The sequence below is a fragment of the Thermobia domestica genome, chromosome 17, assembly GCF_964235325.1.
Source record: "Thermobia domestica chromosome 17, izTheDome1.hap1.1, whole genome shotgun sequence".
NCBI classification, from domain to species: domain Eukaryota; kingdom Metazoa; phylum Arthropoda; class Insecta; order Zygentoma; family Lepismatidae; genus Thermobia; species Thermobia domestica.
Window position 1 is genome coordinate 103378340 of NC_137470.1, and position 144179 is coordinate 103522518.

Genomic DNA, 144179 nt, shown 5'->3' on the forward strand with positions numbered 1-144179 from the left:
ATATTAGTGTCGAATCCATAGTTTTCGGGATCGCCGAGATGAACAGTGACAATTCCGTCGTCGTTTAAATCCCAATTCACCCCGCAAGTTGGGGCAGAGGGAGGAGGAGATATACAAAGAATATGACGAATATTAATGTCCAATCCATAGTTTTCGGGGTCGCTGAGATGCACAATGATACTTGCAATGCCCTTTAAATTATAATTCATACGCCATTACTACGCCATGCTAGTTATTTACTAAATCAAACTTAGCATGCGCTAAAATCATGATTCTTCAGAATCTTTGAATATGGCAGCTGTTTTAAAGAAATATATATTTTTTCTGGCGGCGAAAGATTTAATGGAAATTAACGGAAATATCTACAGTCAGGGATGTTCGCACGAGGGAAACATGACCTCAATAGTGTCATTACAATTTTGGGGTGGGGGATTGTTTTAATTTAAAAAAATTAAAATTGCCTCTTTTCACGCAAAGACAAAAAGAAACGTAAAATCCAGTTACCAAGTTAATTATTACATTATTGTACCCAAAAAGGGAAAATGGTTAGCCTATAGCAAATCTAAACATGCGACTTTCAGCGTGCATTGCATGCTATGCCTCACCAAGATATCAAACCGTATGATCTTCAACGGGATACAAAGGGTGGATTTCTTTTTTTAAAAATGCTTCTAGAGATAGAGAGGTCACCGAAATATAAAAATGGTATTTCGAATATCAAATTGCAAGAATACAATTGTTAGCAGGAAATCGAATTGATTCAAGTGTTTTGGTGCAAAGTAATGAACTTATAAATTATCATCGAGAAGTAATGAAGGTTATTCTTGACTGCTGCAAATACTTAAACGAGGAAATGCTGCTAGCTTTTCGTAAGATAGACTGTATGACGGAAAATTAATGAACAGATTTCGACTCTTTGCAAACCATAACTCAGACGATGTAGTGTATTGTGAAAAGGTCATTAGACTAGACGAAAATATAGGAAGATGGGATACAACTTTTAAGCTACCGAAACATTTTTGACCTCATAGATGTTATGAGCAAGCTCGTTGTCTCGAACCATGCGAAATGGCGTGGGGTAGTTTCATGTGACAATCGCTGGACAATGGCGTCAGTGGGACATGAGGGCAACCGCTCCCATCCCCACTCTGGATTTAAGATTTTGGGCTCAGTAAGGAAGTTTTAGAAGTCTCTTGATAAGCAAAGTCCAACAAAACAAGCTTGAGGACCTTAAACCGAATAAATACGGAGAACACACAGATAATTAAAACTGTAAAGTTGCTCAAGCCCAATTACCAAATGTTAAGCAGGCTCTTTTTAATCCTTGTGCAAAAAAGTATACAAGAGAGCAATATAGGCTTATAGCTCCTTACGACCAATGGAAATGGATTATAACTGATCAAAATCCGTACTTATTAGGTGTAAGGACTTCCAATTTTTTATGTTGGCCTTTGCTCAGCCAAAGGTTTCTATGTCCCCAAAACCTGAAATTCGGGGTAAAGGGCGAATGACCTCTAAACGAACACCCCTCTCTAGCGGCAATTATATAAAATTCTAGATTGCATCTTGCCATGTAGTTTTTCTTTCTTTCATCTCTGATTCGTAGTTATGAAAATTTGATGTCAACCCTCATGTTCGACTTGAGTTTTAGCATACATACGTTCGATTAAAGTTCTACGTCATGAAAAAAAAGGAAAGTTTCCTTTTTTTTAAAAAAAAAAAAGTTATTCTGAAGCGCTTTATAGATTGACATACATTGCAATTTATAGTTGACTGTAATATTTTGACAACCATAACAACAACAGAGATGATTATAGTAAAAAGAGAGAAAAATATAACTGTAAATTATGCTCCTTGGATTAATAATCCTGAAACATACTTTGCATATGCGTGTCAATGTTTCGTAGACTCAGTCATACCGTGTTTGTCACCGAGTATATCTGTTGGCTTGAAAGCTTCGGGGACATGAGTGAAAGTTAGTAACTCTTTCCGTCACTGATATAAAAATATTATCATGGTGCCGAAAAAAATGATTACGTAACAAACTATCAATATTATATTGTAAGTTAGCCATGCCTTATTGTTAAATATTATTGTTTACTAATTCAGTTATGTATTAATATTTAAATTTAAACATGATAACAGAGGTAGAGCGTTCACCTCTGCTGCATGTGATCCTTGGTTAGATACCCGCCTAAGCCAAGTGAACTATGTGGTGGACAAATAATGTTAAGGTGCGTTTTCTGTGAATTGTCCCACTTCCTCCCAATTGTTTTATTCCTCCATGTCCTACATTTCTCATACCCGTCTCCTTTAACGTAGTCAGCGTAATCGTGGGACACAGTAACCGGGTTTTACTTTAAGAAAAAGATGAAAAAAAGAATGAAAAATCAAAGAAAGGCCAAATAATACAGGTCCATTATGGTATGTGAATTGAGTCAAAAGTTGGAAACCTCCTTCTTTTTATTCCGCGCCTTTTTTTTTCCACCAACTTCACCAGCACAGCCCTTAATAGTTGACACGTGCCAGTTGACTGGGTTGCATGCAACATGCGGTCACTCAAACGGGAGACACGCCTCTTTGTTTGCTTATACAGTTTCAGAAACCCACAGGCTCGGTTCCTGTCTTCCACGAAACCAGAAAACAAAACTAAATAACATCAACAGACAACTGTCCCGCTGTGAAAACCCATACGTCATTTCTCACTCCCATACGCCAACAGCTCACTCATCCGACCCGACTAGAGCCCTCAAAATTTCTCTCAAAAGCTTTAAATGTGCGTTCATACATTAACGTAAAAGACAAAAGACAGGCAAAATAATTGTTTTATAATTCTAGTCGTTAAATTCTTAGAGTGTCTTGATTTGTTAATACTTTAAGTATATATAAGGTATTCCAATGACAATTAACACAAATTTTCTTTATAAGCAGTTAACGTACGCGCATTTGGCGTGGGAGAACTGGGTTCGATGTCGGCGGAGGCTGCTGTGGTTCGGATTCCATGTTAATCAGTAGATCCACGTCTCATATAGTCTCGCTGCTGAACGGGACGTTAAAATCAACTCAACTCAACTGACATTTTCTTTATTGTTATTGGATTTGACTGTTGGAAATATCAGTAAAAGTGTTTAATCATTATCAATTTGGACACCAGCGACATGCTGAGGTTCTCTCAGCCTTCAAAGTGTACGCGCGAAGATGCATAAATTATCAGAAATGAATTTTATTAAAACGTAGGCCAATCTTTTGACTAGAAATAGGGTAAGTTTAAATAATATGGGCACATTAAAAGCAAAATGAAAAAAAAAATTATTGATATCAAAAGATAATTTGACAGAAACCTGAAATGTCTTGTCTAAAGTGATTTCAATATTGATTAAGTTACTTTTAAATTCCAAAGCATTACCTTGCATCAAGTTTGTCTATTCTCAGCAAGTTTGTTGCCTCGGTTCCAACAAACGGTATGCGCAGGAAGAGATCATTTAGAACACCAATGTCATACCCAAAGGAGGCGCAAGGGACCCATGATCCCACCCACCTAAACCAATGGAAGCTACTAAACACAGCTTCAATCCATTAATTCATCAAGATAGATATACAGGAAATTTATCAAGTTGGAAATTTATACCTGACTGTACAAGAACTTAGATTCGTAATAGTCTTCTTCACAGCTGAATCAAGGATTTTTTTAAACTAGACTCCAGATACAAGAAGACCCATTGAGCCGAATATACAGTCACTTCCATAAAAGCCACATCTGACCTGTAGCGAACCAACTCGAACATTTGATCAGGTTAAATGACCTGAGCCTACTTTACCTACTCTAATGGTGCAATTGGTTTAAATGGGTCGACTCACGGTTTGTTCACCACAGAGCCAAGCTCAGAAGGACCGCTCACATGTCACGTCTACCGAGTTGGCCGGATCGAGCCGATGGCTCACTTGAGCAGAACCGAATCGAGCTAATGACTCATCCCAACAGAGCCGGTTCGAGCCATTGGCTGCTGAGTTGAGCCAGGTCGGACCAGGGGCGGATCCAGGTGGGGGGCGATCGCCCCCCAGAAGAGGAAACTTTATTATTTTATATATATAAACAAAGCCCATCCCAAAGTTTGGAGCCTTTAAAAGTAGCAGTATGACAACCCATCGCCCCCCAGAAGTAGGTCCTGGATCCGCCCCCGGGTCGGACAGAGCCGATTAATCGCTTCTACCGAGCCAGTGCTAATCCTAACCAAACCGGCTCAAGCTGTTCACTCACTTGCACCGAGCCGAGCCGGTTGACATCACTATCCGGGTTCTTCTTCTAATTGGGCTAAAAAATTCAACCAGAGCTCCTTCGTGGCTAAGCGGGTTCGATTCTCGTCGGGAACTCTTGTGGTTAGGACTCCACGTTAATCAGTAGGTCCCGTCTCATATAGCCTCGCTGCTCAAAGGGACGTTAAAATCAAAATCAACTCAATTCAAAAATTCGACCGTGCAAGTCTCAGCCTAGTTGGTAAGAACTACAGTAATTATATATTTATTCGAGTCGAGTTTTAGCTCGACTCGTGCCCGTCCCTAGTTTTCATATTAGTGGTACTTGAAGTTTTATCTGATACAGGCACCATGTCTTGGCGGCCATTTTGAAAACGGTGACTGATATGAAAAATCTTTTGCAACAGTGCTCTTTAGTTTTTAAAAAACTAACGAACGAGATATTACTGGATATATATTTACATTTAAATTTTTAAAGTTGGGCCCTGAGCCCCAATGAAGAGCGACCCTGGGCGGCACAGCGACAATACCATTCGACGTACGGTACCTTATGGGATTTCCAATTTTAGTTGGACCCCATATATAGGCATATATATATATATATATATATATATATATATATATATATATATATATATAACTTATTTAAAGTAAAATTTGTAACTAACAAATAAAGTAACGTCTACATACGAAATATTCGATTCCCGGTGGAAAATATTGACATTTGAACCCACTACAGTGGTTCGAATTCCAAGTTAAATGGTCTCTCTGTATTTTATATAGCTTCGGTGATGAGAAAGGCCTATCTAATCTACCTACTTGAAGATACCTTAGTGAACTTAGATTTAACCGATTACACCAGCCTATCAGCATTCGAAAAATGTTTCCAATAAAATTTACGTATCGAATCATCAATTAAAATGACGGGGTTTGTAAACAGTTTTTCAGTTTCGCCACACCTCTAAGGCGGAAGGGAATTTTAGCATAGAGAAATTTCTGCCTGCAAAATATAAATTTTATTTCGTACATTTTTTCGTCTGATGCTTTTTTTTTTCGAGATATTTTGCAGTATGGAATAACAAAATTCACCCTATGTGTACATTTTCATCCCTCATTTTAATGAACCTACTCCATATTTTAAGTCCTTTAAAAACAAGGTCAGTGGTAGAGCGTTTATCTCTGGTGCAAGGAGTAAATGGTTCGATCACAGATTGCGCCATGTGAGCTTATTTAGTGATGGGCAGTGGGAATATTCCCGGTGGAAGGAATTTAAAAAATGGGAATATTCCCGGGTTTTTCCCTGGCCTATAAATTCCCGGGAAGGAATATATTTCCATTTCTTTACTTCATCTTCCAAATTATAAGAACCGTACGACTAATTACATTATTTTAATATTTTATGATTTACTTCTAGGTTTTAAAGAATTTGAAGGTTAAAAAATTTAAAATTCTTTGACAGTACTTTATATAAGTAATAATATGATTTTTTAAGTTCAATTTCCATTTGCACTAAAAAGTAAAGTAATTGTTTAGTATTGGGGGGCCAAAAATAGCCGAAAGTAGGATGATTTACTGAAGAAATGAGTTGAAAGTAGTGTTCAAGTAGTCAAGAAAGTATCGAACACATTTTTTTTTCTTTTTAGGGCAGTAGGGGATTTGTACAAACCGTAAAGGTAAGTCGAAGTGATTTATGTGAGAAAAGAAGGTGAATTGTTGGTAACGAAGATAGAAAACAACGTGCCCTGCGGGGCTATAATCCGCCTTCACTCGCTAACGCTTACTCGGCAATGCTCTCTAAATTTAATGTTGGTAACGTAATTTAACGTATGAAACCATAAAACAACAACATCGGAATAGAATATCGCAAAAAACTAGGAGCAAAATTTAGGCAGCCAGAATTCGGGGGGGGGGGGCTAGACCCCCTGAATACGGGCCTGGAGACAACTGTAATAATATAGCTACTATGATTTTTTTTTTTAAAAAAAACGAACTTTGAAACCATAATATAGTAATAGTAAAACTTAAAGATTTCATTTCATTTTCATTTACAGAATTATTAATATATTAAAATAAGTTTGCTGATTATTTGAAATCAGACGCTTTTCTAAAATGAACATTATGACTATCTATTCCGTGTCAATACTATAAATTATTAAGCTTTATAAAAGTAGAGGGAAAAAGGAAACCAATCTAGCATATTTTACAACTAACTTTTTATTTATTTATTTATTTTTTAATCGAAGTCTGTGCAAATCATTGAAACATTTCCAAATTACAAATGAAATTATTATTTATATACAGACAAGGTGGCCAGAATTTTCACTTGCGAAAACGGGACGCATACGAATCGGCTACGGGGGGGGGGGGATATCTGACTTCCAGATTGTATTTTGGGACTCAGCAGTGTTCTCAATTTACAAATGTAAGAGTGATAACACACCGTTTCTAACTTTACGTATACCACACAACAAATAATAGTTCCCGATTGCAATTTCTGCCCAACAATTCTTTTAATTAGTTGAACACTCAGAATTCCCACTTGAGCCACGAACACACAACTCCCATTTGAAAATTCAGAAGTTCTAGACTAGACACGGCGGAACCTTGGCAACGAGAGTTGGTACGGAAGAGAGTAGAATTTGCATTGACGATTTATATTTTGAATAATAATTACGGGACACCTAGACCATTTTTATTTAAAAACGGGACATTTAGGCGTCCCGTTCGATAATCAGAAAAAACGGGACAACTTTTGGAAAAAAGGGACTGTCCCGGCTAAAACGGGACGTCTGGTCACCTTGTATACAGAATAAATTAAACAAACGATGGGGCAACTTATAGTTTAATCGAATATGATGGTGGTTGCTACGATTTAGAAGAAAGCAATTTTCTGTTGGCACTGGCATCGAAACTATTTGTGTACAAACAAGAATTTCGCATAAGCATTTACTTGACATATTATTATAGTTTACTAATAATTAAATAATTATATATTCGTGTAGAAGGAGTTCCGGTCGACCTTTGGAAAAAAATCACCTCACATATCTATCTAGTTCAATTGCACATACGCGTATGCTGATGAACTAAATAACTGAACGTGTTTCAAACACTGAAGTAGCAACACTGAAGGCAAAAATTATGGAATAGAGACCATGGCGACATCCCATGAGAAGTAGGTAAACTAGAACTGGGACTGTGTAAGTCTGGCTGAGTCGCGTTATATGTGGATGGTAGCGACATCCAACGGCGTAGCAGATTATTGTTAGGATTAGCGTTGTCTTGACGCAAACCACTTCTGAAAGTGTCCACTTCATTGCACATTCAAATAATTTAGATGGTACTGGCACTCTGCGTCTAGGAGACCCTCTCCCAAGCGGCTTGTTGCTAAAGTAAGGACGATATTAGTTTGAGATAATAGGTATATCAATTATAATTTTGCCTTTTTGCTTGTTTGCGTATTCTTTTACGGAATGAGCCCTACAAGAATTTTGGGCAATCAGATAAATTTCTTCTTCTTCTGTATACTTTAAAAAAATATTTTATAGTAACTATTATTAGACAGTGGCCACATTGATTAACATGGAGGACGAAGGGGGAATGGTAAACAAGTAAATAGAACCTGGACAAGGACTGAGAAGAAGCATAATAAAATGAGTGTATATAGTTTAATTTCCGAAGCAATCTGCAAGAATGCACTGAAGAAATACATACATTCGAATATGTATTTCCTGAGAACGATCTCATCTTTACCTCAATTCAGAAGAACGCAATTTCATGAACTTCTTCAGCATTGTAAGTGCAGAGCAACCAGTTCGTACAGCTCGGAGAGATGTGACCTCGGGAAACACATTTCAAATAGAAAAATGTATACACTGTCACGAAAGGGAATCATATTTCATAATAAGGTAATGTAGGTGGCATTTATATTATGACATAGTATTGTGAAATTTAGAGTGCAAAGGATTACGATCGGTTAGGTGAAGTGCGATATGTGGTGGTCCATTTCAAAATCATGTGTTGCTACTTTTCATTTCCTGGCGATGTGTAAAAATTCAATATTTATGTAAAGGAATACCGGGAAATGTTCTGCATGTAAAGTCACAATAGGTAGTATGAATGATCTTGGTTTTGCTGACACTATTAAAGCAAACTGGCAAGTGCACCCTATACCAAATGTGGCGTGGTGCTAAGTTCATGGTAAGAGTAGATCCCGGCTTAACTTTACAATGCCCGCTCCAGCTTGTATACTAAACCAGAAACTAAATTATGCTCTATTAATTTCATTTAAATAGGTCAAAACTAACCTTAAGCTAACCCGTTCTTACCCCTACCCTACCTTACACTATTTTGACCTGTCCTACTGTACTATCCCTTTTTAAAGCGGTCCTACTTATCGATGCGCAGCTGGAGCGTATGTTGTGAAGTTTACCCCAGATCCAATTTTGCGTAATCTCGCAGTTGTGTAAATTGAGTTAACGATATTCTATTGCAAATGTTCAAAAATAATTCACAAGATTCCTAGTCGCTTCCTGAATTGCATCGAGTTTAGAATATGAACTATCGAGTGCTAGAGTATTGTGTGGCACTGATGCAGTAAATTTAAAAATATATATATATTTTTAGTTATAATTCCCCGTTCGTTGCGCATTATCCGTGACTCTACAATATTGAGGGTTCAGATCTAGGCCTAATTGATTTTTGGAATGCAGCATAAATTTGAAAAATAATAAAACGTGTCAAATGCAATGTTGTAACATGAATTCTTCGGAAAGAAGTGCAAGACTTTTATCGTAAATTGTCAAATTAACTTAACACTCACCCTTTTCGGTAGTAAGTAAAATAATTAGTATAACTTTACAGTGTCCGCTCCAATTGGTATTCTTATACAGACAAGGTGAGGGTTAAATTCCAACGTTGGGCGTCCGTTTCCGGCGAAATTTTTAAAATTTACAGGAAAGATATGGATAATTTGATCGTTTGTGTGCTTGATAATATATAAGAGTCTCGAAAAATCTGTTTATTTGTTATATATAAGGGGTTATAAACATGGGACTATACGGCGAGCGGAGGGAACTACTTGGCGCAAGGTAACCGAACGGTTGCATTGTGGGAAAGAAACGAGCATTTATGTTATCAACATGGCGAATGTACAAGGGCAATGAACTAGCAGTTTTAACATTTGTGAAGCAATACGTTGATAACGAGCAAAATCTTTTAAAAGTTTGTGAAGAGCACGGATCAATGAACCTAATAACAAATTGCAGAAAGTGTAAAAAGGAGATAACAGCGAAAAAACTTGATGAAAGCGGACGCCTAACTTCGGAATAAATGCCCAAGATGAATTATACTCGCTATATGGGAAGGTTCTAAAACACAGGTCCCCTCATATAGGGTAGTATCTAGGTTTGTTCTTTTCTGTACCAAAGTTAATATTTAATTCACATATTATTGCCGAGCGAGCGTTAGTGAGTGAGGCGGGTTAGATCTAGGCTCGTTTTTTCTGTCTTTATTACAGAACTCTCAGCTGACCCGCCCGCACTTATCTTACTCTTTTGTACCTTTTTAAATTATGAATAGCAGAAGCAGTGGGAAGTATTTTGTTATTTGAGGTTTTATTTTCGAATATTACTGAAATGCTACACTTTTCCACCGTTATACAAATACCAGCGAAATCCAAAATTGACGTATCGGTATTCTTTCGTGGTTTACAGGACTACTTGTATCTATGAAGTGATCACAGTAGCCTCATTTGATGTTAATTATATTAGATAAATTCCCAATTTGGAGGTCCGGTAAATACCGATACGATCATTTTGATTAGGTTAGGTTATAATATTCCTTTTTTTCAAAAATCTGATTTCCTGAAATACACGTTGATTGTTGTAAAAGTTCCACTTTAAACGCTGTCATTTTAGGCCTAAATTTTTGCGTCCGTACCATATACCGGTAACATGTCGTAGCAGTATAGAACTCAGTAAAACTCTTTACTTACTTAATATGCTCACTGCATATCATAACACAAGTTACTGTACTGATTTAGTAGTGCACCAGTTTGAATCGTGTTGTATCACAATTGGGTACTTAGTTTTATTTCAGCATTTTTTTTTTTTTTTTTTTTTTTTATTTCTTGCCATCCTACGATTCTATTCGGAGGCTGAGGGAGATGCTGATTATGAAAATGAGCGATATGAAATAATGAAAGCGGATAAATTCGAGAAAACCCATGAATACGGTGTTTGAGTTGAGTTCAACGTCCCTTTCAGCAGCGTGGCTGTATGACACGGAACCTACTGATTCCCGCCGGGATTCGAAGCTGGGTCTTCCACGCTATCATACGGTGTTTGTCCACCACAAAACCCACTTGGCGCAAACTGTGATCGACCTAGGAACCCCGCACCATTTTTTACATTAATTTCCAGTATTACAATAATACTTAAGGGTTGAAGGTTCGAGACACCTTATATATGTGATTTTTTTAAAGGACTACCACATACCAAACTTTACCCAACTTCATCCTTAACCTGTCCCTCATTCAGAATGTCAGTTTTAAACAATGGTTATACGCGGGATTTTTCCTAGTGACATGCTTTTGTAAACTCTTTCGTTTGTAACGTAAACCTGTTGTGTTTTTGTCTACAAAGTCATAAGTGTGAGAATGTTTTCTGTGAGGAGTTGAAACTGAGGGCACAAAAAGGGTTAGTCCATTTATTATTCATTCTGGGAGTTTTCTGTTTTGACGTAGTCCAGTGATAGTATGTTATTGTATGCTCACATTGCTAAGTAGAAAGAATGTATCAGTGATCGGTCTGGTTAAGCGGAAAGAAACTTGATAAACGATTGGTTTAGCTTGGACTACTATGGGTATTTTAACGCTGGAACCCATTTAAAGCTGTCCTACTCTAGACTTTCGTAACTAAAAATTATTATCATTATCATATAAAGTAAGTTACTGTCCGAAACTGGTTTTAGGTAGATTGATTTGTTTCCAGTGATTCGGTTAAAGTATACAGTAGGGCAAGGTTTGTATGGCATTTATTATTTCCCAAAATCCATCGACGGTTCCGGAGCCGGTATTGTGACTTGCCCTTGTGAACGACATCGTTTATTCATATACTGACCATCTCTGGCTCGCCTGCTCCTTGCGGACGCACTAGATCGGTAACGCTCGCCCCTCCCCCCCGTGCTGTGCTCCTGCCCTGACTCGATTAGATAGCACTCGTGCCTTTAGTGGTTATCTAGCAGAAATTGATTCGTATTTTATGTACAGTAGTTTTTATACCATATGTCCACACTGTATATATACTCATCATAGTTACCAAATAACGAACCGTAATCACTACCAAGAGATTCGCAGAAGGAGCTAAATAATACACGAATGTTTTTTCATTCTACCTCGTAATTTCCTATGTTTTGTCGCACACCGGAAAGTTACTATTTTTTCAACTCAGTACGCAGGTATTTGTAAAAGGTTTACACAGTACGATTGTTATAATGTACTTCGAGACATGTGAAATGTTCATGTTTATAGCACTTACTAATTAACGTATTCATGATTTTAGAAAACCACCGCGATTAAAAGCTCACTGTTGTATTTTATCCGGTACTAATCCTGTCAAGTGAGGAGCTGTTACTACTTACGTCCCTAAAATCTTTACTTATACTAGTATTACTTTTTCTTCATACTCTATCCATAGATCTTTCACACAGGGAGTTTTCAAATAAAATTCAATGTCCCTGCTCGTATTTTACTTGTGAGTAACATGTCCAGCTCATCTTCAATGTTTTGATTTAGTTTCCACCACTATATTCACTGACGTGTTCCTTATAGTTAAATTAACTTCCTTATATTAGAAGATTGACCGTATAGCTATTATTTGCTTTTTTATATATAGAAAATAATGAAAATACACTAAATGTCCTCAGTTCTGCTCAGTTATAAACTTTCCTGTGATTATTTGACATTCAGAAGGTATATAGAAGTAAATCACTGTAGTTAGAACTATTCACAAATTTATTCCATGTACAGTATTGCATTTAGATCTTTTTACAGACCCCAAACTGAATCGTTAACGTGGCTCTCAATTATTATTTACACTTATTTCAACAGAAATTATCATCAACATTAAAATAACACCAGTTCTGCCTTTCAGTATTTTCTTAGAAATCTCAACTGGAAGGAAAGTATACTTTTCAAAAATCTTAATTTTATGTGCCACACAGTTTTCCTGTATTTATGCACACTCATTGTTACCGGTATTCTCATGATACTGGAATCACTAAATTTATGTTCTCTAGAATGGAAAGTTATTTAAACATTGCGTGTTTCAGCACTTGCGGGAAACGAAAATATGAAATCCATTTATATGTCTGTACATGATTTTTCGAATTTCTTGCGAAAACTCGTACGCTCTGTTTCACTCACATTTATTGTATGGTAATTTACTATGGGAAAACTCTGCAGGTGAAAAGGACATATTCAAATGGCAAAAGAAGGCATTACATTGTATTAAAGGTGTACCTGATACTGAGTCCTGTAGGGATATTTTCAAAGAATAGCGAATCATGACAGCTCCCTCAATAAATATTCAAGGGAAACGTGCACATTAACGGAAACCACACTTGTTTTAATTTGCGATCTAACGTACATGATTAAAATACAAGGTACAAAGAGAATTTAGATACGCCGTCTGTTAGATTATGCAAGACGCAGCAAAACTTTAAATATAATGGAACGAGACTATTTAATTTGTTACCTGCACATGTATGCAATTTGGAAAACAAACAGTTTGCCAAACACATTAGCAATATGTTAGTAGATAATCGTACATATAGTATTGCGGAATTTGAGGAATGATTTGTAATCTATAAAATATGTGTCAACTGGTGAAAATTTGAGAGTAAAGTTCCGTAGAAGGTATCCCTTCTTATGATTCAAGACATGATAGAGTACTGAACTGAACCTATCCTTACTTAACATATTTCTACTATTGCTACTGCTATTACGGAACTTCACCCGAATTTGAGAGATTTACCCTATAATAATGGTAATAATTAGCCTTTGCTTATTGCTATATGCTAGTACCGTTAATGTAAATGTGAGGTATAAATTGCAAATTGTATTTGTTAAAAGTAATAGTTTAACTATTAATTAGTAATAATTTTAATTAGTTATAAACTTGCAGTTTGTAATAGAGTAAAATAGTTTTTACAATTTATATAGTATTCTTGACGAAGTCTATTGCAACTATGTTGACTAACAACCAATAAAGTATTCTATTCTATTCTATTCTACGACATTTTAATATACAGCAGTATGTGATCGTTTTTACGACAGGAATGTATGCAGTGATTATGTAGCGTAAAGGCAAGAGTTATATTGCATTTTCAAGTTTTTTTTTTCTCTTTGTGTGTTGCTATCTACATAAAACTTCAGGATGAGAAGTAATAATGAATAAATAATTATCATGTAGAAAACACGACATTCATGTGCTGTTAGTTGGAGTTATAAATAACTTGGTAATCCAACCAATGCACATAAGGAAAATAAGTAGTAACGGTACATTAGACAGTGGTATCATTATTACTTCTAGGTGTGTGGTAAAGTGAATGAGGCACCACATTCCTATAATTTTAGTCTGTATCTTAACACTTTTGGTACCAGTGTAAGAAAACGCGAATATTTTCCCGGCAGCGGCTAAATATATTAGGTCTCCACTTGTTCCTAGACAAGACAGATTGCATGGTAATAATAGGAAAGAGCTAAGGAATAAATTGAAGTGCATAATGGCAGGGTTGGCTGGTTTAAACCAAGGTGGTTTAAACCAGCTGGTTTTTTCAAAAAAACCAACTGGTTTAAACCAAAAAACAAAAAAATGTTCGTAAAAGTGTAAGTGTTTGTAAAATCTTGATGAACACACATTTGTGGGTTATCACGTTTCACTCCCGTATATTATTCGTATTATATTCAGACCTAAATTCCCCATTCATTACTCAAAAAGATTATACTACAAAAGCAACTTCTTTTTACAAGTTTATTTTGTGATTTTTTTGTAGTTATTATTGTTATGTAATTGCAATCGAAGAAAAATGCTAAATATTGTTTCGTTTCATTGTTTACTATTGATAAAATACATCGAAAATGCCGTACTTTTTGTGTGTGTGTGTGGGGGGGGGGGTCATACAGACCCCACGAAAGGCATTTAGTGAAATAAGTATCTTTGGTATCTATTTATGTATAAATAAGTTTGAGCCAAAGTGGACTCAAATAATTCGTATCTTTATTCACTTTTCTTATTGATATGCAGATTAAGTCGGTGTATTTCTTTAATTTGGACCAATAAAAATCGTTGTTAACTAACTTGAACTAAATTAGTTCTTCTGTACTCCGTAGTACTTTGAAATTGTTCATATGTAATTCTGTGTAATGGTTTCACTTGTGCAACTGTTTATCTTTTTGTCCTTCTGAAATGACTCTTGACAGTTATATTAAGAAGCATGTAAAGATCAGTACAAGTTTTATTATTATTATTATTATTATTATTATTATTATTATTATTATTATTATTATTATTATTATTATTATTATTATTATTATTATTATTATTATTATCAGGATTCCTTCGTGAGTGAGTTGGCAGACGTGTCGCATTTGTGGCCAATTAGTCCTGGTTCTGAGTTCAAATGGAGGACAATTTCGCTCGGATATAGCTCGAGAAGCGGTTTTTATTCCGCTTGTAGCTTATGTGACCCCTTCCAGCATAACCCGGTTGTTGCATAATAACATCAAGGGGAAACAAACTTATTTCTGTTCATATATGATATGAATATATAGAGCAAATCATTTAAACCATAAAAACCTGGTTTAAACCAAAAAAACCGGTTTTTTTTGGTTTTTTTAATAAAAACCATGGTTTTTGCCAACCCTGCATAATGGAAACAAATAACAGCGAAGTCTCAGAGAATAATAGCTGATGAGTTTCGAAAATGAAGTTTTCAGAAAATCTCAGTTGCGAGAGAAATGAGCAAAGTCGTGAATTCAAACACTGAACTTGACAACAGCTACAGATCATCGAACACCACACAGATAATAAGGTCGGAATTTCTAATATGGACGGCACATGTTGATTGTATTGATAATGCAGACGAAGTGGATAGAGGTCTCCTAGTTGTGACGTCTAAAGTAAAAATTCCTTTAGGCAGCTCAAGGAGCTGGGAGGGTATATGAAACAGGATCTTAGCAAGGTAAGTTATTTTGTCGTGATTAAGTATCTTTAAATTCTGAAACGTCCATCACAGCAGTTCGCTGACCTAAAGAGAAAAATTCAATGACGTTTTATGAAAAAAGAGTAATAACTTTTTTTCTCAGTAATTTACCTTCAGCCTTGAAGCATCCATCACACTACGTGGTGACACTATAAAGAGAAATCATGAAACTCAGTATTTTTTTTTTTTAATTTATTTAGCGTAAAAGGCAATTTGTGTTAATAGTTACAAGGAAGAAACTTATACGATACTGTAGCGTACTAGTATGGTACGGTGTAATATGCAGTGAAGAAGCCGAACTTCAGGTTTCAGTGCAGGAGAGGAGATAGACGAGGCTGAGGTGGCGATTTTCCTTGTCAAAGTGGTTAGTGCTACGCCAGGTCAAGACTCGTTATCCCTCACACTGTATACTACTTAACCGAGCGAAGTAGCTCAAGTGGTAGAGCGTTGGCTTCGCATTCGGGAGGTCGCGGGTTCGAATCCCGCTACCGACCATCCTGACTGGGGTTTTCCAGGGTTTTCCTCAGTTCTACCAGGCAAATGCCGGGATGGTACTCACTAAACAGGCCCTGGCCGACACCTTCCCAAATCCTTTCCATTGTTGTTGTTGTTGTTGTTAGATATCCAGTATAAAATGGCCTCTGAGCTGTATCTGGTGGTTGTTAAATAAATAAATAAATAAAATGCCTTTGACCTACGTGAAATATTTGTAAGAAAATTCCAGCCTTGCTCATTACCAATACTGGCAGATATATTTGTGAGCAATAAGAGAAGCACCTCAAATATGTTCAAAAATTATGTTTTCATACCACATCGCGTTCAGATATGACCTGCAAAATGATTTAAATATGCATTTATATGACCAACAATATCCGTATTTTTGTGGTGAAGTTGTGTTTATATTTAATCAGACATATAAAAAAGTGGCAGGATAAAAACATGATAGGTCACGGAAACTCGAATGTTAGTAATAACAATTCAGAGTAGATGTGCTTGACATATGAGAAGATACTAAGCGGTGGTGAACCTTCCGCTCATGGACTGAATGAATTATAATGTGGTACCGTCACCACCGAAAGTGCATGCATGTGTTTCCGTATGTTATTTTGTTATTGTAGCTACTAATAACTTCACGGATCGTCTCGCATACTCATTACACTTCTGCTGCAAGTTGTCTTGAACTTTCAGCAGTCCAAGCAACTATGTACAATTACTCTCTTGTAACCTTCTTGAAGCCAACTAAAGTAGGCAATATTTTTTACTTGGTTTAAATGCAATATTTTCTTACATTTATCTCTGATTACTAGCAAATACATCTCGCATTACTGTTTTCACAATTTTCAGTTGAAGAAACGTATTCGCGTCAGTATTGGGTGGAGATATGACATTAGCGCTGTATCGTTGAATCACGCGGAAATCGAAAACAAAAGGGACAGAATGCATCACATTTGGTTACATTACATTTCCTTACGTTACATTACATTATATTAACTTAGGTTAGGTTCAGTTACAAGTCAGTTACCTTCAAAACAGAGGCGTATAAACTTCTACATTTTGGAATAGAAAATTACTATTTGCGTATAAATACGGCGTTGAGATGTATGACATCAGTGTAAAAACACAAACCAGTCTGTGGTAGGTGGCCACTAAAAAGCACGAATGCTATGTAACCAAGTCAGGGCAGCTGGTGAGCCGACGCGATAGCGCAGGGTGCATTCAAAGATAACAGGCGCGTCAGTGACGGTGAGTATGCGGGAGTGATTTTAATGAAAAAGGTGGGTTCTCGCAGTGATACGATTACGGTTTCATACTAGTCACGCTTCACTTGTCAAGAGTACACCATGTCATTCACGAAATTTCAACAACTGATGCTCGTTATTTTTCTATAATTCTATAAAACTCAAATACGATATGTCACAATCTTATATATGCGCCATTTCCACACTGCCTTTCCCACCACGAAATCATAACAAGTGTACATCTCCGCTAAATATTCCCTTTCGCCTACACACACAGTGCCGCTTGCAACATCAAAAGCAGCCTACAAGAACTACTTTGTTAACTCCTACTGCTCCCCTCACCTGACTTTCTCTGTCTTCCTCTCAAACCAAAATAAATTATCGAATTCACTCGGTAAATTTGCAAGAATGGGTCCCGCGATAGAGCACTTAAGGGCAGATATGGGTGTTGGGTGAAATAACGCCTTTCTTTATTGCAAAATTGGAAAAATATCCATGCTCCAAACATGTATATTTTCTGAGTACTAATTGCAGGAACACTTCATTTCCTTTAATGTGGTGTGTCGGTGAGATATCAGAACCAGCGCTCATTTTACTGGGGGAGAGAGGAAAGCGCGAATGAGAGACCAGAGAAAAAAAATCCGTTCTCACTACTCTCCACCTGGGCTACACACTTAATTGGGCATAATCATGCCTTTTATAAATCTTTGATCTATTCTGCATATTATGCCCTTTTTTTTTTTCAATACCCTAGACTAGTTTTACGGAATAGGCTACTCATTTGAAAATAATATGAATATTGCATTTCATTCAAAATGTTGCGTGGGCTTCAGGCTGTGGGGTTTTCACTATAAGACGACCATAGACGCCCTCGTACGGGAGTCAGGCTTTAGGGGGGCCACGAGCTTTTGGGGAGAATCTTTAATTATTGAAAAACTGTTATTGTTTCAAGTCATTTTAATATCTTATTTGATTGTTTTTTTTTTTTTCCTCTCAATTAACAATTTGAGTGCATGTCAGGTAAGCTACTAACACTTTGTTATGTATTTTTATACTATTTTTATTTAAAATTATATTTATACCACGTGAAGTATTTTAATTAGGTAACTTGTACGCAGAAAAAGTTTTGCTAAAGGTTTTTCCTTACCTCTCTGGTGGTTTGTTTCGATTCGCAAGAAGTTGCTAATACTCACACGAATATAGATAATAAACTATATTGTTCATTTAGTTGGCTGTGAAGGTGATGTGGGGCAGTTTCTTCTGATTTTTTTTTTTTTTTTCATTTTTTATTTTATAATATTCGAGTACTTAATAATCTGATCGGATACTTTTTAAAGGACAGGTACTTTCTCTTTCGTTTTCTTTTTTGTTGTGTCACTAGGTGAGTAAATATTGCCAGTGTCTCTGCAACCTGTAATCAATTCTATCCTTAATTATTGATCTCTTATTGGCCTTAATTAGGGAAGGTTGATTTTGCATTGAATTTCTGCGTTCTTGTAATCATGATATTATGCATCTGTTTAGGTTGGTATGGCCCAAATTTAGTGTGGTTCTCTTGATAAGGAGACTGGGATGCTTCAAAATCCTCTTTCTATTTGTGTTTTAAAGTTATGTAAAACATATACTTTTTCAGTGGAATGTTTGTTCTTTAATTAATGATTTTTCAGCTCTAAATTTGCTGTTTTATTTACTCATAATCTGATGCTCCTTAATTTTAGTTCCTTTATTCCTCCTCTTTTTTCATTCCTATGGAATTATCTGTGCATGTATATTTAAATCCATTTCATTCTCTTTGTTTTATTATACTGTCTGCCATGTTCAACAGTCTGTTTTCCTGTGATCCCCTATCTTTAATCATAATACTACAGGGTGGGTAATAAAATGACTAGGTATTTTAAAAAAATAATATGTAATATTAATTCTTATTTATTAGAAAAACACGTCCTTCCTTAAAAAAGAAAACAATAGAATATGTAAAATCTGAATTCTTAACCAGCTTCAAACGGCCAGGGTTACAACTTATGCTTTCTGAATGAAGTCGGTTAGAATGTTGGCAATAAACCTCTTGCATTCGTGCCTCCAATTCCTTCACTGCGCAAGGTTTGGACTTGTACACCTCGTTATTAGTGTAGCCCTACAAGAAAGAATCATACGGAATGAGATCTGAACTTCCTGGTTAGAGAGGAGACAATTTTTATATATCGTATAAAAATAATTGTTATTTTGCACTCATCCAGTAGAGGTAATAATGTGTCATATGAAGTTTGTAGCTTTCTTCAGTTATATTTTCTAATTATCAAATACGCTACGTGAGTCTAGCGTCAATACAAAGTAGGTTTTCACTCTGTTCCTGATATTTGTCAGCATTGCCCTCCGGTCATCCCGCTTCAGTCTTGAAATGTGTATAAAACCATGAGAAAAATGAATGACTGAAGGGAGATTCGAATCTTTATCTTCGGCTTACTGTGCCGATGCGTTAGTCCCAACGCTACACAATCCGCTGCCTGAACAACTATATATTCTACAACCCTTGAATTCGGTGCTCAGCCAGGGATATACATGCGCTATCCTTTTTAGGACCGAACCTGTCTATATGAGGCACTACTCTATATCGAATCCTGTGGGGGCGCGGTGGCTCAGTGGTAGAGCGTTCACCTCCGGTGCTTGGGGTCCCTGGTTCGATTCCAGCTCGCGCCGTGTGGACTTTGTGGTGGACAAACATCGTAATCGTGGGTTTTCTCGGCGTTCTCCCGTTTCCTCCCACTTTCTTCATTCCACCATTTCATTCATCTCTCATCATCACCGTCTCCTTTAGCCTAACCGGCATAACCGTGGGACGTAAAACTTAAAGATTTCATTTCATTTTTTCTATATCCAATCTTTGGAATGGAGTTTGGGACCAAGACCTACTTGCGTTAGCCGATTCTCCGAGCTATGTGCAATTCTGTCTATCTGCCTAGTTACTTGGTTTCAATAATAATAACTACCAAGCAACAGATCGACTTTAAATACGATTTTTAGCATAGAGGAAACACGAAGCTCTGTAGGTGGTTGTAACCCATACTTAAATTGGTGTATTATTGAAGTCCTTGAAGACAAGCAGACGCGTAAGAGGGGCTTTGCGCTATGCTGACGATTGTTTACACATGTTTATGAGCTTACAAAACTTTTTTTTTTTCAGTTAGTTGCAATACGTTAATACGTAGACAATACGTTTGTGAAGATAATAAACCTAGAGATGTTAATCAGGTGAGCTTAACTCACACTTATTGAGCTGTCAAATCACTCAGTTATCAGCGTGCGTATACCAGCAAGTTAAGTGCGCTTTTGGTAAGATTGTAATGTCGAAGTGCTAGTGTTCCTTTTCGACACTCGTCGTTTTATGTAATGAAGTGAATCGACTCTTCTCATTTATGATGAATTGTTCGTTCGGCTTCGCCTCAGGTAACTGAATCATGAACCAAACCGAGTTACTAGTTGACATTCCTAATGCGACGCGTTGTAAGAAATAAGACGCTGTACTCTAGCTGAAAAATGAACGTATTCATCGGCCCATAGGCGTGTGCAAGGGTTCTTCTTACACTGCGGACCAAATCGTAACCCTTAGTCGAAAGGATTAATGCGAGTTAAGATAAAGGTTAGAAAATTAAAATTAAAAAGTTACTAGTACCCAACAGAATTTTTGGATTACTACCGGTATATGCACATCTTTTAAATAGCACTACAATTCTTATTCCAGTAGTTCTTCAGAAAATTACGCTTCAACCTAAATACTCCTCTTCATGAGCACTTAGCAGTATTTTATGCAGCTAATCTAATATAAATAAAATAAAGAGTTCGTTTGTATGTCTGTGTGCGGCCTGGGGACTAGACGAGTGGACCGACTGTTACCAAATTTTGGCCACGGGTACCTTGGTTCAGGTCCCAGATCAAGACGAAGCTTTTTTTTTTTTTTTTTTTTTTAATTCGAACCGGGGTAGGGGAGGGAGGGAGGGTGTATCGTAGTTTCGCACTGTGAAAGGAAACTCACTTGTTTAATTACATGTACTAAACTTCGTGTAAGTGCATTTAACCCTCCAAAAGAATTTTTTTGCACGTAAATGTAAGTATTTGTGTCAAAGGAAAGTGAATGGAAATGTTCAATATTACAAGAATAATACAATCAAGTGGAATTATGCCTGTGCAAGTACATTTACACTAGCACAGAGAATAAAACTAATTAACATTTGAGATTATTGGATTATCGGTGTTGCCTGTCTGGTACCTATGAACCGTTGTTTACTATTGTGAGCCGTTCACGCCTTGTCTTTCGAAAACGGAGCGGAATCTGCCTCATGTTAAGAAACGTTTTGATGTCAGCAATCATATGCTAGCATGTAGACGTGTAGTGCTATTTGAAAACAACACTTTGTATTAGGTTCGCAACACTGACAACACAATAATCTGAGATGTTGATTAGTGTCATTTTCTATGTTAATGTAAATGTATTTGCATAGGCATAATTACACTTAATTGCATTATTCGTGTAATATTGAACATTTCCATTCACTTTCCAATAGTGAGCCATTGGAGGGCCTCGACATTTGAACATCTGTATCTTGGAAACGAAGCGGCTTATGACCCATGTTTATAGGAACGTTATTACTTAGATGTCTGCAATCACTTCGTCACTTTTGGCCATGCATTTATGTTACATCCTGTATACACACACACACACACACAGACTTAAGTTTTGCTTAGCTGTGGGCCTCGCCCTCATTCCCTTTTGTTTGCTCGACCTACGGCCTCGTACCTCTTAAATCCACAATTCTACCGAATCTCAAGCTTCTCTTTGTATTTCAACTACCTAAAAGATAATATGTTGTATCCCAAGAAAACGCCCATTTAAATAACATGAAGATTTTTCATTTTCACTTGAGACTCCCTAAAAAGTAAAAATATTCACTTTTTTCAACTTTTCTGTATAGGTTACTCCCGGAAGGGTGTATTTATGCCAAATTTCATCATTTTAGCCCTGCAGGAAGTGCCGAAACATTTTGGGGTGTAGATGTCCCATATAAATAACATGGGGAAGATTTCTCAGTTCCCCATAAAACCACTGTAAAGTTGGAAATTTTTATTTTAGTGACAATTAGGTAACGCTAACGAAAACGTACAAGCATACTGAATTTCAAGCTTTTATTACAATTTTAAGTACTTAAAACATGAGATTATAGGTTCAAAAAAGGCCAATTTAAATAACATGAGGATTTTTTTCATTCCCCCATTAGACCCCCTAAAAATTAAAAATATTCACTTTTGGCAGTTTTTCTGTGGGTTAGTCCCGAAAAGCTACAATCATGCCAAATTTCAACTTCCCACGTCAACCGGAAGTACCCATTATTTCATGTCAGTTCATGTAGTTTTATATATATAGTTAGGATATAAAAGTGCTGGCTTAATACCTAGATACGCAGGTTCTAAGCAACGGAACGTCATTCATTTAAGGTGTTTCACTGTAAGACTGAAGTATGGTAGAATTAGGGATAATCACTTCTTATTTAATACAGTACAAGTTCAGATGTGGGGAAAATTACGCAGCATGGAAGTACATAATATGTACTCGCTCCCGAATATTAATTAGTGGAAAACAAGTAAGTTTCCTTATTGCGGAAGAAAGTTCGTCCTTGATTGATATTTTTGAAATAACTAGTAGAGATCGCCTCTTTTCGGGACAGGCCATGAAGGTAAAGGTTCTGCATTTCCTTGACTTCGGCACTCAAGCAAATGCAGTAGTCGACGAGGTTACCGCAAGTACTAAAGAAGCTGGGTGGACCTCAAAGCCGCATTGGAACGAGGGTAGAACAAGGAAAATTTCTCACCCCACCGGGACATAGGTATTAGGATGTTTCATTTTGTAAGCTAAAAAATAAAATGTAAAATTTTTGCAGACTTTGCTTACGCTCCGAGTCTCATTAATGTAAAAGATATATATGCCAGATTTCAAGAACACTGGACAATATTTAGAGGTTGCACACTTTGATCAGCTTTGTACAAGTAGGCAAAAAAATTCGATTTTGCAATTTAATTACTTATGTTGGGAAAACTATAAACTACAAACGTTGTGGCCAAGGCTCTGTGCAGTTGCGATAGATTAAGTACTTACTTGTCTAGTAGAGCTGTTCTCGATCGATCCTAAGGAAAGGTGAGTGTCTTGTTAAGAGGTTTTCATCTGAAACTTGAATGAATTTTTTCGTTGCTGAAAACACTCGGCCTCTTTTTCAGTAGGTGCTGATGATGGAGATTCATCTTCCTCTTCCAGTATAATTTTCTTAATTTCAGCGATAGTTTTGTAATGTTTATTCTTATAAGATTTGTATTTTTCTTCTTTCGTATACTTTGTTCTTACTTTCGAGGTTAGAACCTTGTCTATTCCACTCAGTGACGAACTTATACGATCTTCTCTTTGTAACTTAAAAAATTATTTCTCTTCTTGTGATATGCTAGTCATGTCCATCGGATGTTGCCGGGAAATGTAAAGAACTCGACGAGATCACCTTTCGAAATAGAGATCCGTGTTTCTCGATTTCTATTTACCCAGAGTTTGGTATTCTTTATACACCTTCTGTATACCAGCATGGATATCCTCGTTCGCCTTAACAGAGATATTTGCTTTCTTCCGCACACCCCGTAGTTTAGTACTGGTAGATTTAGCAGCATCCGAAAGTGTTTCTTTCATTTCCTTGTGATGGTAAATAAAAACTAACAGTACTTGTTCCTTTGAAGGGAGCCGAGCTCCTAAAAGCTCACTACTAGGCACCTTTTCTAATCGTCAAGTTCCTCGTTTGGTTCCCATTTTAAACTTCAGTTACCTGCAAAAGATGAAAGAAATACATGAGAAGCCCATTAGTACAAAGCAGTTTAACATTAGAAATTGCACTAGTTTGTGATAAAAGTAATCAATGTATGCCACCCCTAAATTCTGTCCTATCTTCTTGAAATTTGACATATACATCTTTTACATTGAGACTCGAGACGTAAGGAGTCATATGAAAATCACATCTTTGGAAAAATGAAACACTCTTATATATATATATATATATATATATATATATATATATATATATAGAGAGAGAGAGAGAGAGAGAGAGCACATCTTTATTATAGGTAAGTATTGCTACTGTTTGTTGAAGTTCAGCGTTCCATTTCAGCAGCGAGGCCACGCGAGATGTGGAAACAATTTATTCTGAAAATACTTCGTCATGCAGTTGTAAAATAGATCGTAATAACGAAATAAATAGTATATTGAGATTAGCATTAATTACTCAGAAAGAATATAAGATTGCTAATCTATATATATAAAAGAGAACGCACAAAATCCTTTGTCCGCTCATCACGCTAATACGGCTGAACCGATTTCTTTCATTTTTGGGGGGTTGTTAGGATTTGGACCCTAGATGGTTTTTATCATATCACTTTAATTTTCAATTACCAGTGTCTTGAGATAATTGACCAATCAGGTGTCAATACGTACAAAAAATCCTTTGTCCGCTCATCACGCTAATACGGCTGAACCGATTTCTTTCATTTTTGGGGGGTTGTTAGGATGTGGACCCTAGATGGTTTTTATCATATCACTTTAATTTTCAATTACCAGTGTCTTGAGATAATTGACCATTCAGGTGTCCATACGTACAAATCCTTTGTTATTAGTTCATCATAGGTATAAAAATAAACGTATTTATATGCAACCCGCATGACCCTGTGACTCGGCGGGTTAACATAACTGACAGGCGCTATAAATCACTTGAAAGCGAAAAAGTAAAAATTATCTAAGTAAAAAAGTTTATTGCGTTCGGGGATGACCGCAGCGAAGCGGGGCGGGTTGGGGTGACCGCAGCGAAGCGGGGCGGGTTAACATAAATGACAGGCGATATAATGTTAACATTAGTGCAATCTTCTACGGTTTTTATCATATCACTTGAAAGCGAAAAAGTAAAAATTATCTAAGTAACAAAGTTTATTGCGTTCCGGGGTGACCGCAGCGAAGCGGGGTGAACGCTGCTAGTAGACTATTAAAACCAAAAAAGTCATTGGAGTATAATTACTTCCATCGTATATCTCAAAGGGATGTGCGGAAGTACTCAAGTATCCTTTATGTATTTTATATAACTTGATTATTTAAAAAAAAAAAAAAAAAGCTTTTCCGATATTTGGAAAACCTCAGGTATGCCCTATTTTAAAGGATAGTAATGAAAATGTGATTGAAAATTATAGAACTATTTCAGTTCTTTGCGCTCCTGGTAAAATCTTTAAAAACATCATGTACTCACTTCTCTATTGGCATATTAGAAGTTGTATTTGTTCAGAGAAACACGGTTCTGTACGTGGCAGATCAACAGTTACGAGTGCGATAAACTTCACTCAAGATATATACGAGAATCACCAGAAAGAAAAAAAAAAGTTGATACTATTTACTTTGATTTTGCAAAACCTTTTGTCACAATAGATTACGATGTTCTGTTGAATTCATTTTCAAATTTTGGACTTGAATATTTATTTGTAAAACTAGTTGCATCATATCTTAAAGATAGGGAACAGTATCTGATGTGCAACAAATTTGAATTCTGTCTTCATAGCGCTAACTCTGGAGTGCTACACGACTCGTGTAGAACCTTTCTTTCTTATAGCGTGGGAGACCTGGGTTCGATTCCCGGCGGGAGCTCATGTGGTTCGGATTCCACGTTAATCAGTAGGTCCACGTTTCATATAGCCTCGCTGCTGAACGGGACGTTGTACTCAAAATCCACAATCCAATCCTTTCTTTTTTATAACATATGTAAATGACTTACCATTGACTGTTTAACGTGCAAAATGTTTAATGAATGCAGATGATCTAGAGATTTCTGAAGAAATTCAAAGTAATGAGGATGTTAGCAAATTACGAGGATACATAAATAGTATATTTCAGTACTGTGTCAAACATAAAATAAAATTTTAAAAAGTGCTATTATTTAATATTTCAAATTTTAAAACGGATGTAAAACATTTAGTAAAAGGTTCTGAACTGGAAAGAGAGTATCAATGCAAGAACCTCCACGTAACGTTGTCATAATATATTATTTAAAGTACATTTTGATAATATTGCAAAGAAAGCTTATAATTCCTTAGGTTTTGTTGTTGGAAAAACACAACAATTTTACAAAATTTGTACGATTTCTTTGTTGTGTAATAATTTTGTTCGTAGGAAACTGGAATATGTCTCTATCGTCTGGTGTCCAACACACAAGACGTATGGTAATAGAGTTGAGTTGATTTTGAGTTTAACGTCCCTTTCAGCAGCGAAGCTATATGAGACGGGACCTACTGATTAACGTGAAATCCGAATCACATGAGCTCCCGCCGGGAATCGAACCCAGGTCTCTCTTGCTAAAGGCGCGTACTCGAACCGCTTAGGCACGAAGGAGTTCGTATGGTAATAGAATAGAAACCATTAAAAGAATGATATCTCTATTTTAAGAAATGTAATAAATCAGCTTATTTATATAGGATATCTTACAATCAAATAAAATATTTTTTAACTATGAGTCTCTGACAAACATGCAAGAAGTTAATATTTGTGTATAAATTAATTAATGGAGTCCTGGACAATGATGCACCCTTGGAAAATATACAAATTAACACACGACCATGTAATCTTAGAACACCTAACCTCATAGTATTTAAAATACGAGGATTTTTTTCTGCGAAAGTTCGACTGTGAATCTTACTGATACGACTTACAACAGTGCAGTGCAAAGGTGTAATAAATTCAACTTAGCACTTAAATCTTCGAAATTTATAGAATTAATAAAACTGTGTTAAAATAACGTACAGATACCAACATTTATAAATTTTCAAATAATTATTTAGTACGAGTTTGAATTTTTTGTAGGGACCGCGGTGGCTCAGTGGTAAACGTTCACCTACGGTGCATAGGGTCCTCGGTTCGATTTCAGCTCATGCCAAATAAGCTTTGTGGTAGACAAACGCCGTGTGCATGAGCTTTTTCAATGTTCTTCCGTTTCTTCCCACTTTCTTCCTTCCACCATTTCATTCATTTCTCATCATCATCATCTTTAGCCAAGCCGACATATACGTTGGACGTAAAACTTAAAGTTTTCATTCTTTTGAATTTTTTGTAGCACTTGATACGTATGACTAGAGATTTTGGGCTTCGATACATATATTTTATTTGTTCCTTTATTTTACTTATATATTTTATTTTACTGTTTTTTTTTTTTTTTTCTTATTTTTGCTTTTGTAATATGAACTGAATGATACTATGTGAGACTTCTGTAACTTGGAGACTATTCTCTGTTCAAGTTGAATAAGTAAATAAATACATCTACACTTCAAAGTGCAATCCGAACTATCGTAATGCGTTTAAATTGTTTTCCCACTGAGAATCGATCTCGGAACCCCATACACCAAAAGTAAATAAACCCTGCATTTACAACGTAGCTTAAACAACCGTCTCATCACGAGTGCTGGTCCTAGGAAATTTGCCGCCCCGTGCAATGGCACCATTTGCCCGGCCCCCCTCTTCAGAAAGAAATCTTAAAAGCCACGGTTTTAGGTATGCTACCCCATCATGAACAACGATGGGGAGGGAAAGAGCACTTACACTCAGAAAGACCTAAACACTACAAAGACATTCTCGTTGTGTCTGTTTTTTTCCTTTAAATTATAATCTGTTATACCAGTGAAAAATAAATCAAACACACCTGCAGAGGAAAGATGATAATCCTTTTTATAGAATTCAATATCGAGCTTCAATCTCAATATACCGGTTTGCAATTCCAGTGCAACTAGCTCTTTTATCTTCTTTATTTCTTGACTCCCCTTCTACACCTTCCATATATATATATATATATATATATATATATATATATATATATATATATATTTGTTTCCATCTTCAATGATAAGGAACTTACTAGTGACAAAGTCAAGACTAGTATTCATATCAAAACTGTGATAACTAACTAAATGGAATATGTGTTTGCTACTGTTCGAGAATTGAGGTATTGTATTTGAAAATAATCAAGCAATTCATGCTGTGATTTGTGTGAGCCTTTGCTTTAGCACTGTCCGTGCGATCTTAAATTAATGCGACCTAAACATAATTTACGAATGTAGTATTCAAATAGAAGGCTAGCTTAGTAAATTTAACTGCCATCATCATGAAGTCTTTTCCAACAAGAAATATTTATTTTAAATAATATAGTTATTACAGATTTTGCCGCCCATCGAAACTTCCTGCCCTGTGCAAATGCATGTTGCACATATGGTAGAGCCGGCGTTGCTCATCACTTAGTGTCTTGTGGCTCAAATTAACGTTTAATAGGAGGTTTGTTCCATGTATTTTTGTTCTAAGTTGCAAAAATTTGACTAAGTTGCGGACAACTTAAAAGTATATGCATACTATGCCTTTTCAAAGTCTGGCATCATGTCAAGTTTGACCAAGGTCTGATGAGTTTCATCGAAAGCGTAAATCTTTTTTTTATTTTATATGATTTCTTTCCTCGAAAGTTTGGCTAAGTCCAGACTCGAACTTTGATGGCCATATCTCGAAAACAAAAGGCCTGTACACCATAATACTTCATATAGAACTAATCTCATCAAGATCTATTGGTGGGACCCTTTATTCGCATAGGGAATAAACACATGATGTATGGGATTTTCGCTAGTCCAAGAAGCTGTAATGGGAGAATTATTTAAAAGAAAGTCTTATAGATGTGAGTAACAACATTCGTGACTGCATTAACTTGGCACAGAATAGCATCCAATAGCGAGATTTTACTTCTGTGATGAACCTTTGTGGAGTTTTCTGCCCTCCCAACCCTCATACGGGTCAACGCCAAAAGTTCTCTGCCCTTCAACCTGCTTCATGATAGTTTGCCAATACCAAAAGGCTTCTGCCCTCCGAAGTGCCTCATGATGCTGAGTCAATACCAAAAGTTCTCTACCCTTTCAAATGCCACATGATGCTGGGTCAATACCAATTGGTCTCTGCCCTCCCAATTACGATATGATGCTAGGTCAACGCAAAAAAAGTTATCTGCCTTCCCAACTACCTCATGATGCTGGGTCAGCATTAAAAGTTCTCTGTCCTCCAACTGCCTCATGACGATAGATCAACATAAAAAATTCTCTATTTTAATGGAAATCAAATTTAAGACTATGCGCACTATGCACATACGGAAGCCGAGCCACGTACTCTACGAGTGTATAGGCCATGAAACGGTGCCAGTGCTTTTCGGTTATACCACTTGTTGTTTTGATCCGTATCCTGCCTCAAGAGTAAATTTATTCTGCTTTCTAACGCTATGTACATGCCCCGTTACGACAAGAATAGATTGTCTTGTTAGTTGGCGGTTTAAAGGTGTGTATCCATGATATTCTTGAAATAACAACAGCGGAGCTGAATAAAGATTGAATATGTCTTCAGCCGTAACGCAAGACTGTATCACCAAGGTCTTCGTAATGCATGCGGGAAGTCTGTGCTGCCGTACAGAACAGTGGCACACTGGTTAAAAGCCTTCGATGAGGGACACTAGCGTGTGGTAGAAATGCCTCCGGAGGATCGCCGTAATTATTAGTTAAAAGCAAGTGCAGGCTATTGATACGTTGCTGGAAACGATACTTGCATTAACTCAAGAGACGGGATTATCACGTACGACTGTGCATTATATTCTGAGGAAGCGCATGGGAATGAGAAATATTGTTTCACAGGGAGTTCCGCACCGTTTGAAGGAAATATAGAAATGGCTGCAATACGATGTTCTTCAAACGCACTTTAAGCGCCATGAGTACGAAGGAGAGAATTTCTTACTCTGTTTCATTACGCTGGATGAAGTATAGATTAAATCGAACGAGCCATTACAAAGGGCCAATCAAACGAGTGGCGTCATTACAGGTCATAACGAATATTAAAAATTTGTCAGAATCCGAGAAGTGTGAAGGTCATAGTAATACTTATGCATTACTGTGATGGCATTGTCCGAATGTTTATCGTACCTCAGAAACAGACTGTCAGTACTCAATGTTAATATTAATTTCTGAAACATAATCTGCGACCAGCATTGCGAAAGAAGCGGCGATATCTTCTCCGCGCATTTATTTGCGCGATAGGGCTGAGAAGCCCACTGCCATCGTACTTCGCAGACTTAAACTCCTGTGACTCTGATTTGATTCCTAACATGAAACAACTTCATCCATTCGTTCTCTAACTCTGCGACGGATTCTTCAGACAATAGACTACTCCATTCGAACCATCAATAGGACAGGCGCTGCTACAGTCACACTACGGCTTCCATATTGTGCTAGCAAGGGTTATACACAACTCTAGTGGGTACGTGGAAATACAGTAAACGTTATAAGTAAATAGTTACTACTATTAGAGTTCCAACACTTGTACATTCCCGAGCTGGGATTCTTTTACTGTGCGTGAAATCAGGAACTATTAATGAAAATGTATGTTAAAAACCTATTTAAATTAGATGAAATAAGTTTCGTTTCAGAGGTTACTATCTTCTTTGCAGGTGGATCGCATAATAAGAGATGAGTATGCAGCTGTAATTAGATTACTTCGCCGTTCTGGTTTTAGAGATATTTCTGAAGTGGCTATTGCTAGAACGGCGAGATCATTCTCCACTTCTAAAAGCAATTACGGTAGTCCTGTTCCACCTCCCGACAAGCCAAAAAAGAAGCCAGGCAAAGAAGATGATGAGGAGAATAAAATATCTTCATTGTTGGCGAAAGCCTTTCTTTGGATGCTCACTGCTTATATGTTCATTGCCATCGTGTCGTTGCTATTTCCCAGCAGTAACAAGCCAGAGGTAAGTGTTAATAATAAATTCAATGTCTTATGTACGCATGTGTAGTTATAACCGCCACCAGGTTATAGAAGGATTTTTTGTGGACACTCTGTATATTTCGTAAAGACAGTGATCATTATTCTCGATTCGTACTTTATTCTGCGACGCATATAAGTTCTTTCTTTGGTGAGAATTGCTTCTTTCCCACACAATTGGACAAAGAGGTCTTTCATCGTTTTCTCATATATATATATATATTTAAAACATTGCTTTTAGTGAGAACATTTCAGCTAGTGACGAACCATTTCAGTGTTTCTCCCTGACTTATTATATGCAGAGTATATATTCTGCAGTTATTTGGAACTGAATTAAGTGCTTTCTTTGATCGCTTATGAAACACTGCAATAGATTAGAGCAGACCAGACCAGAACAGGTATTCAAGTGACCAAAGTGGCACCAACTGCGTTGTTTTCCAGCTCGTTATCTGTACTTTCTCACGCCAGAGCTATCGCCGTGTCTAGTGCATTATAGGTAGTTGACTAAAATTAACATAAATTGTTTTCCGTATTCTGTTTGTATGTGCATACAGGTGAGTTAACTGAGTGATTTTTGGAATGAACTGCCAACACTTTTCAGTTGATCATTGCAACCCGTACCTTGAGTTTTGGTGCTCAGGGAGTTCGACTCCGATACTGTACGTAGCCACCACGCACGTTGCGTCGGGAACCAAGTACGATTGTGTGTTAAGGGGCACAAGCTATTAGCCGGTGAAGGACTTTTTCTTACGGCTAGCCCCAACTAGTGAAGTCCCAGGTTCACAAACCTAGTGCGCTAAAAAGTTATATACGCGCCCTCCAACATCAGCATTCTACTTTGGAGAATTTCTTGTTTAATTTGCTGAAGAATCACCTCTACGTTTTAGGATGGTTCAGCGTAACAACTGGATTCATCGTGGGACGATCCAAACAACTTTTCCCCAGTGCTAATCCCCCAAGTGTGTCAATGGTGTGAGAGAAGCATTTACAGTGAAATCCGAATTATAATCTTATATATTTAAGGGGCTATCGCGCACTGAAAAGGCAAAGTGTGATTTCAGTGACGAAAATTATTATACATATTCAGTGTTCAGTGTTGTGTCCATTCCTCTTCGCTATTTTTTTTTATATATAATAGTGTTCTAATAAATAAGTATAGTGTCATTTAATCCAGTGTGTTTTCGTTGTTTGTATGAGTGATGTTTGTGTGCGTTATGGTCTGGATGACCGTCTGATCGTCTGTGAGGTTTTCGAGACGAGACACCCGAACCTCTCGGCGCCTAATGCTCATCTCATCATTGAGACCGACGAGCGATTTGGGAACAGTTTGTAACTCTTCTTGGAGAGGTCCTTCATTGTCCTGTCAAGGTAAGTCCCAGTCTCAGGAGAATACTTATTGGTAGGACCACGAACCACGAACAGCGACACGAATTAAACCGGGCGATTACATAGTTTACTATGCGTAAACTCAAGATGAAGTAATGTGGCCGAAATCTTATGACCAATATGTTGTTTTGTACTTGCGAGCTCATTCCGTGTTTTTTGCTTGTGTACTGATAACGTATTTATGTAAAATCAGTTGGTGGATTTAAGCCCTTCTCGGCTTCGTGCCAGAAGTTAATTTAGTTATGATAACCATATTTTTAATGTATTGAGGGGAAAATGTATATATAGTTTTATTACGAGGGACGTGCAGAAAGTAAAGAACGTTTTGGCATGGTTAAATTAAAGCAAAAGATAGCAGTACAAAACTTTATTTACAAAGCCACAGGACTTGACTTGACTTTTCTATGTAATCGCGTAGTTGTTAAGACTCTTCTTATGACGTAAGACCAGTATTTTCTACGCTGATGTTATATTCATCTGTCGCCAAAGATTTGAACAAGGCTGTCATGCTTGCTTAAGTTCTTATCGTTTGCGAACTGTTTTCTACCCAAAAATTCCTTAAGTTTCGGTAATAAGTGAAAATCACTTTGTGCCAAGTGAGGGCTGTATGCAGCCATCTTCCGTAACAAGTTATGGCCTCCTACCCTGATTGTCGTCATGTACGCTGGTCATTCTTTGAGTAAACATAATGCTCCTTTTTCCTCACAGATGACTCGCTCATTGCACTATCACCATAAATATTCTTAATTTGCCTATATATTTCATTAGGCTTAACTTTTTGCTCGTTCAGAAAACAAATGACACTCCGTACTTCACGTTTGGCGGGATTTTCGATTGGTGCTCCATTTTGAATCACGGCAAAATCAAGTAGCGTGACCGCACAGCATTGAGACGCGGCTCACGCTGAGAAGGAAGGAGATAACTGCCTCGCACGCAATCGCTGTGGTGGGAGTCGGCGCCGCGCGCGATGCGCAATTGTTCTTTACTTTGTGGATGGCTCTCGTATTTATATGTATTTTTATATCAATAGATATACTACAGGGTGATTTCATTTTGAACTGACGGATTTCATTTCTTTATAGAATTTTGTAATCGCCCAGAGTATCGGGTCACTGTTCGGGTACCATTTATTTGTAATCGCCTGGTCGTGGTCTGTCCTCCGTTGCTCTCCGTGGTCGTGCCAGTGAGTATTCTCCTGACACCTGGACTTACCTGGGTAGGACGTCCAATGACCTCTCCAAGAAGGGATTACAAAATTGTTCCCAAATTGCTCGTCGGTCTCAATGATGAGATGAGCATTAGGCGCCGAGAGGTTCGGATGTCTCGTCTGGAAAACCTCACGGACGATCAGACGGTCATCCAGACCATAACGCACACAAACATCACTCTCACACACAACGAAAACACAGTGGGTTAAATGACACTATACTTATTTATTAGAATACTGTTAAAAAGAAAAATAACGAAGAGAAACGATCACAACACTTAACACTGATTATGTATAATTATTTGCGTTATTAAAATCACACTTTACTTTTCACTATACTGTAGCCCTTATCACTTTGATATATATAAGATTATAATTGAGATTTCACTATAAATGCTTTTCTCACACCATTGACACACTTGGGGGAAGTGTCGCCGGGATAATCCCACGTAGCAATATGGTTGCCGCTCCAGACAGTCCCGAAGAGTTGACACGAGTCTTCAGCGAAATAACACAGTCTCCAAAGTGGAATGCTAATGTTGGAGGCCGCGTTTATAACTATCGCACTAGGTATAAACCTGGTGCTTATTGATTGGGGCTAGCCGTAAGAAAACGTCCTTCGCCGGCTGATAGCTTATGATCCTTAGCACAATATTATACTTGAAGCTCGACGCGACGTGCGTGGTTGCTACCTCGAAACGTGGAGTAACACTCCCCGAACCAAGAGGTTCGAGATACGAACTGCAATGGTCCATTAATCAATGTTGGCAGTTCATTCTTAAAAGCACTCAGGTTAAATCACGTGTATGTACATGCAAATAGATCATTAAAAAAAAAGAATAGACGACAATTTTAGTCCACTGGGCACGACGCACGAGACATTGCGATAGCTCGGGCGTGTGAAAGAACAGATAGCGAACTGGAAAAGTGATGTGACTGGCGACGATCTGACGCTTGAACACCTGGTCTACTCTGATCTTCTCTAATCTACTGCAATATTTCCATAAACGATTAAAGAAAGCACTTAATTCAGTTCCAAATAACTGTAAAATATAGACTGTGCATATTAATAGGTCAGGGAGAAACACTGAAAAGGTTCGTCGCTCACTGAAACGTTCTCACCACAAAGCAATGTTTTAAATATATATATGAAAAAACAATTAAAGACTTCTTTGTCCAGTTGCGTGGGAAGAAAGCAATTCCCACCAAAGAAAGAACTTACTTGCGTCGCAGAACAAAGTATAAATCGAAAAAATAATCACTGTCTTTACGAAATATACAGAGTATCCACAAAAAATACTTCTATAACCTGGTGGCGGCTATAATTTCTAACTGAAGTGCAATTTTCATACGTTGGTGACAAATGATCAAGGAAGGGTGGGAAATTTTTGGGACAATGTTTACTAGTTTAAATTGACCGATGGCAATATAAACAACGCTCAAGAAAAACAGCAAATATACATCAGTGTACTTTACACGTTTATGGGGTGTGGTGGTTTGAGTTTTTCTCCTGTAGATGGCAACGTCATTAGTGGACGTTATTGAAAGATTGGACAATATTGAACGCAGAGTTATTGTCAACAGGATGAGGCAACATGGCATACGTTACGTGACAATATAGCCTCGATAGAAAGGTTAATATACACAGTGTGTCTACTAAAGTTTGTGTGTTGTGCATTTTGTGAAGAATTCACAAATTTATGTTCCGAATTTTCTGAGTTACAGTGATTTCAGTGTTTTTGTTCGTTGTTCTTGGATAGTGAAGTGGAGCAGAGAGTAGCCATCAAGTTTTGTGTAAAACTTGGCAAAACAGCCATGGATACAAAGTTCCAGATAAAAGTACTTATTTTCCGTACTTCGAATGTAAGCATGATTCTTTGTTAGGGGAAAGGAAGGGATTAAAACTCGCAAAAGAGTAGTTAAAAAGGGTGAAAATGCTTAAGAATAATACACTGTGAGAGTTGTCAAAAATATACATTAGCCTTCTCTATATTTCGTTAGAAGGTAGAGGTCCTAAATGTAACCGAGATAATCCCATTTAGTTGTTAATTTTTAACCTGCTGGGCGCACGGTCTTTTAGTGGTAGAGCAATTATCTCTGGTGCGTGGAGTCCCTGGTTCGATCCTCGGCCACGTAAGTTTGTGGTGAACAACATCATATCCGTGGGTTTTTTCGAGGTGCTCCCGTTTCCTCCCACTTTCTCATTCATCAATTATTCCATCATCGTTCACTTACTTTGATCATCGTCTCCCTTAGCCTAAACGCATAATTGTGGGACGTTAAACTAAATGTTTCATTTCATGAACACATTTGGTCCTCTTGGTGCAAGGGTTCTAAAATTAAAACGTCTTTAATGATTCTATGTTCATGTGAGTGACTTAAGATGGTGAACAAGGCCACAGAATAAGTGGTTGAAGCTATACAGGAGAAATATACAGTCGCAACCAACAAAATGTTTCACTTATCTCTGAATGATTTTGAAGCCGGCCTTATATTGAGCAGAAAACAGGACAACCAATCCGAGCTTGAGTACTGTGAGCAACGCAACAAATCCGTGTACCATATACTCACTCAAGCACGTGGTAGGCAAAGGCATCTCTATTGGTGTGACAGAGACACTGTCAGTGCGCTCAGGTCTCTCTCTCTCTCTTCGCATCCTCTACTCTTTTGGCTTGGTTGACCTATTTCTGGTTAATATGTGGCCAGCCTAATGTTTGAATACATGATATTGGATTTTTTTTTATTAACTCCAGGATAATCGATACTACCATAGGATATTTGCTGTTTCTTTTGATCTAATTCTGTACAAATTTAGTCGATTAGTATCGCACTAGTATGTTGAATATGATGATAAGTGTTTTTTCTTTCTAAGTGTCTCAAACTCCAGAGAATTGCAAGATACTTTTGTATGTGTATGTAGCTGACTTGTGAGGATCCGAAAATGTGTGGAAAATTGAGTACGGGTGACATAAGACATAGAATTGGATCATCAGCATCATTACTGCCCTGGCATCATTAGCGGACCATGTGTTGCAAATTGAGAAGTGTCCACGCGCACTATGATCCCTTACTAACTGACTCTTTCGTCTTCATCTAGAAATTGCCCATGTTCCACCGTTAGCAGCAATATTCTTCCTGTTCCTATTTTCTCGTTTCAGCACACCTACCACATCCCTTAAAACACAATTTCTTCCCCAATAGAAGTAGATATGCAGATGTTTCCAATCCTGGTTCGTAGAGTAGAGTAGTATAGCACACTGATCGACATTGTATTTTTTTTTTTAATATTTATTATTAATAATAACCCTATTGATACTAGCTTATAGAATAAGTTCTATAGTAAATTTATGTTATTATTCTTCTTTTCAGGTAGTCCGATATGTATCCTGGAATGAGTTTGTTCATCACATGTTAGCCAAAGGAGAAGTCGAAGAAGTAGTAGTGAGACCTGATTTTGAAATTGTAACAATTGTTCTTCATGATGGTGCGGTTATAAAAGGAAGACGAGTAAGTTACTTTCTGTTTTCTTTGTGTGTAAAATTGAGGCAGAAGCTAAGATGTCAGTGAAATTTTCCAAAAGAGCCTAACCAATTGTGCAAATAGCTTAATGTTTTACTATATATAACTATAACTCCCAAGTTTTGGTGGTAAAATTGTAATACAGTAACTCAGAAATGCTCAATGGAAGTTCCCTTTGTTACCCTGCGTACATCAATTCGGTAATACAATTCCTCCCAAACACGTTTCAGCATGTTTTCATCAACACTTTGGACTGTAGCAGTAGTGACTTGCAGTTCACCGACATCTTGGGATAGAAGTGCTTAGTACACAATGTCTTTGAGATATCCCCAGTGAAAAAATCTCAAGGGTTTAAGTCCGGTGATCTTGAATTCACGAAGTATCTCGACATCTCCTTCAGACATGGAAGGCCAGCCAGACGATTTTTCCTTGCAAATGCATCCAGTTGTCTTGAATTGTTGATACGACTTGCAAATGGAGCTCTTTGATTGTGATTTTTTTTTACGAAACTCACGTTGAACACTCACAATAAACCGACTAACGTAAAATTGTAGGACGCAAACTGCTTTATTTTCACCACAGGCAGTCGTCTTGCTTGCATCTTTTTACTCTACCAGCTGGCGAAAGAATTCCAAACTAACGACTGTGCCAAACAAAACCCGAGGATGTGGTCGAAAGTATTTCGACACAAATGTAATCATCGATAAAGTTCTAACGCTAACATACTAATTTTTTTTATCGTTCAAATAATTTTGAAATGCACTGTATAAATCGTAACAAAAATTATGACGTGTAGCGTCTTGAGTTGCACGTCTAGCTATACGTCTTGAGTTGCACGTATAGCTTTTAATAAATATGTACTAAAGTGGCCTACAGGAAACAATGATATGTGGCAGTTTATTGTAGTTCAATATAGATTGCATGTGGATGGACAAGTTCGTCAAATATAATTCAAATTTCAATGCTTTTATGCTCATACTTTTTGTAATCTCACTTACTCTTTGCGTAATGAAACTATTATGTTTCTTGCATTGTCGGACATAAGTTCCTCTGATCTTCAGCAGGTATAGAGGTTTAGTAATTGAGCGCTCACCCCTTGTGCAAAAGGTCCCTTGTTCTATCCCACACCATATGAATTTGTAGTGAACATCGTGTCCGAGCATTTTCTTCCATATTACACCAATTCCTCATGTATTCATAAAGCACCCGCTGACCAGGCACTAAATATACTTAAAAATTGTAAATCAGTTTCGACTAACATCATGGTCTTCATCAGACACGTTATGAAAGTACAATCCAAGGTGAAAGTACAATAACTTTAATATTTAAAAAAAGTGAAAGGAGGTCATGCCCACTTTTTCCAGAGCCAATCAAGTTTTCCCTTCACTTTTTATATCTACTTATACGAAAACGTATTTTTTTCTTTATTAGTGGGTGTGACTTTCTGTTTATATTTAAGTTGCTATCTTGGTTTGTACTTCCATAACATGTCTGATGAAGGATATGATACACAAGTTTTTAAATATACTGCAGTATATTGTTTGGTAGAGTCTAATAAAAAGTCTGGGAACGCACCACTATTTTATTATATAGTATCATAAAATTTACGAAGTTCTTGTAAATAATACAAAGTTTTTCCAGTGTGGAGACAAAACTTCAGCACACGAAAAGTGGCTTCAGATTCAAAAGGTAAATGTCCTAGCCTACAGCGGCGTAGGACGGTGATTTAAAGAATATCTCCCTTACTCAAGGTAGTTTCAGAAGATAGTGTAGCTAAGGTGCTCACTGCATCTTTTGGAGTAGGTAGTTATAGGAAAACCCCTTAGCCTATGGCAGCTTCAGGAGTTAGGATTTAAGGAAATCTCCATAACCCAGGGCAGTCTCGGGAGATTGTTTAGGAATGGTGGCGATCAGCACTAGAACTGATGTGCCTATCCACTTGAGGTCTTCTTTTATAGTTGTTCTCTGAAGGGGAGGTCCGTGAGGAGAGAGTCGACCGTCTTTGATTTCCTTCCGAACCATCTTGGTATCCTCTTTTCATCGTCTGCTGGTGATTATGTTTTGAATACAATACACGTATTCCATGTGTTTATAGTAATTGCTTACAAATGAGGGTAGAGAACCTTACAATATTTGGTGGTTTGGTCAGTGTGTCTTTTATCAATACATGTGGAATATATCCAAAGCTATAATGTATAATTAGGGTTCCAGGTTCAAACCCTGCTCCCGCCAAGTGAACTTTGTGGTGACAAACACCGTGTGCGTGGATTTTCTCGGGGTTCTCCCGTTTCCTCTCACTTTCTTCATTCCACCATTTTATTCATCTCTCATCATCACCGTCTCCTTTAGCCTAACCGGCATAACCGTAGGACGTAAAGCTCAAAGATTTCATTTCATTTTTATAATGTATAATATACACAAATTTGTCTGTAATGGTTCACTCCCATTGGTCATTCGTTTCCTTTAGCGTAAAAGACATATGCATGGAACGTTAACATTGGTGAAAACCTGCACCATCCTTGTTTTTTTGAATCACTGAATTATATTGGAAAGTATACTCCCCTTTTCTTTGAAATGAACTTGAATTTTTAATGTTTTCTTTTAAAAACCTATTTAAATATCCTCTCTTCGTGAAAATTAAATTGTGCGATCTACAGGATGGTCCGGAACTGGGCGTAGCCCCCTTTAGTTTCAACAGTAAGTGTTAGTTGTGGCAGAATGTCTGTACACAATTACCTTGAAGTCTTAAGAGTCATAAACGTCGGTATGATCATCATCCATGTCGTAACACAGCTGAATTCTGCGCCAAGTTCTTGCAGATGTTTTGCGGAGAAACTCCGGAGTAAGGAGGGTGAAGGTGTGTTCCACAGCTGATCGTAATTCCTGCGTTGTGTGATATCGAGTGTTTCTTACTTGTTGCTTTATGAAACCCCAGATAGCATTGGCTGGTGTCGTCAGATCTGGACTTCTTAGAGTTTATGCAAATGGGGGGAGGGGGTGCGCCCAATTCCGGACCATTCTGTATAATTTTATTTATAACTAGTGAAACTAGGCAATCTGCCGCCCCGTGCAATGACATCATTTCCCACTCCTTCCCTTTCTCCAGGAAGAACAAATCTTAAAAGCCATGATTTTAAGTATGTTACCACCATTATTGACAACAAAGGGGAGGGAAAGTGCACTTGCACTGAGAAAGGCCTAAACAATACGAATATAATCTCGTTGTGTCTATTTTTGTTTTCTTTAAATAGTATGTTAGTGAAAGATAAAGCAAACATACCTGCAGAGGAAAGATAGTAAACCTTTTTATAGAATTTAATATCGAGCTTCAATCTCAATATATCAGTTTGAAATTCCAGTGCAACTAGCTCTTTTATCTTTATTTCTTGATTTTCTTTCTATATGTGTTAATTAAAAAAAATATAAAGAATACACTACAATTCTCACTACACCCACTACAATTCTCAATATGTTTACAGTAACCTTTAATTAAAAAAATAAATCATCTTCATCGTAAGAGAATTTACAGTTCCCATAGCAATAGTTGTCTCCTGTTTGGGAGATGATGCGAACCCAGGAAGCTCCAGAACATGCGCCTCACCAAAGAACATGCCAAGTGAATCGCTATGCTTTGTACATGAAATTAATGCATTTGGTAGCTTATAAAATCGTAATGATTTATAATATTGAACTCGAATCATATTAAAAATAAATCCTAATTATAAACGGCAAACGTCTCTTCGTCACGTAGTCCTATAATAAACAGTCACGCTAATACATAGTGTATCAATAAAAGAGTTTACAACTTTGAAAACTCGTTTATTTAGCTGGGGCCGCGGTGGCTCAGTGGTAGAGCGTTCACCTCTGGTGCTTGATTTTCCGGGTTCTATCCCAGCCCCCGCCAAGTGAACTTTGTGGTGGATAAACACCGTGTGCGTGGGTTTCCTCGGGGTTTCCCCGTTTCCTCCCACTTTATTCATTCCACCATTTCATTCATTACTCATCATCACCGTCTCCTTTAGTCTAACCGACATAACCGTGGGACGTAAAACTCAAAGATTTCATTTCATTTTTTCATTTCGTTTATTTAGCTTTCATACATGGTTTCGGGATCATTATGTAGCAAAATACATCAGGTTCTTTTACCTTATACCTAAAGAGGTTCAATGCGACTTTCATTGGTGATGCGTCACACATCCCATCTGAAATCAATTTCTTGCCAAACCCGCGGAAGCATGTCACATGTGACTTGTTCAGTTGCGAGATAGATCCTATCTCTGAGCTCTGATAAAGAAGCCAGTAAATGTGGAAGAAACACGCCAAACTTATGTGTGGGACGCCCATCTGTCGGGAAGCATACCGGGTTGATTTTATAGGACTGTTCACAAAGCTTTGTGTCACTTGCTCTACAACGTATTCAGATGTACGGGGACGACCTGAAGATTTATTGTATCTTACCGAACATCCAATTTCAATGAAACACTTATGCCACTGATAAATAGTAGGCCTACTGGGAGGATCTTTGCCATATTTGTGCGAAAATTACGTTGCACAGTTGTCGCAGACTTGGATTCTTCAAACCAAAACACACAGCAAGCAAGCTTGAGACCAGTAAAGGCAGCCATCTTTGCTGCAACTGCCGCTAGCGCTTGCTGTGGCTTGTTTCTGAACTAATGTACTACGCGAGTAAAAACTTGTATTTTGCTTCAAAATGACACCAAAACCATGTCTGTAAGATAAATGAATAAATCAATATGAGTCTTCAAATTTGTATGGTCCTTTTTGATACCACCCTGTAGATGTTGCTACATGCGCTAGGGGTGTTCAAACTTCTGAGGCAGTTTTTCAGTTTAAAACTATTGTGGCGATTTAATTACAACTTAAAAATTGCATATTGTTTCAGTTTAATTATTTTAAAATAAGAGCCGCAACCATATTCAGATTTGGGCATTAATCTTTGTGTAATCGCATGTTAGCCAGCTAATAATCTAATTGCATGTGTTTGGTACAGACATGGTTTAGTTACTATAACCAGTCTCATTTTGTTTATGTATGCAGGGCAAAAGTAATGTATTCTTTGCACTTTCAGCTATTTTGATGTGTCGCTCTTTTGATGATGCAGCGAGCCGAAGGCTTTGGGGAGCAACAGGCTTTTGTAAATGAAAATTTTGTATATTCAGGGTGTTTCAAAACAACAGTGACAACGTTTGGTAGGTGATTCCTAACACCAAGATAAGGCAAAAAAATATAGACCAACCTGGGTGCACAAATGCTTCCTTTCGGTGTTATAGGCTGCCGAAAACATGAAAAACTTAACTTTAAAGGTCCATAGCTCCCAAACTATGGGATCTACTGCACTTGGGTCAATACTTCATTTAGAAATTAGCATGTGCCCTATTCAAATATCTGTGTTTCAGAATCCTGTGGTACTTCCACAATTTTTATAGGGGTAGTTGGTGAGTAATTAGGATTATATGCCCGAACCAAACTGCCTCTATAAAAATTGTTACAGAAGAACCTCAGGATTCTGAAACATGTATTTTAGGATAGCGCACGTGTTAGTTCCTAAGTGAAGTCTTGATCCGACTACGGTAGGTCCCATAGTTTAGGAGCTGTGGACCTTTAAAATTCAGTTTTTCATGTTTTTGGCAGCCTATAACTCCGAAAGGAAGCATTTGTGCACCCAGGTTGGTCTATGCTTTTTGTCTTATCTTAATATCAGGAATCACCTCCCAAACGTTGTCGGTGTTGTTTTGAAACGCCCTATATATAATGAATAGATGTATGCCATCATTTCTTTGTCCATAATTTTCTCTGTTCTTTAATTGGTTTTTAGTGTGATGTACAAGTTTATTTATACGTTTGTAATATGGTTCGTACCTCTTGAACCACGCGACCGATCTCGATCAAATTTGCCACATAGATGAGGTTCGAACCACGGATGATTTTTTAAATAATTTTTCTTTGACTGTACAACTTAGAGGAAGAGGAAATATCTAAAGATGATCGAAAATGACTGATATTAATGTCGAATCCATAGTTTTCGGGGTCGCTGAGACGAAAGTGGCACTTTCGATGCTGTTTAAATCCAAATTCAGCTCTTTTAATTCAAAATGAAACGTATTCTTGCCGTGCGAAGAACGGGTATTCTGCTATAGAGGAACCAACAATAGAAGGTCTCTGACAGCTCGCAGCGGCGGGGCTATTACTCAGGTGTTAAGGCTTTTTCGGTGCATCTATAATAACAGTTTTCTTAATAATGTAAAACAGAGTGACGGTGGTTGCTAATACCAGTACCAAACTAAGGGCTGCATTTTCCCTCCGCAAGTAAAAAGAAACTTCAGAGACTGTCTCATGATGGCTCCTCTATAGTAAGAAATAAACTAAAGTTTGTAAGTATTCTAGAATATATTGGTTGAAATTCTTGTTTGTAGTGTGTCTCAAACGCTATTTTCGTTTTTACAGATAGACCATAAGGCTTTCCACATGAATATTGCTGATTTGAATAGATTTGAAGAGAAGCTACGAAATGCGGAACGAAGCTTAGGAATAAGAGCAGATAATGGAATTCCTGTTGTGTATGAAAGAGATTCGGATACTGCTGGAAAGGTTATCGCATCTATGATTATTGTTGGCCTGTTATTATCCATATTATCTCGTACGAGAACCATAAGACCACGGATCAGCATGGATGTTTTTGTAAGTACAAGCATCAATATTTCTTACTGTTATGCAAAAGTATAATTGTTTCTTGAACAATATGCGTCCTAGACTACGACAAGATAGTAAACTTGCAACCGATAAATAATTGTACGAACAATAACAAACTCAAATCAAAAGTTTTTGATTACTGTTGAATTAACTGCAATTATGCTTACCTTGGACCATGCTCTCACGCTTTCGTTACATCGAGTGCTGATTTGCACATTCTCGGAGCGTGGCTTACATCCTCTCGCTCTAGTCGTGGAGATAAAGTGCTCCTGATGCGTTTGCATATCGGACACTCTCATCTGACGCATAGATATTTGCTGTACCCTTACCTGTGATTTGGGTAATGATGATAGTATTGTTGGCTGGGTACTTCAGTTTCTTAATGCTTCTAAGGTTGCTCACGTTATCAGAGCTTTTTAAGTCTGCTTTTTTTCTTTTTGTTGCTGCTACGCTTTTATCGATTTTTCTACCTTTTTATTTCATTTTTTCTATATTTTTTTGTTATTGATATATATTTCATTCCATATAATTATCTTCAGTTTTTGATTTTTGGTGGCGCTTTTTTGTCCTTTTTGATATATTCGTTTTAACTTTCTCTTGCTTTTTATTGTTGCAGTCTGTGTTCGAGCAATCGTGACAGTCGTGACGGGGACACACAGCCTTGATGCTGACGTTCCCATCACCCATTTAATCAATCAGTCAATCAAAGCTTTTTGAGTTACATTCATATATATACCCCTTTAGTATTTTAACGTTTTCTTCATTTTCCCATGTTTGCACAAAATGACATTTCTCGGTGTAGAAAGAAAGAAAGAAAGAAAGAGAATAGGAGGAAGAAAGAAAATAAATAGAAAGGAGAAAGTAATATAGTCTGAACGATAGGAAAAACAGTGTAAGAGGCATCATCATATGACAGGACATAGCATGAATTGCACCTATGGAACTCTTTTCCGCGCGCCCTGAATTTATTTCAACTTTCCGGTAGAATTTTTTGTATAAATGAAACCATTTTTTTTTATTCCTTATAAACCAAAATGTATCGATGATTTTAATGTTGGGAAACGTGCTGGGCGACTACAGGAGAGCCACACAGTCAAGATATCACATGGTGGCCGTGATCCTTGGGGTTATTTTCTTTTTGGTAGATTAGGCCATAACCCAATTGAACAATAACCCACTACGCGAAATGCAAGAGGTCGCATTGTGTTCTCCAAGATATCCTCATATTGGAAGCAATTATGTTAACACTGTATGTGACAGACAGGACACATGCCATGATCTGAAAAACATCTTTAGATCATACATCTCACGCCTCCACCGAATTGCGTCTAAGTTTAGTGGTTAATATTAGGTTAAGTCGGAATCTTACTGGACAGCTTACATGAATGACCGCATTACAGCCTAAGCGTGAAAATCTGCTCTCGTTATTCCAGAGAATCGTAGGTAATTCTTGATGAGTCACACTGATAGATACCCGCAAGGTATTACGATTCCGTTGTAACACCATAGAGCCATGGGGAACTGACAGAGTTTACCCGTCGTCTTATAATGGGCCATTGGGAGTGTAGCAAAAATCAGTGCTTGTTATGTGTTCTCGGTCTATCCATCTGTTGTATTCTCAATTCGACAATCCTAAATTCTCTGATGCTTCGAGACTTGGAAAACAGTAGAGATCGCAACACCGAACTGATTATCATTTCAATCAAATAAGGATTTCATATATTACGAGGACTGGAAAGAAATTATTGGTAACGCTGTTGTCACATTTCTTACGAACAAGTGACCTATTGCAGTTTCAAGCGTATATAGAGGAGAGACGTAGCTGTTTAATACTCTCACTATCGCTAGTGCACTGTGTGTAAATGGACAAATATAAAACTGTCGAGTAGTGGTGTGAAATTAAATCACCTTAAAGCTATTGTTTGTAAGAGTGGACAGCGTGCATAGGTGAAAATAGGAAGCAGGAGTGGGAAGGAATGTCGTTCATGTCTGTGAAAATTATATCAGTGAAGTTCTGCCATATGAGATGGTTTCCCCGTTTGGTGTTAATCTTTTGACAAAGGCTGGGACAGTTCTACACAGTGCGTCCTTGTTTACAATGCTGCGCGTCTGTGAAATTAAGCAGACGGTGGGGATAGGAGGCACTGGAACACCCTTCATATTCCCCGATGTGAACTTCTGCTTAATTCCATCTATTCACGAAACTCGTCAACTTACGAAGGTAACAGTGGTTTTCATATAAAAGATGCCATCCTGTAAGCAGTAGGGCATTCTTTCTCTGACATCAACAAACATAACCATACTATTTGTGTATGTCCTCCAGAAATACGGCAGAAAGCTATAAGGATGACAGGTATTACGTAGAAGGAATGTGAAACTGTGGCCTCGTATTTATAGGTATTGTTGCCACTATCCCAGTAGCACATGTCAGTTTGTCATTGATGGGTAAATCAAAAATTGTGATGTCGGACAACATGGATTTTCTATGTAGATGTCACCTCGAACGGTTAACAATTCGGCCCATTACACATGCCGATGCCAATTGATGTTGTCTCGCATTGTCGAATTGATATTGCTTCTAGATATTGATCGACGTCAGTGTTAGATGTGGTTTCATATCGGTACTAGTTGTCGATCGATATCACTAATAAATGAAGATTGATTGATCACTGCTAGATACTGGTGGTTGATCGGAAAATGATATCGGTTATTTTAACGTCCACTACCATATTGATAGGGCTGCAAATCCTAAAAGTGAACATTTATTTATTACACATAGTATCCGCAGCAGTCGTACAGAACAGAAAACTTTCGAACTATTGCACATAAGAAAATACTAATAGTATGTTTGTCTATCTTATATTAGGACAAATATATAGTATCAGAATTTTCTAATGTGCAGTATCTCGGTAGTTTTCGTTGTTCTATAAGACTGCAGCAGATACTAATCGTAATAAATAAATGTTCACTGTTAGGACTTGCAAGTGTATCATATGGTAGTAGGTGTTACGTAAGCGATTCGGTATAATAATAATGAAAAAAAAATCGAAAAAAGTTTAAAGCGAGATATTATAAGATAAAACACAAATTGAATGAAAATTTATGAACAATAAAGAGTGAATACTGAACAGTGACATTAACGAAAGCAGTTGGCAAAATAAAATAATTAAGTGAGCATCAGATCCAGTTTTTATGGTGTCTCACTGGGTAAGAATTGGTTTAAATAATTCTCCTAATAACATATCACATCCTTATTTTTTTAATTTATTTTTTTTTTAACTTGTGTGTTACCGTTTTTAGGGGTACAAAATTATAAAGAAATTGAAACTTTTGTCTTTCTTTATTATTTTTTATTCTTCTGAAGACGTTAAGAATGAGGCAAGTGATGACATAAATGTCATTGTTATTAGGAGAAACATATTTTAGGCATGTGGAGTCCTTTAAATTTGACACAAGCAAGCAAATTTCCAAATAAACTGATGGAAACGCATTTAAGGAAACCCAATATGAATTCACAGCATAAGACCTAAGATGAGGAGGAATGTGCCACCATAGCAAAGTCCCACGTGTGAGTCCCTCTATGGTGAGTGTGAAAGTACAGTTCACTTTTCATCTGTAAATAAACAGATACTCACATGATCAGTACTGTCCTTTAATAAAATGAAGTTGATAAATATCACAACTTTCCATTTGCGTCTTCATTACAGTTTCCCCTGATACCACAAAAGAGTCTTACGGCAGTCGGTTTGCTTGGACCTCCAAATTAATATAAACATGAACTTACAAACACATTCTGTAGTTAAGGGGCCGCGGTAGCTCAGTGGTAGAGCGTTCACCTCCGGTGCTTGGGGTCCCGGGTTCGATCCCAGCCCCCGCCAAGTGAAATTTGTGGTGGACAAACACCGTGTGCGTGGGTTTCCTCCCACTTTCTTCATTCCACTATTTCATTCATTACTCATCATCACCGTCTCCTTTAGCTTAACCGGCATAACCGTGGAACGTAAAACTCAAAGTGTTTTTTGCATTCTCTAGTTAAATGTCGTTCGAATCGAACAACATACGGGTTGTTCTGAAATAAGTTTTCACCAGTGAATATCATTAGAAACAAATTCTAGATCTTAATGAGAAATCTTTGCAGTAGTGAAAGACTGCATAATTGGACATTGCAGCAGTGGATGTTTATTTTTCAGTGTACAAATTCTGCTATTGAGCTAGAAGTTACGTCTTCCAATTTCCGTAACAATCGAAAACCATTCCATTCTCTTCCCTCTGTACATCATATTACATCAGTAGCAGGAATATCCTTGAATTTCATCTGTACAGCACCTACAAAAGTTTAGAAAAATATAATTAATACTTGAATACACAAACAGTGAAAAAATACATGATTGGACCGGGACTCAAGCCGGGATCTTCAGCGTATCGTGCTGATACGTTAATCACTACGTTATCCAATCCGCTCCCAGAACAACCATGCACTCTGTCACTCTTCGGCTCCTGCCAAGTGAACTTTGTGGTGGACAAACACCGTGTGCGTGGGTTTTCTCAGGGTTCTCCCGTTTCCTCCCACTTTCTTCATTCCACCATTTCATTCATTACTCATTATCACCGTCTCCTTTAGCCTAACCGGCATAACCGTGGGACGTAAAACTCAAAATTTCATTTTCATTTCATTTCTCTCACTCTTCGATGCTCTTCCAGTCAAACCACGTGGCTTGAACAACAACCTATCTGTTGTGCTTGGACAAATCCAGTGTCTACATTGGGAACACCGCAAATGGTTACATTAATGAAATGAGTAAACAACCGATTTAAACTTATTATCGTTGTATTATTGAATTCGCACCTGCAGAGGATTTTTTTGTGTAGGGACCTCTTCCACTAGGAATGAATGCTCTACCATTGCGCTACTGTAGGGTTTCTACTGGTCAGGGAAATCAGGGAAAATGATGCAAGTCAAGGGAGCTTAGGGAAGAAGACTGAAAACCAGGGAAAGTCAGGGAAATATAAAATATATTTTTTCTAACATTAGTTGTACATCAATTTCAGCTTAGCCAACAATTGTAATATATGTTTGGTTTTTATTGCTGTTTTTTTCTTGTGGGTATACATTAATGATCACAGTATGGGACGTTGCTCAGATTTTTATGGAAGGTAAGTGGAATGTACGTATGAGCAATTGATTAATATTTGTCTCTATAGAATATTCAACGTCATCCGACACTTGTCATGAAAGTGAGGGAATTTCCTGCCAAAGGTCAGGGAAATAGGTTTCTCGCAGTAGGAATCCTGTACTGTCTCCCCTGCTAACAACATATTACCTAAGGAAAGGTATTACAGTGGTAGCACGCCGAATTAATTAGTTAACTTATCAACTTTTGTTCCGCATTAATCAAAAGTACTTTATTTCTTCAGGTATATCCTTCACTTTAATAACCTTAGAACCTTCTATATACGAACATTAGAAAATCCAAATACTAATATTCTCTACACCATCAATAGGTAACCCCTTCTTACTAAATATATGATTAGAATCAGCTAAACTGATAATCATTTACTGAGATGAAATTTCGCCAGCAGTGAAATTGGAGTTCATGTAAACGTATGTAAACGTAATTAGATCAACACATGGAAAAAGAGTCAAAGAAACACTGTTAAGCAATCCTCTCTACTAGTATACGTTTCACAAGTAACTACAAGTAAGTGCATGTTGAGAATTTTTCAAACATGATCGTAGTTAATCCTAATAAAAAATAATTAAAAAAAAAAGTTCTTAACATTAACATTTAAATAATTTGTCGAAAATGTGTAGGTCCTGTAACAGTGACTGTACCAAGATTAAACACTACACATGTCAACTTTTGTTCCGCATTAATCAAAAGTACTATATTTATTTTACTAAACATGAAATTGGAACGCACTTGATGTTCCACCAAATCAAACTCTAGTTGCTGCAGTGGTGCAGCGCTCACCTCTGAGGTGTGGGGTACCTGGTTTGATCGTGGCTCCCGACAAGTGTGCTTTTGGTGTACAAACACCGTGTGTGTGTGTTTTCGCGGGTTCTTCCACTTCCACAAACTTTCGTCATTCTACCATTTTGTTCATCATCAACATCACCGCCTGCCTTAGCCTCCGAGCATAATTTAGCATAGGGGCCGCGGTGGCTCAGTGGTAGAGCGTTCACCTCTGGTGTTTGGGGTTCCTGGTTCAAACCCTGCTCCTGCCAAGTGAACTTTGTGGTGGACAAACACCGTGTGTGGGGGTTTTCTCGGGGTTCTCCCGTTTCCTCCCACTTTCTTCATTCCACCATTTCATTCATTTCTCATAATCACCGTCTCCTTTAGCCTAACCGGCATAACCGTGGGACGTAAAACTCAAAGATTTCATTTTCATAATTTAGCATAATCGTAGAACGTTAAATTAAAAGAATTTCAACGCGATATAAGATGTCATTTTTTTTCCTGTGATCTAAAGAATTTCTCTTTTATTATATTTACATAAGTAATTACATTTGATATTATCTATGGTATAAATTGAAGTAATTACCTAAAGATGATTCTTTGTGTTTTGTACTTTAACATCCGAGGCTAAGGAAGGTGATAATGAAAATGGTAGAAGGAAGAAAGTGGAAATAAACGGGAGAATCCCGAAAAAACCTATGCACTCTGTTTATTCGTCACAAAGCTCACTTGACAAGAACTAGAATAGAATCGAACCTCGAACCCGCGCTGCAGAGTTGAGCGCTCTACTATTAAGCCATGATGCCCCAAGTACAATTGTTCCAACATATGAGACTATTGGAATTTTGACTTTATAACTGTACATAATAGAGTACTGAAAGTTTCAAAGTTATGGTTTACAACTTAATCCTTGTGCAGCCTTTTTTAAAACTTACCACTGTTCAGTGTTTCATTTAAATGGAGTCCCTGATATAATTTTTTACCTTCGGCATTGACAACGAAAGATCCCCCTGCACTAGAGATGAACGCTCTGCAACTGAACTAATGTGACTCCTGCTGACATCACCTAAGTAAAAGCAGTAAATACAAAGTTACGAATCCAAGAACAACAACTCACTTTAGTAACTTATCAGAAAATGTATTTCACGCGATTATTTCATTTGTCTTTATTGTTACACAAGTTAGCGCATGTTTCTCGTAATTGCCTTACTGTCCGACATATCTACTTTCGTTGACGCACCTACGCGCTCAGTAATTCGCGGGAGTCATCTATTTCAACCTACCCTGAACCGGAATATATGGTAGCTTACAGTGAGTTCACACAATAGCGATTGCTTTTTTACTCGAGTAATTGTTTTAATGACATAAATTTGTAGGCAAATAAATTGGAAATAATTGTATAGATTTAAAATATGGTAATCATTTTATTAAATAGTTTTGCTAACGTTGTCTTGCTGTAAATAATATCCTAATATATCCTTGAGGCTAATTTTCTTAGCGCATTCCCTCTAATTGGATACAGGTTTATAATATGTCCCTGCAAGCTGATATACCTTAAAAATGATTGTTCTTGTGAAAAACATGCACCAACCTGCACTAGGTGGACACTAAGTAAAGCTAATTTACATATATTCCGGTTCAGAACAGGGCGAAGATAGCTGCCACGCAAGGATGTGCCCAAAGGAAGAAGGCTCGTTAGTGACGGTGGGTGTGCGCGTAAACGAAGATTTGTTTCAACGTTCATTCGTGCGAAAATCACTCAGGAATATGTGCGAGGTGGCGACTAGACGCTAACTTTGCATCTACTCCATGTGTGCAAACAATGCCTTTGTTTATATATAAGTTGAATGGAGCAAACTTTTTAATGCTGCATCCATGTTAATACATGACTTATTCTTTGCAGCCTGCAGTTCCTTACACATCTTCCTATGTGAATTCACAGATTTTACTGTATGTAACTCTCATATTCTTAATTTCCACCGAAACACTTAATTATAATTTATGGCAAACACTCAATGTTCCGAATACAAGTAATTTGAATGATTGAATTATCACCTAAACAGACTACAGTAATCGTAATAGTGAACCTAAACAACGTAGTCGTTTGTGCTTGGTACGATCCAACCTAACAACAGAATAAACCAGAAACATAAACAAACAAACTAAATCAAATAAAATAAGTCAATCCGCTTCATTTATATGAATAGAAGCTGTAATTAATTACTTTAAACATATTTTTACACGCACTCCTTTGGTGCATGGGATCTCGGGATCAATTCCTTGTGAGAGAGCACTTAAATCTTGTTGCGTTACAGGTTTAAGTTCTCTCTCCATTTTTGTACTAGCTTCATATTTCGTTATTCATTCTTGTAATTTCTATTTTATCATTGGTAATTTGTTTTTGGTGATCTTAGAACGTAGCTCAATTTGAAGATTGAAAATTTGTAAGTTGCGGAATATCTCTAGTAATTCCCTTTCTCGAGTTTTCTGCTGTTTTTCCTCACTAGAAGTTTCATCCCTTGTTATTTTTCGTTTCATTTCTCTTGAGTCAAACTGTAGTTGTAGAATTTGGTGGGATATTTTTGTCTCCGTGAAAAGGTGAAATCCCCGCAATCTCTTGTTCTCGGGAGATGATCCGCCGTATTAGTGACCCCGTAATATGATGTTTTATTCCTTGTTGAGATCTGCAAGAGTTACTGTTCTATCCAGTCGTTAAAATCACACTAAAGTTACTTTTCTGCTCCACGTTAAGAAATCGCGGTGGCTCAGTGGTAGAGCGTTCACCTCTGGTGCATGGGGTCCATGGTTTGATCCCAGCTCGCGACAAGTGAACTTTGTGGTGTACAAACCCTGTGTATATGGGTTTTCGTGGGGTTCTCCCCTTCCTCCCACTTTATTCATTCCACCATTCCATCCATTTCACATCATCACCGTGTCCTTTAGCCTAGCCGGCATAACCATGGTACGTAAAACTTAAAGGTTTCATTTCATTTTATTTTATTTGCTCCGCGTTAAAGTAATTACGTCGTTAGTAATTTGTGGCATTGGTTCACCTGAAGTTATGCAACCAACAATTCAGAGTTGTTAAGGAGGTTGCCTAGTTATCAGTTATTGAGCATTTATGACATTTTCCTTTTGTTCTAATTCCGGCTTTGTGGCTCAACTCAGAATTTCTTCACTCTTTCACTTCTTATTTTTTTCTTTGTTCCTCGAATATTATTTGTTTGGGCTTATTTTTAATTTAATTTCTCTGTAAGGTTTTGAGTTGGTTTTGAACTACTTCCTGTTGTCTATCGTTCCTGTTGTGATTCTGATCTCTTCTGTGTTCCTCTACCTCCTGACACTCACTTCGTGATGTGTGATCTCTTCCATGGCTATCTGGATAGCATGCGCATCTTTGGCGTGGGAAACCCGGGTTTGATTCCTGGCAGAGCTCATGTGATTCGGATCCCACGTTAAGCATCAGAACAACGTGTCATATATCCTTGCTGCTAAACGGGACACTAAACTCAAATCCAATTCAATCTCCATGGTTTGCCTTTAATCCTATAATGCGTGCGAAAATCTTTGATCAGTTGGTTTCCGTGCATCATATTAGGTGTCCTTAAATTTGTAACCTCGTTTTCACATTGTGTCCGTGATTTTTTCGGTGTACTTGTAGAGATACAGTTCTTCCTCCTCGTATTCTGTCTGTGATCTTCTGTGGTCGTGTAATTTTCATCAAGATTTTCCTTCTTTTCAAGTTCTTGTGGCTTCCTTTTCTTATTCAGTATAAAACAATCTTAGCTTTACAGTCCCTACGTATTTACAACTGTGTTATAGCGATACATAATTTTGACTTTGTACAATGTCATCTGTTTATTGTGCCTGTTCTGCATTAGTCTGTAGGCCAGTTTCAACTTTCTCATTATTTCCTTGTTCCTTTCGCTGTCTTATTCATTTGGGTGAATCCATTTTTTGGTAGGGAGGTGAAACAAGTAACATTCTATAGCTTAAACATCAGTGCATTAATGATAAACAGTGCAGAAAGTTTACAGTACTATTGGCCAAGTAGTGGGGTTGGAAGCATAACTTTCTCAATCATCCTCGTACAAACAAGCAAGCGTTTCAGCTAAGTTTAAACTATAGGATGATGATTTCATGAATACGGTCCTTCTTGGCATATGCACCTGGGTAGTTTGTTCTGTCCACGTTCACTTTTAAACCGATTTCGTTATTCGCACCACAAATATATGCGCGTTTTCTTGCAGTGGGCTGTATTGTCTCCTGTCAACTGTACATCGTAAAATATACAAAAATCTAATCTTTTGTTGGTATTTTTTATGAAGTTTTATACATTTCAAAAGCTGTAAGTTTTCTTTGAATCACTTTGTGTGTAAAATGTGCTCTAAGCTGGTAGAACAGCTCTTTATTTTTTTCTATATTTTTATTTACTTATTTATTTCATTTATTTATTCATTTATAGTCTCAGATGGGAAGAGCCAAGTTTACGCTTATCGATCCTATCACAGGACCTGGAAAAGGTGTCCATTTTTCAGATGTTGCTGGAATGAAAGAAGCAAAACAAGAGGTGATGGAATTCATTGATTATTTGAAAAGGCCTGAAAAATACAAGAGTTTAGGCGCTAAGGTGAGATTTTTCTGTTTCTTGTAACTTAGTGGGAAAAAGAGAGAGAGAGAGAGAGAATAACTGCTAATGTTATGCATTCATATACAGTGAAACATGCCTATCTTGGTTACCAATGTTTCCATTGAAAATTGTCGTACTTCTCGAAAAAGTGTTTGAAGCAAAATCTACCATAGATTGTTTGGTATTTCTAATCTACTAACTGTTATCTACATATTAATTTCTATATTACAAATAATACAAAGATTGTTCCTTTCCTATAATGAGTTTCTTTACAACGAATTGTAGTGCTACCTAGAGTTGAGTTGAGTTGAGTTGATTTTAATTTAGCGTCCCGTTCAGCAGCGAGGCTATATGAGACGTGGACCTACTGATTAACGTGGAATCCGAACCACATGAGCTCCCGCCGGGAATCAAACCCGGGTCTCCCACGCCAAAGGCGCGTACGCTAACCGCTTAGCCACGAAGGAGCTCTGTGCTACCTAGAGTGAAATGAATGACGTCACCGGTTGTGTAGATATATCGGACCACAATTTATTCGTGATAAGTGTAAAGAATTTCATGCTGAAGAATGCTACCTAAGGTCGATCCCCACTAGGAGAACTGCAAAACAACACTTTTCCGATGCCAAATGCAGTTATAGTTCCATAAGATGTGCAGGGGACATGGATTCACCGTGTCGGAAAATGACATACTGTGTATTAAAGGGGGTAAGAGAGGCGAGAGTGGGACAGTTCATATATGACAGTAATAAGCCACCTTCTGCTACGAGCGTGCACTCGAAGGCACAGGCTATCTTCACAGGAAGTAACTCAGATAAAGAAAGAGGTATTTACACTGTGATATTTTCCAAGACAATTCACACCATAACTCATCATAGTCTGGAGTTGCAGGAGCGTCGAAAGAAACGTGTTCAGAAACTTGTCGAGATACTATGCAAATGTTCCATCAATTGTCGGAACCATGTGTTACAAGCTCTATCAGTTCTCTACAGAGAATGCAGTGTTGACTTCCAGAGATGTACCGTGAATATAGGGGAAGGTTTGGTAAAGGATTCATGAGCTTTGCTAATTTCTGTTAAAGTTCAGAGTTAACTGAAAGTGCCAAAGTGAATTTCAATACCATGAGACAAACGTGCTGACACCAATTTATCGTCATTAAGTTCTTCGCCTGTTACAGGTGGAAGACAAATCGAGTATGGTTTCGTCAAGAGAAGGCATCCAGCCATAACTGTTATTCGACTTCCTCTTCTATTAACAAATGACGGAAGAGTGGAATCTCATGTGGTTCGTATCCGTTAAGCTGTATGTTCACGTCTAAATCAATCAATGAAATCGGTAGAAGAATCGTGTCATTACCTTCAGCTATATTGCAGTGAAATCTTTGGGTCCCCCACCGACGGATTATTGCGCTTTCAAGTTTCCTCAAACTAGTCTTGGAACAGGGGAGACCCCGCACTATTGACAGCCTGTGGAAAGTATGTTGGGAGAAGTGATTTTGAGTGGACATGTTTTACACTGCGTGTCAGCCTCCTCCAGTGGAAGGCCTCCTATTCTCCATGCCGAGCGATAGCCAAAATGCAATTCCACCAAATAGAGCAGGGTGTCGTTATGGAATTTCCTGTCATCGTGGATGGGAATCAACCTCTGTCTGTAGTATCATTTCCGCAATAAGAATAACACCGAACACATAAGTAGCTGTCACTATTTTCTATTTGCATACTATGATATAAATAAAATTTCAAAATGCTAATTACCTAGAAAACTCTACGGCATATTCCTTATTGATTATTCCATTTCTTCCGTCTATGACAATGACAAAATAGTCAATTCAAGAACATATTCGAAACTCACATGCTATCTTACACCTCTAGGCAGTAAAACGCCAAAATGAGCTCTTAGTTGTGGACTTACAGACAGCTCCATTCACTCTGCTAGTTGGTGTTGATCGGAAAGAACTGTAGCTTTAAAATTTTTCTTTTTTTCACTTTGGAACAGAGTCCCATCGTCATTTGATACATATGTATATTTGCAAACCCTCTAGAAGAAAAAAGTTTCGAATACATGAAGAAAACAGAGGCCATCCATAAATCTTCCTGTATTGGACTATCAAATATCTTCCAATCTGGAATAAGATTAGGAAGACTTATTGGTGCCGATCTGTTCATGCATTCGCTGACAGGCATAAACAGCAATAAACCATCGCCTCCTTTGTTTTTGGAGAGGTTAGTTTCAATGGACAAAAGTCAAAAACATATATAATTATTTCTTTTATAGAATAAATATTCGTTCAGGATCAGGGTGGATTGATTTAAATCAAGATTTAAATCACTTGATTTTTTAAAATAAAAATCGTTGATTTAAATCAAATTCCAAAGTAATTTAAAGTGAAAATAAGTAAAGTCCCATTTCTGTTCTGTTATTTCGAGTATGGAAGATGATGATAATACAATGAGACTCAAATGTACAGTATGTACAGCATAGTATGAAAACAAGTGTCATGCAGAGGATGATTAGGGAAAATCCCGTTTTGAACGGGTAACAGGGCAATCCTGGTTTCTTCTCTTCGTAACATAGGGTTTATATTGTAAATCGTTAACTATTCCAACGGGGAAATCACCATCGACATTTAAGACGAAGATTCTTTTGTGTGCGCGTCTATATATTTGTTTCCAGATAATAGGGCGTATTTAGAAGTGTCCTATCCCCTCCCCGAATTTTTTTTTTAGATTTTATAACTTTAGGCGAAATTTATATATTTCAGACCGCAAGCTAGTTACAATTTCCTTAAAAATATGCCCCTGCCAAATATCAGTAACTTTTGTGGGGAAAAAAGTGTCACTTTGATAAGCGTTGCTGTACTTTTTCCTTACCGCTTAACCTTTTAAATTATATCACCTATTTTTAGGTGATAGGATAAAATCTCCATTATTCGATTAAAAAAGTACCAATAAAGCTTTTTACTTCGTTTTTTCAGGACTAAAGGCATTGTAGTGCACGTTACATATGCTTCCACACACCTCTGCGTCGAGACATAGAATGTGATGACGTCATAAATTTAAAAATATATTTTTTGTTGTGCCTATTTTTACTATTTTTTGGCGGGCCTACATTTTGCATTCAGAAGACTGAAATTCTGCACACTCGTTCAGTGCACCCTTAGTATTTTTCAGATGATTTCAGATCTCTACGCGGAAACAGGGGGGTCCAGAAGGGCAAAAATGTAAAAAAATAAATAAATAAATAAATAAAATTTAACAAAAAATAGCTTTCTTCACGATTTTGCCGCCTAAGATGGAGACAAATGAATGGTACCATCTGAAAGGCTGTTCTATTCTGAAGAGAATGATGTATGAACCATGATCTTAGGATAAATAGGGATGTCTCAGAAAACTGTTACCTGAGATCCTGTCTTATGCGGGAATCTGAGATATTTGGGGATATTATTTTTCACGGGCTTACTTTTGCATCTAGAAGTTTGAAATTTTGAACACTCATTCACTGCAACCCTTAGTATTTTTTTTTTTTTCAGATTTGTTTCAAATCCTTGCGTTTAAACAGAGGCGGTACAGAGGGGTAAAAAGTAAAAAAGGGGATATTTCTTAACAGAAAATCCCTTTTTTCGTGATTTAACAGTCCCAGAGCCTACAGGATGGAGACATTCGAATGGTACCGTTTGAAACTCGGTTTTATTCTGAATAGAATAATGTACAAATCATGATTCTAGGATAAACAGGGATGTCTGAGGAAGTTTTTATATTACATCCGGGTCATCTGGGGTACTGTGGGGATGTTCGTAGCTCATTGTTAAATATTTTTCCCGCCCTTACTATTCAAGATAAAAGCTTAAAATTTTGTACGTACATTTAGTACACCCTTAGTATTTCCCAATTGATTTTGAGATCTGTGCGTTAACATAGGGGAGTCCAGAAGGGATCAAAATTTTTAAAAAAATCAGAAAAAATCCCGACTTCTCTCAAAATTTTCCACTTCATGGACATGTAGGGAAAATGTGAATGTTACCGTTTTAAAGGCTGTTCTATTCTGAAGAGAAGGAGGTATGAACAGTGATCCTAAGATAAATAGGGATGATGCTTAACTGAAAGTCTATAATTAAAAAAAAAAAAAAAGAAAAAGAAAAAAGAAAAGAAAAGAAAGAAAAAAGCCATAATTTAAAATTGTTAAGAAACATTGTTTGGGATTGTTATAGGTTAACGATTGGGAATTAATTCAAAATTCAACCCCAATACTTTCACTTAAATGGCATAATTGGCATTTAGTACTAATTCGTGATGCTTTTTCTTCTGTTCGCGAGTTGTATTATACGAGGAGAAAGATTTGATTTAAATCAAAAAAATCGATTTAAATAAAAAAAATCATCAAAAATGATTTTTTTTAAAAAATCATGATTTTTTCCCACCCTGTTCAGGATTCCCTTATTTGTATATCTCGTTATTTTTGTTTACTGATTTGCCATTTGTGTTTCTCCTATACTTTCTTTGTATGTGAAGAATGCGGCAAGAGTCCATTCTGAGCTATCTTTATCTGTTGTTTAGTTATCAAGGAAGATAGCGAAACGAATTCGTGGAATGACAGTCATTTAAAATGTAATTGTTGTCCATTTCTCATGTTAACATAGTGATACGTGGTACTCTTCTTCACGAACGCTTCAATAATATATATATATATATGTGTGTGGTTTTATTTCTAAACCTAAAGGTGCCGGTACGCTGAACCTCACAGTCAGTTTCATAATGGTTAAAAAATTACATATCTTCTTTCAGGGTATTATTATTATTATTATTATTATTATTATTATTATTATTATTATTATTATTATTATGTCCAGTAGTATATCACTGCAGTCTTATAACTAAAATATCTTACGTACAAGTATATAAAGATATTTTTAAAGTGTCCAATTCTTATATCTTAACTTTATATAATACAATAAACGTAATAGTAATCAATATTTCTTAGTGATTTGTTTCTTGCTTTTTTTTTCTCTTTTTGTAAATGGGCGAAAGTAAGCTGCTATGGTTTTTAAAAGACATCAAGAATTCCACAAATGTTGAATTTCAATAACAACACACATACCGTGCATTGTTCACATTATGTTCTTCAGAATACTGATAATGCTACCAAAATGTTCTACAAACCTCTACTAAATTAATGGATAAGCTTTGCAAAAAATCTAGAGAACCTTTTTACTTCATCCTCTTCTTAATAATGAATAAAAACAATTAATTGGATACATTAAAATCAGAACTGAGCCAATGCTCCTCTACGGAGAAAGTAAAGAGGTGGAGTCCCAACAGAATTTTTGTACTGGTTTTCAGTTTAGTCGAACTTCAGCGACAGACAAATTTGTTGGGATTGTTTCGTTGTGGAAAGTCAGTCTTTTCAGAAAAAAAGAATCTGGTTTGTTCAGAGCCTTTATGATTTATATTACCGTGCAAATAGGAATGAAAAAAAGGGAGGCTCGAGCACGTCCCAGCGAGCGAGAGACGGAAGGCCCCAATTATTTCTAGTCCCTGAATACAATTAATTGACTTCAAGAAGGAACAGATATTCGCAACTCGTTCTCTAGATGCAAAAAAAGGAAAACAATTAAACCTGATCTTCAATAAAACTATATATTTAGTATTTTCGAAGTTCTTCGTCAACCCCTTGTTAGGACAGAAGAGGAAAATTCCGTTCTCATTAAAAAGTGCTAGTACGGCGTGCCGTTGCGTACCGCCAGAAATATATATATATACACAGGGTGTTAATGAACTATACCGCCTCACATCAAAATACGAGAAAAAGTTCATATGGACTTATGCCGAAAAGTGCATAGCTTCAGAGCTAGAGCTGTCCAAAATGGCGAAAAAGCAAAATTTCAGTAGGCCCTATTTTGAATTCCAGAAACTGTGGATGGTTGTTCTTATCAACGTAAAGGAAGCCACGCATATACAATACAAAAATGCATATTTCATAAATTGTCAATAGGTGTACTGAGAGTTTTTTCCCATGCTTGTTTAGCCTCCTGTCAAAATTTCAACACAAGATCGGTATAAAATGTTGCATATTACATTGTTTTATGTAAGATAAAAACACTACTTAAATTTTCAACATCATTTTTCTCCAAATGCGTATTTCAGACTTACTTCCTTATTGCATCAAACTCTCAATTTTAGGGAAGATGTTTCTTGTTTCAAAACAAAAACTTTCCTTTCCATATCGTAATGGTCTACCATGGTCGCATAAAATGTAAATGAAAGCAATTTTGTTTTATGCTAACACAGGTATTTCGTGATTTTTAATTGCATGTGTATTTCTCTAGATATTTAGTTTATTTATCAATCCCAGGTACCATACGATGATATTTATTTATTTCTGTGATTACAGTGCTATCTATTAGAATAACGAAAAAGTGCTGCAAATTTCGTATTTTCGATCGCAAGATTCGAATCTACGAGAAAAATAGGGAGTTTCCATTTAAAATTTTCAAGTTGGGCCCTATGATGGTATTCCTGGGGACACTTGTTGTTTACAGAATTTTATAGGCCCTTGACAGTGTACTTTCTTACGTAAATAGATTTGTCACATTTTTTGTTATTTCGGAAATATTTGAGGTCGCAAAGTTAGGGGGCGTACGTACGGTGGTATTATTATTATTATTATTTTTTTTTTTTTGCGATTACAGCGCCATCTATTAGAATATCGAAAAAATGCTTCAAGTAAAAGTTGCTTAGTTTTAATCGCAGTATCAGAATCTTTAATAAAAATAAGAGGTTTCCATTTGAAATTTTCAAGTTGGCCCCTGGGGCCCTATAATGGGACCCTGGGAGCACTTGTTGTTTGCAGAATTTTATAGGACCCTGGCATGGGTACATTCCTGCGTAACTAGATTTGTAAAATTTTTTGTCATTTCGGAAATATTTCAAGTCGCAAAGTTAGGTGAGACACCCTGTGTATATATATATATATATAGAGGGTGTCAAAAAATTCCACCGACAAACTTTGGGAGGTAAATCCTCTCATACGAAGAAACAAAAAAGCTCAGTAAACATGGGTCCGGAAACGCGTTGTTTCGGAGATATAAGGCGCCGAAACCGTGGGAAATGAATCTTCAAAGGCGTATATTTCAGAAACTATTCAACGTAGAGGGTGCGGTTTAAAAACTCACCAACGAAGTCATACCTGCTCTTGTTAAACATGCATGTTTCATAATCTTGCAATGCCTGCGGAAGGGATTCCCCAAAGGAGCATAGGGATTCCCGGATAATCTGCCGAGTGAAGATGGCTCGAAAGGGGTATGGATGGACGACTTTCTCACCCGTTAACAGTACTTCCTGGTACCAAGACGATAACTCAAACGGATACAAAATAATGGACACTTGTATACCTGCTGTGTGTGGTTGCATAACCGCCACATACGGATGATGCCCAATAATGAATTTCGGAATATGAAGTACTGCGAATATGCAGTCGAAGGTTCGTAGTGAGGCACGTGCGGTGTTGCTACAGTATAACACGAAGCAGAGTGCTTGAAATTGTGAAAAAACTTGATGCAAAGGAAACCCCCAAATAGCACGATAGCGAATACAGTCAGCACATTTCCAGATATGCGTAATGTTTAGCAATGGCTACAAATATCGTTATGTCTAGTGAACTGAGTGAATGTCACTAATGAACGAGACCCAATGTTAAGTACATTACATGAATGATCTGATTAAATGTATAAGAGATTTGTGATTTGAAATCATATGCATTATCTTAATAAGTCTGCAACCATCCACCTGATTCCAATGGTACTTGTTCCTTTCAGTTGTTACATCGTTACGTGGATAAGCAAGGAAGCAACAGAAACCAAGGTTGCACGTTGGCGCGCCGTGTCGCGGGGTCAATCCCCACTAAGAGTTCAAGCTTTGGACTCAAACAACTAAGAGATGGATCGGATCGCATTTGAAACTTTGGGTCCCGTCTCCATATAGCGCCGCTGCTGAAAAGGGACGTTGAACATCTTAACAAATAAACAATCAAACAATAAACAATTGTTATAAACGTACAATTGAATGGTACTGTAGTGCGCGAATGTGATATCTAAATGAATTGGTTTAGCTCGTTAAATTAAACGTAAGTCCTGCTACGGTTTTGTTTTCTCTTCGGGTACCCAAGCCGCTTGTGTTAACGGATTCCAAAATATGTAAACAGAACAATAAACCACCTTCATATTTTATATCTTGTCTTTATTCCTCCATTTAAAGTTACATCAAGATTGTCTTTGTGTCCATTTTGTTAGGTCTATAAGGTGGGGACGTTATTACAAAATAATGTTCATAACGTCATACTCTTCTCATGTTTATTTTTGCTTACAATGCAACTGCTGGAGCCTCAAATCTATACGCCTATTCCAATTTAGCAACCACAGTAGATTAAGCGTAGAGAGAACCGGGTACGATCATTGTGTTCAGTAGCCGATCTTGAAAGTAAAAACTGGCGGGGGAGGGGGTGTCAGTATTTTGCTATGTAAAATACGTAATTTGGACTGCGTTTTGGTATTTATGACATTAGTGATTTTCTAGTAACGCAGCAAAATTGGGGGACCAAGGCCCCCCGACCCCACCCTAAATTCGCCACTCTTTGTTCAACCATTCTGAGTGGCTTTCTTCAGTTTCACAAGTCGAATGCCAAGATGGTACCTCTATAAACGCTCTGGCCGCAAGATCGCCTGCGTTTGTGTCTGAACTTTAGTCGTCGGATGTCATTAACTCTCATAATGTAAACAGATTTAGGCTGCACTTAAATGCACACGCAGTCGAACTCTGTAGGGTATTGTCGACCTTGAAAAACAAAAACAACATTGATTATCATTTTACTGTATGTAAGGAAATTGGTCTCTGGTCTTCTTTAAATATTAAAACATGTAAGAGGTATTTCAGTTTCACACGATAATTTTAACTGAGTCCAGAATATTCAACAAAAAGACATTGTCCTTGAAATGACAATACATAGCGTTTGTCTTACGTCCAAAACTGTTTATAGGAACAAAAATATGATAGAAGAGATAAAATAAACATTGATTAACAGAGTCATGCTGTTAGTGGGATTCGACTCTAAGCCATATGACAGACGAGCACCTAAAGAAGCTAGTCTACCGAAGACTGACGTGTATTCTGGAAGCGACTGTGCTTGTGTGCAGTGCTTACTGTCTGTGCTTTATAAAACATCGTAGTGGGAAATGGAGTTTACTTGGGCAGAATTAAGTGATATGCATCTGGCATAAGGTGCAGCTTTGGGAAATGCAAGGGAGGCACAAAGACTGTATAGAGAACGTTTTCCAGAACGACGGTGCCCCCATCACACTACATTTACGTCAATTGATCGGCAGCTGCGAGAATCAGGTTCCTTACATATACACCGGCCTGATGCAGGAAGACCACGAACAGTGAGAACACCAGCATTCGAAGAGAATGTGTTGGACCAATTTGAACAAAATCCCTGAAAAAGCACGCGGGCCGTTGGACATGTGTTGCATGTTCAGCACCAGCAAATGTGGAACGTCCTACATAAAGAACATTTCTATCCATATCCCACACGTGTGCGATTTGCCCGATGGTACCTGCGGCAGTGTGTGGAGAATCCGCAGTTCGCGCGGCATGTTTTGTTCACAGATGAGAGTAGTTTTACTCGTGACGGATGTTACAATGCTCATAATAGGCATACGTGGGCAGCAAACAATCCGCATGCAATGTTTCGCCGAGGTCATCAAGAACGATTCACAGTTAATGTGTGAGCCGGTATAGTGAATAATGTCTTAGTAGGATCTTATGTATTACCTCCACGACTGAACATGCATACTTACAGTGTGTTTCTTTCAGAGGTACTCCCGGAACTGCTAGAAAATGTCCCCCTTGCAGTCCGGCGACAAATGTGGTTCCAGCATGACGGAGGTCCACCCCATCGGCCGCGGCGTGATCAAAATGTACTTTCTGATATGTTTGGGAATCGATGGATCGGGCATGCTGGTCCTGTAGCATGGCCTCTTAGATCACCGGATATGATACCTATGGACTTTTACCTATGGGGACACATGAAGGAGTTGGTCTACCAGACACCAGTGGAGAATGAATTGGACCTTGTGGGCTACATTGTCGAGGCTTCCGCAAGAATTCGTGTTAACCACGACGTTTTTCCTAGTGTGCGAGACGAAGTGCTTCGACGCTATCTCTTGTGTATTGAAGTCAATGGTTCACATTTTTAGTAGATTTCGTGACGTTGTAAGGTACAAGTGAATTACAAACACCATTTCCTGCATTGACTCGTCTTCTTCTGTCTTTGTGCATTTTATTTGTGTGACTGGAGGCTATGCTTTACAGCATTGCACGGCACCAACTATGCTACTAATATGCGAATCACATTATCGCTATTCCCAGGAGGTCATTTGTCAGCTGCTTCTTACGTATGTTAATACTATACTCCACAATGCTGCATATTTAACATACATTTGTCCACGATAATTTAGGTCAATTTTGATAGCGGGCTTGCATCTAGTTTCAACAGCTCTCAATCACTCTGCTTCGTGTGTTATGCTGTAGCAACACCGCACGTGCCTCACTACGAACCTTCGACTGCATATTCACAGTACTTCATATTCCGAAATTCATTATTGGGCATCATCCGTATGTGGCGGTTATGCAACCACACACAACAGGTATACAAGTGTCCATTATTTTGTATCCGTTTGAGTTATCGTCTTGGTGCCAGGAAGTACTGTTAACGGGTGAGGAAGTCGTCCATTCATACCCCTTTCGAGCCATCTTCACTCGGCAGATTATCCGGGAATCCCTATGCTCCTTTGGGGAATCCCTTCCGCAGGCATTGCAAGATCATGAAACATGCATGTTTAACAAGAGCAGGTATGACTTCGTTGGTGAGTTTTTAAACCGCACCCTCTACGTTGAATAGTTTCTGAAATATACGCATTTGAAGATTCATTTTCCACGGTTTCGGCGCCTTATATATATATATATATATATATATATATATATATATATATATATACAGAGAGAGAGGGTTAATTCGTCTGTCAATTTCATTTGTTCACTGTGTAAAAGTGGTAGGAGGTAAAGCCGTGCAATTTGGTGTAACTTTAGACGAAGGGCATAAGTTTTGTTTCGCCATAGAAGCATGTCACTTGTACTAAAGATTGAAGAGAGATAGGGTCAAAGGTCAAACTTCCTTATGGGACTGCAATGGTAAATTCTGAGAGTCTGAAAAAACGTAAATCGAAGTGATAACAAAGAAAAAGCTGTATGGTATGATTCTACGTCGCAAGCCGACAAACTATGCGTCAATCAAGTGTCAAGGTCAGAGGTCACGGTCAGATCCGGTCCAAGAGACGGAACTGTAGGGGCGTACGGAATTTCATAAAGTGGGGTGAGCGTAGCGTCAGACATCTCGTGACGGCCAATCGAACCGTGTCCAGGAATCACGTGACCAATACAGTGGTGGCTACACAATCGTATCTCATGGAACTATACAGCGTATACTGGCACACATGAAGTTCCACAGCAGACAACCCACTCCTTACGACTCGACCGCTTGGGCACCAGAACACGCTAATTAAACCATAGATGATTGTAAAAGGATATGTTGGTCCGATTAATCATGGTTTGTGCTACTCCTCTCGGACAGGCGTGTGCACGTTTAGCGCCAACTGCACGAAGTTATGGACCTCGTGCATGGTGCGTACTGTACAGGCATGTGAGGGCTTCAGTATAAATTGTGCATGCTTCTGTTGGTGTGGACTGGGACCATTGGTGTCCATGGACCACAGCGAGACATCCATTGTGTACCTACATCCGTTGTGTACCTAGATGATCATGTACACCCTACAATACAACACTTCTACCCACACGAACACGGCATTTTCCAGAACGACAATGCACGGTACCACCAAGCCAGCACTGTACTTGCTTGGCTCAATGAACATACCACGGAGCTGTAATATATGAATTGGCGCCCTAATTCACCGGACCTTAATCCTATAGAACGTATGTAGAACAAGCTCTTTGCACCATGACTCCTGCACCGACATCTGTGGGCTGATTGTGGGATGCTATCTGGAATATATTATGTCAGATCCCTGTAAAAACATAATCAGTAACTACCAGAATTCATGCCATGCTGTGTTCAGGCCGTTCTCTGAGCAAAAAGTGAAGCAACAAAGTATTAGATAGGTGTTCGCGATTCAGTCTATGGCCTATGGAACCCGGAGATTCAATGCCGCATTCACAAAAGCTCTCCACTGACTTCTATCCTTAGCCAACTGGATCCAGTTTCTACTTTGTATTTCTATGAGATCCATCTTAATATTGTCCTCCTATTTACGCCTAGGTCTTCCTAATGATCGTATTCCGATTGGTCTTCCAGTTAAGACTTTGAAAGCGTTCCTACTTTCTTCCATCCTTGCTACATGACCTGCCCACCTGAACCTCCTAGAGTTGATGACTCTAACAATGTTTGGTAAACCGTATAAATTATGTAGTTCCTCGTTATGAAGTTTCCGCCATTCCCCATTCCCGTTTCTCTTGAGTTCGAATATTCGTCTCAGGATTTTGTTCTCAAATACTTGCAGTCTACGTTCTTCCCTCGGAGTAAGCAACCATACAGAACAACAGGCATGAGTATCGTTTTATATATTTTAAGCTTCAAATTCCTCGACAGAATTCGCGACGATAAGAGATTTTGAACTGAAAAATAACACGAATTCTCTTCTTTTAATTGACATTTAATTTCTTCGTGAATAAGAATTTGGGGGGAAGGGGATTTAGGATTTAGATTTCTGGGCTTTTGGCATCTAAGGCCATTTAGCCCTTCACGATTTGAGGGATGACGTTCCTCGGCGAGCACACAATCCGGGGAAAGGGAAGGAAGAAAGGATTGGGGAAGGAAGGAAATGGCCTGGAACCTATGAGTTAGGCACCACCCCGGCATTTGCCTGGTGGGAATGAGGAAAACCCTGGAAAACCTCATTTAGGATGGTTGGCCTGAAAAAGCGTGTTAAACTTTTTCGACCGAGTGATTCCAATGGGAATCGAACCCGGGACCGCTCGCAAATAAGAATTTGGTCTGTATTGTTGATCCTAAATATTTGAAAGTATCCACTTTATCAAAAGCATTATTTGATATTTTAACGGATCCATAATATGCAGTATTACGATCCCGACGAACTTCCATGTATTTAGTTTCCTCTGCATTTACTTCTAAACTCATGTCCCTGCAAGCGTTTAAACAATGAGTACTCAATATAGTGTATATATGTATATTTTTCCGGCAAGAATATGTGTGTTATTACGAAACAGAACCCTCCCTTTTACAATCCCGGAGAGTATTCTTTTCCTGTGAAAGTTCTAGTAACTTCTTCATAACAGACAGGAATTATTCGTATTTAGCACAGTAGATACTTTTCTGGAATTTGAAAATGAGCCCTTTCCCACAAATTCCTTTATCATAGATAATGGACCTAGTGAACCACCACACAGTTCCAGTGTGGACTTGAGATTCTTTTCTCTAACCACAATAAATAACTTCCTGGTAGGAATCCTAGAAAACCATCAATGAGTGAAAATAATCGTGGAGAGCCAGTCATATGGTCAAAAATCAGTTGCAGAAAACTTCATTCTTTCCTTTGTGACTTGGATCTTCCTCTGCAACATTATAGATAAATGGAACAAACATCGTTTGTTTTACAATAAAATTTTAACTTTGAATATTTTCTTTCTCACCCTGCTTGGAAAATACTCCCAGAAATTCAAACACAGTGTATAGTATTTCGATATTAGTCTGCTTTTACATTTATAGCCGATGAATGTACTTCATGCAATTACATCATTAACTTCGAGTAATCAAAATTTGTGGAACCTCTCATTTACGGGCAAATAATCATGCCTACAGGTGTCCGTTATTCAGACGTCTCAATGTATTTATTCAACAAATATCACATTGTATAATTTTATGAATATTTATCACATTTGTCTGCGGTTTTAAGTATAAATTTTGTAATGTATTTTTATGATGAGCAATTTGTATATAACTTCAAGGAGGTAACAAACGTTGCAGTTCATTGCATGCTAGTTCATAAAGATATCTCAACAAAATGCAAGTCAGTCAATCATTCTCTGTTCAAAGTGTCGACCTCTTGTTTTTCTGTGGTTTTCTGTGATATGTAACCTGTGAATGGAAATTAATTACATGTAACAAATGTAATATGTAGATTAATACGACGAGAAAATGAATATTTTTATCATAATCCAAGGAAATAAAACACAAAACATACTTTGAGCTCCTCCGTGGCTGAGCGGTTAGCGTGAGAGCCTTTTGCGTGGAACACTTGAGTTCGATTCCCGACGGAGCTCTTGTGGTTCGGTTTCCACGTTAATCAGTAGGTGCACGTCTCATATAACCTCGCTGCTGGAAAGGGACGGTAAACTCAAAATCAACTTAACAAAACATACTTCGCTGAGTTTGTAAGGAAAGGAAGTGTTACCAATTACTCGCATCCATAAATTTGATAAACTAAAGCAATACATTAGGTTATAAGAAACTGAAAGGAATTAGGTTTTCATAAATGAAGTACAAGGTGTGTCCTGAAAGAAATGTCAGTATGTCGATTAAAAATCATTTATTGAATTTGTCTTTACAAGTGTTTAAAAATCTTCAAAATAGTCTCCCTTTGCGTTCGATACTTCGGCTCCAGTAGGACTTCCAGCTCTCGTATGCGTTGCGGTAGTCCTCCTCCCGAATTTCTTTTAATGCTACGGTGCAAGCTGCTTTGACCCCGTCCACTGTCTCAAAATGGTTGCCTTTCAGGGATGTTATGAGGCGTAGAAACAGAAAAAAAGTCCTTGTGCATTGTCCAAAAATGTTCAATCACGTCTGCATATGTCGAAGTTTTCTTGGCACGTTTCAACGCGCGGCCGTCAGTGAGCACTTTCGGAACCATTTCTGCGCACACTTGCATGCCGATATGGTTTGTAACGATTTCATGAACTTGAGTTTTCGCAATGTTTAACATGTCGGCCATTAAACGAACATTTAATTGTCGGGAGTTCAACAGTTCCCTCACTTGCGTCACATTGTCAGTCGTGGTGGTCGTGGATGGCCGTCCGGCGCGGTCCTCGTCGTCAACCTCTTCCTGGCCTTCTAAAAAGGCCTTGTGCCACCGAAACACTTGCCGATCTGACAGGTCATGTTCTTTGTAAGCAGTCTTGAGCATAGTAACAGTTCCCGTAGCCGTCTTGTCAAGTTTCAAGCAAAACTTGATGGCAAATCTTTGTTCCAACGAGCGCTGCATTTTCACTTGCACAAGATCAAAAAACAACCATCACGAACAGGCCAGTTTTCATTCTCTGGATTGCTTGGAGCACACTGAGCGACGGAGCGCTGCTTAACTGGATTCACCCACTACCAGTTTCAACCGGTTAGACCGCGCTCCGACGTACAGTCGCGTCACAATAAATTCACTGACATCACTTTCAGTACAGACCTTATATATAATTCAATATCGTAAAAAATTGGAAGTATATCTTCTGTACGTTATGTGTCAACGTACACCTACACATAATTTGTAATAAAATATGTTTCCTTATCGAAGCAGCTTTTTTGTATTTCAGTGGTATTTGAGTGTTCCTTGTGACATACGAAGGATAAAGATAATTGCTCAACAATGTGGATTTCAAAATTTAAATTAGAAATGAAGAAATTATAGACTATTTCACGTATAAATCAGAAGATAAAATCCTAAATAATAAATGTAACTACAATTTAACCATTCAATAATTAAGTACTGTTTCTTGAAAAATTAGATACAAACGGGGTGTATAATTGGTAAAGTGAAATGTGGGAGGAAATGGGAGAACACCCAAGAAAGTCAAACTCGTATGGCCTATGGCCGATCTAGGGATCCATGGCACCAGATGTGGGTGTTCTATGACTGACCCCGAGCGCATTAAATTTTTAGCTCATCACAGAAGCAGAACTGTGCCAGTGGGTTATATTCTGTGCAAATCTAATCTAATTGAAGATTAAACGCTGTTCATTTCAGTTTTATGAAGCACTGAATTCAATATTGCATATTTTCCAGACCAAGATAAAATCTTTGATTGTTTTTTCAACATTTAACTAAGCTTGTAGCTTTTTTATTTTTCTTTTACTTACGTAGTGTCATGTTACTGGAAAGTTTTTAAAAATAAATTCTGGATTATTGTTGTCTATAACACTGAAGCGTGATTCCCATACTTCTTCGTGGCCTACCCAAAGGTCCTTTCCATCTCACAATTTATGCCTCCACACATAGCTTTGTTGTGAGCAACGTTATCCCCCTATATGAAACGTCTCGAATATATTGATTAGAAACTACTAGACATGCTGGTTTAAAATGTGTAACTTCTAAACCTTGATTCTGTATCTAAGAACCTCCGGCTTGCCAGATTTTGCACGAAGGTAGATTCAGGCCTATTAGACTCGCGGAGCTAGGCAAAACCCCTTAGTGAATAGAACAAGGGCTAGCTTACTACGTTATTTGTTCTGTGATTCAAAAGATAAATAAAACAATAAGAATTCAGGAGCTTGAACGGAGGGATAGATTGAGAATTAGGTTTGGGGATACGTCTTATAAAAGAAATCGGTTTTCTTTATCACATAGACAATCATTTGCACACACTCGTTATTATTCCTCTGACATACGATACTCTGACTTCTGACAGTGTCAAGAAGCCAGATTCTGGTTAAGTGTTATCTATTCTGGTTAGGGGGCCGCGGTGGCTCAGTGGTAGAGCGTTAACCTCTGGTGCATGGGATCCCTGGTTCGATCCCAGCTCGCGCCAAGTGAGCTTTATGGTAGACAAACACCATGTGCGTGGGTTTTCTCGGGGTTCTCCCGTTTCCTCTCACTTTCTTCATTCCATCATTTCATTCACTTCTCATTACCGTCTACTTTAGCCTAGCCGGCATAACCATGGGACGTAAAACCTAAAGAATTCATTTCGTTTTATAACAATAATTGAAGATTATAGGGGCCCATTTTGAGTCGAAACTGAGTTTGCAGCGACTTTCATCTGGTGAATCATGTATGTTTCTAGGTTACCTCCAGAAATTGCAAAATCATTATTTTGTTTGTTTGTGGAAGTTTCCCTTTCCAGCACCGAGTTTATTTGAGACATGGGTCTAGAATTAAGGTGGAATCTGGAAAATCGTAATACGTTCAGTTTTGTAATGCTTTCCCTTCAGAAATTGAACACGGGACCACATGTACCAAAGGCTCACGCGCTAGCGTCCAGATGAGGGAAAAAAAAGGCTCAAGAGTATTAAGGATCCACATATTTTGGTCCGTGTGCGTGGGTTTTCTCGGGGTTCTCCCGTTTCCTCCCACTATCTTCATTCCACCATTTCATTCATTACTCATTATCACCGTCTCCTTTAGCCTAACCGGCATAACCGTGGGACGTAAAACTCAAAGATTTCATTTCATTTTCCACAGATTTTGGTGTGACAAAACTATAAGAGAACATATATCAGTTGGAGTTTTCAATTTTGAATTTAGGTTTTTCAGTTCTGTCATTTATAAACCCTTATTTTTTTTTTCTGGACAGACATTTAAAATATTAATAATAATAATGTTATAAGACTGAATTATATGGAATCATCTTTGCAGGTTCCCAAAGGCGCCCTGTTGTTAGGCCCTCCTGGTTGTGGGAAGACTCTCTTGGCAAAAGCAGTAGCCACGGAAGCTAATGTTCCTTTCCTTTCCATGAACGGATCAGAATTCATAGAAATGATCGGTGGTTTAGGGGCAGCAAGGGTGAGGTTTGTATTTCCCTACATTCTAAACTTAAATTCAGTTGATGAGTTAACGTTATATTGATTATGATAAAATTTAATTAAAATTATGTCTTGTGAGGTACAGAAATTTGCTTAAGTATCTGCTGTTTTCTCCGTACAAGTTAAAGCAAAAGCACTGCACTCTACAATAACAATTTACAAAATTATTTTCTAGGGTAGCGGTTGCTTACTAATAGTGTGTTCACTTCTGATACGAAGGGTCCGTAGCTTCATTCTATGGCATGTAAACTTGTGATAGACATCATCCTGTCCGCGGTTTCGTTCGTGGATTCTCTAGTAGTGTTTATTCTCACGCAGTGTTTGTTCATTATTTCTTTCTTCGTTACTAACATGCATTTATTATCTAGTTGAGACTACAGAGCATAACATGGAACATAAAACGAAAATATTTATTTTTAAATAATGTACATTATGTAAAAGTACAGATGTCAAAGCACGTTTCCTCCTAGGCCGTAGACGGTTCAGGAACAAATGGGCGATGTATATATATATATATATATATATATATATATATATATATATATATATATATATATATATATATTTGGTATATAGGGAACATAAAACATCTAAATTGGCGAATTTTTTTAAAACACCATTCTAAAGTTTCCTGGCTGTCAAGGTTTTTGCTGTCAACCTCTCATTATTAGTATTATTATTTTGTTCAATAAAAACACTAATTCCTAAGCCGATGTCAAATCTTCAATATACTTTCATAACCTGCTGCTTCAACGCCCAGTACCCTCTAGGACTGCCTCAACGACTGTTTTCTCTTGAGCTATGTAGACAGATATTGAGCAAAATTAGTAATTCGTGGGTTCCGATAGATAATTTACATTGCTTGCTTCATGTGTATACTTCGTATACTGCATAATATATATATGCAGTATAATTACTGCATTATTTATAATGTCCATTTATAATGTGATAACGGAGAAGCCAAAAGAGGGAGAAAAGAGACACTGCACGAAGCAACTTCAAAAAGGGGGACATCTTTGCACGTATTAAACCGAAACACTCAGCAGTGAAGGAGCCGCGGTGGCTCAGTGCTAGAGCGTTCACCTCTGGTGCTTGGGGTCCCGGGTTCGATCTCAGTCCCCCCCCCAAGTGAACTTTGTGGTGGACAAACACCGAATTCGTGGGTTTTCTTGGGGTTCTCCCGTTTCCTCCCACTTTCATCATTCCACCATTTCATTCATCACCGTCTCCTTTAGCCTAACCGGCATAACCGTGGGACGTAAAACTCAAAGATTTCATTTCATTTCACCCAACAGTGTTGCCAACCCAAATATAAAGTTCTCTTTTTTTCAAATGGCACTACGTCAAGTTCTTACATGTTTCAAATCATCATGTCAAACGAAAACTTAAAATACCACATTTATTATTCAGTGTTGCAAACTAAGGATGTTCTAGTATCACAAAACATCAAAAGTTTGCCACACATACAGCTCAACAGTGATGGACAGGATAATGCATATCGAAAGTACCTTAGCGTTGGATACCATGGTCATGGTATAACTTGTTTCGAATGAATAGGAACGAAATTACAAGGGTTTAAATTTAGATTTTTCCGGAAGGTTTTATTTCGGAAACATTCTTAAATAAATATCATGTCTAGTTACTTGAATGGTTTGCAATTGGCAAAGAAATCATTTTGCCGTTTGCAGCACTTCAATATCTCAAACTGTTCCAGAAATAGGATAAACATGGATAAGTTCGCAGCACTGCTGAAAATGTCGTATTTGTGGAAAATATTTAAAATGATTGTTGTTTTCCTTCTCTTTTATAGCATTTACAGCAATTGGTTTTTAGTAGCTGTAATTACAATAAGGTCTAGCAAATACATGAATCAACATCTCTATATAATATTTCTGATAATTTCAAAACATCAAAGAACTTGATCCATTCTTTCTTATGTAGATCTAAATCCACCCTAACCACCGACTCCAATGTGAAATCTCAATGTTAACCTTTGAGTAGGACTATGGTAATGTCAGTGGAAGTTTTGTCCATATGTGTGTCATTTACTTGTAATTTCAGTATTTTACGTTAATATTCAACAAAAGTTTGAAAATACATTTTTAGTAACGCTTCCTACTGTTGAAAACGAAAATTGTTGATGAATGTATGTGTACCTCGACAGCAATAGTTTGTCTTAGATGTCTTAGATGTTGAAATTGCATGAAGTTTTAAACTAACACAACACTATATTCACATTTACTTACAATAGTTCATCGAGAATGAATCTTTTCTAGCTATTACTTCTCTCATTTGGTTTATGTGGCTATTTATTACGGTACATTTAGCTATAATTCTCAAAGATTCGCACTGACCTTAAAAGTTAGGGAAAATAAAATGAGTCAGGAAAAATCTTCAAAATATGCGGTAACTCAGAGAAATGTGCTATATTTCACAGAAGAAAAAGATTTTTAGCTACTCACAGAACATATGAAGAACACTTCAGAGACTCAATATACAGGGTGGGGCAAAAGCCCGGCACCACCCTTTTATTTTTGAAACGGCTTGAGGAAAGATGACGAAATTTGGATGTGGGTAGTTGGGGTAGGGGCGCACCAGATGGTGCCATTTGGCATTATGGCAGCCATTTTGAATTCAGATCCAATATTTCGAATGGTAAGGGGGCATGTGGCACATGATTTTAGGCTAAAATTTCACCAGAAATACGAATCTGAAGTTATTTTTCACCTGAAAAGACAAATAAAAACCCATTACATATGCAATGCTTACTTCACGAAGTTTCATTACTGATTAAAGTTAGGTAAAAAATAAGATTCATATTTTTGGTAAAATTGTAACCTAAAATCATGTGTCGCATGCCTTCCTTCCCATTTGGAATACTGGACCTGAATTCGAAATGGCGCATTTTAAGATGGCTGACATGATGCCAAATGGCACCACACCATCTGGGTCACCCCACCCCAATTACCCACAATCAAAATTTTGCAATTTTTCGTCAAGCAGTATCAAAAATAAAAGGCTAGTACTGGACTTTATCCTCACCCTGTAGATTCAGAAAGATTATTATTATTATTATTATTATTATTATTATTATTATTATTATTATTATTATTATTATTATTATTATTACCGAAAAAAATAATTATGTTTAAAAATAAAGAAGCTCGAAGAGCGCCTAAAGGTGTTAAAACTACAAACTTTGGGAAAAGAAGAACAAATTACATAAAAAAATCAAATACTACAGAAGAAAAAAATTAGGTTCATTCGTTGTAGATAATCAAAGAAATAGGCTAAATTATGATTATGATACATATTTAGTTCTCTATGAGTGAAAGATATCGTTGTGTATGATTATTGTTTCATATTAGTGTTTTGTTGTATTCGAAGTACAGGAAGTTTGACTCATAATAAGTATTTACAGTAAGAGAGTAAGCTTATACTGGATTTAAAAAGTAGAAAGTAGAGAGCGTTGGTGAGGTGGAAGCTAGAGAAGGAAAATGATTTTTTGTAAACTTAACCATAAATGATAACGTTCACGCTGTCGCTGGCCAGGGAGATGTCACTTAATCATGGAAATTCAGGGAAATCAATACCAAAATTTTAGTGTGAACCCTGTTCTTATTGACTCAGTGATCAAATCATTCTTGTCGGGCTATATAAAGAAAACAAACATTTTGGCAAAACGTCGTTATGGTACGGAATATTTCAGTCTGGTCCCTTTTTCATTTCATTACTGTGACAGGACGAAATATGATGGAACGCTGTTAGTGATATTGTCGAGTACACTGGAGTTTAAAATTTCTTTTGACATCTGTCAACACTTAAAACGTTTATGTATCTTAAAATGGCGCCGCCCTTAACGATGAAACAGAAACCGCGTGTTGTATAGTGATATCTTGAAAAGAAATCGGTCACTTCCGTGCAGAGAATTTTCAGAAAGGAAGTGTTCTTGTGCTTCATTTAAGTGTTCTTGTGCTCCGGATAAAACTGCAATCCAAAAAGTATGGAAAATAATATATCCTTGACCAGCACCTGGCGTATTCTTCGGCAATATCTCCAGATGTTTCCCTAAAAATTTCATGTATTCCAGTTATGTCCATTTCAAGCTCCGGAATCGAGTGGTGTCAAATTATTTCCGGCGCTCTTTGATTGCGGATTTTCCTGTCCACCCACCAACCCTGAATTGAACTCCTGCATTTTTTTTCTATGGGAATTCCTGAAGGAGAGTGTGTTCGCTAGAGCTTCTCGTACACTGCAAGATTTGCAGATGGCAGACATTGATTGCTGCGCATCTGTTGATAGAGATATCTGTAGACGGATTTTCCAGAACTTCACGATTCATGAGGAAGGTTCGCAATGGGCGTGGGGAACACATTGAACATGTCACATTCTGTTCACCAGTAATGCAACTTAGAAAGGTACTCTTTACAGTGATGATCTGCTTATTTGTATACGTTAATTCGTTTGGTCAGAGTAAGAAAAGGAAAACGGAACTAATCGACTAAACACAATGTATATGCGACATGTGTGTAATGTACCATTAAAGTTGAAAGTAATGGCAACTTTTTTTACGCACCCTGTACCTAGTAATTTTTTTTTTATTCGATTTCGGTTTAGTTACACAATTTATTTACTCTCTTTACTTCAAATTAAATGTAATGAATCGAAAGGTTTCATTAGTAACCATATTCCCACTGAACAATATATTTATTTATATTTTGATTAAGTGTAAATCCTATTTTCGCATATACAAGTTGAATAGTAACAAGGTTTATTAGGCCGACGTCATACCAAAAAATAATTCCGTCATTGGATATAAATTTTCTTAATTTCAGACCAATGTAGAATTCAGTCAAGTACCTAATCTTTCCCTCACCCCCTCTCACTAGTCCATAGTCACTTTCAGATCCGGTTTTATCTGGATTTGCCAAATTTCTATTTGTTTTGTAATTTCCGCGGCTGGTAGATTCCGCCCTAATTGGTGAAATTCTCCTACCCCGGTCGTTTTTGGCACAATGTTACCATTATAATCAAGGACGCATCTGGACGCACAGCTCGTGACGTGTACTGTCACATTTCAACTGGGAAGGACTAGGATTTTAATAGATTTCAGGTAAAAATCTGATTTAATTTCATAGTTGAACATTGAAGGCTGTGTAGGAGCCCCAAAAAAAGGGAAAAATCTACATTTTTTGTAAGGAAATATCAAATTCAGGATTTCGGTTTGCAAGACGCCATGTTGCTGCAAGATAGGATAGACAGTTTATAAAAGTGATTTCACTTTCCTTTTCTTTCAAACAGTAAAAATCAGTTAATGATTAGGGAAATACGACCTGGTTTTGTGCAATTTGTTCGTGTATTCGGTGGATGTGATTTTTTTTTTAAGTGCATGTACACAGTAGGTTTCATAGTTGGAATGTTAACTATCAGAATGGCAGCTTAATCTCATTAACGGGGCTCCTATTTCTCTTTCCATATTGAACCAGTTCTAGCGGGGGATGGGTTAGTTATTGTTTGTTTTAGGGCCTTTTCCCCTCTCAGGGGAAGGGTTCCTCAATAAACCTCGTTAAGGTGCCCCCAGGGCATCAATCTTTAGTAATCATTTAGTAAACAATTGGTCAGGTCAATTGGGCCTAGGGTTAACTCTTCTCATTTTGCCCCTTAAAGTTTAATAGAGCCAACTCTATATACCGACAAGGAGTAATATGTTTAAAGGTGCTTGCCTTTAATATGCATGTAATTAAATGATGCTTGTCTAGTTAGTAGTTTTATGTGTAGTATTTATAGTGGTGTGTGTAGTTGGTAGTTCTGAGTGAGTGCGTGATTTCTACTATTAGGACAGTGTAGTTCATATGCGTTAGTTTAATACCATTTGTCTAACTCAAAGCACACTAAACGAGAGTAAATATTAGATTTCTGATTAATAAGTACAAGTATATATTTCAGTACACGGTAAATTATGCCTCCACTACAGCGCCATCGTGTCCGTTTTCAGTAGTCAATTGTTTGTTGACATTACGACATCGCATGACTTAGTGATCTAGATTGTTTGATTTTGGCCATTTATTCTCAAATTACATCCCGTGGACATGGTGTTCGGTTCAGATGAGTATACATTCATATAAGATAGCATGAGATCTTACTATACTGAAAATTACAGCTTGCTAGGTCAAGTAGCAATCGAAATATCCACTGAAATAAAGAATGCCTATTTTCTTAATAGAGGTAAAGTCCATATGCTGCTACTATTTGTTTCAAAATGTAGTTTTAAATTCTCTTTTCCCGTGGCTGTAGAAAATTTCCATTGTTGCTTTAGTTTTATCAGCAAATCAGAAATAAATTAATCGTTGACAATTTAACTTTCAGTAAATACACGTATGATTTTTTTTTTTTTTTTTTAACTGCGAAGTAAATACGATTTGGGTGCTTCGAAACAAAGAGTCCGTGGTTCGATGAATGTTATCGTGTAGTAGTTTGAGCGTGATAGATTGTGATAATTATATATTTATTGGTGTGTAATATAAATATGTGTATGGCCTGCGTGTAAAATGTATGAAATAGGGTGTCTGTAAAATATTACTTCGCGCGAAAATGAGTAAATAATGAATGAATGTAATGATATATTAATAATATGATATAAAATATGAATGAGATGGTATGACACCTATATTTAAATGGATAGGCCTAGTGTATATTATATATGGAGAATATGGATATGTTTACTAACAATCTCTCGCGTTTTGACTTCTACACCAGTACATTCATCCAACCGAGTTTGCTATTTGGATAGTAAAGTGTAGTTGGGAATTGTGTGTTACTTTGCATTTAAGGACCTCATATTAACCGCCCCGGATCTTAAGCCTTTCAACAGATAGGGTAGCATCATGTGGGAATTACTTCTAAAGGTTGACAGAAATGATAATTAAGCAACGAACTGCTATATCCTGTGATCATCGAAAGTACAGGTTCGGTCATTTGTACCTTTAACATTCATTGACTCTCCGAGATTTTTTTTTCGTTGCTTACCTTATTTATTGTGCAGTGTTCATATAGCTAACAGCCCAGTTCGGACTATCCGATTAAATCAACCTCTACTAAATTAATATTTATGTCATTCGCGTACCCGGATGTCGACCCCTAGTCCCCTTAAGTATTTTCATTTCTTTTCTTAGTTTAATTAGATGAGGGAAATTAACGACATCCCAGACTTTGGCATGTCTGCGCAGGGTAGCCATCGGTGATGTTTGGTCATTGAAATCACCGATCCAAAATTTAGTTTATTTATTTATTTATTTATTTTTTTTTATTTTGGCAAATCATTAGTTAGGGATATCTTAGCTATTACTTTTACTCTAGTTTCTTTACTGTCCTTGAACCTTCTTAGTTCTTCTGAGGGGTCGAATATTTTTTTTCTTACTTAGAGATTTCAAAATTGGGGACGCAGTTACCTGGTCCCTTCCCCCTCTCCTTTTATCCTGCTGGTCTGGGCCGGATACGGGGCTCGGATTTCAATCTTACAAGCAAACTCTTGTGGGATTGGGATCTGATGGACACAGACTTGCATCCTTGGCAGCAGGACCCCCTCCTAGTTTACATATTTAAGTAAACCACCCTCTTTCGGCATATGTGAATATTTTTGGCTATGAGTTGTTATATATTTAAATTCGATCACTCTTCTGTGTAGTGAGTAGTACTTTAATCTTTCTCCTTTCGTTGGCACCGCTTTCTCTCTCTTGTCTCTTTCTTCCTTCTTACTTCGAGATTTTTTTTTAAATTTCAACCTTCCTCCCCCCCCCCGGTTTTGAAACTCATTAAAACATACAATATTCATATCACTTATTTCGATCGTATGTACTAACTGAGACATCGAGGGATAGAATTCGTGGAGGTATTTCAGAACAACTTACTTCCGTTTTTCACGATACTCAACCCACCACGGGAGAAACTGACGAGAAGGTACACCATGGTTTCAGATTCCTAGAAACTTACTTTTTATTCATTGATCGTACAACTTATACCCGCTGATTACTGATTTCTGGTTTTCTTTCTATTGATTGGTTATATGGTGTATGTATTAGTAGTTTGGGCCCACTAGTTTCGAATAACATTGATTTTTTTTTCTTTCTCTGTATATACATCTATATATGTACTTACATAGTTTAAAAGGTTACGTGCCTGCTCTATTTGTTGTATTTCCACCTCTTGTGTCAACTTACTAAATAATATCAACCATTCCTTTATACGCGGATCTTAGTAAATTGAGAATTATTATTAATTATCGGGTTTATACATATACATTTCAATGTTGCAACCTTATGAAAAGAAAAAGAATTTTGTTAGTCAGGATTTTTGTTTTGTCTTTGAGCCAATAAAATGTGAATATTTATCGAATATAAAAAGGTTATGTAGAATTTAAACGTCGACGAAATACTGAGATTGATATTAGAGTGAAATTTATTATATTGAGTAATATGAAAATATATATATATATATACGAGTATGTATGTAAAGGGCTCGGTATTTACCCTGGTTGTTTTAGGTTGCCATAGATTTTTGACACCCGACACTGACCAACTATTTGTGATATACAGTATTACCGCGTAAATTGTAATAAATGACTCCTTATTGAGTTGTTATTAATGTTTGTGACTATTAAAGTTGAATATCGTGTTAAATACTGCATGGAAATAGAACAAGTAGCAGGTCGTAAGAAGAGTAAAAATAACCCTAATCCTTATCCAAATTTATTTTGCGAGATCATAGTGAACTCAGTAAACTACGAAACAGTGCGCCCCACCAACGAATCCTTCTATCAGTAATCTATGAAACAAATCCTCCCCTACGACTGGAAACATAACTATTCGGCTTTCGTCAGTTCAGTGACTACAATCTCTTGACTCCACGATCTATACTGGAAATAAAAATTTAGTGATCTTAAGTTGAACCGATTTTGGTTAATAATTTAGTAATGTGAATACAGGACCTAGATAGGTCCAAAGACATAGCTCCATTTAGATATAGTATAATGGAAATAAGTTCTCAATGTCTGTGACTGGATCCGATAATATTTCTTTTTAATCTGAATAGATTTTGAAATTTTATATCAAGTGCGTCAAGTGACGAAATGAGAAATATATATATATATATATATATATATATATATATAATACGAAGGAACTAAATTTTTTGTCTGTTGTTAAGACAAACGATTAAATACTCTCATGGACACCAATCATAGTGAATAAAGAGAGTTGAAAAAGGAGTTATTATCGACGTGAGAACAAAGACTCATAAAATTGTCGAAATTTCTCCTCTTGGGACGGAGACTCAATAAAATGCTACTAAAGTGCTTTTTTTTTTTTTTTTTTTTTTTTTTTTTTTTTTTTTTTTTTTAAAGAACGATTAACCAATTATATTTTTTTTCCACAATGATATGTATTCGTTGCATTGAATCTTAAATATGTTGACCTTTGAATTCTTTTTTTTTTTTTTCCTTTAGTTTTTGTCTTTCGTCTTTTGTCGAATATTATTTATTTTTAATGTAATCCAACTTTTAATATCTCTAGAGAGAGAAATGTGTTATTTGATATTGTTGAAAGTAGCAGATTTCTGTGCATGCTTATGAAACATTCTTTTTTCATGTATCAAATTTTTCTTGTTATGTCAAACTAAGTTTTCTTTTATTGAAATGTAATAAATGTCTATAGAAATGTAGTTAGGTTAGTTTAATTCAACTAAATGTAACCTGAAGTATACACTGTCCCGTATGAATGTGAGTGTGAGTGAAATGTAGGTTTAGTATTAAGTGCACCGATTCTTTTGATATATATATGTGTGAGTTACTATAGTTAATGGTAGTTGGCAATTAAAGTCGTTGAATGTCAATACTAACTTAATTTAAGTTGGCTCTATGAAGGAAGCAAAAAGGACTGAAGTAGCCTGAACGAATGATCATCATAGGAGAACTTCGAGAGTCAGAATCTTCGACAAACGTGTGTTGCTCTGATTTTTTTTTTTTTTTTTTTCTGTGGTCGATTCTAACATGCCATCAACTTCGTCGTTTATTTTTCAAATATTGGATATTAGTCTAGAACTTCTGGAAATATTGAATAAACGGTTAAATTAAACTTTCTCATCTATCTCAGAGCTAGATTGGGATAATTCGGTAGTTGGGGTTAAATGGATCTAGGTCTGGGATGTATGGGTTAACATGTGTCTACCTTTGATCACCTTAATACCAAACATTCACCCAATAGCTATTGGAAATGATCCCAATTCGATAATTATTCACTTTACCATATTTCTCAAAAATATCCAGTATCAGTTCCCTTTTTTTCATCTTCTTACTTTCCCTATTTTTCTTCTTATCCCAACTTTCTTTTCTCTTCTTTACTTCTTCTATTTTTTAATAAAATTGAAAAGGGGGTCGTGACTGGGAATTCCATATATAATAAACACGGTCATGTATTTATTTATTTTATTTTATTTTCTTCAGAAGTCCGATAAAAAGTTTTCTCATTTCGATCGAATCTAGTATGTTCGAACTTAAGAAATGGATAATATATTCCAATATAATTAGACATAAGCCTATAGCTTCATGAATATTCCCACCAGGAGTGAAGGGTTCCCAATCACGACTTATCCCATGCATCTCATTTGCACATTACAGCGTTTCCCAACCCTCATTTGTTGCAGAGCGAGCTTAGTATTCTTTCTTTCTTTTTCCTTTTCATGTGTTTGACATAGCTGCACATGTGTCTCCGAATATGATACGGATAATAAAATCGAAACATCCAAAATGAACGGGAGATAAACACAATTGGAAAGTACGTGCAAAGTATGTAGATTTCTAGTTGGATAACATGTAAAAATGCCTTTTGGGAGGTAACAGGTAAATGCTCGGATTATATAAATCAGAATTTTTGGGAGGTGGATGATATTAATTCAGAATGAATTGACTTAACACAAGGTAGAATCCAATGGCAGTTTTTCTTTCTTTCTGGTTCTGGTTTTCTTTTCTTGGAAAAAACAGCACTAGAAACAGTTTTTCGCTAAAATTCTAATCATTTAAAATCTTCAGTTAAATCTTCGTAGCTGCGTATATATTTATAGTTTTTTTTTTTCGTCTCTAGATAATGAATAGCACCACCAAGAAAAATATTTACTATTTGTTCGAAAATTTCTAACCAGTACATCATTGGGCCGCGGTGACTCAGCGGTAGAGCGTGCACCTCTAGTACCTGGGATCCTTGGTTCGATCCCAGCTCGCGCCAAATACACTTTGTGGTGGACAATCACCGTGTGCGTGGTTTTCTCGGGGCTCTTCGTTTCCTCCCACTTCGTTCATTCCACTATTTCATCCATTTCTCATGATCACCGTCTCCTTAGCCTAGCCGGCATAACTGTGAGACGTAAAACTGAAAGATTGCATTTCCAGTACATCATTTTATTAAAAAATGTTTACCCCCAAAGTACCAAGCTTATCCTGATATATAGAGCACTGTGATTAAAAAAGGAATATATCTCAAAGTTTAATTTTTGAGGAATGTTAAAGATATTCAAATTAGTACAGTGTTTATACTTTTCTTCGACCAAGTATGTTATTAAAAACCAAAAACCAAAACCTAAACCCCTTGGCGTAACAGCCCGTTTGTGAGCCTAAGCCTGCTCCAGCGCCATCCGGTAGCGACCGGCTGAACTACGTCCAGCCTAGCAGCAAGCAAGCAGCTAATAGGCGCATCAGGAGCTTTCTAGACGTAGTGGCCGTCACGTCTTGCTTTCATGTGACTCTCCAGTTTGCTTCACGACGCTAGGTGGACGCCGCAAATTGGAAACAGCAGCCGCTAGGAACCACACAGACATGAGTCTCACGATCTAATCACTACACTACGGTGTTCTCAATTAGTGTTATTAGTGGAGTTAGGGAGGTAAAAAATGTACTGCTAATAGGAAGAGGATAATCAACGGGAAGTAGTTCCACAATCAACGTCAATTTTCTGAAAAAGATATGTGCTGAAGGAGCAATAACTTTTTGCCAAAACTTCACTTTTAAATATTTTTGGGTGCATTTTGGATATTTTTTGAAGGAATATGTAATATACATGTTGTTATATCAAACTGCTTTTTCATCATTTGATTCTTATTTTGTTGTCGGTGTGCAGTGATTTGTGTGCTGTAAACTAAAACTTGTAAAATAATAATAATAATAATAATAATAATAATAATAATAATAATAATAATAATATTTTATTTACAGGGATTTGTTCTATGAAGCTAAGAAACGAGCTCCGTGTATTATCTATATAGATGAAATCGATGCGATTGGACGGAAGAGAAGTCCAACGTATGGACAGTTTGATGGAGCTGCAGGAGAAGGAGAACAAACTCTCAACCAGCTGTTAGTGGAAATGGACGGTATGGCTTCAAAGGAGGGTGTTATTATGTTAGCATCCACCAACAGGTCCGATGTGTTAGATCATGTAAGTTGTAACAGCATAATTTTGCATTATTAATAAATAGTATATTTTCACTCTGAAGAGTATGTACGTCACTGTTAGGACATTGTGTGTCAGTTTTAGGAGAAGTCAAACAACAATACGTACTAAATACAGGGTGGGCCAAAGTCACGAAGGTGTTATAACTGTGAATCATTAGTTTCCATTGATATTTCACAGACTTAAAGATCAAGGATAATAGATTGTATACACTTACGTGCGGAATATAATCTCAGGTAGGTGTTTGCCATTATGGGCCTCACAAATTCTTAGCAGCACATGATTCATGGCAAGGGTTAATATTTCTGGTCCGAGTGCCCTTATTTCTGGAGGAAATGGTCCTTGAGCTGGTGTATTGCTTGCTGTTTGTTCACATACTCTTTGTCCTTGAAATAGCTTCCAAGAAAGTAATTAGACGGCCATACTTCTTTGAAGATGATGAAGCAAATAGAGTAACGATGATTGGTGATCCATATCGAAATATGATTAAGACTACTATGTATCCTACAGTGGAGAATATGCTTGAGATGTGGTTTGAACAAGATGGGGCCACAATACAGACGGGAAGCACCTCAATTGGGCTTCTGAGGACCATTTCGACCATTGCATCATCTCGAGAAATACTGACATAAGCTAGCTCTCCCGTTCGCCTGACCTTACTCCGATTGATTATTTTCTTTGGGAACCTCTGAAAGATAAAGTGTATGTGAACAAAAATATGGACATTCGTATCAGAAGTGTTTACCCCTGTCATTAATCAGGTGCTACACAAACACCGTATTAGTGAGCCTCTTAATGGCGAACACCTACTTGACGATATATTACACCGCGCTCGTGGGTTTTCTCGGGGTTCTCCCGTTTCCTCCCACTTTCTTCATTCCACCATTTCATTCATTACTCATTATCACCGTCTCCTTTAGCCTAACCGGCATAACCGTGGGACGTAAAACTTAAAGATTTCATTTCATTTCATTTGTTGACGATATATTTCATAAGTGGATAAAGAATTCCCCATGCTGGGTCTTTAAGTCTGTGAAATATCAATGGAAACGAATGATAAATAAAAAAAAGTTATTCATAGTTATAGTCCCTTCGTGACTTTTGGCAAATTTGGCTCGAAGCGATCGACCTTTCGAACACCAACCACAGCGTAGCTGAATTTGACATATTAACGCAAAGCATAATGACTGAAAATTTGTGTTCGCAGAACAAAACGAAAAGAGCCTCGCCCAATTTCTAATCCTGAAAATTATATTTTCCATTGTTTACAATGAGAATTCGCGCCAAATGCTTTTCCAATGTTAAGTCTATGGGCATCTCGTTTTTTGGTGATTATTCCTTAATGTTATGTCCGATCGCGATATTACGACACTCAGCGCACGCTCTCGAATCACCATGTCAAACTTGGTAAAGAATGGTTCAGGTATTTCGGAGGAGTATCCGGAGAAACGAACGGCTAAATCGAGTAATCCACTCCAATCACTTCCAGTTTCAGTAAACGGATGAGACTAGATACGAAATATATTCTTGAAATCGATTGCAGAAAAGCGTTTCGCGCTATCTGTTACTATTTTCACTCTGTAACGATCAATGTTCAAACGGGGATTGGTTGATTTCTACTACTTCCGGTTTTAGTTGGGACATTAGAGTGGAAATGGGATATATTCCTGGGACGCCTAATTGATTACACGAAACCGCTTCTTATTATGTATTACGATTTCTGTTCAATAACGACCAATGCTAAAACCGGAAGTGGCTGATTTCTGACACTTCCGGTTTGAATAGAGGGTAAAGACAGAAAACGATACTTATTCTTTTAGATCGCTCAATCGATTTCAGAAGGAAACTTGCTGCTATCTCTTACCTTTTTTTCTTATCTAGATCAGGGGCCACAGTGGCTTAGTGGTAGAGTGGTTACCTGTGGTGCTTGTGATCCCCGAATCAATCTCCGACCAAGTAAATTTGTGGTAGAGTCCATCGTGTCCGTGGGTTTTCTCCGAGTACTCTAATTTCCTCCCACATTCTCATTCCACAAATTCTATCATCGTTCACTTGCACTAATCATCGTCTCCGTTAGCCTAAAGTGCATATTTGTAAGACGTTAAACTGAAAGATTTCATTTCATTAAATTTTTTATTTAGATCAATATTGAAACCGGAAATTGTAGTGGATTTCAACCACTTTTGATTGGAGTAAGGCGTTAAGGATGGAGACGTAATACATTCTTGGGATACTTAATGGATTATAGAAAACTGCATCTCTCTTAAAGCGTTAAGGATGGGAATGTAATGCTGTCTTGGGGTACTTGATCTATTACCGTTTTTGTTCTACAGCATTGGTCGTCAAACTTCTGAAGCTTCTGAGCTACCGTTTTTAAATCCTACTGTGAGCTACCAACCGAAAGAACTACCAACTTTTTTTAAAAGAAAAATCTTACATTTGTTTGTTGCCTATAAACTTACATCTCTAGTAAATATAAAACCAAAGTATCCAAGTTAACAAATGTCTAATATACACATACGAAACACACCACGTGGACAATCCCACGTGTATAGAATCAACTGTGAGATGTGGCTGACAATGGCAGTTGCGCGGAAGAAACAAACAGTTGTTGTCGTCAGCGCCCCCTGTCGTTAGCTCTAGCTCAGTGGAGGAATCAAGATTAGCCAACCGGAGCGTTAACGTGATCTACCGAAAATATGCCCGCCAGCTACTAGTAGGTCGCCATTGACGGTTTGGCGATTTCTGCTCTACAGTCATCAACATTAAAACCGGAAATGTTTAATTTCTGTCACTTCTAGTTTGAGTATCAAGTCTAGAAACGAACCCATTTCCTAACATTCTGACCAAATTTGATAATCATTTCTCAAGTACGTAGTTCTCGAGATCTTTTGTCTCCCAAACGGACGGACATGGTAAATGTACAAAGGAGTTAAAACAAACGCCGTAAATCTTGCGATCGTGAAAACGAGTCCTTAGTTGGTTATTACACATTGAATTTTCTTACGACTCTTCGCTAAGGTCAACTCCCTCATTTTTTAATTTTAGTGAATCATTGAAAGACAATAAATAACATCAAAAATTTAAGAAGTGAACCAGATAGTATCTGCGAAGTGCGATTACTTAGCTAATAATTGTTTTCAACACGTTTTGTATAACGCCAAATTCCTAAGAATTATGGCGTCACAAACTAGCCACCGAAATTGCTGGTCTATAGAAAAGAAAGAAAAAAAAAGTTAGGTAGCATTCCTTAGTTTATTCAATACTTTGTGGAAAGTAGCTGGCCTACTGTCTACATTTTTGAAATTCATTCTCTCTAAATCATTCAATATATTTATATACTATCCTAACTAGGAGTAGTTAGGATACATGAAGTACATGATGACATAAAATAACGGGTACTTCCAGTTGGCGTAGAAAATTGAAATTTGACATGATTGCAGTTTTTCAGGACTAAACCCAGAAAAAAAATGCCAAAACTGATTTTTTAAAATTTTCACGCGTTCTAAAATAGGGATGAAGAAATTAAAATTTTCAACTTTACAGTAGTTTTGTGAGGAACTAAAAAAATCTTTCCCGTGTTATTTATATGGGACATCTTCTACACCCCAAGATGTTTAGACACTTCCGGTAGGATCAGAACGATGAAATTTGGCATGATTGTAGTCTTCTGGAACTAACCCTCAGTGACATTGACAAAATTGAATATTTTTAGTTTTTAGGGGTCTAAAAGGGAAATGAAAAATTTCCATATGTTATTTAAATGGGTGTTTTCGTGGGATACAAAACCTTATCGTTTAGCTAGTTGAAATAGGAAAAGAAACTTCAAGTTCGGTAGAATTGTGGGTTTAAGAGGTGCGAGGCCATAGGCGAGCTACGCGGGAGTCTGGGGCGAGACCTTCAGCTGGCCAAATTTAGGAAATATTAAGAGCAAATGCACAAAATTCATTCTTGAATCAAACGCTGATACATATGAAATGGCAGGGTCTTCAGGCGGGGTCCCTAGCTGGATATATATACAGCCGCGAATCCAGGATATGATCAAGGGAGGGGCTAAACCATAGTAGCCGCTTTATCCAGTGTAAAGAAAGTAGGATTGAAGCTCATTTTATTCAGTGTATACGTGAGCGTCAAGGGGAAGGGGCTATAGCCCCTATAGTCCTCCCCTTGAATCCGCGCTTACATATATATAAGTGAGGTTAACGAAGAGTCTTAATAGTTCATTTCTGTGATACACTGAATCATTTTTTTATTATTCGAGTTTTCTGATTTTCCATATAACTTGACTACTAAGCCTATTATATATATTGCCTCGATTGTTTGTGTAAATAAAGAAATGGATATTCTTTTTTCTTTTTATTTAGCTTCAGAATGCTAAATGCTTATCATTAACGTCTTCTGGTTTTTGAAAATGAGCATACTTCAGATATAAAAGAAATACTTATAAACCTCATAAGTCCTATGTAAAATTTATGTACAAACTTAGTTTTACAAAGTGAGGGATCTTAAAATAATTATGTAGTAGAAGTCGACGTAATCAGAAAATTGAAGTCTTCATTCATTTTAAACTTTAAGAATTTTCCATAGAAGTCAAGTGTTGAAAAGTTGAAAACATTGTCATTGCTATACAAACTTCCTTCGTACAAGTGGAAAGCTTGGTGTGTTGATCTAGCGTCATGAAAGTTTTAAAGTTACTTAAGAGATAGCAAACTCTGATCTTGAAATTCAGAAATAACGTTCATAGGAACCCATGTGCTGACCACACATTATCCTACTTAAACACGCCCGTTCGGCATATTACTCCGTGGGAAGTGTCGACTGGGCGTTTTAGTTTAGTTCGACTAGGATTCAGTATGCAATTGTTTGATGATAAAATAGCATACGAAATTTTGTCAATGTTTTATTTTTCACTTTAGGCTCTTCTTCGTCCTGGCAGGTTTGATCGTCACATTTTAATTGATCTACCTACTTTACAAGAAAGGAAAGAAATTTTTGAACAGCATTTGAAAAGTATTGTCCTAGAATATGCTCCGAATGTTTATTCGAAAAGAATGGCGTACTTGACACCTGGTTTTAGTGGTGAGTATAGTTTTTATTATTTACTTGGAACTCACAGACTATGGTTTATTTTTTAAATGTTTGCCAGATGGTGGCCAAGTTCTCTTGAATAGTGAATAGGCATGTTAGAAAAAGGATTGTATCTGTTAAATTTAACCTTTTTCTTTTTTATGGAATGACTTATTACACAGCTACTTTCTGGATCGAGCGCCAGTCTTGTTTGCCGCAAACATTGGGTAAGCGAGATGAACTATGGATGCGGGAGGTCTCACTGCCACAATGTAACCAAGTAATGTTGTAAGGGTCCTGATTACTTTGCTATGTTAGGGGGGGGGGAGCGTCATCTCTATATATATAAAAATGAAAGTGACTATGTTTGTGGCTTAATAACTCTTGAAGCACCCGATCAAATTTCCAACATGGATGCGATTCGGGCTTGTGATGTTTTTTATCATTTCATCTTGACGATGCAACGTAGGAGAGAGGGAGGGGAATATATATATATACAGAGTGGTAGGTAACTCCACCGAGAAACTTTGGGAGGCGATTCCTTATACGAAATGAAAGAAAAAAGTTCTAATAAACATGGGCCGAAAAATGCCTCCTTTCAGAATTATGATCCATTGAAAATTCGAAAAATCATTTTTCAAAACTCCCTAACTTAGCAACTATAGGACCTATCCCAAGCGGTTTAAGGAATTACACAGGAACTAGTACGTTTTCTATCTAAATATCCATGTTTTACCATCCTCCGTTATCGGTGAAAGGAACTGTAAAAAGGGAGTTGAAGTATAGGAATACTCCTTTAAGTACTAGTGGTGCGTTCGTTTCGCTGGTACTGATGACGTCTGAAACATCGATAGTTAGATAGAGCATATACCAGTTCCTGTGTAATTCCTTAAACCGCTTGGGATAAGTCCTATAGTTTCTAAGTTAGGGAGTTTTGAAAAATGATTTTTCGAATGTTCAATGGATCATAACTCTGAAAGGAGGCATTTTTCGGTCCATGTTTATTAGAACTTTTTTCTTTCATTTCGTATAAGGAATCGCCTCCCCAAGTTTGTCGGTGGAGTTACCTTCCACCCTGTATATATAATAATAATAATAATAATAATAATCGAAAATGACTGATGTCAGGGACCGCTTTGTGAAAGTGACTGACTAACGGAACATATTACTATTTTTTCCTATTTTAACCCAGCGAAGCGGGTAATGGACGCTAATATCTTATAAGTACCGTACGTGAAAAGATCACGGAATATAACATTCTACATTTCAGTGTTCCTCTGTGCATTAAGTAACTCAGAAATTCGTCGTCTTTTATTAGAAATTGCAGAATGAAATGAAATTTCTGGTTTTACGTCCTACGATTATGCTCCTTGAGGCTAAAAGAGACGGATGGTTAATGGGAGTGAATGAGTGTGATATGTAAGTGGGAGGAAACAGGAAAACCCAAGTACACTATGTTGTCCACCACAAATTCGCGTGACCCGGTATCAAACCAAGGACTGCTCACATCAGGAGTGAGCGCTAAACCACAGAGTCACGTTTTCCCCCTTTCGTTCGAGTTTCATTAAGTACAATAAAACAGATCATCCTAGAAATAACGATTGTCAGTAACTAAAGGGGAGTTTGACGTCTTTAGTGTAGGGAATTACGCCTTATCTGGTTCTGCACGTAAGTTAATATCAAATTATGGGTTAAAATATATTACTTGAAACTCAACAAATTTTATGATTGACATGGTTTATGTTCTAAATTCATGTACATAAGTTGTCATTTATTTTTCCGTTTTCGAGTTCGGTGGGAACACTCGGTCGAAAAAGTGACTTTTCCATGCTAGCCATCTTGAGTCAAGTTTCCCTGGGCTTTCCTCGTTGACACCAGACAAATGCCGGGATCGTACCTAACATACAGGTCCCAGCTCGCTTTCTTCCTTCCCTTTCCTCTGATAGTGTGATAGACCCCTCATACATGACAGGCTAAATGGCCATAGATGTAGAAAGCCCAGAAATGTAATTCGTAATCCTAATTCCAACGAACATACCGACAAAACAGAGGAAGCTATGCGGTTGTTGGAGTTGTTGCTACTAGCGTATTGGACATAATTAAGGTGGCCAGAATGTTTACTTGCGAAAACGAGACGCATATGAATCGCGCGGGGGGGGGGGGGGGCTATATTGCAGCATTTCTTAAGTGATACCCACAATTGCCACTTTTAGGGACGACGTAAAGATTATCAATGAATGTTGATACCAATTATAACTCTAGAGCTCTTTCGTGGCTAAGCGGTTAGCGTACGCGCCTTTGGCGTGGGAGACCCCGGGTTCGATTCCCGCCGGGAGCTCATGTGGTTCGGATTCCACGTTAGTCAGTAGGTCCCGTCTCATATAGTCACGCTGCTGAAAGGGACGTTAAACCCCAACTCAACTCAAAAATAACTCTATACACAGTCATTTCAACGAAAGAGTGTAGAATTTGGTCTGATGATTTATGATGAATAACAGTTACGGAACACTTTGTTCATACTTGCTCAAAAATCAGGACAACGGTTGAAAAAAGGGACTGTTCTGGCTAAAACAGGATGTCTAGCTTCCTTAGGCATAGTACGGAATTTAGTGCATCATAAATTTCAGTTTGTTTATGTAATTTTAGTTTGCTATGGAATAATGGGATTTTTTTTCATTATCTTGTATAACGTTGTATGTGATATTGTATCACATTTTTTTACAAGAATCGGGAAGAGTTAGGTTTCCATACTGCTAGTTAAACCTGTGCAAATAAGATAACAATGGAACAAATGGGTAGTAACTGTTGTAAGTTCACGAATTCGGATATTTCGTCTTGCACAGAAAAAAATGAAATTTTGAGTTTTACGTCCCACGGTTATGCCGGTTAGGCTAAAGGAGACGGTGATAATGAGTAATGAATGAAATGGTGGAATGAAGAAAGTGGGAGGAAACGGGAGAACCCCGAGAAAACCCACGCACACGGTGTTTGTCCACCACAAAGTTCACTTGGCGGGAGCAGGGTTTGAACCCGAGACCCCTAGCACCAGAGGTGAACGCTCTACCACTGAGCCACCGCGGCCCCCTCGTCTTGCACAGAGTACGCGCCTTTGGCGTGGGAGACCCGGTTCGATTCCCTGTGGGAACTCATGTGGTTCGAATTCCACGTTAATCAGTAGGTCCACGTCTCATATAGCCTCGCTGCTGAAAGGGACGCTAAACTAAAATCAACTCAACTCGTCTTGCACAGAAATGAACCAGCCAGTATATGATCAAGGGAAATTGGGTCCTTTTAGTTCAGTGAATTTTATGATAATGTACGGTTATTTTAAATGACAGACCTACCCTCACCTTATAGAATTTAAAAGGAAAATAAAGTCTTACAGTAAGCATGTTCTAAGTAGTCACCATAATTCTACGAAAAGGTAAACTGGGTGTTCATCAACTGATAAATTCCCAATATTAATCATGTTTATTTTGCTACTGAAAAGGCGTTGGGAATGTCTCCGAATTCAGTCATATTTTTAGCGCCAGAAGTATCTTTTAACAAACCAGGAATTGGGACATAGAAGACATAGAGTGGGTAGCAGGTCAATGAACAAGAGCAACTACATTGAACTGTTGAATTTGATTGTAAGATGTGATTAAGAAGTTGCAAATCATTTGTTGAACACAACTACGTTTGCTAGAATTTCCAATAGAATTCAAAGTTACCTAAGCAGCTCAGTAGCAAAAGAATTATTTAACGAAATAAGGCATGGATTTTTCAGTTCTCCCTTTATTGCAATATTACTTTACGAAATAACGGGCGTAACAACTTTGAACACTTACAGGTGGAAAACTGATTTCCATGATTCTCTTACTGGAAATCGATCGGCTGCAGTATTAGCCAAACATGTGTAGGAATGAAATGAAGTCTAACGTCCCACGGTCATGTCGTTTAGGTAAAGAAGACGGATGATTAAGAAAGAATTCGTGGAATGATAATGTGGAGGAAACGGGAGAACCTCGATGAAACCCATGAACATGATGTTTCTCATGTTAAACACATGCTAATATTACCTTGTGTTTGACAATGCCGAAGGATCTGTTACTATTCACGATCGGAAACAGCACAACACGCCACTGCATCCAAGATAACATTACCACTAGGCACATACTACTTAATCCAGCTTTACAGGAGAGCGAGCCATGAGTCTGGAACCGAACCTTCCTGTACCCTGCAAAACAAGTTAAATGAGAGTTTTTTCTGCTTTAACAAAAGACGGTCGCTGTTTGTTCTTAGTGTAAAATTTGAGAATCAGGCAGACAGATTAAGCACATTACATACAGTATATCCGGGGAGTCCGTATACCCTTACACGTTACTAGTTCGTTATTAGAATAATTCAGTAATGAACGTATAGTTAGTTGTCCAAGGGATCCGTGTGTGCTCCATCATATTGGATACTAATTGAATGCACCTCCAAGAGCGAACCGCAGTTATGCTCGTACCGAAGGCATTCCGTACTGCTTGTTGAAGTGCATCGTTAATTCTGTAGCGACGCTTGGCAAACTTCATTTTGATAATAGCCCTCAACGAGTCCTCGGGTGTCGTCAGGTCAGGGTTACGTCTCTCCTGTGTGAGGACCTTCATGAACCCACTCGTTGGTGACTAACCTCTTTTTCAAGCAGAAAACTAACTTGTGTCTGCCATTTCAACTCGCAGCACTCAGACCATGAACAATGGAACGATATTAACAAAAATAACAATGACAACAATATCAGATACACTAACATCAATGTCTACAGACATTAATAATAATATTAATGTTACTAATATTACTAATACATTTAATATGTTACGCTTATAAAGAACTAGTAAGGTATAGGGATGTACAGACTTCCTGGACATACTGTACAATGGTAGTAATACAGGGTGCGGCAGAAAAATCTATTTTACACCGTAAATAAATAAAAAGAACACTTGTTGCAAGAAACTGGATTTAATATATGTTGTTCTACAGCTCAAAGCATTTTAGGAAAATAACAGTGCAGGCCTTTGCACCAGTGTGCCATTTAATGCATTTTTCTTTCGTTTCGAGCGACGCTAGGAGAGAAGAAAGTATGGGGTCGTCAAAAAACGGACTTCGAGATTTCAACAGATTTACACGTTTCAGGGTCCCTACATGCCGAAAAACGGATTTTTGGTTGTCTGTTCGTCCCGGTGTAAACATGTCCACTCGCTTAGAGAACATGTCGTTCAACGTATCCAGACCAAAATTTGAAACTTAATTTTTTCATAAAATTCCTTAGTTTTTTTTTAATTTTAATTTTCTTCCTATCTCCAAAAATAAATGTAGTTTACCGAAGAATAAAAATAAAATAATATATAAATAAATAAAATAAAGTGCGGTTTTCTCAACATCAATATTTCATTAACAACCATATACTGTGATAAAAGTCACTTATCCAGATGGGATAGTTTACTCTTAGAGGTATTCTTTTTTTTTTTTTTTTTTTCGGACGATTTTCTCAAAACTGACACAAGCGATTTTGTTCATATTTCATAAATAAATGTTTCATTAATAACTTAACAAACTCGTTTGTTCTAAACAGATTTTGTCAAGACACATTCAGGACTTGTCTTAGTTGAAAATACTTTTTTTTTTTTTTTTTTTTTTTTTTTGCGTGTTAATACATCAATTTAATGAATTTACCTAAATTATACATTTTTAATAGCGAACATTCTCTTGTTCGTGGACTAGTAAATGTTGACCTTTGTGTAATTGATATGTGATTCAGTAGTGAATTATTTCACTCATTTTGTATATTCCTTTTGACAATTTTAAATTTGTTTGTTGAACTACCTGATTTCTGTTTAGCCATGGTTGTTCTGCTGTAAAAACTATAAGGTGCCATATATGGAATAGTTATTTCTAAAATCAGCCAAAATTAGTGAGTGCTGCTGTTTTGTTTTATACGCAAGAACATATAGGAGCAGTGTTTCGTGGTTCTGCCATGTACGTGTAATATGGCGATACTAATATTTTGTATCGATTTCCAGGAGCGGACATTGCCAATGTGGTGAATGAAGCGGCGCTCCATGCAGCGAGATCTAAGGAAGATGTGGTCCGAGGAGCTGACTTGGAATACGCCATTGAACGCGTGGTGGGTGGAACAGAAAAGCGTAGTAGTGCGATGTCCCCGTACGAGAAGAAGGTGGTTGCATATCACGAGTCAGGGCACGCTATAGTTGGATGGATGTTGAAGCATACCGAAGCTCTTTTAAAAGTAACAATTGTACCCCGAACGAATATGGCATTGGGATTTGCACAGTACACACCAAAAGATCAGAAGTTATATTCAGAGGATGAGGTAAACTTATTGTATTTTTTTATTTTATTTATTTATTTTATCAATAGATACCAGAAATACGTCACTCTCAAGACTTTAGACTCCAGTCACGTTCAGAAATGGGTTCCTTTAAACAAATTTTATTTTGCCAATAACTTTCAAATCAATTGTACAATTTCTGCTTACTTTCTGCAAATTTGAAGAAGATTATGTAAATTTGAGACATATAGCGGTTTACTTTCATTGGTCAGCTCATACACAAATTATTCGTATAAAGTGTATAAAAACATATACACCTTTGAACGTAGCAATACAAATATAAATCATTGCAGATGAGAAGAAAATTTCAGCTGAGAGAATTACAAACTTGTTCAAATTATTAGACTCAACTTTCACTTTCTGAATATTTTACTGTTCTTACAATATTACGTGAGAAAATACGTTCGAACTTAGTCCAAATTACTACTTTGTAACTCTGTTCTAATTTCTAGTTGGTGTGGCATATGCTTTTCAATATCAATAAAACAAATGCGTACATAACATTCAAATATAATTACTATAAAGTGTGTATATCCAAATTGGAAACAAAAAATGAAATGGAATAATTACAAGAAAATTATCTCTCATACAAAGATTAATATTTCTTATGAAATCCCTTATTCTTTATTAAATCTTTTATCCTTTGTGACATCCTATGTACGAGTTTAGCACATTTTGCCTTCAATTCAGCGTCGTGATACCACAAATTGTTGATCTCCTTGATAAATTGAAGTTTGGTTCTAATATGCTTCTTCCCTAACTTTTCTTTCATGAAGCTCCAAAAGTTTTCAATCGGGTTCATATCAGGACTAGTTCCTGGCCACGGAAAAACACTAATTTCGTTGTCCTCAAAGAATTTTGTCACAGCTTTGACCCGGTGGCATGGGGCTCCATCATGCATAAAGATGAATTGTACCTCACCAAACCAGAGTGCAGTCTGGGAAAGCAGTTCTTCTTGAAGAACTTGTAGGTATTGATCGTGCTTCATTGTCCTCTCTACTACATATAGTCTTCCAGGCCCGAAGACAGAGATCACACTCCAGACCATGAATGAAGTAGGATGCTTCACGGTTTATTAAAGAAATTCCAACTTGAATTCCTCCCAGGTCAACGTCGCACATATTGTGAACATTCATCAGACACAAAGATACATGGTTCATCACTGAAAAACACTATTCTCCAATCGTTAGCAGTCCAATATTCTAAGCCTTGTGCCCATTCGAGGCACTTCTCTGCCATGGTTGGAGTAGACTCTTTAATTTTTGTTTTCTTTCTTGGCCGTGTGCTTTTATTCCCTCGGCAAAGAATCCTTCGAACACTTTCAGGCCAAATGTCTGCGCCATACTCAGCCATTTTTATGCTTAAGTCTATCAGAAGTTGCACTTCTGTTTTCCAGAGCCAATCTTTTTAATTTTCTGATACCTCTTAGCGATAGCTTTGGATTTCGTCCACACTTCCCAACCCTATTTTGGCTCTTGTTCATTTCAACAGAGATTCTCCTCACAGATTTTTGTTCTATCTCAACTCTACTGGCAGTGTATTGCCGTGTATATCTTATTTCCACCAGAAGTATTTTGTTAACTTCCATTTTAGGCGGAGAAAGGTCTTTTACTTTTCCCATTGTGCTGCAATTACAGGACTACACAGAATAATAGATTGATGCACGAAACACGTCACGATCATTTTAAACTGGCCCATTCGAATTGTTGAACGCTTTGAATGTCGTTAACTTCTTACGACAGCAACCACAACATTTCAGACTGTAGCTTGTTGATAGGAACCACAATAGGTATCTACAGCTGAAACACCACTTTCAGAATCCCCCCTCCCCCTCATTAATACCATCTGCTGTTCAACGGTGATATTACCACTTCAGCTGTACAGTATAGAGATTAAGGATCCTACATTGGTGGTTCAACCATTACATTAAATGTTCCAGAACTGAAATTAGGACTCCTACCTCAATTTTGCATTTTTCGAGCGTAAGTCTAGAACACGTCTATATACGTGCCTTGCTCACTGTAAAGAGTCATGATGGTTTCTGACTGTCGAAACCATACCTTTTCAGAGTTGTAGTGATTTAGAGAGTGACATAAGTGCTGAAATTAAAAGACAGTGCAGTCAAATAATCATTGAGAATTTTAGGGTAGGAGAAACAGTAAATTGGTGTTCCGAGGCTTCAAACACATGACCCTGGTGCCATTTCAAGTCCTTCTCATTGTTTTATGACTTGTAATTTAGTATTCTTTTCTCACTGTACATAAAACCGATCAGTAATAATTTCTCAGAAAAATGTAAAATGATATATACTTGAGACATATGGGGCTTCCTCGTGACTAAATGGTTACTTAGCATTCACCCTCGTCTCTATTAGAGTAGCCAGCCACTCCACAAAATATCTTTATAGAAAAATCCTACTAAATTAAAATTTATATATATATTTTTTTTACGCTTAACTTTTTTGGTTGGTTAGTGCCCATTGATCATCCCAAAGTATATACCATATTTATGCAATTAGTCAATGACTTCGTTTTCCAAGCAAGCGATAGCGCAGGTAATGACATCTATTAACGTGACTGTATTATTATAATTAGCGTGACGCACAAACTGAGACGTTTGCCATCTGTTATTAGGATCACGCTGAGTAAGCCTTATAAGATCCATCCGTCCGTTGCTCCACACGATAACTTAAACGAAATCGAATTTTTAATTATTTTTTTTCAAATTGACAGCTAGAGCGATTATCTCGGCCGAGTTCGTTAGTGGAGTCAATCTGTTAACATCTTCACGGGTAACGATGGCTGTCCATATGTCATTTAAAATTGGTAACATTCCCTAGCTTCTATGTAACCCGCACAGTAAAAAATAAATGTTGGTTGCCTATAATGGAAGGATATGTAGCCTTTATCACTGCACTTATCTCGGACGAGTTCGTTAACGGAGCCAATCCTTTAATATCTTCACGTAACGGTGGCTATTCATATTCCATTCGCTCATAAATGTAAATTTTCCCTAACGCTAATATGCAAACCTCAAAACATTAAGGATCATGGGTTGCATGAACATTAGGCGAAAACATATAGATATTTTTAATCCTTGTTGTAAACGCAAGCCCGTTCATTATTAAATGTACCATTCGTGTAGTTCTCTTTACTGTCTTAGCAGAGTTTATTTTAGTGTTCAAGTTGCAATCATTCGTGCCTTTTTCATGTTAGTGTAAGAGTTGCACCCCTAATTTTCATCCTATTTAAAAAACGCTGCTAATACGCACAGATGAAAACATAGTAGTTTCCTTTCTGTGTTGAGTTCTTTGAAGATATTAATGCTTTAATTTCACTGAGTTTTTGTTTTTACATGATGAAATAATAACGAAAAATCTTGTATGACTTTCTAAAAGATATTCAGATTTTCGAGACGTATTCTCTCTTAGGATTAGGAAACGATTACTAACAATGTATTTAGAAATCTACAATTTAATAATGTATACAGATTCTCGTTTTTTACCTGTGTTGAATTTTAAATTCATTCTATTTATGTTTCATAAAACTGTTAATTGTTTGTGTGATCAGAGCTGTCAAATCTAATGAAATTATTTAAATGTAGTTGTTGACACGAACAAAAGTATTCGAAGAAAGCATCAATTACTTAATGAAAATAGTGGTGGCTCAGTGGTAGAGCGCTTGCTTCTTGTCCATGGGCTCTCTGCTTTTATCCCGTCTCTCGCAAGGTGTGCTTTATGGTGGACAAATAACATCTGTGTAGCTTTTCTCGGGGTTCTCCCATTTTCTCCCACTTTCTTCATTCTACCATTTCGTTCATGTTTGTCATCGCCGTCACCCTTAGCCTCGGAGTAGCTGCTGGACGTTAAACTAAAAGAATATATAAAAAAAGAGCTTTAGATACCCCTTTGTGGCCAGCTTATTGATGCACGTACTTTAATTATGGTCTCTGGTGTGATTTTGATGGGGATGCTTGCCTCGAATAGAAAAAGTCTCGTTTTACGTAGGTCGATGTTGAAATGGGGCGTCTCAATTATTTGTCATAACATTTCAATGCCACAGTATGTGTCATCTGCCACAATGATTCTTTTTAACAAGTAAAAATAATATAAAATAAAATCATGCACACCGAAAGCCATTTTAGTTACCACATATTTTATCTCCGTGGGAAGTCCACAAAGCATATAGTGTCAAAATTTTGCTTTGATTCAATGATATGGAAATTGTTATCTACTAAGACATTACCTGGAATACTCAATCATTGATTATGTAAAGACGTAATATAGTAGAATATATTAAGTGCAAATTTCAAAAATTACTAATACTTACAAATAAAAAAGACTTCATCGTTCACATTCATTTTGTTTAGTTTAACGTCCCACTATTATGCTCAGAGGCTAAGAGAGATGGAGATAATAATGAACGGGAATGGTGGAATGAAGAAAGTGGGAGAAAACGGAAGAACCTCTAGAAATCCCACGCGCATAGTATTTGTCTACCACAAAACCCACTTGATACGAGCTGAATTGAACCAGGGATACCATGCGCCAGAGATCCCCCCCCACACACACACACACAGTGTTTGTTCAGCACAAAACGCACTTGACACGAGCTGAATCGAACCAGGAATACCACGCACCAGAGATGAACGCTCTACCACTGAGTCATCGCGGTTTGTTCTTTCATATTCTTGTTACACTAATTCCATAACAATTCTAATGTGAATTTCGGGGACTAGATAAACATCAATAACTTAGCTTGTTTAACTGATCTGTAATAGAATTAATAATACTGGTGTAAATTCGGAAATTTTATTCTAAGTATTTAGTTCCAAAATGATATTGATTAATCACGTTAAATTTTACTTCACTACAAGGATTGCAAGTGTGCATAAATCCCCAACATGAAGAATGAATGCCTCCAATAACAAATCAAATGAGAAACTTATAATATAAATTTCGGGCATGTCTGAAAAATAAATTTAAGAAGATTATATGAAAAGCATGGGATATTTGATCCTTGTACAGTTTGTAATGACTCGTACTGAGCATTATATATATATATATATATATATATATATATGGTTGTACTGTAACTGGGCATATTGCCAATTTGTTGTTAATAATTAAGTAAATTGCCATGTTGATTTACTAAGCTGCTTGCTTTGTTAAGATTCTAAACCAGTTGAGTGTGTATGTATCTGATATGATATGGTGGATCACTTGTGGCAAAACTCATCTCGATACCTCCCATAAAGTTGTATGTTTTGGCTTATAACTGATTGAAAGTCATCTTTCGAAGGCAGAAGAGGACAACAAAAAGGTCCTGAAGGTATGTTTGGTAAAAGTAATCCATATAATCTTTACCTTACATATTTCGTGTTACCTTTCAGTCCTTACTCTTTACTGCCTCCAAACTATGACTTACGTTATGAACTGGTGAAACTTTTTAAAGGCATCGAGGTGAGTTTTCGTTGGCTACTGTTATTTTATCTTGATCTTTCGCATTTACAGTTGTTTGAGAAGATGTGTATGGCTCTCGGCGGCAGAGCTGCTGAAAGTTTAACGTTTAACAAAATTACCACTGGAGCCCAAAATGATCTGGAGAAAGTGACTAAAATGGCGTATGCCCAGATTCGTCAATTTGGCATGAATAAAGCTGTAGGATTGGTATCTTTTCCTGAAGAGGACCCGACAAAGGAAGTTGGAATGAAACCGTACAGCAAGAAGCTGGCTAACACGATAGACGAAGAAGCCCAGCGACTGGTGGCGAGAGCGTACCAAGCAACTGAAAATGTTCTCAAGAAGAATATGGATAAATTAAATTTGGTATGTATTATCAGAACTTATCGTCATTGGAGTGGTAAAAACACCGTGTCAACAAGTATTTCCCCAAAACTCTGAGACATAACTCAGCACTAATGAAGTAGAAAATATACTAGAAGATTAGGAATGTAGCTTAATCAAATACTAAAGTTGAAGCTATAGAAATGTAGGCTTGTGTAGAATACGACATGTATTAGCTTGTGACACACAGAACTTTCAGTTCTATTTATTTATTGTTTAAGAAAATTTCAGACCTGAAAAGTGTGCATTGTTATTAGGTAAGCGTATCTACGGTGACGTTGCTGTTAAATTTTGCTAATATGTTTAAACAGCCAGTTACTATCTGAAGGAAAATACTGGCACATACGGAATGAGAAATGTATTTCTGAAAACAAGTACACTTTTACTAATATAACTTTTTTCAACAAAATAATATATTCATTAAGTTTCAACCAAATTATAGATTCAACAAACAAATTTTCAAATCTTTCACCTTTCAGTTTCCGAAATGTTAGCATTAAATTATTCTGTGCTAAATCATTACAGTATTTCAGTGCGCATGTGTCGTTTTCGCAAAAGTTCTTAATATGTTTTAATTTTAGAAGTTCAATTTTGTAGGATAATATTCCGATTAGATTAACAAATGCCAGATGGATCAAATGAATAACTAAGGTTAATGTCCAAAGAAACCTTAATATTCCGTTAAGTTGGGCTTAATTGGACAATTGTCTAACAACGAAAAGAGAAAAAGACTACTTAAGTGACCAAGTAAACTATTAAAATATAAATATACTTTGGTCACCAATAATACAAGCCCATTTTTTCACATTTCTCCCTACTATAAAACTGTTAATCACGTAACAACGCGAATTTGATACAGAATTTCAAAGAAGATATTGTTTAATGTGTATCGGTCTAATTAAGTACTTTCCGTTCATTGGAGAACTGACAAATCAGGGTCAATGCACGTTGACATGGTTCAGGTGGTAGCACCTGGTAGGCAAGTCACATCAAGTAGACAAACACAATGGGAATTTCCACTATAATAAGGATTTAATATTTAAATTCAAAAATAAACGTAAAACAACTTATACAGAATGTCTCCTAAAATATTTCTTCAAATACTTGTTAATGTTTGGAGATGTCAAGGAAACAAATACCGTCCGAATTCTCTCGAAAAAAACCTCAGTTTTATTGGTCCACGTCATAGGTGTCCCTGCAGTCGACGGCCTGCCTTTGCCCAGCATAGTAAGTTTAGAAGAATTTCTGAAAACTGATCCATCGTAATACCGAAAGAAGAAAATGCGATGAGTATTAAAGCAGGTGTATTGGATTTCTTACCCACGCCAATAACCTCTCATAACGAGAGGGAATAAACTGAACTGGAATACAGAGAGGTAAGCCCTCTTCTGGTCTAGTGACTAGCGCATGTGCTTTTGTTGGATGTGATCCCAGGTTCAATTCCCAATTAAAGAGCACAAACATTTAATTTCATCATTATTTGCTTTCAGTAATCATCCGTCTGTTTTAGTCTAAAGGGCGTAACCATGAGACGTTAAACTAATTTCATTCTATATTTGCGAAGTGAACTAGCTGTGTATGTGTAGAATTTGTTCAACCTCAAATACATATTACTTATTATTTGATTGTCGATCGTATTTATTTCGAATCTGTGTAGGTGGTCGCAGCGGCGGCTTAGTGGACACTGATCTCTGGTTCCGTTCCCGGTGATAAAGCAGATACTAGCAGATTTCACATTCTTCGCTCGAAGAGAATACATTTTATTTTGGATATAAAGGGCAGTGGGGCTGAATTTATATTTAAACGGGATCGGAACTGTCACTGTTCAATTCAGCAAAACGAAAACTGTGGATTCGGTCATTTTCGATCATTTTAAATATCTTCCCCTCCCTTAACTTGCACCGTCAGTGAAACGATAAATACCTTCCCAGCCCCGAACGTAGTTACTTTCATTTTTATATATATTGTTTTTCACATATATATACGAGGTGTGGCAATTAAATAACGAGACTGCCCACCTCCTCTCGCGCAGGATCGTGGGGGAAGGGGGGAGGTAGCTAATGATGTGTTGTTGATCTTGAACCTTCATGAGCAGCCACTGTTTGTTTCATGATTCTGAAAGCTTTTCTTTTCTTTGTACGCTTGCACAAAGAGGACAGTGTTCTGTAGTCGTGCCGGAATTATAGTGAACAGTAAAGTTGAGCAGCGCATTAACATCAAATTTCAGGTGAAATTAAACAAAACACCGACGGAATGTTGTTCAATGTTAAAAGAGGCGTATGGTGATAATGCTCTGTCACGTGCGCGAGTTTACGAATGGCACAAACGATTTTCAGAAGGTAGGTAGGAGGTTGAAGATGATGAACGACCCGGCCGCCCTTTGAGTTCAAGAACGGACGAAAATGTTCAAAAAATTAATGAACTTGTCTGGAAAGACAGACGTCTGAGCATTCGGATGATCGTAGACATGACGAACATTAACAAAGAGACAGTAAGACAAAATTTTGCATAACAATTTAAACATGACAAAAGTTTGCGCAAAAATTGTCCCGAGAAACCTCTCTCAGGAACAAAAAGACATTCGAAAGACCATTTGCTGTGACGTCATGGAACGACTCAAAGCAGAACCAGACTTGCTAATACGTGTCATCACATGTGATGAAACATGGATTTTCCAGTATGACCCCGAGACTAAGCGTCAATTCATGCACTGGGAGACTCCCACATCGCCAAGAATGAAAAAAGCACGAATGAGCAAGTCGAAAGTGAAGGCAATGCTCATTGTTTTTTTTCGATATCAGGGGTATCATCATAACTGAATGGGTGCCTCAGGGTCAAACGGTGAATCAGACCTACTACAAAGAAGTCCTAATCAAGCTGAGGGAAAGAATAAGGAAGAAGAGACCGGATTTGTGAAAGAACGATGCATTGTTCCTCCACCAAGACAATGCGCCTGCCCATAATGCCCTTTCTGTGAAGCAGATTTTTAGCAGCCAAGCACATTCCTGTGCTCGACCATTATCTGTATTCCCCAGACCTGGCTCCCTGTGACTTTTATCTATTCCCAAAAGTGAAAAGTGCATTGAAGGGAACACATTTTCAGTCTGTGGAAGAGGTGAAACGAAAAACGGCAGAGTTGTTGAACAGGGTGACATCTGATGACCTGCAGTATTGCTATGAACAATGGAACGTAGCAGCGGTGTATAGATAGGAGAGGGGAGTATATTGAAGGGGATAACAGTCAATTGTAGCTTTCTTTGCAATACATCACATTTATGACACGTCTCGTTATTTAATTGCCACACCTCGTATATATATAATATCCCGTCTCCCCCTCCGCTATGTTTTACCGTCAAATTGAAAAGACAGAAACCACCCCAGACCCGAACCTCACTTACGTGGAAAATTTGGTCGAGATCGGTCTAGTGGTTCAAGAGTTATGAATTCATAAACATAGTCACTTTCAGTTTTTTATTAGATTGCGAAAATCATGTATATGTAATCATAATTAATAAGAGCACACATAAACTATGTAAACTGACTTGTGAATTCGTAAAGAAACACTGTCTCCTCCCCCATAACCTCTTATCTGATGCTGCGGCTGTTGAAGATATCACAAGCCACCTATGGATCCCCAAATTTATCACATATGGTGTATTCTGGTGGCGACGTCATGAATCACACTCGTTGTTCTTGAATTATTCCGAGTGACATTCACATGATGATTCGCTTTCGGTTAATTCACCAATCTTACTCAGTAAATAGTATAGAAATCTTTAAAAAGCAAAAGCACCAAACGAATTCGCCTTGTTTGTCGCTAAGACACTTTATAAAAATCGCTGAAAACGTCCTTAGTCGCTTTTGTAGAAAATTAATCGCCATCCGATGCTCCAACTCCGCAAGATTTAGCGATTTTTTGCTAAAATTTTTAACACTTGTTACAGACCTCTCAGTATTGTTTTTTTTTTTTTTTTTAATATTTGTCTCACAAATTATTACAATGCAGTGAATTCTATCGCGCTTTGGAAGTGTAATGTTTTTCCTTCGATATGCGAGAACGACTTTCTGTTCTCGAAGATAATGATGATGATGAATATTCAGAGTTAAGAAAGTTTTAACATTGGAATGATCCTGCCCACATATCATTCGATTATTAATGATCAAATATTGGTAAATGTGAATGTTAAAAAAATATTATAGATCAGGGGTCTTACAAATCTGGAAATCAGGGAAGTCCTAAAAAAAAGTCAGGGAAAACCAAATGATATAATGAAGTCAGGAAGAATGGTATTAAACTGGAAAACAAGGAAAATTGAATATTTTGCATAGGAAATTATTATTTTTCGTTTTGCTTACTTGTTAAGCCGATAATTCAAACACGAGAACGTAATAAAACAAATGAAGCAAGCCTGAAACACTCAATATAAGTAATTGTGTTGCTTAGTAATATCATTTAATGTTTCTTTTACATTTTATTATTTTGGGACGCATGTTTTTTACATTGAACAAATTGGTAATTAAACAGTAAGTAGAAAAACATAGTTGCTATTGTTAGTAGCTTTCATGTAGTGTTACTTTAGATATTACCGTTATTTAAGATCACATATCTTTGGTTTTTACATTTTAATATTTTGTACAATATAAGTTTTGTACTTTTGACTTTTCAAAAAGATGAATTGGAAAGATGGTAGTTAGGGAATTGGCAGTTGTAATATCTCCTCCCCCAAATCTTTATTATGTAAATACTTGCATATTGACAACACTATATCGGTGTCGTGCCTATCGAGCTGGGATGTAGTTTGTTATTGACACGCTATAGGCTGCTTCTGTCTATTATCCAGAATAGACAGGAATGCGATAATGATCATATCTCCACCAACCTACGATGTAGGATTTACGCTTGACATGCGAAAGGTAACAAATTAATTAAGAGTTAAGCAGTTAACCTTTAAGTAGACATTTATTGTCATTAAAGCTGTAGAGCTAGGTGTTTTATGTGTTGGTGATTTAGTTAAGTTAGATTGCTAGATCACATTAGTCAAACTGTTGGCGATTCAATCAGTCGAGAGTAATCAGAGATGTACTACCACATACCTTTGATGTCTACTGGAGTCGAACTCCTGGACTCGGAGGTCGTGATCGATGACGACCCACAGTGGATGGGTTTCCACTGAAACTTGGTGTTGGTCTTCTACAGACTGGTTTCCTAGAACTGATCCTTCTATGGACTAATCTCCATCAACAGATCCTCAGGAACTGATCACCAAGAACTGATCCCTATTCAGTTCGACATAACCTTTTTATGTCATTTTGCTTCATCATGATTTTGTCGTTTCATCCTTACCAAATTTCGTAGTTGATACATCTCTGTGCTGAAACCGTAGTTTCTGCATTTTCTCTCAGTGGCCAAATCTCCAGACAGTTTACGTCTGCGATTTTCACAATTTTACCTAACTTTTAGAATGTGTTGTTGTGAACATAAATTATACAAAGGTTTACATTTTCGTCTTGCTTCAATATTTGTTTATACTGTTATGACACGTGCAGACTCGTGTCTGGATCGTTACTTAATTAAAAACAACAATCATAAGCACAATGTAATAATATGTGATAATATGTCTGTCTGCAAGATTACTAATTTCTGATTTCAAGCCAATTCTTAAACAACAATTTAATTTTCATCTTTAGCCAAATTGATGAAATAAATGAATTTTAATATAAACTTTTATCTCTGAATTTGGCGTACCGTGACAATATGGAAAAATAAAACGTTCTTGTAATATCCTATTTTTATTGAATTTGAGGAAAAATTGAAATCTCTTGCTAAAGTAGTTATTTGTACTTTTCTCTATTTAGTAGATTTTTGTAGGAGCCGGTTTAATCTTCTTTGAAATTGACTAAAACAGTACTTTGAAAACTTTGTAAAAATCCTAATGTTGCAGCTGCTCATTGAGGGAAAGGAAAAAAATCCATTTATGTGTATTAAGTTAAAGATGTCATAGAATTCATGCAGTAGCTTAGATAGCCATTATTTGGTTAGCTTACATGTTTGCTTATCCATTGTTATTAACGAAGTCTTTATTTAGCTTTTATAGGCATTCTTCATTAGTGGAACTTTATCTTATTATATGCCACAGGTCAGGGAAAATGATTAATCTGGCACCTGAAAGTCAGGGAAAAACATTCTTTTTTTATTGTAAGACCTCTCGATATACGAGGTGTGTTCAAAAAGCATCGAACATTTGGTTGGCAAATATACATTTATTGATTTGGAAATCCTAAACAGTAATTTCCTTCAAAGTGTCTCCTTGGTAATGCACACACTTCTCCCAGCGCTCCCGCCATTGTTGGAGACACTTCTAGAACACAGTTTTCGAAGTAGTGAGCAACCGTGCCGTCGCATTCTGCATGATGTCTTCTCTTGATCAAATCGGCTCCCTTTTAGTGGCATATTCAACTTGGGAAATAACCAAAAGTCACATGGAGCCATGTCGGGTGAGTAGGGAGCCTGACGACACACAGGAATGTTGTGTTCAGCGATGAAAGCCTGAACCAAATTTCGCGGACTTTCTTCTCATGCCCAAGTTCTCCTTCAAAATTGAATGTACCACTCTGATTGAATGGTTTCTGCTCGGGTATCGCCAAGCTTTTGTCAAAATTTGATGCAATATCGCTGCACAAGATTTTCTCTCATTTTACAAAAAAATCTGAAATCCGACGACCGCTCATTACAAGTCTTCACTCGTTGGCCGACTGCCAGCGATTAACGCTTCTCCGAGCAGAAAACAATTCACGACTGCGCATGAGTGTCCCATCTACATCTACACTGAAAAACGTCTCCTGCGCTTCACTAGTTTACACGGATAAAAATAAGGTTCGATACTTTTTGTAAACACCTTGTATATATAGAAACATTATAAAGTTTCTGATTTCTGGTTAAAATAATTCGGAAATTATACCGTAAATAATTGTTAGTTTGAAATTACAAAATATCTTGAGAAATAAGCATCAGACGGAAAAAAAAAAAGTGTTCGAAATAAAAAGTTAATATGTTGTAGAGGGAAGTCCATCAGTGCTTAAATTTCCCGTCTATTTCCGTCTTTAGGAGGAAATTAAATTGGAACCCCGATTTTTATAGCAGGCTTGTATTTTACGGTAAAAAGTACGCAAATTTTACTTGAAACATTTTTTTAAATTTCTGATAGATGGCGTTGTAATCAGTGAAAACTTACTTTATTAAGGTTTCTACAAGTAGAACTAGGCCTACCACGTTTCATTCCAGAATATATCTGCGATAAACTCTGCCACTGTTTCTGTCTCAAGCGTTTTGTTGATTTATGATAGATGATATTACAATTACGGAGAAGTAAGTAAGCTTCATTTCCTTCATGGGACCTCCATGTTTCATTAAATTGTGCTTCACGGTTGATTAAAATTTGATATGACGAAGCTATTTTCCTGTACGTTCTCTCAGCATAGAGGTGTTTCTTCTCAGGAACTCCTCTTGCCACTCACATTCAATTAGAGTAATATTTCAGAATGATTACCTTCAGCTTCAGTATGTTTATTGTTTATTGATACTTCTCATTGGTTTGTACTTAATTTACAAGTATGTCGCAATTTAGGTGCACTCAGTGGTCTTTTCACGACTGGTTGGCATTTTTCAGAAAAAAATAACTACAGAAAAAGAAACCTGGCTACGTAAATATTTTTCGTTTTAAATAGCTTGCAAAGAATAAAGTTCAGTGGTTCTGTCAAAACTTAATCAAAGCCTGCAACTTTACAAATGAGAACAGGTTATTGTTCCTTTCGTAGCATAAATTTGTGCATTTAGTGTTTTGAACTCAAATATAAGTAAATCAAACAAGTCTCAACATAGATTATTAACATTTATCAAATACTTAGGTTTAGACAAGATTTCAGTTTTACTATAATTGAGATCACCTGTTTAAATTTGCTACATAGTAAAGCTTTTGTTATAGTGTTTTTGTATTTAGAACTTGTTTCTTATCGTTGAAAGCAAAAGTAAATCTTTCTTCACTTTACCAGGTTTTCCAAGAAAATAAGACAAGAAAAACAAGTATCATTGCAACTACAAATGTATGTTGCAGGGGTCCCGGGTTCGATTTAGGGTGGAGGAACATTGTAAATTGAATGAGTATTTTATTTTGAATTTCATTTTAAACTGTAGGTTCATGTTTCATGTAACTTGGTGCTGAAAGGGACACTAAACACTAATCCAATCAAATTCAAAGAGCCTTATTGAACCTAGTTTTCACTGATTACGGTGATATCTATCAGGAATCGAGAAAAAAATTCGAATGACATTAAGTATTTTTTCTCATAAAATTTGAATTTACAGTAAAAAATGAGACTTCCCATGTATTTTTTTAAAAATTGACCCATCCCGAATTGGTGAAGTTACGGGACTAGTTTTTGCATAGTTACATTTTCCCTCCAAAGATATTAACTCTTTATTTCATACATTTTTTTTTCCGTCTGATGCCTATTTCTCGAATCTAGGACAAAATCTCCCCGAATGAAATCTCCCGAAAAGACACAGGATGGGACACAATCCCCCGTAAAAAAAAAAAAAAAAATGCGCCTAGGACAAAATCTCCCCGGACAAATTTCCCCCGGAAAAGTAACTTTCAATGAATTAATTAATTAATTATTCATTGATGAATGAATTAATAATAATAATAATAATAATAATAATAATAATAATAATAATAATGTAGTATTCATGTAATGCAAGTTGATATTTGCACAGTAAGTACCATTACGTCTCCTCTATCATTCCAGAAAAATATTTTCCTTATTACCTATACTTTTTGGCCTTCGAAAAATTCGTAAAATATACTGGCCTAGCTCCACAGTAAGTCAAATGAATACTTAAGCGTGCTTTTCAAGTTGCTTTAATATGAACTGTAATCATACAGTTACACAAAATGATCAAACAATTAAAGATATACAATACAGTAAATAAAGCTGAAAATATACATCTAATTAAAAACCAAAGGTACACTAATGAAATAATATAAAAATCAACATACGTATTATACTCAGTATACTACAACCAGTCACTACGTTAATTATAATATTGTCGTCCATTAAGTTTAATTTTGCCCAACTGAGGGTTCTTAACGATTTCTTGAAATTTGGCTGACACATCTAAGAAAGTCTTCTAGAGACACTTCTCGTCCTTGGTAACTATCACACATTCTTTTCAAACACCTCTGGTACCTACGTTGATTGATATAAATGAAAAGCACTCTTGTATTTCCGTTGCACCTTCAAATACTTCTTTCACAGTTATCGTAGCTGGTATCCAAGAATCTATTACCACTATCACTTTCTTCGGTGCAAGATTTTTTTTTTTCTTTTTTTTTTTTAAGAAACAATTATTGTATAATTCTTGAAACAGATTGAAACAGATCGACTTAAGTATGTATCGTGATTCTTCCATTCAAGCAAGGCCACCAACTTCCACGTGTATAGTATAAAGTTGACGGAAACTGCAAGTAACTTGAAATGCCCCTTCCATATACCATCTCTTGTTCCTGCAATAGCTGAAGATATATATCTTGCGCAAAAATGAGTATTCTGTTTACAACTTCTGGCCCATTATCTTAAGTGAGAAATCCTTCTTCATCTTTCATCCCATTCGTGGTCCACTTTGGGTCAATCACTAATTCGTGTAAGGAATCAGGTGCATGTGGGTGTTGACAGAAAGTTGTCGCCTAAGTGACCGTTTCATTCTTCTCTTTAGGCAGCAGTGCCATAGCTTCATCCCTCTTACACTTTCTCAAAATATTGCACCAGCGGCTTCATGAGACGAAGCGGCACGTTTCTTCATACTGTACTGTTTCTTGGAGACCTTAGGTCAAAAGAAATTCTTTACTTGTAGTGAAGCAAACAGAAATTACAAATTGTCTTCAATGAAATTGCCATATTCAACCAAATGATTATGCCAAATGGTAAACGAAAAAAAAAAACTATACATGAGTAGTACTTTTCTGCTGTGACAAGTATGGAGGTATATCTTTTTACTCGACTGAATTTTGGCAATCTTAACAAATGAATACCCAAATTACTCAACCAGAAGTGAATTATAAAATTAATTATTTCCCATAAAATTACAGTTATGTGTAATGTGTAAATACTGTTCCAAGAATAGGCACTAATGTAGAAAGGATGCTTTTTCCCAGAGATTAGTTGTCTACAAATAAATAACATATTCGTAAATACTTTTCTATAAATGGACTTACCTCAATCTTCGTACCATCAAGCAGATGGTTTGCCCACTGAATTTTACACCGCACTGTTCGATGTTATTGCTCCGAAACAATTTTCCATTTTCTTCCTGATACAAGTCCAGCGAATATTATTGTGTGCGAGATTTTTGTAGTGTATATAATGCATTGAACAGAAGGGCTCGAAGAAGTGACAGCGTCTTCATTAAAAGTCACTTTTCCGGGGGGAATTTGTCCGGGCAGATTTTTTCCTAGGCTCATTTTTTCGCGGGGGGATTTCGTCCGGGGAGAATTTGTCCGAATACCCTATTTCTCAAGATACTTTGAAGTCTCAAGTTTTAAAATTCACACTGTATAATCCAGTAATGTTAGAAAAATATACGCAAATTTAGTACATTATTTCAATTTATGATCTGCTGTTTTTCTGCAAAGAGTCTTTTTCTTTAGACATGCGTACCTTTAAAAACTAGAGGATAGACTTTTATATTTGGCGCCAAAATTCGTAATATATGTTTGGATAGAAGTGTATCCAAAGTCCAGAAAAATTACCGTGGCTTGGATGACGACATAAATATGCACTAAGATTCCACGCATTTGTTAATCCTTTCGTTACAAATAATAGGTTGGTGCGAATTAAACTTTGCTTTGATTTGGTGGGAAACTCACCTCAGCAACACAATACAGGGATGAACTAGTCATCCGTCTAACAATACGAACTCAGTACACGTGTAGCAGGTTGGGATACCCAGTCAGGAGGCAATGCATGTTGAACACCGTCGTACGAAAGTGTATCATGGAGAACGCCTAATTGCAATTGATCTTTCTTTGCAAATTCAGAACTGGGGCATGCTGTACAGCAGATCATAAAGTAACATGAACAATGTATTTGGGCCGTGAATGACAAATGAACGCATCATTCGCCGTTGGTTTGTCAAATTTCCTCCGATGACATAGCATTGCAAAATAATCCCTATGGGTAACGACCAACATTATGTTTGAGTTACTCAGGAACACTGGAAGCAAACCCTCGGAAAATAGTTTTGCCATTTCAGACGAGTTAGGCATACATTGTACAGTCAGTGACAAAAGTTCTTTCCGTTTTGTAAAATTTATTTCGTGAATAATGGTGGTATGGCTGGAACATGCAGAAAAGTACATTATTTTTAATTTACTGAAAACTGTACTCAAATTGTCCTTCCATTCTGAAGTTATTTACGGAACTAATTTCATCAAACGGAAAGAACTTTTGTCGCAGACTGTACAATTGTCATTCGGCGGCTTCATGCAATAGGTAAGGTGAAAATTTAGACTCACAGAAGCAAAATGATTTGACACCGGCTAACAAGAATCACTGTGTATATGTGTGAAGTCCTCTGAGTGTAAGAAATAAGAGGGAATGTTTCCTGCGTCGGATTGCTAATTGAGATGAAAAATGGATTTACTTCGAGAATCGTAAACAGTCAGGGTAATGGTTGGATCGTAATGTTTCCTACAAATCGTGAAATATATGAAGTACAAATGCTAGAATAATAGGAAAAGTCATTTCTAAATACTAATAATGATACATCCAACTTGTCATGATTTTATAGTGTATACAATTGTACAATATTTATTTTTTGAAAATTTTACGCTAGTATTATAACAGTAGTAGTTTTGAGAAATAGGCCTTAGGACTGTTTCCTAAACCATCTTTCCACCCATAGATGTTGCTGATATGGTGGTTCATGGTGGGAGTGATCCATCATGTCTTAGGTGAGGTGAAATCATCAACGCAGATCGTTGAACTCCATAAAATGTACGACAGACTTGTCCGCAAACATCCAGCAATGTTCAACAGACTGGTGTCTTCACGTTGCACTACAGCACTGTCGCGCAAATGGCTGTTGCAAGCTCTCTGAGACTTCCGGTATGAAACCCTTTCTCACCCACCATATTCCCCCAATATGTCTCGCACTGACTATCACCACTTCCGGCATCTCGATCGCTCCTTGGGAGGAGAGTTAAGAATGAGAAATTGATAAACATTTTTGAAAGAAGTGAGCCAAGGTTTTCATTTAATGGTGCTGTGCTAACTGAAACAAGACCCTTAATGAAACTCAGTTAGAATGACCGGCCTCGGGATTTGAGTTTGCGACATATCGATTTTGAAGGAAAAATTCGAATTGTACCTTTAAACTCGATCACTATGTATTTCTGCTACGATAACCCAACCATAGCTTAATTATTATCATACCGTTATGTTAGGAGGAGCATCAGTTATGAATATACTTGTTATGCTGCATTCATATGGAACTAACTATATTCTAAATTACATATGTAGCATTGATTTGAGTGAACCTCTATTTCGAATCTTCTGTTTTGCACATTAACTTCACAGCCGTGTATCACAGGTATTCCTGTCAAGTATAACATTTGACGACAGTTGGGTTGCGGTCTGAGAGATACTGAAGATTGTATGTGTAATTGTATTTCTTAGAATGGATTAAAAAAAAAAAATCGCAATAGAAATTGCAAGATGTAAACAAAGGGCTGGAAGATAGTATTGTGGTTCTGTGTGAAAGATACACACATAGGGGGACAATCCAGTGACATAAATTTGAAAGGACAATAAGTTGTAAATGTTCTATTGTTCTTTCTAGCTTATTGATATGTTCATGTGCAAAAAGTCATAAGTAGCTATATTTTGAAAAGTGCTTGCTACGGCCTGTGTACATCCTTGTGTGCTCATATTGTCATTCAATGAAAGCGTAGTGCTCGTTGTTGCCAATCAATCAGCGATAATTGAAGGGGTAATTTGGATAAGGGCGTATCGACCTATTTCCGGTAAAATGACATATACATATTTTCTGCAAGTTTGAACAGGTTCGTATGTGTCTAGGTGGTGGTAAGGTAATATGTCTGCCCCGTAGCAAACGCCTGTCTCCAAAAATAGTGTGTGAATACGATGGTTAATTGGATAAGGGCGTTTGTTTTTCTGCTCTCCTCCAAAATTGAAGAATTGCTAGTTACGCCCTTATCCAAATTTACCCCTCAATTGATCATACGAAGCCTTTGAGACTCTGTAGTCGTCTCTCGCCTAATTCCAAAGTGGTCTTAAACTTTTGACCGATACTATACAAATGACTTTCGCTATTATTTTACTGCTCCTTTTTAATAATAGTTTGTATTGTTTGTATGAGTTTTACGATCCAAGACTATGCCCTTTACGCCAAAGAAGACCATGAGAAAGAAAGTTAACGTGAAGAATAGTTAGAGTAAAATAAACAATACCGATGCCCTGATCGAGATTCGAACCCGTGACAGACAAGTCCTTGGGTTACTTTTCGAATGCCTCAGATCAGTCGATCATATCAGTCCGTACGTAATATTTTACAATTCGTAAAGAACATTTGTAGAATTTGAAGTTTTGTGAAACAGACTCAGGAAGGGTCATAGTAGCAAAACCAATGACACTAAAGTACACCATACATTTCATCATGCATGTCTGTATTAGGAATACAAAAAGGGTGTCCCACTCGAAGATAACACCAGAAATTTTTGTGTAAAAAATGTACGTGGAGAGGAAATGATACAAAATTTGTACATGCTAAAAAGTGAAATTACAAGAGATGCTGGAAATGTCCTCTTCCAGCTTGTAAACACACATGAACACGACATTGCAAGTTTGTGAATGCGGTTGCCAGAACCTCGTGTCAGTGCTTGGATTTCACGAAGGTTCCAGAAGAAACATTTTCTGACATCTCTTAATAGAAACACTAATTCAATACTTTTTCACAATAAACTCGCGTTCTTTAACAATAGCGATACATCTTCTACGACGTAAAAACAAGCAAGCACCTCATGTCACTTATCGCACGTCTCTTAAAAGGACGAAGGCACCAACAACAATGACTCACGGAATTAACTTGTTGTCACCTCATATCTTTCCTATGAAATACATTATATTCAAAATTTGATCGCAACCAGTCAAATATTCACGCAATGACGTGATTATTTTCGGGGCTACCTTCGAGTGGGACACCCATTAGTAGACATTCCAGCAAAATGAATTTAATACGGAATTAAGATGAAATGGTCTACATTATTAATTTTCTTCCTTTTCTGTTATATTGCAGCTAGCTGAAACCCTTCTAGCTAAGGAAACTTTAAATTACGAAGAAGTGGAAGCTCTGTTAGGTCCTCCACCTTTTGGAAAGAAGCGCCTTATTGGTCCTGTGGAATTTGAAGTTTCAATGGGAAAGGCCGCTGGAGAAGAACCGGCCTCCGAAACAACTGCGACTCAGAAACAAGCAGAAACTACTAACACAGGAAAAGAGCAGATAGCAGCATAATTCCATGTTAAGACAAGGATTAAATAAAGTTGAAAGTATCATAACCATGTACAGTGAACAGAAAACGTTTGTATTTACCTTGCATGCTCTTTTATGAGTAAGTTCGAAACAACTGCAGTTCAGATTTCAGCAGGAGTGGCTCAAGAAGGAAATCTCATTGATAATAATTAATGTTTTACCGCTTCAAACTACGAAAAGAAAATTTATCTAATGTTCTGATTTCTGTATATAACTGTTAAAACTTACGTAGGATTTCTTCCCTCAGTTTGAAGCGACAAAACATTAATTTCTATTGATGTAACTTCTTTCATGGGCTACTTCTGGATAAGTGATTTAGTGATCTAGGCATTTTTTACATCATGTTTACGTCAAAGAAAGGTTCACTTATATTTATCCTTAAATTTCAAACTTAGTAATAAAACGAATATCTAGAGATAGTATGCGCTTTCGCTATCGACTGTACAACTTTCAAGGAAGGACACTTTTCTTTTGAAAGCTACGTTCTTATCCGTAAGTAAAGTTGTTTGATACATGGAGTGCATAATATCTTCAGAATAATAAACAAACATTTATTTGCAACTTTCAGTTCTACATACGGGGAAGAACACAGGATTTTTGAAAAGATTGTACCTATATTTGCTATTTATTCATTACAACAATTGTGATGGTTTATGTATATATTAAGTCAGTAATATATATGTATATATTTTCCCTAACGCTTGTTTTAATTTGTCTTCAGTAGTAAGTTATAAATATAGGCATAGTCAAAAGTTCACGTCCGTGAACTTATTTAATTTAAATGTGTGGCTAATAAAATGAAGAAAAGGTATAAGATGAATATTATCACAGAATTCATATAGTTTACAACTTGTAATACTTAAGTATGTAACACACTAGGCGACTATAATCAAATTCGACATCTGACTGACTTTCCTGATAAATTATGCGTTCTTGGAGTTCCTTTAAATGATGTCCCATAAAGAATCGAACAAGCAGAAATCTTCCACAAAAAATAATCCATTGGTGTAAGGTTAGGAACTTTTGTGTTGGGGCTATTGTCAAAATATCACATTCCGTGAACTACTTGATGATACAAGTGTGGGAAATTTTTCAGTCTCTTCCTTTTATGGCGTAAACAATAAACTAAACCAATCAGTAGTTTTATAGCGAAGCAGAATGAGATGGAACCCAAAGCATTTTACGTCAGCTTACACTTTTCTTTTGTGGAATCCATGGAAATATACAGTTTACACGAATTCACACAGCACTGCAAGTCTAATTACATAGTTGTGAATGCGTAACATTACTCTTATTTTAAATACAGAAGATTGTTTACTTTACATCCAATAATTTGTGATGTGGTGCTGCCACCTTGCGTTTCATGCTGGAACTATGTGTCTGCTGGTGAGTGCACTGCTGTATTTGACCTTGTAGGTGCGTGATTGTTGGTGATGAGTGTTACCAAATGGCGACGAAAAGCAACTGGTGTTGGGAGGGTTATGTTATTGCCCTTTTCCATGTTTTCGTGCATACGTATTGTGAAAATGTGTCGGGAGAATGGGGTTAACAGTCGGGGAGACTACTGCGAAAGCTATTGTGGCTCGTTACACACAACAGGAACTCCTTGCGAAACATTCACCCATGAAAACCATCGAGAGAAGGACTGCAAGTAGAGTAACACCCATGGTGTTAAGCGGGATCCGTCGATTGGCGTGTAAAGAGAATTCCCTAAGTCAACGTGATATGGGTCAAGAATTTCACCTCGCACCGTCAACTGTGAACAAAAATTCTAAAGTGACCCCGGTTGAAGTGTGTGCGGAAGGCCCATGTATACCACCATCTACCGCGTTATATTGCCGAAGGGAAGACGAACTGCTTGAAACTGTATGAACAAATACTTGACGGGTTCCAAATAGAAGAAAGTCGTCATAATGTATGAATCTTTTGTCCATCTCACTGTTGGTGGTCACACTTGGGCGATCACATGCTGTGATATGGACGGCAAAGGGTGCATCGGAATTGTTCGTCTGCGCAGGGAAAGTTTTCTTCTTTTCTTTGCGGTCGTTACGGGATTCGGATATGAGGATAAGTTGATGATACGCAAGGTGGACAAAAGCGTGAAGGTGAATGCCAGATACTTCCAAGACTCCATTCGGACACCTATCTACCGGAGAGTCATCCCATAACTGTATGGAATGGACGCGGACCAGGTGATGAGCCATATGAACAAGACTTCGAGTCATACCACCAGAACATTACTACATTTTATCAGAAAATAGCAGAGAACTCAGGAATTTGCGTCATTCAGTTTGGAGGCATTTCTATGAAGAGCCCATATACCAGCCCAATGGATTTTATGCGCATTTGGACTGTTGAAACGACGTCTTCAACATAGCCGTCTGCGCACCCTGGATGATCTATGGGATTCTTCTGGGAAGGAGTGGGACAGAATTCCCATGCTCGTACTGTGCCAGAGGTAGTTGCAGTAAAAACGGAGATCCCTTGCGATAGTCCATAATGCTAGGGTTCCAATAGAACATGATGGGCTGTGGCAGCGCGGTATATCTAAGGGCGAATACCTGTCAAAATGGTCGGATATAAAGCAAACAACCTTCTGTACTACACTCGTTTCGTCAAGGCATTTGGCCAATGTTTCAAACCTAGAGGTAATGACTTAGCCGAATTGCCGAGGCAGATTTATTGTTTTCTTATTCTCAAACAATAATTATGTCTTCCCTGACAATTGTAGATTACTCAAACCGTATACCAGATGTATTTTCTTGTGGTTATTTTGAACTCAGATATGAAGCAGTGGTATAACCAGGTACTGGGCAGTAAGAGAGTGAGTGAGTGAGTGAGAGAGAGAGCTTCTTTTACGAATCCGACGTTACCCAAATTGGAACCTAGCCTGAAAACGGCTACAAGAGTGCAGCCAATATATGTTTCATTTACTGTACTTGCATACTGCGAACATTGACAAATGTTGGAAACCAATTTGTTAATACAAAATGCACCCCCACCCGTTACACGTTCGGAACGCAAATTTACTACAATGACGGACTAATCAAATTATTTTAAACTATATGGTTAATATTGTTTACCGCCAACTGTCCAATAACTTTTCTACAAAGAAAACATGGACAAATAAAATGACGTGAAAGTATTGTTTGCCTCTGCTCATTTTATGTCATGTTCACTTTATTGGTGAGATCACTGGACGGAAGGCCAGTAATAGCTCACTCAGATACGTTGGTAAGATGTCTGAAATGCCTGGTAGTTGAACTCGGCTTGCACACTATCATTGTTGAATAGGACACTTCTGAATCCTGCATTGTTATTTTTCTGCATGGAACTGACAGATTTCTACATTACGTTGCAGCTATTTTCAAGAATGATGTCTTTTTTCTTAGGAAAAAATTCAAACAAAACTACTGTGGATTCGAACCCGAGTCCGCCGAACAGGAGTCACGTGGTTTAACCACTACACTATACACATGTTATGTTGAGTTGCGATAAGCTTCGTTGCTATATTATGAACTTACGAAGCTTTTTCATCGTGATTTGTATATTGTGATTGATAACAATTTTGTTTCTTTACTACTCTTTCCTTTTTTTCTCTCGTAGCAGAATTCAGTGTGTTTTAACAGAACGCGTGTATAGTATGATAAAACAGCTAACATAAAATTGCTAACAAGGTGATTGTATTACATGTGATGAATGTAAGTGCCCAATAAACAAAATGATCCCTCCCTGTTTGTTACGCGTAATAGGTAATTCTGTGATTGGAAATAATTGCTGGAAATAATTGAATAAGGACGCTACGAAGTAGTTGTTTCGTAGTCGTGTGTGGTTAGAGTGGCTGTCTCAAGTTCCGAAGGTGTTAGGTTCGATTCTGGGTGTGGGTTTTTCTGCGTTTTTTCCTAATCGTCAGATATTTCTGACATTGTTCATGTTCGTGAGAAAAAAAAATATTACACGTTTCCACGTGAATTGCAATTTGGAGGCAACAAGTAGTGTGATGTTTGTGGGAAAGTAGTACGCTATTATCAAATTATAACGAATATAAATTATATGTGTTGCGGATTGTCGTAATGGCGTATTGTAGAACTCCTTGCTTTCCACGCAGCAGTCCCGCGTTCGAGTTTCTTTCTATTATTTTATCCTTTTTGCAATTGAGTGGTGAAATTTCACTTGGTTTTACTGTGATGCACATTTCTGTCACATGAAACTTAATGGAGACATGCATTAGGAAGTATGGTCACTGAAAGTACTTTTTGAGAAACGTGACGTAAGCTAAGTTGCGAATATACAGATCTTGAATCACATAATACTTAATGCAAAATGAAATCTTGCAGCTTTACGTCCCACGGTTATGCCGAGTAGGCTAAAGGAGGCAGTGATGATGAAAATAATGAAATGGTGGAATCAAAGGGGTGAGAGGAAACGGGAGGACCCCAAGAAAACCCACCACATCGTGTTTGTCTACTACAGAGACCACTAGGGGCGAGATGTTATTGAACTGGGACCCCACTTACAAGAGGTGATCGCTCTATCATTGTGTCATAGCGGCCCCGCAATACTTAATGTAAAACAGCTATTATTTACGCACATTGCATAACTACAGTAAATACGTTCAATACTATAGTATGTAAGTAAATCTAATGTATTTTGAGACGTATCTGGAAAGAACCGAAATTGTTTTGCAAATCCAAAGTAGGGGCAACTTCGACCCCTTGCCCCCGCTGTGGGAAGCCATGGTCCCACTTTTTCCTCCTTTATTTATGCTAATTCTGTAGGCATGCCTAAGCTATTCAAGTGTTGTTGCTTCACAGATTCTTATTATTGATTATAATATTAATTCAATACCAATTTGGCATTTTGACGTATTTGTTATAAACGTGCTCCTCGGAATTTGTGGATCTATTTGTCTCAGAACTATTCTCAAGACAGAAAGTGCAACAAAACCTTACCTCAATTCTTATAAATATTTTTACAAAGTTTGAGGTCCACACACCCCGAACCCTTCGCCTGGTTATCCCCTGCTCCCAGAGATGCTTTTAGTGTCTTACCCCTAAAGTAAATTTTTCCGTTGGTAATATATACGTATGCTAAATTTATATGAAATTCCTCCAGGGGTCTGTGGTGTATCGTACGAGCTACCAAACTTTTTTTCTTAGTTACCTTTCCGCACTATATTTAAACGTATTACAGTAAGAATGGAATATTATGGTACCACCCGACTGTCGTCGCTGTGCAAAATTTCATCATAATCTGACGTACGACAATGAGTGGAATTAACGTTGTAAGATTTTAAATCAAATTTGCAATATTGCAAGTAAAAGAAAAACATGTAATAAGAAGTCTCATATTTGAAAATAAATTCGGCCCTAACTGCCTGACACTACATGTAAGTCTCAACAGAACTTGTGGAATGCTTAGAATAAATGTTGTTGAGAAACAATGTGCTTCGCGTGGACTCGAACCCGAGACACTATACGTAGAAGTCCAATACACTAACCACTCATTTGAGTAACCTAATATAAAGTATTCCTTTGTTTAAATTTATAACCGAGGGACACTATTATGTGCAGGTCTAATTCTCTCTCTCTCTCTCTCTCTTTTATGTTTCACAAATATCACATGTTTCGGACATTTTTCAATATTAGCCATGCTTTATGTCTGATTATTTGGCAGTTGTTTTTAGCAGACAGTTCTTCCAAATAAAACTTAACTAACACAGTAGTAACCAATGTTTTGTTTACTGATTTTTTATAGGGGACAGAACTTAGACTCTTGGCTAGCTCTTGGCAACTTAAGAATTGCAGCCCCCCCCTCCCCCGCTCCTGGGCCAGAGGTGACCATCCCTTCAAGCGCTTGGGCGAAATTTCTCCCACATTTATCATTCTTATCCTCCCCACCAGAAAAAGAATGCCTAAATTGTTTAGCGAGATTTCTTCCCTCCTCTAATGAATTCCACACTGATTTGCATTTTACATACATAGGAGAGTACATCACTTGGTAACAAGGGCGTAACCAGGATTTGATTTCGGGGGTCGCTGGCTAAACGTTCATTTGGGAAGAGTTCGAGGTCCACCTCCGGAAAATTTTTAAATAAAACCGGAATCTTAGGGTAAAGACATACCTAAGAGACCTCGCGATCGAGGTCAAGATTTAAGTAGTAGTCGCTACCTCGATGGTCTAGGTCTAGGTGGGTGAAGGGGGCAAATAAATAGCGAGGAGGTCGCACCCTTGCTGTAAGTTCTCAGTTTGAGGAGAAACATTATTGTAACGCGTCTGAAATTATTGCACAAAAATCATTGCAAAACAACATTTTGGAATTGAAAGGACCAAACAGTTTATAAAGAGGGATGGACGTGAGACGAGACATGAGAATTGCTAGTCTCGTCTCTTGTTTCGCAAAAATATTTGAGTCTCATCTCTTGTCCATCTCTATCAATAAATCAAAAACTTACATTTTTTCAATTTTCTGTGAAGAAATGCCACCATTCAGCACTCAGGCAAGAAATTATTTCCCAGTAAAATTAAAAAACGTATGTCTTCAGGTTTCGATTTGAAGGCGGTATTAACTTCAGCAAATGAAGTTTCGTCACTGCAATTCAATTATCCAACATTTCCTCCCTATAGATATGTGCCTGTCTTTACGGGTATTTCTTTACCTTATATCAGTAACGAATTTAGAAGAAACCCTTGTTTACTTATCTCGGAAATGGGGGTAGGAGTGGAGTTTTTAAGCATAGATATAATTAACAGTATTTTCTTTTTTCTTTAGAAATTCCACAATTTACTTCAGCCCGAAAGCCCCCTCCCTGTAACTGCCGCTGCCTTATATAATAAGCTACAGTATAATTCTCAAATAAATATGAATAACTTATCTGACATTCACATTTCAGTTGCTATTTTCTTCCATTCTCTATTTAAAACGTGTCTATTACGATATTGTTTTTTTTTTTTTTTATCTCATATTGCTGGAACATACCTCACTAGTTCTAGTAATATGTCTTTCATAATCAAACTTGTTAGTGCAGCAAAACCTCTTGAGCATAGACATACAGAATCCTCTGCAGACGAAATTCTAAACAAATGAAGACTTTATTCCATGCAGTGCTTCAGGGGGAACCAAAGAGAACACGAACCACAGCGATGCTTAAGCTGAACGTCGATGTAAAAACAATCTCGGTTGTTTATCATCGCGACCACTAATTCACCCTCGCGGTCGACCTCTAGGTCGCCATGTAGCGTACATCTTCTGCATGAGCATACCCATTTGAATTCATGTGTTTGTGCCAGTATCGAGGGTGCTACCGCGACTTAAACCTCGACCTCGATCGCGAGGTCTTCGGTATGTTTCTACCTTTAGTCCTTATTTTAATAACTTATACAAATGTCGAAGGTTCCAGACCTCCTGGCTATGCCACTGCTTGGTAGTATCCATTGTTCCTAAACATCATCAGTCTCTGTTCATTTCGACCTTCAGCCATAATTTTATTCTTTCAAGCCAAAGAGAAAACATTCATTCTCCTTCGCATTAGGCGTTCTTAAAAGTAAAATTATGGTATAATTAAACGTGCGATTTTGCCATTTTGAATGTAAATTTCTGTCCCTTCCTCCCCAAAAGAAATCTCATGGGCGCAATCTGCTCCCTAAACCACGCCTGTATGCTCCACCCTATTCCAAATAGAAAAATTGAATTAGGATATTTTCTGCAAGACTGTTCGCGAGATATAGAATTTCATATCCAGTATTTCTATTTACTTGGTACTGGAATTAATAGCATCGGAAGTAATTGTTTTGTGTAAGTATAATTATGCTGAACAGCCATGGATAAATGTTTTGTGCTGCTATATATAAATGTATGAAAATTGTTAGGAAAGTTTCTAGAGCGGTGGAAAATATTCTTCCCAGGCTGGGACAAGAGTAATTAAGTTAGTGCCAGGGAAAGAAAAACTAGAGACGGGGAATTTCCGAAGAGAAAAGGGGAGATTGGAAGGCGTGAACGTATCTGAACATGTAAAGTCCCAAATTAGCGCTTTACTTCTCTTCCACGGAAAGAGAGTCATCCCATCTGGTCTTTTTCCATCTATTCTGCTACGCCCAATGGTTCTCTTATTGCAGGTATGCCGGCTGAGATTAGTGCTCTCATTACTAACATGCCATTAACATTTGAGTGGCAAGAGTATCTACCTGCACTTTTGGAACATGAAAGGCCATGTAATCTTGTTTTATTTACTTCGCTGTTACATGCTTGACATTTGTGGCTTCACATATATCTGTCCCTAGACGTAACGCAATGGCTATTCGGAAGCATTCATTACTTAGGTGAAGGCCGAGCGTGGGCGAAGGTAGGGCTTTGAGCCAAGCCCCTGTTTCTAAGGAGGAAGCAGAGATTAATCTGGCTTTGTCTTCTAAGTTGTCTCCCGACTGGAGTAAACAAGGAGAGGTGCGATTTAATGATAGGCATATCCCATGTGATTTGTTTTGATCTGGAGTTGATTTCGTGTAATTCTAAGCCAACTAACATTGACCAAGTTGTAGAGCAATCCCCAATCTCAGTAATTCCGTGAGAAATTATATCGTGTTGGAGAAGCGATTCGATTAGGCATTTGGAACCATAGAATGATTCCAAGAAGGCGGGAATAGCCATATCTAACGCTCGTCGGATGCCTAATCTTCCAAAATTGATCGTAAGAGAAGCCTGTAGCCATGCATCATGAAGAAAACAATTAATGATGGATTCCAATCCAGATTTGATGGAGATATCTTAACGTTCAAGTAGATCTTCTCTCCAAGATGGTGAACATCGTAGAAAATATAATAACCTTGGCATGGTAAAAGAAGTTCTCAATAAATAGAAAGCTGAGTATGACAATCGTGTGACATTAATGACAATCGTGTGACAATCTGACATCAATGACAATCGTGTGAAATGATTCTCCAGCTTGGCAGTCTTCTCAATAAATAAAGCTCTCCTTGGTTCAGAAGAAAGGGCAGAACCCAAAAGAAAAGCGTTTGAAAGCGAATTAATTGAATGCCTGGAGCGGCCTAATTAAACATGGTGAAAAATATATTTGTCTGTTCTGGAGGTGTTTCCAGGAAGCTAATCTCACATTTGGAGTAGTATAGTTGGAAGCAACTTCTCTCTTTCACTTTGTTAACTTCTTTCTCTTTTTACAATTTCTCCTGGGTCCAGTTACATTTAATTTCAGCCTTTTTTTCTGATTTTCAGGTCTAGACTCTAAAGGTTTCTTCATTCTTCCTTTCTTCAAACGAAATCTACTGCTGTTTAGTTGCTTCTTTTTTCTTCTCTTTCTTTGATGTGTAATTATATTCTTCAATTTATATTTTATTTCTGCGACGCAAATAATTTCCTTCTTCGATGGAAGCTGTTAGTAACCGATTTCTGTCCCACGAATTAGAACAAAAGAGTCTTTCATCATTCACCCATACATATATGTGAAACGTTTTTTCACGGTGAGAGAATTTTAATATGTAAAAAAGACCACATTCATTATCTGAACTACATGTATAAAAATCGTATTTCTATTACTTAAATACTTAGTGTTTCTTCCTTACTCATTAATATGCAAAGACTACGTTCTATAGTTATTTGGAACTGAATTAAGTGTTTTCTTCAATTATTTATGGAAATACTGACGACAGACAAGAGCAGACCAGGTGTTTGAACGACTGACCGGCGCCAACCCTATCGCTCAGTCCTTTTTTATCTCCACGTTCTTACAACCAAGTTATCGTGTTTTTCTGCATTGTGGCCAGTGAACTGTCAATTAACGCAAATGCTTTTAACATTTAATTTGCATATCCATACAAGTGGCTTAACCTGATTACATTTTAAAATGAACTGCCAACATTGACCAGTCGGTGAACCCAACTCACATCTCAAGTCCAGGAGTTTTTCCGCGGGTCGATTTAGCCAACACGTTCGTTGAATTCGCCATAGAATTAAGTAAAGGGACATACGTCTCATAGCCGACAAAGGACTTGTACAACGGCTAGCCCCAATTAGTGAAGTCCCAATTAGTGCGTATAATTAGTAAACGAGCCTACCAATGTCCTAATTATACAATGCGACTACCTGCGTTCATTCTTCTGGATACTGCCGTCAATTTTTTACGGGTTCTTCTCGCAGCAGCCAGGAACTTACGTCGTGGAATTACCTTTAGTGTTACCCCATAGTACTATTCCCAATGTTCATTATTTGGTGGTGTGAGAAAAGTGTTTGTGGTGAACCCCCAAATATAATATTTCATATATATATATATATATATATACAGTGACGGATCCAGGAGATGATCAAGGGAGGGGCTAAACCATAGTTTGCCGCATTATCCAGTGTAAAATAGGATTGAAGTCCATTTTATCCAGTGTATACCTGAGGGTCAGGGGGGGCTATAGCTTCTATAGTCCCCCTTGGATCCGCCCTTATATATATATATATATACGTGATACGATTTCTAAGAGCTATAACGTCGTAAAATGTGAGGTGTAATTTTGTTTGTGGAAATAGTTAAGTGTCTACATCCATATCAGTGCATTTAATAAATAGGCATAGTATTATTTTATTTAATATGGTTTTGTTGCTTGTATGAATGACATTTTTATATGCCGTGGTCTGAGCGATCATCTGGATGTCAGTGAGGATTTCGAGACGAGACATCCAAACCTCTCGGTGCTTGATGCTCATCTCAATGTTGAGACCGGAGGGCGATCCGGGAAAGTTCTGTAATCCCTTTTTGGAAGTGTTCTTTGATGTCTTATCCAGGTAAGTTCAGGTCTCCTGAAAGTACCCGTTGGTTTGACAGCAGGGGGAAGATCCGAAAAGCGGTTACAAACACTTGGATATCCTCTGTAAGCTCGTCCATTACAATTGCAAAAAGATATGGCGAAAGACTAGATACCTGATCAAGTCCCACTTTAAGTACAAATTATTTTGTTATTTCGCATGCACTCTCCACTCCTGTCCTACACCCATTATACATATCTTGAATTATACTGATGTATGTGTTCGGGGTGCTCACCTTCTTCAGTGCTTACCAAGTAAGATATCGTGCCACTGCTTCCTTTTATCCATGTATATTGTAAACGCAGAGAACCGTCAGCCATCATACGTGACAGATAACATTAGGCATAGATACCGGCTATGTTCAGAAATGTAATTCTTAAATGTGTGCCAGTAGAAATATTAATTTTTATTCGAATAACCGATATACTTTTTAATGCCATAAAAGTTCATTTTTTTTCTCGAAAAATACACATTGAAATTTACCTTTAAGCATTTCATTTTGTTCAGCTTGATGTGATCTATCAAATATTGATTGCCTTATCCTTAGACAATGTCTCAGTTAATTACAACTTTGAGTTAAATATTTAACTGTACTATGCACTGTCGTTTTTACACTGTCAAGACCTTCAGTGTTAATTATACACCAATAGATTGTATGGTAATTGTTTGTGAAACTATATATGATGGTTTGCACTTAAACATATTCTTTCTCTTATAATCAATAAAATTCGATAATCGGTATTTCTTTACACGCTAATAATATCCTACAAGTGTAGCACCTTTTCTTCCCGCAAACCCTTTCGAGCATGGATGTATATCATCTTAGGATATGATCGTTACACAAGATGAACTTAAATTATGATGTCTTTTAAAATGTCTGCATTAAATTTCTACATAACGAAATCTTTTACTAATATTACAATACGGATTTTAACGCCATAATTGATTGTGGAAAAAAATATAGTTAATCAAATCTCCATGATAGTCTACAGCTGCGTTTCCCAACCGGTGTGCCGCGAGGAAATCGAAACAAAATTATTAATTCTATAGCAATCCAATTGCAAGACGTAGGGGAAAATGTACATTTGTATTTCGCATTACTATGAACCTCTACAATGAATCTACAATTTTAAGTTTCATACCGTGTTACTTTTCTGTACATTTCTAATGTTGATAAAACTATTTGTTATCATTGTTATGACCATTATTGCTTCTTTATTGTTGCAGACTATTCCGTAAGTTGAAAATTTAAAATATCATTCAATCCTTTCGACAAATTACCTACATTTGTGTTTTAAAAGTAAAAGAGATTTGTTTGTTCGTTCGTTATTTAGTTATTTAGTTCTTCCTTCTTAGTAAAAGGTTGGATAAAGTTTTTGAGAAAGAAAGCGTATTTTAATAATCTTACAATACGAATTTATACGATAAAAACCCGAGTTCAATATTTCATTGCAATTGTTTTCTATTTTTAAATTACAATGAAAAACAAGCATAGTGATTTACCATGGGGAAAAACCAGTGATCGAGCTTTCTTCTCTGTGAGAAGGAAATCAGTAATCACAGAAAAAATTACCACTGTGTTTTATGTTTACAAATAATAATATCTATAAGTGTGCCGCGAGAATTCAAGTTATACCCGTAGTGTGCCGCAAGTTGAAGAAGGTTGGGAAACGGTGGTCTACGGGATAGCACATATTTGTCATTATATGAGGTTCAGAATTCAAGTTCACGAAGGAGATTGTCCGACGTGGAACACTTATTGAAATCTCAGTGTAGCCTTCATGTATTGACGTGTTACAAGATTCGCTTCAGATATCATGAGAATTATTTCAACAACTATAATTTAGTATTACTCAAATAAATTGAGTTTACCTCAATAAAATAAACTGGTCTGACGTGAATATGAAATAGTTTCATTTCAATAATATATAGCATGCAAGCATACAGCATACGTGATTAGCTCTATTGGTTTTCCATAGCTTGTAATAAATCTATGCCCTAATAACTTGACAAAGTTCAGAAAACACTGGATGCTGTGGGTATTTTCGTCTATATAGGCGAACCAGTTGTAAAAATGAAATGAAATTTGTGAGTTTTACATCCCACGGTTTTGCCGGCTAGGCTAAAGGAGGCAGTGACGATGAGAAATGAATGAAATGGTGGAATGAATGCAGTGGGATTGCTCCAAGAAAACCCACACACACGGTATTTGTCTAACACAGAGCTCACTTGGCGGAGCTGAGATCGAACCAAAGACCTCATGCACCAGAGGTGAACGCTCTACCAATGAGCCACCGCGCCCCCTCGAACACCGCGTTGTAGTTTTATAGACTAAGGATGATAGCACTTTCTACCTTTCAGATTATTTTATAAAAAAGAAAACAATAAGTTTCAATATATTCAAAAGTACGGGACGGAACTCGAGTTCTATTCTCATTGGCAGTTCATGTGACTTGGTTCCCTCGCTTCGTTGTACAGTCACCCACGTAAGTACCTGGACCCCAAGTAATGGAATTATAATAGTCAGGGGTCCAGGTACTTTTGTGTGTGACTGTACGTCCATGTCTCCTATAGCGTTGGTGCTGAAAGGGGCGGTAAACTGAAAATCAGATCCGATTAGACAAATTAGTACAGGTATTTAAGAGTTTAAAATACTGAAATATATAGGTAACAACTTTTCACTATATCAATCAAATTTTCTGATGTCCCAACAGTTTACAAACACACATAAACTAAGAATACTTCCTTTACATTTCATCCCTTCACTACGTGATATCCTTTTCTCTTCGAATATTTTTGATGCGTCCCTTGCTTTCCAACTCTAAAGGAAATAATATTTTCGATGCAATAAATTATTTGCTATGAAAAGTCATAAGAGCAACCAACATACAATTATCATTCAATTAATATGCGAGAATAATCCACTAAACCCGCAATCATAACAGAAAATAAACCTTATCAAACCATATCCATACTATATACCGGTATACAATTACCAATAAAATCTGTTAACTGTTTTTTTTCTATTTTCTCGAAGGACTCTGTCATGCCTAAGCACTTACCATACGTAGCTTTCAGGAGTTCAATTTCGATGGGTAAGAGCGGGGTACTTTTAACGTCTTCTATTAAATGTTGTAAAGAGAAAATACATTTCGAGGTGATAGAATTGAGTCTGAATACTGTATTTCATTAGATCGATTGAAACTTCAAACTCTTGAGAAAACACTAGTTTTCGATTCAATAAATAAATGAAAATTGAGAAGACTCTAAGTGTAATCGAAGGAGTAATTGGGTTTAGCAACAGTGCATTCTTTCATAAACAGGAAAAGAAATCTTTGTACTATCATATGATTCATTGTTAAAATGTTATTAAGAATAGCAACACTAAAAAAATAAACTAATAGAATCCCTTTGAAAGCTAGTTCTTGAAAGCTTATTCCAAAAATAAATTGATAGATAGATTGAACCATCCCCATCACCTCAATGAGAGATTCCAGGTTCCAAGAGAACGTTTTTCCTCTCTCTTAACCCGTCTATGTGACGCAGCTAATTCCACTCTACTCATCCATTCCGCAAGATTTCAGTTCGCGCGTTTATTCCATCACTCCTCTTATGTACAGCGGAACATTTCACGTGGTAACAGACAGAAAAAGACAGAAAAAACGATAGATTTCTCAATGCATTTCCTGCTCCGCTATTCATTTGAACACCAAGTACATTCTCTCTTCGTTTCCACCCCCAGTTCACTGTATTACTCGTTGTGAGGGATACAACCCGCGAATAGGTACCTCCCCATGTATCGTCTCACTGTCCATAGCGCGAGTCTCAAACAGGAAACAGTGAGCTAGCTACAGAAAAAAAAAAGTTTTCTTTCCTACCGTGGTATTTTCCTTAGCTCTTCCGTGTTGCCTGCGAGACTCAAATAATTTTTAAAGATTGCAAATTTTTAAATACAATCCGAAATTATTATTTCTCCATAGCTTTCGTGCATAAAAGCGCATGTGTTAAACAGCTTACATACGATCAACTGCATTATTTTCCAACCAGCTTCTTTCCTGAAACAGAATTCACTCTAACAAATGTAAAGAAAAATACGTAAATACTGTATACCCCACTTGTAAAACAGATACTATTTTGTTTTATACATTTTGTAAAAACACTCAATTTAGGAGTAATTAATGAAATCAAACCAAAATATTTTAACTTCTCGATGAAAAAATATAAACCATTTTAATTTATTTCACAGTAGCTATTTACATAAAATTACATACTGCATTACGCATTATTATACATCAGTCTCAACTCTTCTATTTCGATTCCACAGGCCTCTCTATGAAGCCTCACAAATATGTTATTAAAGTCTCTCTGATCTATATTATGGTCTAAATAATTTCGAATTAACGTGTTTATTCGTCTCAATAATTAAAAAAAAAAAAAAAATCATGCTGAAACAATACACAGCGCTCTTCAAAATTTATATTTCGTACATTTTAAGCAACATCGCTTTCCTGCGCTTCATCATGCTATACGTCCTCTTCTGCTCCCGCTCTTTCCCTAGGCTCTTTTTCCATATTCAACCTGATGTGGCGTGCTCCGTTATTTCCTGGTTCCTCAAACCAGTCTTCGACTTGAATATCCCAAGAAAAGTCTGCTGGTTCTGCCATTCTTCTAAAAAAAAAAAAAAAAAAAAAAAAAGTAATACACACTCATAAGTATTTTTTTTATCGATAGGTTTTTTAAATATATTTCAAAGTTAATTTTTTGATGAACGTAAAGACCAAACTATTCCTGAGATGTACTGATCAATTTATTCTAATTCTAAGGCGATGTCATGCTACAAATTACAGTTGATTTCCATGGATCTCGCTAATTATTATTATCTCGTAACATTTACTTTGGAATTTACTTTGGATTTATAGTTATCAGTAAAGTTAGATTTATAATAAACAAATAGCCTTACAATTAACATTCAATTTATTAATAATAAACATCGTAAAGTATACTTTTAAGCAAAATATTTCGACATGCATGATACAACGTATGATTTCTCTCATTATATACTTGCGGTTTCTTAAAAATGTCTCAAAAGCAGTAGTCTTCAATTCGTAAACAACTGAATTTTCCCGTTAATCTATACGCAAAAAATATAAGAGCTCCTTCGTGGCTAAGCGGTTAGCGTACGCGCCCTTGGCGTGGAAGACCCGGGCTCGATTCCTGGCTGGAGCTCATGTGGTTCGGATTCCACGTTAATCAGTAGGTCCTGTCTCATATAGCCTCGCTGCTGAAAGGGACGTTAAACTCAAAATGAACTTAACTCAAAAAATATAAACTCAATTTTATTTTTTGTTTTAAATATCTACTGCAAATTACTATTGTTTTCAACATATTATAGTTACAAACTGTCTGCGAGTTCTGTGGGACAAAAACTCATAGTCACCGAGACTAACTTTCGTAAGCTTTTTAATAAATAAATAAGTACAGCAAGCAAACAAATAAAGTGCAATGAAATCTTAAAGTTTTACGTTTCATGGTTTTACCACTTAAACTATTTTAAACTTAGGAAACTTATAAACAGGCTAGCACCCAGGTAAATACTGTTGTATCTTGCAACGTTTCGAGGGCTGATATCGTCCTCATCTTCAGGCGAATATGATGGACCAATAGAGTGTATGGAATATATACTTCATGTATGTGTGATTGGACTCTTCTGATTGGTGGTTGAAATGGCAGGATATGATTGCTGTCCATGTTTGACAGTTGGAATCCTGCATCTCTGTTAAGGTTCGCTTTTTCTTTTGTGATTGCAACAGCTTATTTTATACTTCTACCCAAACTCTTGAGCATTTTGCTATTATTTTAGTATCTGTAATAAAATCTTATGTTTCTGTTTGATGCTGTGCTCAGCCAGTCCGGATTTTTCTGCTTGGTTTAGTCTGATGTAACTGTTGTGTTCTTTGCATCTGCCTTCAATGGTTCGTTCTGTTTGTTCAATATATGACTTACCACATTCACACGGAAGTTCGAAGGCCCAGATCGTCTTTGGCTGATCGCAGTAAGATTTTTTTATTTTTGCTGAAGGTTTGTGTATTGTCCTGATGTTCTACCTGGCGAATAGTCTGCTAAGCTTTCCAGAAGTGTCGACGGTGTATGGGAGGCTGATTGTGTCCTTCCTTTCTTCATTTATAGCTTCTGTACTTTTGTCCTTACTGTCAGTGTCCTTTGTTCTCGTCTTTTTCTGGGTCATATGCATATCTCTCATTGAGTATCCATTCTGGAGCATGGTGGTGCGAAGGTGATGATTAAGTTCCTCTGTTAAACAATTCTTGTCTGAGATGGAGAATGCTCTATGCGCTAAGGTGCTGAGAACTCCAAGCCGTTGAGCTTTGTGATGGAAGCTGTTGGCGTTCAGATATAAATATGTATGTGTTGGTTTCCTATATGCCGTATGGTCTAGGCTGCCATGTGGTCTTCTGTATATCCTGACGTCAAGAAATGGTAGACGTCCTTTTTGTTCAACTCCCATAGTGAATTTAACATTCGGATGCTGGTTCTTAAGATGCTGCAGTAATTCCTATAAGGAGTTGAGTCGATGTGCCCAAATAATGAAGGTATCATCAACATATCTATAGAAATATGTGGGTGTAAGTGGTGCTTTCTTCAGTGCTTCACGTTCAAAGTGCTCCATATAAAAATTGGCTACTGCGGCTGAGAGTGGAGAAGCCATGGAGACGCCGTCTGTTTGTTCATAGTACTGACCACAGTATAGGAAGAAGGATGAAGTGAGAACATGTTGAAAGAGATCCAATATCTCAGGCCGGAATAGATATTTAGGAAACTTACTTCCTAAGGATAAATCGTTAAAATAAAAAGTGACAAGAAAAAAGGTACGAGCTCCAAAAACAAACAAACAAACGTAGGAACTGTTTGTCAATCCCAATGCTCACTTAGCACGAGCTGCAATCCAACCAACAGTCCCATGCAACACACGTGAACGCTCTACCACCAAGCCATCGCGGTCCCAGCATGTAAACAAATTCAAACTTCCGAGTTCACTAATTTACTTATATAAAAATTTACAAACACATTTAAACAGGAAACAGCAATAATACTTTTTACTTTATGTCTGTTTAAAAGCCATTATACAAAATAAATTTAAATAATTTATAACTAATCTACAACAAATATAAATTACATTTATAATCAGTGGTAATAGTAAAATATAAAAATTAAACAAATAATATAATAAACAAACAAAATTCTGCCTGTCAAAAAGCATCCTAATCACAATCAACCAAATCTAAACCAAAATATCTAACCAAACATATTTTTAAAAAATAACTTACGTTATTCCAAAAAAAATAGTAATAACTATTACTATTAGTAATAACTATAGTATTAGTTATTACTATAGTTATATATTATATTATAGTTATACTATAGTTATATACATCCATATTAGTAATAACTATTAATAGGCATTCTAAATAAATCCACCAAAAACAAAAATATAAACTCTACCTTCTAATTTCCAAACTCAATATTTATATAACAAAACTACACACTTTCTCTTTTTTTACTTCCATACATCACCTATTATTTTACGTTTCAATATTTCTATCTGTTTTTATTTTTACATACTCAAATTTCTAACTATAAATTACCTTTTATAAAATTTTACATTTTTTTAATCTTACAAATAATCATTCCAAATTATACCATAGTTACATTACACATAACAATAGTTACTTTATCTTCAGCCATGATTTCAAAGGATTTACTAGGCTAGGAAATATTTATTTATTTATTTATAGACTATCCACATAATATGTATGTATTCCGATTTCAAGTGTTCAGACTCGATATAATCACACATCTACAAAATTCTAATAATAATAATAATAATAATAATAATAATAATAATAATAATAATAATGAGATTTACCCCTTTCAACAACAAAAAATATGCACACGAATTTAATTTAATAGTGTTTGTAAGAAACTTTATTCTTATCGAATTTTCTACTTCAGTTGATCCGATCAATAATATTAAAATAAATTCACAAGGACTACAATTACGAGGGTGGGCTGATAAGTTCTCGGCCCGACCCAGAAGGACTTGATCTGCAGGCAAGAAAGCGTGAGGCTATTCAACATAGTCCCCTCAAAGGTCAACACACTTGGCACTTCGATGCTTCAACTTCTCCAATCCCTCCAAAAAAAAAAAAAATTCTCAAGGTCTGCAAAAAACTGTTCCGCAGCTGTTATCACCTCTTCATCACTGTGAAATTTCTGTCCTTTCAGTGCTGTTTTGAGTTTTGGAAACAGATAATAATCAGAAGGGGCAAGATCTGGCGAGTAAGGTGGGTGGTCAATGCACTGAAACCCTAGGTCCCTCAGAAAATCCATTGTTCTGCCAGCCTTGTGGACGGGAGCATTGTCCTGCAAGAACAAGACACCTCGTGTCAACTTTCTCCGGCGCTTTTCTTAAATAGCGTCCTTTACCTTAGCCAGCAGGCTGCAGTAATACTCTGCAGTTATGGTTTGGCCCTTTGGAAGGTATTCTAAGAGCAAAACACCATCCTTATTCCAGAATATTGAGGCAAGCACCTTCCCTGTGGACTTTTGTGCTTTGAATTTCTTGGGCCTTGGATATCCTGAGTGGCGCCACTCGCATGACTGCTGTTTGGTTTCCGGATCAAAGTAATGCAACCACGTTTCATCCTGGGTAACAAGCCGATTCAAAAAATCGTCCTTGGAGTTTGCAAAATGCCGTAAAATCACTTGCGATGATCTCACACGTTCGCGTTTCTGATCCACGTTCAAACATTTCGGAATCCATTTCGCAGAAAGCTTGCGCATGTCCAACTGATCATGGATTATTGACCCAACACGTTCTTTGGATATGTGCATTTTGGCAGCTATCTCCTGAAGCGAAATCCGTCTGTTGCTCAAAATCAGGTCATGAATCTGGTCCACTTTTTCCGGAGTTGACACTGACACTGGCCCGCCACACCTGTCACCATCTTCTGTTGAAAATTCGCCACGCTTGAAGTTCTCACACCATTTCTTCACAGTGGAGTATGAAGGGCACTGTCCATCCAATGTGTCTAGCATGCAACTATGGATTTCCTTGGGCGACTTCTGTTGCAGGAAGAAGAACTTCATCACACCTCGCAACTCCTCTTTGGTGAATTTGACATTTGGTTCCGCCATGGTTCATTCAATTACCTGTAAAATAAAAACCGTTCATGGTAGAATCATGTGAAGATCAACATTTCACATAACATCAATTACATTAGGGTAGTACATTCGGAAGGGGGTCGGGCCGAGAACTTATCAGCCGACCCTCGTATTTTACATATAGACAAAGAAAAAGAAAATGTATTTTAATACTTAATTCAAATATTAACGCGGTCACAAATTACTTATTCTTCATATGTCATAAATTGAATTAGTCCATTCATACAATGTTAATCGTGACTACATAAACAAACTTTACTTGAAATGCAATTTTGATTTTAATTTGATAAAGTGATTATGCCAACATAATGACGTTCTTATCAAACTTAGAACATCGCGTGCTTGCTCAGTATTTCGTTGAAATGAAATGAAATGAAATCTTTAAGTTTTACGTCCCATGGTTATGCCAGCTAAGTAGACGATGATGATGAGAAATGAATGGAATGGTGAAATGAAGAAAGTTAAAGGAAACGGAAGAACCCCGAGAATGCCCACGAGCACGGTGTTTGTCTACCACAAAGTCCACACGGCGCGAGCTGGGATCGAACCAGGGACCCCAAGCAGCAGAGATGAACGGTCTACCACTGAGCCACCGCGCCCCCTGCTCAGTATTTCGTTAAAGCATAAAGTTCAAGAGGTTTTTACGTTCTACTTGGATTGGTCCTCGCTCATGTAAATGCCACTGGTTCAATATCGTGCTTCGTTGAAGATATTTGGTACTTGCACAGCTTCTTAGCTGAAAGAAAACAAAAAAAGCAGTTAGACATCTCTCTTATAATATAACTATTCTAGAAAATGAACGTGTAAGTAATAAATTATCATCAAGTACGAAGGTTACGAATATTTACTAAATTTACTACTCTTCGTATATTTTATCAGGGCAAACGAGTTATGCCATATTATTAAATTATTAGTGAAATATTTATTTACGACACATGAACAAAATCAGATGCACTGTTGTTGAGAAAATCGTCCGAAAAAAAAAAAAAACTCACCCCAAGAGTAAACTACCCCTTCTCGACTTTTCTCACAGAAATGACTCATATCACAGCATGGAGTTGTTATTGAAAAATTGAAATGCAAACAAAGTAGTTAGAGCTGTTTTTGAAAAAAAAAAAAAAATCGCAAAATTTTGAATTTCGGCCTACAGTAAACTACTGTTATTTTTAGGTGTAGAAAAAATCGAAATACCTCTCTGGAGAATCATATAAAAACCTTAAGTTTAAAATTTCGTTTCATATGTTGAAAAGTATAGCCTGTACGCGTGTGTACAACAGGACGAACAGACGGACAGATGTCGAAAAATCAGTTCTTAGGTATGTATGGGCCATGGCACGTGTAAATCTGTTGAAATCTCGAATTCGATTTTTTTTTTTTTTTTCAAGATCACCATACTTTCTTCTGTCATTTCGTCACTCGGAAATAAAAATGGAAAAAGATAACTAAGTAACTCTATGGCCTATGGAACCCAAAGGTTTAATGCTACGTTCACAAAAGCTCTCCATTGACTTCTATCCTTAGGCAACTGAATCCAGTTTCTACTTTGTATTCCTATTTCTGCGAGATCCATCTTAATATTGTCCTCTCATCTGCGTTTAGGTCTTCCTAATGGTCGTTTTCCGATTAGTCTTCCAGTCAAAACTTTGAAAGCGTTTCTACTTTCTTGCATTCTAGGTACGTGACCTGCCCACTTAAGCCTCCTAGACTTGATAACCCTAACAATGTTTGGAAAAAGGTAAAGTTGATGAAAATAGGTGGTTTTCAATGTAAAATAGTGAAATCTTTTCAATCGCATTAGTGGTTTGGGCTCCACGCTATTAGACACCGTATGTTAAATGAAAAAGCATTATTTCTAGTTCAGTAGCCTGTTGGAAGGAAACGTAAGGGAAAAATGACAAGGGAAGGGACATTATTACGTGAAGGGAACCTAGGACAGCAAATTTTTAGGAATAGTGTACGAGAGTGAAACACTAAGAGGAGTGGACATTGATTCGGATCATGACCTTCTAGTGACAGAAGCGCAAACCTGGTTAAAGTCAATTAAGAAAAATTGAAGAAGAAATCAAAAGTGGAATTTACAATGACTAACAAGTATGGACAGTGATGTAAAAGAAGAGATAGAAGAAACCTTTTTGTGTACTTGCCGATATGGTTAGCAGCGTAGAAAATAGCTGGGGAAAAGTTAATCAGATTCTACTATATATATAACACAATAACTTGGCAGGATCGAAAGAGAACCGAGGAAACCGTGGGTAGCTGAAGCGATGCTTATGAAGATGGAGAAACGCAGAAAGATGAAAACAACAGACATCAGAGAATAAAGAAGACTGAAAAAGGAATTGAGAAGAGAGACCAACAAAGCCAGATAGAAGTGCATCGAAAAGATATGTGAAGAAATAATGGAACTTCAATGGCGCGAAAGATATGATATGATGTATTTAGAAAGCACAGAAACTGGGAGGAAAGCTAACAGAAGCATACAAAAGTTTGGAATCGAAAATCATTAAGGCACGTTGTCACTGACCATCAAAGAATCCTTAGAATCTGTGAGGAATACATGCAGAATCTATATAATCAGTAGAACCGCCTAAGACATATTGTGAGCAAAGAAGAGAAAGAAAATATGAAATCTTTCAGTCCACGATTAGGCCCTATAGACTAAAGGAGACGGGTGATTAGGGCAAGTGAATGATGACGGAAGAATTTGCAGAATGACATTGTGGGCAAAACACGAGTACCTCAAGAAAACCCACGGACATCATGATGTCCACCACAAACTTATTTGAACGGAGAACGAATCGAAGACCTCACGCACCAGAAGTAAGTGCCCTACTACTGAGCCATCATTCCCCCTTCTCCCCATGAAGCAGAGGAACACGTGGATGATAAATAAAGAACCCAGTACACTGAAAAATTAAGTAGTACTGGCCATCAAAGACATACGAAGAAGGGCCACTGAAGATGACATACCACCGGATTTGCTCAAGAGATTAGAAAACACTGAAAAAAAAGTACTAACTTCAGTCATTAACAAGATCTACCTGAGTGGAAAATGGCCAAAGAATTTTTTAGATGTTACAATGGTTACATTACCTACGAAAAAGCAGACAAAGAAATGCAGTGATGACAGAACCATTAGCCTTATCACCCACACTGGAAAGATTATTGTGCGCACACTGAATAGACGGCTGGAAAATAAGATAGGAGAGATGTTTGACGAAGATCAATTTGAATTCCGGAAAGAAAAACGCACCAAAGATGCTACAGGGATTGATAAGAATCACATCAGTACAAGTTCTTGACGTAAGGGAAGAGCGAAATGCTTCATCGAATGGCAGTAAGATTTCGAGGTTTAATTGGAACAAAACTTCTGAAAATATAGAATTCAGGATCAAATGGAGGGATCGTCGACTCATTTGCAACCTGTACATAGGACAATGAGTCAAGTGCATTGAATTGCACTTGAATCAAGAAGAAACCAATAGTGTGATGACTGGAAAAGGAATCAGACAATGATGTAGTGTGTCACATTAATTATTCAACATTTTCAGTGAATGCTTAATGAAAGAAGCATTCATGGGAATTGGACATTAGAGGGCAGATCAGCAAAATAGTTGACACTGGGAAACAATACGAAATGGTTATCAACGTCGAAAATTCGAAAGTCGTGATGAGAAAATCCCGTGATCATAGTAGAACAAAGAGCAGATGTGAAGAGGTTGAGCATTTCAAATACGAGGAAGTATCAAAAAGTTCTTGCAATCACCTAAAAGAAATTTACCCTGAAGAACTCTGACACCATGATGGTATCAGTAATTCTGTACGTAGTCACAGAGATTAGGGACACATTTTTTCCAACCGTTCTTCAGTTTCCCTAAGCTCGTTTTGTCAAAGTCTGCAGTTTGGGTTTGAAACCACGGTTCTACCTCAGAAATGACGTCATCCCTGCTGTCAGAATGGCGTCCTCTGAGTGGATGCTTCATTTCTGGGAAGAGAAAGAAATCACTTGGTGCTAGGTTCAGTGAGTATAGGGTAGGGAAATATTTCATATCTTATGCCACCGACTTCATCATGGATGCATGGGCGGAATGAGCTGGTGCATTGTCTGCCAATAACAGCACGTCTTTTGTGACCAATTCACTTTTCTTCTTCAATTTCTCTAATATCTTAGTCAGGGGATGGGAATAATAGGTACTAGTAATAGTTTGCCCCTCTGGTAGTAATCTGTCATGATGACTCCTTCAGAGTCCCAGAAAACGGAAAGCATCACCTTGTCTGCAGACTTCCGCACTCGTGTCTTCTTAGGGGTGAGAAAGAAGGAATGTTTCCATTAGTTGCTCATTTCTTTTGTTTCTGAATCATAAAGAAAACCCAACTTTAATCCATTGTCACTAGTCTGACGAAAACGTCTTCTTCATCCACCTTACAGCGATGCAATATTTGTCTTGCACCGTCCTCGCAATTTCTCTCCTCGAAAGGTGTTAGCAGTCGTGGCACCCACCGTGCTGACACTTTCTGAAGATCAGCTTGTGATATTTTAGGCAGACCCATAACTCATATCTATTGCACACGTAACACTTTTAATGGTTATCCTCCTGTCTTCCAATATGATCTTCTAAACTTACTCCCTCAAGGCAGCATCATCAGTGAAAGATGGTCTTCCATATCTAGAGGCGTCCGCTGTGGTCATGTGTCTAGTTTGTAATTATCGTTTCCACTTGGATACCATCTTATAAGATGGGCATTCTTCCCCAAAGACTTCTTTCATCTGTTCGTGGATCCGCTTTGCTGGTTTACCCTGATGCTCCGTGCCTCAAGATTGTCAATCATCGCACTTTCAGTGATTTACCTTAAAAAAATTGTAACGAGTCCAGAATTTGCATGGTTAACATACAAGGACCTAACTATTAAATGCATGTCCGAAGGAGTTTGTAGTTCGTTACCTTCTACATGATTACATCGAACCTTTTGATACCATCCCCCCTCGTATCTGGGAAGCCTTTTGACGATAGACGCTTACTGCACCAAAGAGATCAGATCAAGAACTGCCGTAGCTCCAGGAAAAGACCACTCTTTCCAGCTAGCAAGCTTTTTCTTGGACTGAGGAAAAAGCTGGTCAAGTGCTATATACAGAGTATTGGACTGTATGGTTCGGAGTCTTGGAAATTAACGGAATTTAGTGAATAAATACTTCGGGAGCTTCAACATGTAGTGTTAGAGGAAGATGGAGAAGATAAAATTGACGGTCAAAGTAACAAACGATGTTTTAGTACGGGTAAGACAGAAGAGGAAGCTTTAACCCAGCCTCCTTTGTATGAAGGCCAAATGGACTGGACACATCTTGCGAAGAAATTGTCTTCTTCATAAGTTCCAGAGGAAAGACGAAAGGAGAGTGAAGAGTAGAAAGAACACAACTGATCGATGGTTTGAAAACAAAAGAAAATACTGGGAGTTGAAAAACGAAGCTGAAGACTGAGAAACGTGGAGGAAACATTTCCAGGCCCGAATCTAAGACAGAAAGAGAAAGGAGAAAAAGAAAAGAAATCAGTAATCTCAGTACCTTCCGACAAGCAGAATACTTAATAACAATAATAATCTAGAACACCTGAAATTCGTTTCCCAAAAGTGCTGTGTTGTTAGTGCGGTGAGAGCCCGAAAGAACAAACAGCCTGCTGAACTGGCAACGTTGCTTTTTCATTTAACATAGGATGTCTGACCAGTATGGAGACCAGAGAGCTGGTGTGATTGGGAAAATCCACAATTTTAGATTGAGAACCACATATTTCCTACAACGTTCCTGTTTCCGTTTTATATCAATCTTGACTCATAATGGAGTTAGCCTATGACCCCAGGCTTTGGATACACCCTGTATTACATACTGTTGGTAGGTTTGATATGTACGTCAATTTTGATATGTCCAATCTAAAGTCTTATGTCCTCTTGAAGGAAGGTGACTATATGGTCGGAGAAGAACCATGTGAATTTAATTGTTGTATTTTTCGGGACTGTTGGAATTGTTCCATAGTTGGTTGGCAGCGGATTCAAATTAGGAATGTGTCACCTATGAACTTAAGCCAGAAGAAACAATAAAGTGGTAATGTGCAGAGAATTTGTTGTTTCAGATGTCCCATGTATAGGTTGGCTTATGACAGGGCCATGTGAGTGTTCTTGATTTGAAGATAATGGTTAATTTCAAATGTGCAGTTGTTCGTGGTTAGGGAAAGTTTGTTCAAGAAATGTGCGCTAAGTTTCGGAGATTTGTTTGGGAACTCTTCAAGGAGGCTGATGCTATGAGTATGTGGACTATTGGCACATAACCACATTATGCCTACGGAGGCAAGAATAGTATTGACACGGAATAGAACGGGAACAGATTCTGGGCTAGTTGTGTTTTCTATCTACGCTAGCGGTATCTTGCTGTTCAAGCCATTTTTTTTATTCAACTACAGTTCATTCCTGTCCGAGAGTAAGTTCGTCTAGGGGTCAAGTTTGCACTGTCTAGGGGATTGAAAGCCGACCGTCTAGGAAAAATACCGAAGTTATGTAAAAAATACTGAAAAAAAAAGTACACACTTCACAAACTTGACCTTCACACCGTCTAGGGGATTGCAAGATGGTGTGAAGGTCAAGTTTGTGAAGTGTTTCTATTTATTTATTTTTTTTTTTTTAGTATTTTTACATAGCTTCGGTATATTTTCTCATCCAATCTTAACATAAATAATTTCATTAACAATCAATACTAACACAATTAATTAAAACATCATCAGTAATTATCTAATACAACAAAAAAACTAACTCTATGGCCTATGGAACCCGGAGGTTCAATGCCGCGTTCACAAAGGCTCTCCACTGACTTCTATTCTTAGCTAACTGCATCCAGTTTCTACTTTGTATTCCAATCTCTGCGAGATCCATCTTAATATTGTCCTCCCATCTGCGCCTAGGTCTTCCTAATGGTCGTTTTCCGATTGGTCTTCCAGTCAAGACTTTGAAAGCGTTTCTACTTTCTTCCATTCTAGCTACATGACCCGCCCACCTAAGCCTCCTAGACTTGACGACCCTAACAATGTTGGGTAAACCATATAAATTATGTTCCTCGTTATGAAGTTTCCGCAATTCCCCATTCCTGTTCCTCTTGGGTCCGAATATTCGTCTCAGGATCTTGTTCTCAAATACTTTCAGTCTATGTTCTTCCCTCAGAGTAAGTGACCATGTTTCGCAGCCATACAGAACAACAGGCATGATTATCGTTTTGTATATTTTAAGCTTCAAATTCCTCGACAGAATTCGCGACGACAAGAGATTTTGAACCGAATAGTAACACGAATTCCCTGCTTTTAGTCGAC

General features: G+C 37.2%; 1 protein-coding gene across 2 annotated transcripts; it reads left to right on the plus strand.

Annotated features, from left to right (window-relative positions):
* Positions 1 to 7533: 7533 nt before the first annotated feature.
* On the plus strand, positions 7534 to 117490 carry Spg7 (SPG7 matrix AAA peptidase subunit, paraplegin). Of its 2 annotated transcripts, none has more exons than XM_081743745.1 (11): positions 7534 to 7643; positions 30821 to 31117; positions 37094 to 37231; positions 43709 to 43942; positions 54380 to 54544; positions 72242 to 72393; positions 84665 to 84887; positions 89819 to 89981; positions 96014 to 96324; positions 101855 to 102169; positions 116559 to 117490. In XM_081743745.1, exons 2-11 carry the CDS (start codon positions 31052 to 31054, stop codon positions 116772 to 116774), a joined length of 1983 nt encoding a protein of 660 aa, XP_081599871.1. In that variant the 5' UTR covers positions 7534 to 7643; positions 30821 to 31051; the 3' UTR covers positions 116775 to 117490. The 2 variants fall into 2 exon arrangements, with proteins under 2 accessions (XP_081599871.1, XP_081599870.1); XM_081743744.1 differs by lacking the exon at positions 7534 to 7643 and adding an exon at positions 7808 to 8159.
* The last annotated feature ends 26689 nt before the right edge of the window (positions 117491 to 144179 follow it).

Excerpts from the sequence above, each read along its gene's own strand:
- Spg7 (XM_081743744.1), top strand. The coding sequence starts at position 7,905 with ATGAGTGTATATAGTTTAATTTCCGAAGCAATCTGCAAGAATGCACTG. Across the intron at positions 31,118-37,093 it reads CCAGCAGTAACAAGCCAGAG|GTAGTCCGATATGTATCCTG; the intron begins GTAAGTGTTAAT and ends TCTTCTTTTCAG. Across the intron at positions 54,545-72,241 it reads ACAAGAGTTTAGGCGCTAAG|GTTCCCAAAGGCGCCCTGTT; the intron begins GTGAGATTTTTC and ends TCATCTTTGCAG.